We start from the raw sequence: 142,273 nt of genomic DNA, 5'->3' as shown, positions 1-142,273 counted from the left end.
GACTCCTCCGATGGTTGGTAGTCAAGCATGGAGTGTTTTATGCAGGAGAGGATTTGACAGTTTGTGTCTCGGGGTGCCGGGATGAGAGATAAAAGTATGAAGTCCTCACTCTCACACTCAGACACGACCTCCTCCTTGAGGGACTCATTGCTGTCCGTGTTTGTGGGCGAGTTGTGTCTCCATTTGGCCAAGTGCATTGATTTAACGAATGTCTTGTGAGTGATTTTATATTCTGGTTTGTGCCTCATTTTTGTGTCTTTTCCGAAATATCTAAGAGCCGGGTTTTTGAAGCGATGGTTAACCGAGTCTCTCTACAGTGTGAACGCGCCATTTAAATTCACAATGAAGAATGGCATGTTGGAGATGATTTGCACCATTCAGTCATCAGTAGAATATGTTCTTTTCTTGGAATTACGCTAATCAATACCTCCTTCTAATTGGTAAACAGATTTTTCATGTGAATGTTGGTATTTATGATGGTTTATGTTTGGCGATGAGCTCTATGAGGATGGAAACACTCATTGCCATCACCCTAATCTGTCCACAGATTCTCTATCAGAATATCATCGAGACGTTAATTTTTACCTCAATCACACAAAGCAAGTCAGTAAAAGTAAAATATTTCTTTAAAACTGAATCTAGGGATATGAACACTGTTGGACTTAACTAGATACTGTTTATATTTAAATAATTTTAAACATAAGAAAAGGTGAGAACTTATTTAATAGTCTGATAAAGGAGTTTTAGCTCAGTTTATTTAATGATCTTCACCATAATAAGACATTACAATTTCCTCATTTCTTAACTATTAAATTGATATTGAGGAAATGAAGAGTCCATTTTTTAATGGTAGTTCACCTTTGCATATTTCTGTTCTATGAATTCATTAAAGGTACAGATTTTATTTATTTATTTTTTTTAAATATCCTGCTTACCGTTTTAAGATTTTAGGAAAACCTTCTTGCCATTTGATTGCCCAACTCAAAAGCACATTAATAAACTATCGATGAGTCGTGTTGATTCTTGAGTTGTTGTTTGTTGTTGTTTTTTTGTCCAATCTCCATTTGATGTTTAGGCATCAACTCTTTATCTGAATAAAGGTCAAAAAGAGGTTGAACTTACACGACCCAAAGTCCAGCAGCAGTAAACATGGAGAGGACGGGAGGCAAGAGGACCAGCGGTCTGCACCACCACATGTTCACCATTCTGATGTCACACACACACAACAACACACACACAACAACGCACACACAGCATTACTTCACATAATGATAATGAGCTCTTTGTTAGCTATAAAGCTTACGGAAAGCAAACAAGTGTTTATGTCGTCTGCAGTTTTTCCATTTCTAGTTGTCAGTTTTATTTTCATGCACAAATACACATTCATATATGTATATATAGCACAAAATGAATATATTTATATACATTTTGTTCTTTTAATGACACAAGGTTAGTTAGAGGTAGAAGAATTACGTCAAGGTCTGATGAGCCTTTACCTCTGGAAGGGTTCCAAGTCTTTGGAGATCTTTGGGGTGATTTCCTCAGACACACAGCAGCTCTCTGGATCCTCTTCACCTTGACTTAAAGCCTTTTTTATTCCGTACAGATGTAAACGAGTTGACTGCTCAGCAGGAAAGCCCACGTTCCTCTTCTCTGCAGGAGACTTTAAGGATGTCTCACCTGCTTACTGGGTCACTTTCCCATGGCCCGGTCAGCTCCACCCATCTTCTCTTTCTCAGTCAGAGGCGTCATCAGATTTGTTGCAAGACTGACTGCTACCAGAGACACTTCCCTTTAATTTCGCTTTAAATAACGTAGTTTTGAAATGAGTTGAATTAAATACTTCCGTTCCTTTAATTTCCCTTTAAGTATTTTTAAATTGAGCTGAACTGAACGCATCTCTTATTAGAAATATCACATGTCCCTCTTTTCTTCTTCTTCTTTTTTTTTTGCAATGAAACTAATTATCAAGATACATTTTAGGGCAGATAAAGGCAGGATAACGTTAAGCTAATTACGTTTGAACCTGAGCCATTAAACTTGGTGAAAGGAAGCGCGTTTTCCTTGCTGCTCTAATGATAGTTCTCGTCATACTTGGAGTGACAGTTTTACTGTGACCATATTTTAACGCTTAAATTGTCGAAAAATGCCGAGAGAAATCTATTCTGCCGCCAAACAATAAATGGAGGGAGTCAGACGTAACGACGTCACAAGCACGTCCCGACACGAAACGTCGCATTCCTCAGTCTTCTGGCAGGACGGTGAAGGCGGGTGTTTCACTGTGAGGCCTCACCTGTCCCTGGCTCCGGTGGGTTCGCTTCAGTGCACTTGGGTTCCGTCTAATAGAAAATTAACTCTCTCTTTTCCATTTTCATTTAATAGAAAATGAACTCCCTCCTGCTGAAAGCTGATATTTCCCGATGCTTTAGCTGCATTCAAACCGGTACATGGACGGAAAAAGAACCAGGGTGCCCCAGGGCATCCCCTCTCCCCCTCTCTAAATACGATGAAGAAGAAGAAGAAAGTCTGCACAGTGACGGCACAGAATCGATTCTGATTGGTTCATTTGTTTTCTGTAGCAGGAGCTTCTTGAAATGCAGGTGAAGGACGGAAAACACCGAATTATGTTTGCCTCACGTTGTTATAGAGAGTAATAAAATTATTATTTTTTTTTAATCATTTAAAATAAATTTACTTAAAAAAAATAAAGAATTCTTGATATTAAAGCCATACATGATTTTCCCATTAGAAACCAACGACTGTATATTAAATGTGAACATATACATTTTACATAAAAAGTATAATTGTGTATGATTTATGGAGTTTATTAGACTCACTAGTAATTTTACACATGCTTCTTAATAAATTTGAATAAGCCAGAGAGAACAAAGTGGACTATGGCTCCAAATATATCGCTGATTACTGGAACTCCAAGCTGCACTTCAAAAACTTTGAGACCGAAATATGACTTTTCCATTGCTGTTGTTACATACAAGCACAAAATTACTCACAATCCTGCCCAGACATGGATTTAAGATTTTTTTTTATTGTACCGTTACCATGGATTTTATACTGTGATGTAAAATAAATTGAATTAAAATAAATAATTTAAAAGAAAAATCACACAAGCAATTATATTAAACTAAAATGTGACTAAACATTAAAAACACTTAAAAAAAAAATTAAACTAAGAAGTTTGCTTTGCTCTTTATCGAGACGGGCTTCTCGCAAAAGATAAGAATCAGTCCTAAAAGACATGTTTATTCATATTTCATTACTAAAATGATGTAACATTTTTTTGATTTTTAGTTAACAGGAAAACCTTTCCCCCCCCCATGTTCCCACTGGTGTTTTGAAGATTTATTTATATACTTTTGCCATCGCCCTAATTTTTAGCCGAGACTCGCTATTCTGGTGGCGACTTCAAAACATTATTATTTCCAGTTCCTCAAACTAAAAAAAACAAAAAGAGCAGCTATAAAAAGTAAAAAATAAAAAAATAAAAAAACAAAGACATAAGGTAATTTGTAAATAAATACTATTTATTGAAAATATTGCCTGTAGTCAGTCAGAAACAAAAAGACTTGTTTTCTCCTAGAACAGAAAGTGAGGTCGACCAATCAGGCAGCAGCCCTCATCGTTGCTGGAATGAATTATCGAGTACAAGCCTCCTTCCAGGTTCCCTCTGAGGTCCGATGAATCAGCACAGAAGTTCCTCTTAATGCTTTAAAGACAGCTGAGCCATGTGTGTGTGTGTGTGTGTGTGCGTGTGTGTGTGAGAGAGCATGCATACGCTGAAATACGATAAGCTTGTTTCCGTAAAGTTCATTGCACGCTGTTGAGCCTCGTGATTACGCTGCTAAAAAACATGAAAGTAAGACAAAAATTTTAAAAAACTAATCGAATAAAAACATAGATATTCTCGACACGAGGGACTTCGCTGCTGCTGCTGCGTTGGACAGCGTGTTGGTCCAACGTGTTGACCGCAGCGCCGCCAGTGGTGAAAGTAAGCGAGCTGAACGTGAGATCACGACACAAACACAGATTTGTAAAAAAAAAAAAAAAAAGTAACTGGCACCGATTACATAATGCCCAGTTTGTTTTACGTTTGTCAACATGATTTTCTGAAGGTTCGCTGCAAATTTTATGGACCTAAATTAAAAGAAATAAAATAAAATAAAATCAATTCATGGATTGGAAGGCATTATAAAGACGAACAAGCGAAAGTGTCCTAAATCTAGGAATGAAGGTGTGACCGAAAAGCATGCAGCAGAAATCTGCTATTAATACGTAATTAATATTAGCTTTAATTTGTGACATTATAACACTGAGTAGGAACACAGACGTGCCCTTAAACGTCCCGTTTTTTTCACCATCATCACTCCTGACTGTTTTTTTTAATTATTTTACACAGTTTTACCTTAAAAAGAGGTTTTGCATATTAATTGACGCGTCTGATTTAAACCCGTGGTTCAGAACTCGCCAGCCCACGTAAAGGTCGGTGGGGTATTTTTCTGAATAGCCCTTGATTCGACTCAATATTTACTTTCACCACCGAGCGTGGCCGACCGCACGGCTTGTCTGAGTTGCGTCGTAAAACAAGAACAAAAAAAAAAAAAAGCAATAAAAAGGCGAATGGCACGAAGAAAAGCCGACCGTCACAGCTGAGAAGTCTCAGGAGTCGTTCGCGTCGCCGACCGAACAAAGCACCCCGCGAAACGGGCGGCGCCGTGGCGACGAACGCGGACCTCAAACGCCGAGCTTGTTGGCTTGCGTCAGCACCACCTTCAGCACGGGCATGAAGGCGGACGTCTCGCTGAAGTTGCTGCTGCCGACGATGTGGGTGTGGATGTTCAGGCCCTCGGCGTAGGAGCGAGACTCGATGGTCCTCGCTATGCTGTGGAGTCCTCCGATGATGGCAGGAGAGAGCTGAGCGGAGGAGAAACAGCAGAGTTAGAAATAAATGAAATCCAAAGCAACCGACTGCCTTCAGAAGTCTACAGAGGGATATTAGCAGCAGGCTAAGAAAATAAAAAATGTTTTCTCATTTAGAGAATAAAGTCATAATGTTGTGAGAAAATCTTGTTGCGAGAATAAAGTCGTTGGAACAAAGTTGTAATAATACGAGAATGGAGTGATAAAATACAAGAATGAATTCATAATACTACCATAACAAAGAGGAAGTAGTACAAGAAAGTTGCAAAATACGAGAATTAAATAAAATGAGAAAAAAGTCGCAATAATACAAAAACAATGTCGCAAAATATGAGAACAAAGTCATAATGGGAGAAGAAGATCGTAGTAATACAATAATAAAGTTTAATTACCATAAAAAAGTCGTAAAATACGAGAATAAAATCATAAAATATCAGAAAAAAAGTTGTGATAATACAAATAATAAAATCATGATATGAGGAGAATGTCATAATAATACAATAATAAAGTTATATTATACCAAAATAATGACTTTTGGCACGACTATATGACTTCTATTATACCAAAATAAAAGTATATTTATTTTGGCATAATAAAAATAAATAGTTTTTATTTATTTATTTGATAAACTTTATATACAACAATATGAAGTTGTAAAAAGTAACAAAATTCTCACAGAGCAGTTTAGATGAACTCATGTGTTAAAGTGGTCTAGTCAAAGCCAAAGAGGTGCACACATGCTCGTCATCCAATCCGACCGTCTTGCGAAGAAACCTTTGCGCCGATGTCGCCATAGCAGCGAGATGCACTCACCGTCTGCTCTCTGAGTTTGTCGTAGAGCGCTTCCAAGCGTTTGTTGGCGTCGTCGAGTTTCCTCTTGGTTTGCTGTGAGGAGAGGACGGATAAACGAAAGCTCACGTGTGTTAAACAGAGACGGAGGACAGGCAGAGCTCGTCCACGACACACTCACAGGGTCGGCAGCTACGGCCAAGCACTTCTGGATCAAACCCTCGAACGTCGTCTTCAGCACCAGGTGTTCGTCGGGGATGGGCTTCTTCATGATCTTCTCAGCAGGGATCGACTGCAGAGGCTGACGGGAGCAAACGGCGGCCACGATTAGAGGCATTGTACGTTTAAAAAAAAAAAGAAGTATGTACATTTTGCGCAAAGATATTTTTAGACTCATTTAAGGAACTTTTCTAAACAAAAAGAAAATTGGAAATTTCTGAGGTCCAGATTGAAAATTTGCTAGAAAAAGACGTCAGAAATTTTGAGATTTGTCTCAGAAATTTTCTAGAAAAACAAGGACATTTCTGAATTTGAAACGTTAAAATGTGCCAGAGAAAGAAAAAAAAAATCTCCAGAAGAAATTGTTTCAAAAGTTGAAGACTTCCTAGAAGAAAAACTACATTTTGAGATTTATCTCAGAAAGGTTTTAGAAAAAACAAGGGAGGTTCTGAATTTGAAACGTTAGAAAAAAGACGTTTTTCATAAGTTGAAAATTTACTAGAAAAAAAAACACAAAATTTGGTTATTTATCTCAGGAATGTTCCAGAAAAACAAACCTGGAAAATGTCCAAAAGCCAACCATTTTACACTTTTGAAACTCAAAGGTTTCCAAGGTTTTTCTAGAAAATTTCTTAGATTAATCTCAAAGTTTCTGAGCTTATTGGTGGAAATTTATTCATTTATCTTTGCCTATCTACAACCTATCTCCTATCTCAAGTCGAGACGCCATGGACAGGTCCGGTGGAGCTTCCCCCTCAGGTTGTTGTTAGATTGACCCGAGACGTCCGTACCTGGATGGCGTCTCCTGTCGGTGCTCCGGGTGCGCCCTCCATGTTGGAGTTGGGCATTGAGGCGTTCATGCTTTGACTGGGGAGCTGTGTCTGGTGCATCCCTGAGTATGGGGCCTGGGGGCCCTGCAGACCCTGCAGCACATCCTGGGGGCCTCCAGTCGACATGGGCTGAGCCTGGGGGTCGGCGCCCGGCGGGGCCAGAATGGGAGCCGTGATGGGGGCAGGTGGGGTATAGTTCTGTGGAAGCTGCTGTGGAAAAATAAAATCATAAAAATAAAAAATTTGCTCTATTTCAGCATCTAAAAACTCCTGGACTGGTCAAATAAGGAAAGGTGAGTTCCAGACTAACATGTAGGTCCATTTGTGGTTTTGGAGCCTTTGTGTTGTTTGGAGATTTAGTGTTTTGTTTGGCCTTTTAAACACCAAACAGGTGGGAACTTTGTGTTTTTCTCCAATCTGTCTTGAATCTTAATGGACAAAATTTGTCCAACAACTGGGGGCGGAAAACCCCCCCTATCTATTAGTGCATAATTTCTGCAACACTAATGTTAGCATGCTAGCTAAGTGAAACATGCTAATGGTCCATGGATGGAAACATTTATATAATAGTAATAGCCAGTTTTTTTGTGTTTTTTTTTAAATAAATAATGAATGCAGACTTACCTTCTTCTTTGGGGCTCGGGTCAGAGCTGGAGGGTCGTTCCAGCCATTCTGGGGCCCTACACACACACACACACACACACACACACACCTCAGCTGTTTGTTTTTAACTTTTCAATATTTGCCAACACACAATGTTCCAAATTTGGCCTTTGACTCCTTTAACAGAGCTAGATAAACTCAAGACACAGCTAGAAAACGCTTCATTATTCAGCATTACACTGTACATGTACTGTATATTTATATACAAACATTTCATATAAAACCAGTTCTTCATGAAATTCAATATCTTAAAAACTGTTAACCAAGTATAACAACTGTTTAAATTTCACATAAACATACATCAGACTTTTACTAATGAATAAAAGTGAAAGTAAAGTTTGATTTCTTCGCCGGATTGTTTGACAACCAAAACAAATCAAGTGCCGACTCCTTGTTGATGAATCATTCTGTGATTAGAGACCAATGCAGTCTTTATTGCACCATTAATTTGTAGTCATTACCAACAGAAAGCCATGCAAATTAACTTCACGTCATTTCTACATTTTCCCAGTAAAGATTTCTGTCTGCCAATCAGCCAATTTTTTCATTTAAATCTTTTTTAGTTGAGCATCAGATAATTGTTTAACTAATCTGTGTCTTTAGGAGTCTCTACTAACATACACTTCTGCCAACAAGGACAACACATTTTTTTAAGTTCATTATTATTTATTCATATTATTTTAATATTTTTATTACAACCATCAACTGTTTTAAAAAATTGTTTTTAAATAATGTTCTTATTTTTCTATTATTTGTTAACAGTAGGGCCAGCCATAGCAACACAACCAGGTTAACATGAGCATTTTAGCTAATTTTGACATGTAAGCTAAAGATAACCTGAGTGGGGTAAGTCACCGTCAGCCAACATGCTACTGAAAGCACAGGTGCTATTAACAGCATTCTAGTTAACCTTAGCATCTTAGCTAAATTTACCTTGAACACTAGTGTTTGCTCAGTAAATGGCGTAAGTCAATGATAGCCCAGATGCTACTGATAGCATCTTAGCTAACAGTAACATTTGAGCTAATTCTATACATTCTTATGAGATGCAACAAAAACTATCTGACGTTTTAAGCTGCTTAGGCTTTTACACTTAAACTTGAGGACTGCAGAACATTCGGGTCAGTTTTTGTTTTTCAGAAATTTTCTAGTTATTATTCCGATTATTATTATTATCAATACCAATACCTTTTTACATTTTTTTTTTTACTTTTAATTTTTACTTTTTTTAAAATTTACTTTATCTTTATTACCATTACTATCGTTACCTTTTATTTTTTTAGTATTCTTAAAATATGTAATATGCTTATTTTTACTACTACTATTTCTGACACTACCTACTACAACTACTATCATGAACTAATCTGAATCTTTCTCGTTCAGCTCCCTGTGAGGGTGAGTGAGCTGGTTAGCAGGACAGACAGAGTGAGGATGATCAGAGCCATGCAGACCTGTTCTCTTAGAGGCGGGGATCAGCCCGGGGTCGGAGTCTAGCTGTGTACCTGAGACTCCGCTCGGTGGAGGATGGAGAGGAGGCGCCATGTACGACACGGGAGATCCTGGCCCGCCGTGCTGGAAAGACGCTCCGGAGGACGGCGGAGCGGAGAAGGAAGACGAGGCAGGAAAGAAAGGAGGGCGAGAGGGAGGAGAGGAGGACAGGCCGTGGCTGGCAGGAGGCTGTCTCGGATAGAGAGGAGGCGAGACGGGCTGGGTGTACTGAGAGAGGAAGCCGGGGGGCTGAGGATGGGAGGAGGGCTCAGCAGGAGGACTGTGAGGAGGAGGAGGAGCGGTAGAAGAGTACTGAAGAGGCTGATAGACAGGAGCCCCCCCAGCTCCAGGCGGGTACTGGTTGATCTGGGGGTAGGCTGGGAGGCACATGGGAAGTTCTGTTAGTGGAAAAACCTGCTGCAGTTCAACAAAACAGCTGCGACGTGCAACAGGACGGCTTCACTGCATGCTCTACGTGTAGCTAGAGAGGAGTCAGCGAGCAGAGAGCTCACACGGACGAGTCAAAGACATTCGAGAATCAGACGTTAGAATCTAACATTTCCACAGACAAATGTTCTAGAGAGCAGAGCTGAAGGCGTTCACTGGAAATGACATGTCAGAGAAAGTTGCCCCTACCCTGCTAGTTAGACTGGAGGTCAGAAGGATGCTACCTTCTACCCTCAGCCCCCTTTTTCTTTAAAAAAAAAAAGACAAATCTTACTCTTTGGGAATATTTCTATTCATGCTCTGGATTAAAAACGCTGCCAACTGTCACTTTCATGAAAGGAAGCTGTTTTAGAAGCCCAGTTGGCAGGATGCAGACAGGAAGTCAGTTCAGCAGGTGACAGCTGAGCAGATAACCTGAATATTAGCTTGTACACATGTAAGAATTCATGGCAAAATAAAACATAATATTTTACACAAACACCTGAAATCTAATAGCGGAGCTAATTTTAGCCTAGTGCTTTTGCTAACATGGAAAAAAAAAGTTTAATTAGAGCTTCTGCTAATTGTCGTGTTTTTTTTACTACTTTAGCATTAGCTTCTGCTAAATATCATGTTGGTTTAGCATTACTGGAACTCTAATATTAATTAGCGTTAGCAGAACTAATGAAGGCCACAGGAAATTTCTTGCAAGTAAAACTACATAACCAATAAGTTTAATGTGGATTACATCTTTAGGGTTAGTGCAGCTAACGTTTTAGCTAGCGGTTCCCACCACTGCCTGGTTCTGATAGCAAGTTCTCAGAATAGCCAGTGCCTCATAGTTACATCAGTTCAAGACCTCAGAAGTGCTGATTTGGTCATATTAAGCCTGGTTAGTGTATCTGGGCATCACAGGAGCTTCGTTTATAAGTTCTGCAACTTTGACTGGATAATACACATCATCTATCTGGTTTCCAAAACAATAAGACACGGAAACTCACGTTCACATTAACGGCTTCATTACACCAGAAGACCAGTAACACACTTGGAGTTCCACTTACGCTGGTACTGATGGGAGTACATGTAGCCAGGAGTGGAGGAGGCCGAAGGGGCTGCTGGTGTGCTGGAGGCTGGCAGGCCGTACATCGGGTTTGGAGGCTCCACCTGAAAGATTGAAGCAATTTCAGCGAAACGAATAGCAACAGGAAGAGGGCGAGCTAATTATCTACTAAGCTGGCTCCCACAAAAATCCATTCAGCTACAGCTTGCGGTTCATTATCAAAGGACGGCAAGTATTTACATGTATAAAGAAAAATGCAAGTCATGCAGTGAAATAATCCAAACGAGGACAGTTTGAAGATGCACCAGAGCATCAGGAAGAAAGAGGAAACGGTTGGCAGGAAGTGGCTACAGAAGAGGGCATCGCCATAACAAAGCAACAATTTTGGACATGGAGCATGGGTCCAACAAATAAAAGCCGGATTTATTTTTTTAAACAAGATGCATGTCGAGTCAGGGATGGAGGTTTGTGTACCTGCTGGTCTGGGGTGCTGCCTACATGAGGAGGAGGAGGGACATTTGGGAGGGCTGTGGGAGTTTGGTTACTCCAGGAGGTGACAGTGGAGGCAGCCCTCACCTGAAGCAAACAGAGACACAGGGTGATGCCACAGAGGAGGGATGGCCACAGCATGGGACAGAGGGAGAGGAGAGTCAGGCCAGGAGAATACCACTATGAAGACGAGTTAAAGGGAAAGCTTCGCTTTTTAAAAAAAGGAATGGAGTACCGATGAGCGGTCGGAGTGAGCTGGATAATTCTTCTTATTTAAAGCGGCAGTAATGTGTGTTTTTCAGGCACATGGTGTCATTTTATAGCACAATCATGTTATCTTCAGTCGCTATAAAAATGATATATATGCTAATATGACTTCAAAGAAATTTGACTTTATAATTTAACACCTAGAAATTGGGCCTTTGTCTCTTTAAAAACTCCTGCTCTTTCTGAAACTCCGCCTTCAGGAAGTCATCACAACATGGCTCCTCTATTAACACTTTAGCAACATTTTTACCACCATTTCACCGAGAAGCAGCTCGTACAATTAGTTCAGCAGATGCTCAGTTCCACCAGGTGTCTGCTAATTGCTGCTGGCTAGTCTGAAGGAGCTGAGTGGGGGAGTCAATGAGGAAGGCAACTTGGAGGAAGCTTGGAAACTGCAGGTCTGAGGAGGCGCTAGGTCCACCCAGGTGTTTTGCACAGCTGAATGGTTGCCATGGAGATTAAAGGATTTTTCAAACATCATAAAAGAATCAAAGCAACTCCGATTAGGTTTTTGATGAGGGAATAACATCATAACATGGTGTAAAGCTAGAAAAAAAAAAGTTGATTTTACACAATACTGCCCCTTTAAAAAAAACGACTTGTAAGAAAGCCATTAACCCTTTGAAGGATTGTTAGGAGAACATACCGGCTGGTAATACTGTGGCTGAGATGGGGCAGAAGCAGGTGTAGGGCCTGGTACTGGAACTCCTGCAGCAGGTTGAGGGACCAACGCCGGCTGGACCTGGGGGAACGGATGCTGGGGGAGAGCTGGGCGGCCGGGCAGCTGAGATGCAACTCTGTGGGTTTGTGCTGGCGCTGCTTGCTGTCCTAAAGCCCAGATGAGACGGTCCCGAAGCTGCTGCACCGCAACCTGGACGGATGGAGATCGAACTGAGACCCAACATCTCGCACAGCCTGGCTTAGGTCCTGCGCACTCGAACCCTTATGTACACTTCGACTGAGTACACACTTCATAGAGGGGCGTAGGGGGTCTTTTTTTTTTTTTTTTTAATTCACCAATTAGTGCATACGAAACAAACATTACAGACTAACAAACAAACTCTAGTGTATTATTTAGGTTTAACTAAACCAGGAGTCACCAACCTTTTTGAGACTGGGAGCTACTTTATGGGTACAGAGTAACACGAAGGGCTACTTGTTTAATACAGACATACATTTTCTTGGCTCAGCCTTTATAACAATAATATATATATTATATTATATATATAACATGTATATATGATTACATGCGGCCTGATCATATTAATGTTAGGGACTACTGACAATAGTTATCAGAAATAATTTACCATGGCAGATTTGGTTAATTGCTATTATGTGACAAGAAGTTCTTAGTTCAGAGTTTTAAGTTTGATTCCCTTTTGGAGATTTTCTGTGTGATTCTAAATTGCCCACAAGTGACTGAGAGTCTGGATCGGTGCAGCTGTACAGCTGTACGCACTGTGAGATTTTCCTTAAAATAAAAAAAAGAAAAGAAAATTTATTGCATTTTTTATTATCCAACCCTCTTTACTATTAACAAAATTGTGGAGATACGAACAAAACTCTCACTGCACCTGACCTGTAAGAGCACAACCACCTCTCCAACGCGCATCATGTGCGCGTCGCACAAAAGCAGCACAAACCTAAACTACTAAAGCAGCACACCCTTTTCTTCTTTTTTTTTTTTACACAAATGATGCTAAATAATAAAGACATGGAAGCGAAGCCTATATACCCGTGAGATCCACGGACAGAGGAGGATGTTGATTCCCAGGTTCAGGTGGTGTCAGACGTCCAAAGGAGGAGAAGGTGAAGCAACAATGTTTGCTTAATTTTGTACTTTTTTGGGGAACGTTTCGACTAGATTAAATTATTTAACCCGCAGTCTTAGTGTGACGCTCAGGAAGAGGCAGATGTCAGCTAACGGGTGACCCGTCAGCTCTCCAGTTCGGGAAACATCAAAGAAGCTCATAAACCGGCGACCCAGCAGAACCGAACACGGTAAAAAGCTCAACCAGGATCCAAACTACCGCTTAGAACTACCGGAGGTTTAAACTCTGCTCATTTATATTTATCTTACAGAAAAAGCGCCAAGCCGGCAAATAAACAAAAGCAAACTGACCAATCAGATTTAAGCTTTGGCGTGCCCTTTGACCCCCACAGACTCAGACTTGCGCTACGTACAAGATGTTTTGACACATAAGATCTTTTTTTTTTATCTCCACAATTCTGTTAATTGTAAAAAGGGTTCAATAATAAAAATTTCAGAAATTATTATTTTCTTTTTTTACTTCAAGGAAAATCTTAAGGCAGGCAGAGCTGCTGCAGCCGTACAGCTGCAGGCGCTGCTGCCCTCCGATAAAATCCTGCAGGCGTCTGCGCTTAGTTCTGAACTTTAAAGAAAAGAGTTTTATGCACAAAGCAATTTATTTTAAAAAATTTTTATAATTGACTTTTTTTTTTTAATTCTAAATATAAACAAATGTTATTATACTTCAATGTAAAAACATTAAATTAAATATTGTTTTGGCAGTGCTCCCTAATGACAATGGCTATTTTCAGAACTTGCTCCGCGGGCGACTGACAACGTCCCCTCGGGCGACCGGGTGGCCACGTTGGCGACCCCTGAACTGCGTTGGCGACCCCTGAACTAAACGAACCATGCTAACAGCTGTGCTGCAGACCTGGTTGGTGTTGTCGGGCAGGTATGTGATGGCCGTGGACAGACCGCCCTGAGAGGCCAGCAGGCTGGCGTACTGGCTCATCTTCTCAGCCAGCAGGATGCCGATCGCTGCAGGTCCGGAGCGCTGGGTCAGCTCCACCGCCCGACGCAGCACCACCACCTTCTCCACCAGGTCCTGAGGCAAACGGAGGTGGAAAAGGGCGGAATAATCAGAATGAAACAGGCTCAGGATCCATCTATATTTCGGCTTTTATGTTTTTCTAGATACGTCTATCACCATCTATGGTTTTCTAGACACGAAAACCATAGGTTATGTTATCAAGATTTAAAATGTTTTTATTAGCTTAATGTTTTACACAGGCATGCCAGTGATACTGTTGTTTTGTTGAGGCATATCGAAACTGAAGGATGTCTTGTGTCATTGAGATCTTTGGAGTCTAAACAAACTAAAAACCTCATACTTTGTATAAAATCTATTTTTTTATATTTCAATTGAATTAATAATGGGTAACACCAAAAAGCTCAACAGCGCCCCCCCAAAATTCAGTCAGGCCAGTCAGTGTATAACATAGACATTGGAAATAAGTAATGGACAAAAAAAAAAGTCTCTTCAAGTCAGCGACCAAAACCAACAGGAAGTTTATTGTTTATCATTTATTATGAAAAACTCAAAAATTTAAACTTTTTGACTGCCTTGATGAATTTCTGTTGATGATGTTAAATTAAAAAAAAAAAACATTCTCCACTTTTTGTTCCATGAAAGCATCAATAAATATCAGTAAACTCAAATATGATTAAATGCAATCACTGCCTGCAGTCTAGTGATATAAATCAGTTTTTTACTCAAGTGGCGTCCTGAAGAAGCATATCTAAGAACAATAATTGTGTTTGTGGTGCTATAAATGTTGTGCAATGTAGTCACTGCACTGCAAAACTATTACCTAAAAAATAAGTAATTTTCTGTTACCAAAAATAGTACCTCAAAATATTGCAATAAAATTTAAAGTCTATATCGCCCACCCCTACAGGAAGTCGGCCATTTTGATGCCTCCTCATTCAGGTTGCAGCGTGCGTTAAGAAGAAATCCACCAACCTGCAGGGAAAGAGGGCAGTGTCCATCCTGAGCTCTGCTCCAGCAGGACACCAGCTTCTCCACGTTACCCGCACAGATGTAGCACAGACAGGCCTGAGACTGGAGCTGTGGATCCTCTGCTGCCTCCAGTCTGCTGCCGAGAAGGTCTGACAAACGGAAGCGTAAAAGAAGGTGGTAAAACTGGGATAAGTTCATAACAAGAACAGGCGCGTGACGCCTCACCGCAGAGGGAAGAGAACTCCTCGGGCCGAGCGTAGGTCATGACGGCAGCCATAGCCTCCCTCCAGTTCTGCAGATCGCACGTCTTCAGGATGTCGTGCCAATCTTTCATGACCACGGCGCTGATCAGCTGCGGGACAGACGCGCACTTCCATCGTAAATAATAGGCTCTCTTTAATAAGCAACCTCTCACAGCTGCATTTTTTTTCCCCCTCCAGGAGTCACCTTGGTGATCTTGCTGTTTGCTTTGGTGAAGTACTTCCTCTGGGTTTTCTCCAAGAGGTCGGCTCCTCCGGCAATTGCCAGGATGATGCTGTCTGCCATTCGGTTGTCGTGGAGACAGAGCTCCACGGCGCCCTGAAAGTCTCCAGTCAGCAGGGCCTGAGTGATCAGCCCGTCCACATCTAACGAAAAGAAAGAAATTTTTTTTTTTATATCAATAGTAATATTTAAAAAAATATTATATGGAAAATCTGCATAAAAATTAAAGTCCTGGTCTGATCAATCTTCAAAAATGGACCAAACGTTATTTCCCCAGCAATTAAAGCCAAATTCGTTCCAATAAAAAAAAAAAAAAAGAGTTTAATTTGAGCTTCTGCTAAATACTTTGTTGGTTTAGAACATTAGCATTAGTTGGTTTAGCACATTAGCCTTAGCTACTGCTAAATACTTTGTTGGTTTAGCACATTAGCATTAGTTGGTTTAGCACATTAGCATTAGCTACTGATAAATACTTTGTTGGTTTAGCACATTAGCATTAGCTTCTGCTAAATACTTTGTTGGTTTAGCACATTAGCATTAGCTACTGATAAATACTTTGTTGGTTTAGCATATTAGCATTAATGTGGTGCCCACCACTGACAAAGCTGTCAGAATACCCAGTGCTTCACGGCGTATTGTACAAGGTGCTACATCAGTTCAAAACGATACCTTAAATATGTTGTCATGAAAAAAAAAGAGCTTCATTTGACAAAAATATTTCAACACAGTTTTATAGAATCTTTCTCTCTCTCTCTCCCCGAGCCGACATGGCGATACCTTGACTGACGCTGAGATGGACTCCCCCTGCAGGAGTGGGAACCGGAGGGGGGATCTCTGCTGGCGTCTCAATCGGACTGCTCTCCTCCACTTCCACCTGGGCTATCAGGTCCTGAAGCATAAAACAAAATGTTTTCTACACAAAACTAAAAGCTGCAGAATAACTTCAAATCATTAAAAAAAGACTGAGAGAGGACATGCTTTGATGCAAGGAGTACAGCAAAGGCTCAATTTTGTGGTCCAACACATTTTAATCCAAAGACATACTACCAGAGAGGCTAAGAGATGCACTTTTCACAATGGAAAATAATTACCTTCAGGACCAAACAGGGAATTTTAGTTATTGGTAAAGACAATTAAGATGAATCTAACGTCACAACTACCACAAATGGCAAATCAAGATTCTCATGTGTCACGATTCAAATTCAAGTTTCACAAACCACTCGGAAAACATAAAGAACGGAGTTAATGACCAATGCCCAGGGTTGACCATTCATCTTTCACTTCATAGAAGAGACCTCCATGTCCTAAAATTATCTTCCTTCTCATACTTCTTAAAAAACAAAAACACACAGCATCACAACACAGATGTCTTGTATTTCAGGATTTTGTGTTTTTATAGCCATATTCTTGTGTCCTTACTTCCCACCAGTTTGTCTTTCTCTATTACCATCTGATTGTTTCCTTTTTGCGATTGTCATCTTATTTGTAATGCGTTTTATGTCCGTAAGTCCTTTTTAAACCTCTGCAACGCATTTTGCGTCACAATTTTTTACATATGTTTTTTCATATAGTTTTCCAAAATGGTTCTGTAACAAATTTGATTGGAAATAACAGGTGTCAGGAATCACAACACGCAAACAGAGATGTCTCCTGTGATATTTTCAGAATTCAGAAAGTCCAACATGACATCATGTTGGATATGCAATTCTTGCACTGCACAAAAAAGCCCCAGGTTTCAGTTTTCAGTTGAAACACTGCTTTGTTTGCCTAAAGCGCCCAACAAACTTACGTCTACTATCCCTTTTTTTTTTGAGACTTACTTACAAGCCAAGAAAATTTAGGGAAGTTCTTGTAACTTAAGAAAATGCAACCGAGTTCAACTGAAATTTTGTTTTTTCGCTGCCGTTTCAACAGGAGTTATTCAACATGAACGCAGCACCTTCACTAGAATGAACCCACCTTAATCTGACTGACAGATATTCTCATTGATTAATCTCCTCTCAGTGGCTCCTAATAGAGAATCACCAGTGGTATGCAGCGACCTGAACAACTGGCTCCGAGGACGGGCAGCAAGACTAAACCTGCACGAACTTTCGCCAAACAGTGGAGACAATAAACCTTCTCTTCCAGAGCAATTGTATTACAATCACCTGCATGAGCCTGTGTTTAGTTGTGCAGTGATATTAAATGCAGCTTAAGAGTAGTTCTCATCAAACTGTACCTCATTCAGAGGAATCTCGTCCTCTTCCTCCTGTTTCTCCTCCTCCTCCTCCTCCTCCTCCACCATGTTGGTGTCCAGTTCGCTGTCAGGACCGTCTTCCGGTTCTGCCGGCTCCTCGCTGTCCGGATCTGGAGTGGAGTTCAGCTGCAGCGCGGCTGCAGGCTGGAGGTTTGAGGCAGCGATCAGGTCGAACGCTGCCTCTGGAGTGTCAGCAGGGGGCGCCAGGCCGAGGTCTGCTGGAGGCAGCGGAGAAGCGGAGGCGGACAAGTCCGGCTGTAGAGCAAAAAGACAAGTTCGGGACTGAGACGAGACGAGATGGAGGATCTGAGAAAAAAAATAAATAAATACAAAGAAAGAAAAAAAGAAACAAACAACCCAATGTCTCATTTCATTGTGTGGAAACATTTCTGGGTTTTACATCAACAAGGAGTTGATGTACAGAATGGTGGATGAAAGGAAGGACAGACAAAAATGGTGGACAGATGGCTGGATGAATGAAGGCACAAAAATGGTGGATGGATGGATCCAACTGTTATAAACAAATAAATAAAATGAAGCCTTAAATAAAACAAAACTCCCCATATTTATTCCTTACCAGATTTTTCTTGCTACTTGAAAGCGACCTTAAAAACATTTTCCCTGCTCTTCATGGCTGCTTCAAAATTAAATGTTGATTTATGTGCAAATTATTTGGCGCAAACATGATTTTAATTCGCTTTCCGACCGGGAAGTTAGTTAAATAGGATTTTATTTCAGTTCAGATGAGTTGAACTTCTCCTTCGCTCTTTTTTTCACCCCAACTGAGTGAAAATCCTGAAGCTACAAAAACAGGAGAGGAAATCTTGCCACACTTCCTTGTTGCACAACATGTCAAACCCGCAGCCTCAAGCCTGATGATACACAACTATCGTCATAATAGTAATAATGACAGTTATTATTTTTTGCAGAAAATCAATGTTAATAAAACAATTAAATTAGCGTATTTCTTACTAGCTTAGCAACAATCTGCTAAATTGGTATTGTAGCCGTGAGATGCAGCATTAGTCCAACTCCATGCTGCTTTTGCTGTGAGAAAAAGTTGAGTAATGAGCACAATTTTTTTTTTCTGGGCGCATCTTCCAAAAATCCTAAAAAATTCCCTTAAAACATGCAAGTCAAGCGTTTCAGCTTACCTGAGGGACGTTAGCAGGTTTCTCCTCTAAAGCCGCTGAAATCTGTAAATATCAAACACATTTATCACAAGACGTTAAGATGGAAAGAAAAGCTTGAGCTAAAGCCAGGCTGTGTGAATGCAGTCACCTTGGAGGCGACCTCCTCTTTGTTGTAGCCCAGGAGCTCCAGGTACTTGCTGCGAACGTCGCTTTCGAAATTCACCTAGCAACCAAAAATCACTTATAAAAAAAAACAAAAAACGAGTGTGTTTTACTGGAAACTCTTCTTTGAAACAGATCGAGGCTCCTACCTTCAGGAAGGACCAAACTGTTCTCTCAAACTCGTTGGCAGCCGCGCTGATCTTCTCCTGGCAGAAGTCCACAAAGCCGCCCGAGCTCAGCGTGGCCTGCAGCCGGTCGGAGCGCTCCAAAAAGGCCGTTTCCGTGACGACCTGGCTGACGTGAACGACGTGGGACGTGGGCTGCTGAGGCTGCGGAGGCCTCGCGTTCTCCAACGACACCAGCTTCCCTCCGAACTACGAGAAAAAAACCAAACAAAAAACACAGAGTGTAAACGATGGCGGTTTCCACTAAAAAAAACAGAGCAAAGCTTCTCGGACTCACGGCAAAGGAGGCTCCCACTGGTCTGCGGATCCACTTGGGGGGCTTCTTCAGGGGGTTGACTGTAGCCGGAGCGGCGGGGGTCTGCGGCAGCTGCAGCGGAGGCAGCGGCTGCCCCGTCCCAAACGGGTCCAGGTTCCCAAAGGAGTTGCTGATCTGAAACGGAGCAAAGTGAGACGCACTGAAAATCTCACTAAATCTCGCAACACAAAGCAGAAATGATGACAGATGCAGAAGCAGTCATGCTTTTCACAGGTAGAGGCCCAAGCGTCTAACATTTTACCGTGACTTTATGTGTCAGTTTTACACAGACACATAGCTGATATATGTGTGGCATGCATGTGTAACCAAATGGAAATTATTGAGCTTCTTTTAATTTATCAGGGGGTTCATTGATTCATTGTTTAAATTGCGACGGGCTTAATAGTGAAGCCCTCACCTGATCGGCGTGCCTCTGGCTCTGCGCCTGGCTGCTGCCTCCCATGATGGAGTAGATGTCGATGTGGCCGTCGAAGCCCGCGGCCGACAGCACCGCGGGGTTCCTGGGGCACCACTGGATGTCGAAGCACCACTGACTGCCGGTGGGCAGCTCGTACAGAACCTGGAGGTTTGGGCCAATTGTTCCCTCGTGAACCAAATGCTGAGAAGGTGAAGAACATTCAGACGAACCGGCGTCACAGAGAGTGGGGGAAACGTTACCTCTCCTGTGTTGGGGTTCCAGCACAGGATGCGGCTGTCTTTCCCGCAGCTCAGGAGCAGCTCCGGATCGGCCAAGCTCCAGGCGATAGCCAGGACCCCTCTGCACAAGACAGAGCAGCAGCATTAGACCAACTGGGTTGGGAGTACACTCCAAGAGACTGAAAGGTTTTCACAGCCACTCAGCTCCTTCAGACTAGCCAGCAGCAATTAGCAAACACCTGGTGAAACTGCTGAGCTCTTTATAGGAGCTACTTCAGAGTAACGCTGGCAAAGACTTCGTTAAAGAGTTAATGGAGCCATGCTGCGATGATTTCCTGAAGGCGGAGTTTCAGAAAGAGCAGGAGCTTTTTAAAGAGACAGAGGCCCAATTTCAAAGCGCTAAATTTCAAAGTCAAATTTCTTTTAAGTCATATTCGATAAAAACAGTATTTTTATAACAACTCGAGGTAACATAGTTACTTCACTGTGCTATAAAATGCCTGGAAAATACATAATACTGCCCCTTTAAGCATAGCAGGTGATATGTTTCTGTGTAATGAGGCAGGGTGTGGCCTAAGGAGGTTAACACCCTGCATCAAGGTGAGCATAATTATTATTTTTTCTTTAGAGCCAAACAGGAGATTAAACCGACTCTGAAACGCCAAAAATGACCAAAAAGTCTCTAATACTGACATGCAGCACTCATAGATTTTGTTTACTTTTACATGATAAAAGCCCAAATATAAAGACTCGTGAATAAAGCCTGCCAGAGGAAGTTTTTACCGCGTGTGGTGCTCTAAAATCTTGAGAGGAGAGGAAGCGAATCGCAAGTCCCACATCTGGATGACCGGCAGCCGGTCGTCTTCTGAGGCCAAGACCAGCTGGGTGGCCACTTCAGGGTTCCAGGCCAGCCCAGAGCAATGCATCTGGAGGCAGACACATGGGAGCACAGCAGCAGGGTGAGACACGCTCCACGACGGGGCTGAAACTAACGGCTATTTTAGTAATCGATTATTCTCACGATTAAGCCATTAATCACATAAAAAAAATGTTATCCTACGGATTTTTCATTTAACCACCGAAGCCTTTTTATACAATATTAGAACGGCAAATTGCAGTGCAAATTGTTTATTGCAGTACAAATAAACTAATTATTCAATTCCTTTATAAAAAAAGATTTTATTGCCTAAAATGCAATAAAAGCATACAGTTCTTTTAGTCAGTTTAAAATTGAAACTAGACCACTTGAGGAGTTTTGGCTAAAACTCATTTACACACAAAGGTGTTTTTTTATTTTTTATTTTAAATGCAATATATTTTGTACAGTTTCGGCTCTGGATGTGTTGGTTTCGTTTAGATAAATGGCCTTTGCTGGGTCTCTATACTCCAGTTGACGATTAATCGATGACCAAATTAGTTTGTCGATCGTTTCAATAATCGATTAATCACAATTAATCGTTTCAGCCCCACTCTGTGATGTTGTGCACGCGCTCGGTGGAGGACCTACTCTGTTGCTGTGGTCGCTGACTTTGATAATCAGGTCGTTCTTCCGCAGGTCCCACACCGAGGCCCTGCCGCTCGGGCAAGCCGAGGCCAGGATGTGGTGGACCTGTTTGTTCCACGCCACGCAGCCGATGTCCTCCTGCGGCTTTAAGAGAGAGAAAAAACTATATGTTTTAATACATTCGATAGAATGAGTGTCAGCAGACTCAACATAGATAATATGGAGGGTGAAGCGTGCCAAATTACCAAAAATAAAATAACCTTTGAAATAACTTAAATGTGTCAATAGTTTTTCGCAGTGTAAATAAATACAGAAATAATTTAATAAATATAGAATTCATTATATGTGTCTCATATGAATGCATTCATTTCATTTTAAAGGCTAGATGTTATTATTTCATGATTTCATAAATTATTCCATGTTCCTATGCTGAAGCGTATCATGAATTAACTTAAACTGTCAACGTTACCCATCCACCTCAATAGGCAGGATTAAAGAAAGACCCTGGCGTCTGATTGGCTGATTCAAACATGAGATTAACTCATGATGTGCTTCAGCACAGAAACATGAAACAATTTATATCTAGTTTTTAAAATGAATGTGTTTATTTGAGGAACAAATAAACAAATCTACATTTAATAAGTTATTTCTTTTTTTTTCCATTTCCAGTTTTATCAAATTAATGACAATTTAATTAAGTTATTTATTTATTCTAATTTGGCGCTCTTCACGTTCCACAATAATGGCTGAAGGTAATCTCTGTTGCAAGGTTAAGCCTGGCATTTTTTCCCAACTTGTGTTAAAGCAATTTTTAACTTGTAGCTGAGTTAGGAATTACTAAAAACTAAAAATGCTGTAAGCAGCGTAAACGTACCTGTGCTTTAGGTCCTGGTGTCATTGGAGAGCCGAAATTATTCATGTCCCAGATGTAAATTTCTGATTCATTCCCACCAGATGCAACCAAGTTTGACTGGGGGAAAAATAAAGGGAGAATAGTCAGTATAAAAATCACCTTGAAAAATATCCATAGCCCTTAAACTTTCCCAATGGTTTTCAGGTCACAATCTTGGGTGTCTCATTGAGATTTTTATGTGACGCAAAGCGGCATCCAACTAGGAAAGTGGTTTTCAAAAATAGCTCATAACTAAAACTAAAAAATGTGGCGTGCATTTTATTATTTTGAGACCATTATCAAGTAGAACATTGATATGGATTGAATAATGCAATGCATATCACCGGAGCAAGTTCGCTCTCTCAAAGTCTAGTACGCTTTAATTTTGTTCAGAACACTCCACGCTGAAAATGGAAGATGTTTTAAAATATCCAAAATGAGACATGACAACCAAAAACAATAAATAAAAAGGAAAGAAAAAAAGAAACCATAAATAAAATATATTATGAATGATTAATCATCAAAATGGAAACTAATGAGCTCATTTTAATTCATCATGTGGCTAATTGATCAGCTTATTGCGACAGTTTTAGCAAGTTCTCACTTAAAATGTCAAAAAATAACAATAACAATAATAATAATAACACTTGGCAATAAGGTTCATGTCCTCTCATTACTACTACTTTGCAATTCCAAAAATACTTGATTGATCCCAAAGGGAAATGAAATGTTGTTGTCGTTCATATTAATTCAAAATTCTACAAAGATTTATTGTAGCTGGTGACGGCTGTGGGAAGGAACGATCTCCTGTAGCAGTCTATATTACAGCGAACTTGAAGAAACCTCTGACTAAAGACACTGGTTTTCCAAGACAGACTCTCTCCTGAAGAGAATGACCTGGGTTGTCTAATCATTTTCTTGATTTTATGTTAAAAAAAGTAACGTGAAAAAGATTAAAAAACATGAATATTTTTTTCATTGGAGCTAAAAGGCAAATAATTTAGGAAAAAAACAATTCTCGGAGCCGGACGGCTACATACTTGGAAATGGTTGACGTCGAGGGCCCTCACTGGCCCCGTGTGCCTGACGCTCTCGGCTACGATGACGTCGCTCTCTCCGGCCATGATCTTGGCGGCGTCGTACAGGATGACGTTGCCGTTCTCCCCGCCGGCGATCAGCACGCCGGACGGGTGGCCCTGGGCGTCCATGCCGTAGGGGCCCCACACTAGTTTATGATATCTTTGGGAAGCAAAAATTAAAATAAATTAAACGTGAGAGGAGAAAGGGCAAAACACACACACAAACAGGAGAACTCAGCCAACAGTGGCGGAGCAGAGAAACTCTTCTCCACCTGTGAGCGGAGGGGAGGCTGCCGCACGACTTCATGTCCAGAGACGGATCAGCCAGGTCCAATTCGAAGAGCTCCAGGGAGGCATTGGTGCTGAAGGAGGCGTCCAGCTGCTGTGCGGACGTTCCTGCACAGACAGAACCGAACAAATACACCATTTAAGTAGATTGGTCTTCCTTATAGCGATAAAACCACAGGAGCAAGTCATTTACACAAACCATGGCAACCGAGACTCCAAGGCTCATTTATATTCAAGAACAACTTTAACTAGCTGGCTTGCTTGAGAATCTAGCTAGTTTCCTTTTCCTTTTGATACCTTTTTGGTGTCAAAAGGTAAAAATAATAAAGTTAAATCCCTTTACTTTTATTATTAGGCTCAAACCTGTCGCTAGGTAGATCGGGTGGTGTTGAGCAGGACTCCAGCTCTGGATGGCTGTGCGGTTGATCTCTTTAAGTTTCATCCTGGACGAAAAAGCAAAACAAAAAAACCCCAGTTAGAACGTGACGTACTAAAATGATGGCAGAACTGGTGAAAGCTGTGCTGGTTTGCTGGGGGAGGGGGGAGCCATCCTGAAGCTGTTCTCCCGACATCTTTTTTTTAGAAAAAATGTAACATTTTCGACACTAGATTTATTCTTACTCGAGTAAACCTTTCTGTACACTCTACCCTCCGCTAGTAGCTTCATTACATGGAGCCAAAAAATGCATCAGATACACACACACCTGCTGTTTAAGCTAAAGTGAGAAGAACTATTGTTTGTACACAAGCTTTACTATTACTTTTCTTGTTTTCTAAAAAAAAAAGGAAAAGAAAAGAAGCATTATTTTTAAATCATATTATGTATTTGTATGTTTTTTAAATACCAGAATAAGCATATAACATATTTTTTGTCATTTTAACATATTAAATACAATGTTAGTACCTCAGTATTTTTGTATACCTTTTTTTCTGTACCCTTACTTGAGTCATTTCTTAGGTGGATACTTATTAATTTTACTTAGTGCAACTCCTACTTGAGTGCAAATTTTTGGCTACTCTACCGCTTCTTCATTTGATCACAACATACTCTGTTTTCACGAAAATCTGTGTAAAGTCTACAGAACATTTTAACATCAAGGTGAGTAAACTATTGTAGATTAACAGACCGTGACGCTGCTGTTCAAAGTTAATCATTCTAGAAGCAGAACAGATGCAGCAGGCTGAACATGGGACCATGTTTAGCTCTTCCCAGTCCCGATGAAGTACACGGATGTAACAAAAGGAGAGTGACGGTGTGAATATTTTCAGAAACAATAATAAACACCGAAAAGTTGTAAAAAAAAGAAAAAAAGACCAGTTTTAATGGTTCATGCCTGCCATTTCATGCTGCACAGAATTGTTTATATTGATCTGCTTCACTGACTTCCAGAATCTGATCAGGTTCGCCTGTTCTTAAAGAGAGATTAACCCTCAATGACACTTTAGAAATGTATGGTGTGTTTTTTTTTTTTGTTTTGTTTTTGTTTTTTACAGTTGAGTCTGATTCTGCGACAGCTTAGTTACAGAATAACAGACCCGGGCCTCGTTTTCGCATGGCTTCTGTGATTCATACTAAGCGACAGCAGGGGAAGCGGATTTCTCTCAAGAAATGAAGAATCTGGCTTGATTTCGCAAGGAAAAAACACCCGAGCTAGCAGGAAGCTAACAGCTGATGCGGGATAACAAAAAGCTTAAAAGACTGGGAACATTAGTGCTGAAACGCAGTCCATGTGTTACCGTCAACTCCACAAGCTATCCGGGAGAGTGTTACCTGTTCTGGTAAAGGACATGTTTGTTTTTCAGTTAGTACCGTACTAGCTACATATGAAAGACAGTAACAGACCTACACACACACACACACACACACACACACACACACACACACACACACGCGCGCAGACAGATCTTATTACTTCTCTAAAGCGGCTTACCTTCTGATCTGAACCGTTCCTCACATGAACGCAACAGCAGGGCAAACAGACACAACCTCCGGCCTGAAGAAGAAGAAGAAGTAGTTCCCGTTTCGGTTCTGCTCCGATGAATAACGGGTGTGTAGGCAGAGGAACGGGCTACCGGGTCCCGGCTGCGGACTCTCAGGACAGATTTCCACGTCCCCACTGGTCTCCATCAACGTGGCACTAAGCAACAACCTCCTCCCACGAAGAAGAACACCAGCTTCCGGGTACACGGACCGCATCGTCTTTCCCTTGCTAGCAAGCTAATAAGCTAGCATAACTCATGCTCATTTTTATCAAAAGAGCAGCTGCTTTTGATAAAATGCATCTTATTAAAGGATTTTATTTTAATTTTCCATACATTTCTAGTATTCAACGAATAATTGTAAACACCCATACAGTTGTGGAAATAGAAATATGTTTAAATAAAATTATATTTAAAAACTAGCAATACTACCTTATAAACTATCCAAAAATGACAGAAATAAAAAACTACACACGAAGCTGGACGTTTCAGTCCTTCCAGACATCTTACATTTAACGAATTAAGCATATATATTTATACATTGAAATTTAAAGACAGACATATTACTTGCGACAAACGCATCTTGTAGTTTTCTTTGAAGCCAAGGGTTTTTTTAAGTAACCCTACACATTTCGTTTGATCTGAGCATCCTATTTTTAACACAGTATTATTTTGTTTCTAATATTTGGGTTTTTAATTTTCTAACAATATTTTATTCAATTTTGTTTAAATGTCATAACATTTTTAAAGAAACTGCTCAAACTAAGTACTTTACTTCTATTTTTGTAAAGTATTACAAAAAGTATTACCATTAACTTCACTTGTAATCTTAGTTTTAACATCAAAATGTATGAGTCATTTTGACTCGTACAAAATGACTTTGGTATGAGTCAAGGTTTGTCAGAACTTAACTAGTGTCTCAACATTAAGACAATCGTGTTTCCTCAGTCCTTCACACAATCACCTTGCATAAACTTCATTAAAAGCTTATGCATTTAATGAAAAAAAAAATAAAAATTGTATCCAATTCTCTTGAAACCAAAATAATCATCCAACTACGGTACTCAATGTTTGATTATTCTAACAAAGAATGAATTATCTTAAGGCATTTTCATGTTACACATTATCTTTAAATGGAATACAAATATATTACATGACATAAAAAGTTTCTGTAACTATTCCATGTGTACTTGTGGCTTATTAGCTTTTAACAGACACCCTTTAGAAAAAGGCACAAACGTTTTGGGGGAAAGGAAAACTCTCACACCATGTCTACTTCAAACTTTATTTGCTAAATTAAGAAGAAAAACACAAGACAACTGGTCAATCTTTGTAAGGGGTAGTTGTGTCAATACCATCCAGATGAGGACTGACTCATCTCCAACTCTGCATTCTGCAAACCAGGCCAACTCTGAAAGAGCAACAATGAGGAAATGTTAACTCGTGCAGAAAAGGCAAAAACTCAACATGACCTTAATTAAAACACCCTCATTTTGGTCGTTATCCATAATCTCTCCCATACATACATATGTATGGGTCAGATGGGTAGTGATTGATATAATCATTGGGACAGCAATGCACATGGCAGAAACATAACCGGATTGCAATACGTACCTTTAAGAACAAAAATCAGCTCCCCTCGATGAACAGATTCTGGAAAACAAAATTAGGTAAGACGTTTTAACAAGCAATGTTTTAATCAATTCAATTTTGTTACTACAGCTACTCTTTAATTTCTATTGAACTCTGAATAAACTAAAGCAAACTGAGTTATAGCACGTGGCTTCTCCATCGCCACGAGAGCGCGTCGCGTGAAAAGTCAAACATCACAATGGGACAAATTAATGTTCATTTGAATTCACAAATCAATTACGGAGTAAAAACAAATACATTTGTATACTGCAGAATCTATTTTAGCCAACTCGCCTCTTGAAATAGCGTGGAAACCGAGGAAAACTTCCGAGTCTCGTTCACAAACTTGCTTAAAATGTAAATAAGCGAAAAAATTACAACTAAAAGTTTTAGTACCCAGATAGAAAGAAAAACCTTTGAGCTCCTCCAAACGCTGCAGCTGCACGTTGGCCTTAACATCGTTTTCCGCCTTCGTCTTCTTCTGCTGTGGATTAATGGTGGTTAGCAGCGAACCAACTCTAAATTACTCACTTTTTGCCGCTACGGCCACCTAGCGGTTGGAATGTGCCGAGACGCGTTATACCTACAGTATGTTCCGTTTCTTTTTCATTGTAGCAAAGTATTTTCATGAGTTATGATCATTTATCGCAAAAAGGCTCATTTTGAGCTGCACGGTGACGTAGTTGGTCGTACTGTTGTTCAGCAGGCACCACTATTGGAAGAACACTGCCATCAAGTGGTGAGATTAGAAAATTAAATCTTCAGGAAACTTTAGCTTCTTGCTTTTCACTTTGACACACGTACCAGTCTGGTGGTGAAGAGTGTGTTGAACCCTGTTAACTAAATACAATGGTGACCACATATGAACCACTGATTTAGGGGACGTGTTTGTAAAATAGAATAAAAATGGTTGTAATGAACTGAAGTGTTTCAAATAAATCAAACTCAGACAAAATTCAACACTATACCCATTGGCGGTTTCCGATATGGGCGACGTGGGCAACCACCCAGGGCGACATGAGACCTCTGCATGTGTAATTTTAAAATCACAATATTTCTTTACATACAACAGTAAAAATAATAAATTGATAATATTGAAGTGGGAAGAGTATTTGGAATGAAGTGTGTCTCCATGTGATACTGGCCCATAAAATCTGCTGGAAATCCAAAATGAAGTAAGTTGTATCAAAACTAGCAAAGACAATTTCAATTTTGGGCAAAACACGTTACATACTTAATCACAAGGCTCCTCTTGTTTTCATCTCTAATATTATCGTACCCGAGTTATAGTGTGGAAGTTTGGGGTAACACTTCAATCAGAATAGCTCACAATCTGCATTTAAGCTGTTTTTGAAAGCAAACACAAAAATTATGGGATGTGGTTAAATATAAAACAGTTCTTACGTTTAAAACAAGAATCGGTTTACTTCCTGGAAACATTCAACAAATGTTTAGTGACGGAGAAGAGGAGGTACAATTTAAGAGGTCAACTTAATTAACAAAAACACAACACTGTTCGTACTACAAGGAGGATTATGTGTATCAATTTGTGGGGTGTATATGGAATGGCATGAGAGAGGAGTTGAAGCAAAGCCCAAACAAGAAATTTTGCAAAGCAATACAAACAAATAGAGAACTACTAATGGAGGAGGGGTTGTACTGATGATACAAATTGAAGAAATCAGTAACTTTTTTCTGTCAGACCGAGTTATGAAGTGTTAAGTTGATATAATAATCTGAACTGTATCAAATATGCAAATAATACTTAGAAATTATCATGACATACTGTAAAGGAAGAGTAACGGGAATTAGTTTTTATTTTACTTCTACCTACTCCTGTGTAATTTTTGTATCTCACTACTTTTTACTTGAAATAAAAATCATGATACAGGGCAGGATTGAGGGCTGCAGAGCTGAAGTAGAGAAGCCATGTCAACGGAAAATATTGGTTAATCAACCATAACAGGAAGGTTAATATCGATATTGGCCAAAATTTTCATATCGGTGTGTCCCTGAAATAGATTGTTTGTGGGGAGGGCAACAGAAGGTAGCATGGCTTTATTTATTTTTTTCTTTAACAAATGCAGCCAGTAAACCTGGGAAGCTATTCCAAAACCAGAACAAAAGTTATCTTGGATGTGCACGTCCAGTATGACTTTAACCTACTTAGTTTATTTTTATTTGGGGTATAATTTTGCAAAGTTCTGTTTAAATTCTGGGTTTCTGAGCAGTGAGAACCTGTTGCTTTTAGCCCTCCCGCGGTCGTTGCGCTTTTTAAAGCCAGCGTTGGCGCGCGAGCAAAGCCAGCGGTATGTCGTTTAGAGTTGACGCCTCCGAGTTGATGTAAGGAGACCGCCAGTTCCCGAAGCCACGCACGCGCGCGGTACTGGTGCCACCCCGCCGGATCGCGCGCAGGGTGTTGATTTACTCTTTTACAACCGCGGGAGGGTTAAAACAAAATTTTAAGTCGGACGAAAACAGCTGGTGTAAATCCCGGTAATTTGTCATTATGACGCGCAGGAACGTCAGTCATGTGGACCTAAAGTTTTCTCAAGTCAGCTGTGAGTTCATGTACAGTATGCATTTAATAAAGCATATAAGAGCACCTGGGGAAAATGTGGAACTCTATCAGTCTGAGTGTGTTCAGCTGTCTCCCTCTCTCTGTACACCTGTAGAAAATCTCCACTTTCTGCTGCTGGAATAGCTTAGCCTAGCCTCGGTTAATAATCGACAGACTGCAGAGCTCTAAACCTTGCATATTAACACTCACACTTGATTACAAAGATCTGTTAAAATAAATATCAAAAAGATCTACTGATAAACACAGATAAACTGTTGACATTAAAATACAGGGGTTCTTGGAAAACGTCAAGATGGCAAAAGAATAGAGTGTAAAAAATAAAAACAAAGGAGAGGAGAGATCCGGAGAGCCCTTAGAGGGCAATAAATCGGGCTGAAGTTCATGTTTCGGAGGCAGTGTGCTCTGTCCTTTTGTTTTCCAGCTCAAGCCTATTAATGCAGCTGAACTCCGGCAGTCTGGAGGACCTCTCCGCTTTCAGCGTTTCCGGAGAGCAGCCAGAGAGTCCGGCTCTTCCTTGTTCAAGAGTTTGCGGACAGAGAGCCAGAAGAGTTCGGCCTAGCAGTTGATGGAGGCGCAGTCTGTCTTAGCTTTCCCGGCAGAGCTGATTATGCTCATGAGGCAGTGTCCGAACTCCTCCAGGATCACCCTCTCCGCCTCCGCCTGAGGCTGACGAGTCTGTTCGGCCCGTTTGGCCTGCTCTAGTAAACACTCGCACGTCGCTTCCAGCACTTCTTTCGTCACGAACGTGTACGGCAGCCTGCGGCAGGAAAGAAAGAAACAGAGGTTTAAGCAAAACGGGATGTTTATTCGTGTTGATTTTTCTTCCTCAAGTTCAAATGTTTGCAGAGCTAAGATGGATTATGCTATTTTACAGTGGCAGCTGTAGGCTAGGCGATACGGTATAAAGATTTAAATTAAATTAAAATCGCCTTCCATTATTTTACAAAGGTGATGATACGGATTCTGGTTAGACAGAACGTCCAGCACTCCTGGAGGACACTAGAGAAGAAGGGTGGCGAGAACACGCCCCTGGGGAACGCCATTTCTGATAGTTCTTATAATCTCTGTTAAATTTTCAATTAAGCAACGACTGTTCGCAGCAGGAAAGTTCAAAGTAAGCATTTTTAAATTGTACATTTTTGTATATTATAGTTTTTAAAATTGATTTGGATATGAAATGGCAAAAAAAAAAATAGATGCATTTCTATTTAAGTAAATGTTAGAAAAGGATGGACGTGCTTGAGTACCTCCCGCCTCCATTCGATATAATGGGAGTCGTCCTCATCAGCAGGTCTGAGATCTGTGAGGACAGTTTGGTCTTGGCCGCCGTCTGCTGCTGGACCCTCACTTCTGCCGCGTCCGCCAGATGCATGAGCGTCTTCCTCTCCGGGCTCTCCTCAAAGTTTTTGCAACCGATGCATTTGCAAATGGACGAGCACATGATCTTTGCCTTCAAGATAAGGAAAAACTTAATTAAAAAGGATTTTTTTTTTTTTTTTTGAATGAGACTCCTGCCCGACTGCTGAGACGGAGGTACGCGAACCTCATAGCACTCGCAGTAGTTCTTCAGGCAGCCCGACCGCTTGCAGTTGCAGCCTTTGCTGTGCCGGCGGTCCGACTCGCCCTCTTTGCCTTTGCCAATTTTAGGTTTAAAGGCCTCTGGGTTTCTGTCCAAGCAGGTCTGTAAAAAAAAAAAAAAGCAAACAAAAAACAAACAGACTTCCTCTTAGTATCCATCAAACGGTTTAAGTGACAGTGTCCCTGCAGACACCGAACCTGGAAACTACCTTGATGGCTTTGAGTCGTTCCGTTTCGTGCTCCAGGTTGTTGAAGCAGTTGTTGCAGTTACAGTTATTACAAAACTCTCCGTTTGCAAAGCAGTCGCAGTACCTGAGGGAGGAAACATGAGAAAACTTCAATTTGATGCTTTGCATCTCCTCTAACCTTTTCCAAGAAGCTTTTGCAATTGATTGTGTGGGTTTGTTTGCAGTCACGCACTGATTTTGCGGTGCTACTTTAGAAATTCTCGTATGAAAGTTTGGATGTTTTTTTCTTGTTGGACCCGTTCAAAAAAAGTGCCGTACTGCAAGTCGGGCAAAAAATAATTTTACTGGGTTTGCGTTTGACAGTAAATACGACGTTTTGTTACTCGCCATGTGGATCACGGAGTGGAACTTGACATCAAGTCTGAGGCAGCAGAAGTAAAGAAATTCTGCCACCTGCAGGTGGGAGTTAGCATCATTTAAATAGAATGTTTTGGACCACATTTAGAAAGAAATAAAAACAGCAATAAACTCACAATTATTGAGTGAATAATAATTATGTAATTATATTACATAACTTTTGGAGGAACTCCTAAAAAAATTATGTAATATAATATGGAACGCATTGATAATGCATGCTCGCTCTCTTGACCAGTAAACATTAATTTAGTAAACAACACTTAACACTGGAAGACATTTTACATATCCTAAAATAAAGAACAACCAAAAACTATAAATTAAACTAACATAAAAACCACACACACCTGCAACCATAAATAAAACGCATTACAATGTCTCTAAACAAAATTACAAAAGAATCTTAATAATTAGAATGGAAATTTGAGTTCATGTTACTTTGTTATGCGATCAATCGATTGTCAAAAACCACAATAATAATGAAAAAAATTGTTAATCTTGTGATGAGGCAATTTAAGCATAAAAATCTTATTTAATTATCATTCAATATAAAAAATACATTAAAAAGCAACCATTATTGTGTAATTTCTTTTCTAATTTTTTCCTCACTCATCGTTCCGTTTTTCACCCTTCTCCAGATCTTGAGAGTGATGATAGCCAATTCGATACTTTTCAAGGTGTTGGACGAACCCCGACAGTGAACACATGTCCCACTACCACTTTAACGAAGCCAAACCAGTCAGACTTACAGCTTGAGGCACTGTGACTTGGTGCAGTTGCATGGTTTTCTGGGTCTCGAGGTCGTCTCTGCTGCCGACACGCTTTAAAGCAACGAATCATATTAAAACACGGACAAAACAAAGAGAACAAGTGTAGCTTCTAACATCAGGAGAGATAGAGTAAATACAATCTGTAAACAATAAGTATAAAAGCCAAATAAAACAAAAGCTTTCCCATCTTACCCATTATAAGGGAGTTTGGCCTGAGTTTGGATGCTGCTGGACGCAGGAAAACTAGAGCTGCTGGCGAGCGTCACAAACTGCGACTGCTGGAGCTGCAATAAAAGACGTTACCACATCAGAAATGTTCTATAAATGCTTCGAGAAAAGGAATAAAGAAAAGTAGTACGAACCTGTGTGACGTATTGTGCTGGAACGACGGCGTAACCCACATTGCTGCCACCGGGGGCAGATGTGAGGACGGTCCCTGGGGGCAGGTTGGTGAAGTTGGGCTGGATCTGGGGCAGAGGGGTGGCGGGCATGATGAGTCGCTGCTGCGTCTGAGTGGTGGTGACCACTTGTGGTGCAGCTGTCAAGGGCTTAGGCACCACCTACAGGCAGCAGAATGCAAGAGGACAGCTCAGGAACATTTCACACACACACAAACTCCCCCAGAAACCAGTGAGCATACACCGTCTGCTTTACTTGTTTCATTGTCTGTGCTTGGACGACTGGGACCGACATTCTGACCGCTCCGGTGTTCACCACTAAAGGTTTACCTGGAAAGCATAAAACGCACACGGTAAGGTCCAGGCACGCTTTCCGAGTAGGGCTGCAACTAACGATTAATTTAGTAATCGATTAAGTGCCGATTAATCAGATAAGACAAAAATTGGCACATTCTGCAGATTTTTCATTTAACCATTTAAGCCTATTATAAAATATTAACAATACTTTAAATACAAATAAACATTTAAATTTTAAATTCTTAAATGCAGTCGTTAACTGTATTCTCCAGTTAACGATTAATCGATTACTGAATTTGTTGACGCTCATTTCAATAATCGATTCATCGCGATTAATCGTTTCATCCCTACTTCCTGCCAACACAAGAAAGCTAGCTCTGAATTAGCAGAGGGAGCGGAAGGAGTTTAGAGTTTACCCGTGGGCACTGAGCTGGTGTTGGGAGCACTGGGCTGGCCCGCCGCGCTGGCCGTGGTCGCCGAGACGAGGCGGACGTAGTGAAACCTGCTGCCCGGCACCTGAATCTGCTGCACGTTCGGCTGGGTGGCCAGAGGGATGATGGTCTTGAACTGGGAGCCGCCCACTCCTCCCACGGCGACGGACTGGACAGGCTTAATGTTCTGAGACGGTTCAGAAAAAAAAGACGAGGTTTCAGGTGAATAAATGCGGGGGGTCACTGAGCAGAAAACCGGTAACTGGAATAAAGGGAGAGCAGAGGATTCTGCAGACGTGCAGCAGGTGGCCTCACCTGCGCCGTCGTCTGACTGGTGGCCACCTTGACTGGAGATGCAGGCGCCGACTGCTGGACTGCAAGAATTTGCTGGCCAAGTGCTACATTGACGGGCAGAGCTACTGACTTCTGGCTGGTGTTGGACGGCGGGGAAGCCACTGACACCACGGTTACCTGGACGACACAAATAACATGCGGATTAAATATTTACACATCAGTGTCTAAGCTAGGTTTTATCTGAATCGAAAGCGATTTCTCTTTAGGTACACATAAAAAATAAAGATGTATAAATACTAAAACAAACAAAAAAAAAGGTAAAAAATATTTTAATTAGGAAAAAGTTAAAACACCATTAGTTAGTCTTAACCCATTTGCTTTAGATAGCATCAGCGTAGTGATGCAACTAAAGATACTAGTTACTGATTAACCCATTACTCTGACAATTCATCAAATAGAAAGAAATTGGCACATTCTGTCGATTGTTTTATTTAAGCTATTTTTTAAACATCAATAGAAATACCTTAAAGCAGTGGTCCCCAACCACCGGGTCGAAAATTGGTACTGGGCCGCGTAAGAAACAATTAAATATTTCAGTTTTATGTATTATGTGAGTCTGGATGAGCTTTTATTTTTTGAAAATCCTTTAACCGGATTCTCGGTTACGTCTTGCACGCCAACATTGAGCCACAAGCAGCAAAATGAGTCAGAAACAGATCAGATTCTTTGGAAAGTTTCTTTGCGAATTGAAAAGCCCAGAGAAGAGACAGGAGAATGGATTTAACCCGGCAGGTGATTCCCACATTCCAAGCTCTGCATGATCTGGTGACCGGCTCCTTAATGAGGCAATGAAGCTTCAAACTGATTCGCCACGTAGAGACCATGAGCACCCTGTGCATCACTTCTGGTGTCATTGTCTCTCATCACTCCCAGATGGACCGTCACGTTGCAGAGAAACAAGCTCAGGGCTCCCTTTAGTTGTTATTGTGAGTTAAAATTTTCATGAAAGTAAAATGTTTGTTTTTGTGGCGCATCTGTATCTTATTTTGAAGGGATATGTAAACGTTACCATAGCGACCAAAGTCAGAGAGCGTTAGGGCGGCGAGATGAGAGGAGTGGAGTAGCTTGTGAGTTTTAGGTCTGGTTCACGGCTTGATTTAAGGATCGTCGGCCGATTTTCCAAACCTCTGTGACGACAGAGCCGATAAAAGTCCAACAGGTTCGGTTGGTTCGTGTGTCCAGCCACACGGCAGCAGCAACACACCACACACGAACCGATTCCACTCACGAACATCCCTATTCCAGAAGAAAATCCAGTAAAACCAACATACCATACATGAATTTAGAATAATCAAACATGGATGACGATGTAGAAGCAGCAGTGATAGTTTGTGGACTCATTTTAAGCGATAAAAGACGAAACAAAAAGAAAAGGCGTTTGATATAAGACGGCGGGATCAGCCGCTCTATTTACTGCACTATGATTTGGAGGGGAGTTATGTTTGTAGTTAACAATTTTAACTGAATAAACATAACCACATACAATAAACATGTATAAAAATGACGTTTACATATAGTAATAAACATTTCCACATATCACCTCTGATGTCCACCGGATTCTCAGTTCCCATGTCAACAGTTTGGGATTCCCCTCCATTCTTACGTCATCGTGCTTTCTGATTGGCTACCTGTCACATTCAACAGACTGCATTCTGCTCCCAGTCAGGGAAAAAACCCACAGGCTGCGATAATCGGGCCAAGACAATGTTGAAGACATTCAACACACCACCACGTAACACACCACACACTGCATTACGTTGTAAGATTGTCGTAAAGAGAAAATCGGGGCAAAAAAAAAAAAAAAGGCTTTAGCTGGAACGCGAACATGCAGAAGCATTATCTGATGCTCCCCGGGCCGCAGCAAAATTGCCAAGTCTTGACCGGTCCGCAGTAATAAAAAAGTTGGGGACCACTGCCTTGAAGGATGTAAATATTTCAATTCCTTTTTAAAATAGGAAAATTAATATTGTACTGCATGAAATGCAATAATAGCATTCCTTTAGCGTATGCTTGATAATTTTAGCTAAAAAAACACTTAACTTTCTGCTTAACTTGTCAACACTGTGAAGAGCTGATCTGTTGGTTAGTGTTTTGATTAACAATTGGGTAACAAAATGTGCTTACCAAAAAGTTTTAGTCTTTATATGCACTTGATTTTTGAGTGGAGCGTTTTTACATGGAAAGAATATTATTTTTAAAATCTTCAAAGCAAAATGCATACAATTTTTGCACAATGTTAGTTTAATTGCTGCTGTGAGTGTGCTGCTGCTTTAGCAATTGGCCTTTTTTGAGTGTCTATACTCGAGTTAACAATTAACCGATTACTAAATTAGTTTATGATTAACTCAGTAATCGTGCAGGGTTTCCTCCAGTGTATTATAAGCCTGGCGGGCCACCAGGCTTTACGCCCCCCAGGAATTAAATCATCTTATTTGCAATTTGTTATGCATTTCCAATACCGAATGAAACGAGCAGACGTGGTTGGATGAAAAATCTGCAGAAGGTGCCAATTTTTGCATCTGATTAACCAATTAATCATCAGAATAATCAATACAATAACCAGCAACTAAAATAATCGTTAGCTGCAGGCCTGACCGGTCTTCAGAGCTCAGTGTTTAGCGCCATCTTAAGCCTGAACCCACTGAACCCAGCAGATCCCCCAGCAGCTCACCTTGCTGGGAGTCTTCAGAGGCGAGATGGCGATCTTTTTGCCAGGAACGCTCTGGATCGTAGTGTTGTGGGGCTCGGACAGCGTGATGGTTTTCGGCGACATCACCGGAGACGTTTGTGTCACCACGCGCCCTGGAAACGCACCTCGGAGCATTAACGAGGCAGACACGCGTCGAATGCAGCAGGTAGTTGTCGCGTCAGACGAGACGCTTACCTGCGATAACAGGAGTCACCGACGTCTGAGGACTCAGGCCCTTGCTGTTGACCGTCTTTGTGATAATGAACTTGATTGGAGCAGTTGAGGATGCTGGCGTTTTCTTGGGGATCTAAAGAACGAGACCAGTTTTTTTTAAAAAAATAAATAAATCAGCGTTACTTGCAGCTGATTTTTTTTTTTTTTTTGAGGACCCCCAATAAAGAAAAAAGGACAAAACTACAACTTTTAAATGCAAATCTACACACAAAAATGTTGAACAGAAAGTCATCACTTTCCAAGCCTTCTGGTTTCTTTCCATCGTTATGGTAACTAGGACCGCATGTCCTCATTGGCAGAGTCTAAAATACACCTTAAAATACGCCCAATTGCTGTATTAAAACTCAGCCAAGTCCAGCAAGTGTTTTTCAAATAAAAACTGACCAAAATTCTCTCTTCATTTGCAGAGAATAGACAAAATATTGTTCTAGTTTTCTCCATTTGAGCCCAGAGTGATAAGCAAACAGGATGTTTTTGATTTGACAAGAAAAACAAGACATAAAAACATTTGAAGTTTTGGATCTACAATCCTGTTGTGATATACTGTATATACAGTCTGTACTGCATATACAGTACAGACCAAATGTTTGGACACACCTTCTAATTAAAATGGGTTTTCTTTATTTTCATGACTATTTATAAGGTAAGAAATCCCACTTATTAACCTGACAGGGCAGGTTGACCTATGTAGTGAAAACCATTTCAGGTGACGACCTCTTGAAGCTCATCAAGAAAATGCAGAGTGTGTGCAAAGCAGTAATCACAGCAAAAGGTTGCTACTTTGAAGAAACTAGAATATAAGGGCTATTTTCAGTTTTACACTTTTTTGTTTAGTGCATATTTCCACATGTGTTATTCATAGTTTTGATGCCTTCAGTGTGAATCTACAAAGTCAATAGTCATGAAAATAAAGGAAACTCATTGAATTAAAAGGTGTGTCCAAACTTTTGGTCTGTACTGTATATAAAGTAGAATTAATAAAATAATAGTTTATAGTTTATTGTTGAGTAGGTAACTTTTTTTTCAATCACAACATTTTTGGTAATGTTAGTGTTTAAGTACTGACGCTTTTGACTTTGGCCCACATGACAGAAAGTTTGGAGACACCAGATGTTTGTTAATAAATAATTTTTTTTAAAAAAAACCCTAATGCATTCATATCAAATGTTTTTACACCAATGTTGCAAAAATATATTCAATGTCATTCAAATGGAAAGCATAAGAATGATGCAATGTGGTGCTGAATAGGCCCGTCCCAATAACAAATTTTGCTAGAAGATAAATTGTCCCAATAATTATTGGATTTTTATTGTTGTTTTGAGGCCATTTTTAAATATTATATTGACAATAGCATAATGAAAATCTGTAAGGTCACTTAAAAATAAAAACTAAAAATCTAAATCGTAATAATAATAATAAAGAGGCTATGGATAAGAACTGTCCTCACAATCAGAGTTGTGGAGAGCTTTTGCCGGGTAAAGTTGGAAAATATTACAAAGACGAGATGTGTGATGCCGATTGGTTCCAACCAAAGATGGCTGATTTAAAAGGCGCTCCAACAAGTATTAGCATAAGGGTGCACACACTCATGCTAACAGGCTGTTGCAGTTTTTGCTTTTTCTTCCCCTCCTCTGAGAGTTGTTTGCTTGTCCCACAGGACAAAATGCCACACTACAGGGGAGAAGGTTGCAACTCACAAACATCTGGCATCTTAGCAGGAATCTACAGACTTTCTGTAACCCTGTATGCTGGGCTCCATTAGGTGTTTGTTTACACAAACGTCTACGGTTACTATACCCGTCAGGTCTGCAGTCCATTAACCCTTGTTGGGTGTGAAAAAGTATTTACAAAACAGAACATGTTAAGCATATGAGCAGAGATACTGTTTAATAAAGAGTAGAGTTTAGATGGATGGTCCGAACCAGAATTATTTGCTTGATGGTCAGGTTCGCGTCAGGCGTCTATGGTGTGTTTAGTCGGCCTAAAATACATACGGCACGCAGAATGCTGTATGAAGTTGTGTTAATCTAATTATAGTCGTAGATAGCTTTACCTGTTGAGGAAATAAAGAAAATATGTAGGGTGCAGAAGTTAATCAGACCAGGTCGGGTTGGATTTTGTTTTTTGGACCAATATAAACTGTAATGGAGAAGTGATGTGGTTTCAGTATGCATGGATTACTAATTGGGGTGTGCAGATAAGTCCACCCTGATTTCCTTATTTTGGGTGATCGGACGATGCTTAAATGTGGAACCAATCTTATCTACAACATGAGGACACTGATGTTGTCATGGATCCATCGAAGGGTGACAGTTAAGTTTTTTTAAGGGTTTTTTATTTGGTGGCCTTTATTTGAAAGTGCCAAGACAGGAAAGTAGGTAAAGAGAGAGAGGGAAGGCATGCAGCAAACGTCACCAGGCCAGGAATCAAACCTGCGACGGCCGCAACAAGGACTAAGGGTTGTACTTAACCGTTGCGCCACCACAGCACCCCCAGTTAAGGGGTTTTAAAGACTGATGATCGGCCATTAAAATCCGCAATCGATGCATCTCTAGTAAATACACTGTATCTTCTTGCATCTTCGTTCGGCTCCTTTATATACACCTCAGTAGTTGCGTTTCGATTGATCATAAAATTGCGCAAATTGGAATTCTGAAAATAAATGTGCTTAATGGAAACATGGCAATTTTGGAGAGAAAAAAAATTGTGCTAGGAGGACGTTTTTGTTTTTTTTAATTGATCAAAATTAGCATACTTGATAAAACTACAATGGAAACCCTTTTTTGCATCGCACGAATCTTATGAACAACAACCGGATGTTACTAAAAGAAAAGAAACAGAAGACGACAGCAAGTAGTAGGAGGATGACGTTGTAGCATATATTCAATGACTTATAGCATGAAGAAACGTTAATTCACTTGTGACTTTCATTGCATTTCTTATTTAATGGAAATGCAGCAATTGCAACATTGTGCTTTTTCACAACTGACAGAACATCACCAAAGTTTTGTGCACATTTGTAATGGAAACGCAGTTACTGATAGTAGAGCAAACTTTGGCTCGTCTTCAGTCAGTGGTTTCAGTCATCACGACCTGTTGGAGTTTGTGTAGAGTGCATTCACCACTCAGGTAAAAAACGGACAGGATTTTATTCTCCAACCAGAAGACAGAGTGTGAAACTGCCTAACTCAGGTCATTGATACATCGATAGCCATGTTAAATCCTCAGTTGGCGTTCCTTTAATTTGTTGCATTATGAACACAAACCAAGCATTATTACCTGCATGGTCTTCAGCTGATGGGCCTGTAATGTGGTCACCTGGTTGCCAGCGCTCCCCACCACTGGTTTCAGCTCTCTCCCATCAATAGTCACCACTTTGAACTGCGGCGTCTGAGACTTCGCGTCCCCTGAAGTCTGCGGTTTGCTGCCTGTCTGGGGCAACTGGAGCACTATCGACTGCCCCGACTTCCCTATCGTCGTGACCAAAAGTTTCTGCCCTTCTTGTTTGATGACTTGGGCCGGGGCGGCCGCAGCTTTCGCCGCCTCCGTGGCTTGAGCCGAGGCCACCTTACTCAGAATGATCTGGTGGTTGGCGGCAGAAAAGGCGAACGGAGTCGCGAGCTTCTGCGTGCTGCTCGTGGAAACCGTCGTTCCGGTGAGGCTGTCTGTGGTTTTGGTCGCAGCTGTGGAAGTAGCCAAGGCGGGCTTGATGGTGAACAAGGTCGACGAAGCGGAAATCGTGACAGAAGACTGACTCCCGGGGGCGGAGTCTGCAGCTGCAGCGGTGGTCACGGCCTGGACGTGCTCCGCCGGAGCGGCGTTGGAGCAGATGTTTAAACTTTCCGATGTCACGGGAGCGTCTGTTTCCATGGGGACAGGCGTGTCATGCATGGGCTCTGACTGGGAGTGAGGGACTTCCTCTATGGCCTCCGTATCCATGATTTCATCAGGAAGGAGACTGTTGAGCTCCGGTGACACCACATCCATGCTTGCTGTGTCTTAGCTCTCCTTTAGACCTAAAAAAAAAAATAATAATAATAATAAAACCAACATTTCTATTAGATTTGTCAAAAATGAGAAGTTTCAAAACGAGAGTAAAACTGAATACAAGTCTCTAATGAAACAAATCCATAAAATACCTAAAAAAAAAAAACAAGACAAAAACTGTTCTTGAGTGAAGTTCATGGAAATATCTTGAAATAACCACATGTCAATTTTTTGCTTTTTATTGCTGCAATGTCATGGTAATAATTTTACTGGACGATAAACTGTCTCATAAGTTATAGCGATAATATTGTTGTTTTGAGACCGTTTTCAAGCAATGTGGTAATGGCATAATAACACAAGAACACATTTTCAAAGATTCATGAACTTTAAATTCTAATGAACATTTAATGCTGGAACTGGTTTTAAATATGAGCAGAGACGTGCTTATTAAGGACCAAGACTAAATGAGTTCATTTCTATGGTCCTCTCATAAACCCTATTCTATCAAAGATGTATTTTCTAATAGTTTCACATTCAAATAGCTTTTTGTCTTTAGATGTCACACTTCGTTTGCACGGTAGCTCTTTTAATGTATTTATCTGTGTGTGTGTTTTTTTCTGTAAAGCACGCTGAATTGCCTTGTGCGTGAACGCCGTAATCCAAAATGCCTCCCTTGCTTTTGCCATGGTAACTGAAACAAAAACAATGGAGATGAAATTAAGAGAATGGTTCACCTTTCAACTATCAACTTCCGAACACGTCGTTTAATTCAACTGGCTGCATGTAATGCACATGTGCATGAACAGGAAAGCCTTTAGACAACCCTCCAATGGTTAAAGGCACACCGCCTTTAACCATTGGAGGGTTAAACAAACATAAAGCTAGCCAAGCCAAAGCTAGCAGTGAGTTGACACCAAAATGCCCGCTTTGAGAACTTGACCTGTAATGTTAGCAGATTAAATGAGCGCAGTGATGAGCTGGAGGTCCATTTGGACTCGAGCTGATTTTGACAGACGCTGACAGCTGACGGTGGGTCCACTAGGCCGCGCCGTTTATCTCCGGCGTATCTTTGTCTTGCCGCACTCTGCTCCACATTAATCCAGCGAAACGCTCATACATGAATCCCCCTCTGCCCTCCCTATATTCACTCCACACAGACACGCTTCCTGCTCGGAGTTTCCCCCCATGAGCCTGGAAGGAAGGACGGCCAACAAACGCGGGCTGCGTCCGTCTGCATTAAAAACAACCCGAGACGTGATGTCGCGTGGGGTAAAAGACTGGGGGGTGGGGGGAAAGCGTCAAGCTAGTTGCGTTACTATTTCGGGCCGGAGTTGGATTTCGAAAGATCCGCCATTTTTACCTCGTCATCAACTCGGTTAGCTCTCCGGCTAACACTATCCATTTCATATTCTTCCCCCATAGGACGGCGACTTTTACAGAGACAACTCGTTAAAAAAAAAAAAAAAAAAAAAAAAAAAACACGTAGAAACGAGGCCGGAAATTAATAAGAAACTTGTTGTAAATGTACTCAACGATGCGGTATACTCTTCCTACACACTGACAGTGTAAACAAAGCTAGCTTTCATGAATTGCTCCTGTCACCTGAGAAATCCATTTAGAAGCAAACATTTTGCGGCACAATTCCAGTTCAAGCTGCTGTAACTATGTGTTTCAATACAACTGTGTGCCTGATTCGACTTGTGCTCATCAGTAATCATTTACACATCTTGTGTTAACAGGATCAGTCGCTTAAAGGAACAACAACCGCGTCACTAGACCGACCATAACCTGTCATTGTCCAGCTGAAGCTTTTACTTTATAGTAAGTTAACTAACCAGACGGTTCACAAAATACTAGCCGCATATCCTACATTGAAAAAAAGTGTTCATTTTGTCCCCAAATTGTGTAAACATTAGTCATACTGTATATAATAATTTCTAGGGAAACTCTGCGCCTTCCTGGCTATCTTTATGATCAGTATCAGCAGCTTCATGAAGCCAGCCCAGCGGCCAGGACAAACTGACTGTACTAGCGAAGTTGCTGAGCTGGCTAACCCGAGCTAGCTAGCACATTATACCTCAACATTATTTACGTCCTTAACTTTGCAGCTTCCGGTGGGATACGCTGCAGTCAAGCGTAGAGGGGGCCAATATGCAGCCGTGCTTACCCGAGATCTTAACGCCGGGCAGCGTTTCCAGGTGAACCGAGGAAAGGAAAAGGCGATTGTTCAAAATACCGCGCCGAGCGCCATTCCTCCCTGACATTTCACAGAGCGGCCACGCCCTCCACGTTCGACGTCACCGTGACACTTTGTTTAAAGGTACAGCGCAATATTTACTTATAGTAGAAATGTAATTAACGTCGTCACACATCTAAAACACATTTTAGAAATATATTAATTCTAAACAGCGGGTTTTCTTTATAAAGAATTACAATTTACACTTTAAAACCTATGAAAGTATAAAAATAGCACCAACAAGGACACTCCTAAACATTTATGATGACGTATTGATCATACCGTGTGGTCGGTCTTTGCTGGATCTCCTCACTTAGTCCTAGCTTTTTTTTTTTTTTTTTTTTAAAAAGACAAACTTTCAAATTCACTTAATTATGATGTGGGCAGGGTTTTAGTCCTGGTCATTTTTCTGGCCTCAATTGCCCCTTGTTTTTAATTTATTTATCCAGAAACAGCATCACACACTGCAAGTACAGAGGAAAAAACGTTTATTATAGACATTTTACCTGTATATGGACAAATTATAGCTGCACTTGAAAGTGTCGTCTCTCTTGGTAAGTCATGCTGATATCATCCACTGTCTCAGATTGTTGAACAGTATAAGTGGTTTACTTTCACCAAAGAAGCAGTGTCGAACTGTTACTGGAATGGATAATTTATTGACGACACACACACAAAAAAGATCTTTTTATCTATCTAAACTTCACTTTCCATATATTTAGCTTTATGAAGTTTAATACTTAATAAAGTGCTAGTCAACAATGATAAACCTTGCTAAATAAGTGTTAAAATATATGCTTTTACTTTGACAAATTATTACAGGGATTCTAACAGTAAATACGACAAAACGTACTGTTTACGTCAGAGCGTTCAGCGCGCGCGCTCATGTGACTCGCAGGAGGAAGGCAGCTCAGCTCAGCTCGCGCACAGAGGCTAGCAAACCGGGTGTTGTTGACATTTTTTAGCAACACATTTAGCGACAATGGCGGCCGAAGTGAGACAGGAGCTTGCACAGTTGATGAATTCAACCGGATCTCACAAGGACCTTGCTGCCAAGTACGTAGCCATTAGCGGACAATAACATAAGCTGCTAATAAAAATCAGTTCACCACGGAAACGCCGCATTCGTGTTAGCTGGTAGCAATGTAGCTTTGTTAGAATTAGCCATGCTAATGTCATTCACTCAGTTATATTAGCAATTCGTTAGACTGAACGCTTCAGTCTGAGAGTGTAGTGCAATTTAAGAGTATTTTGTGTTCACGAAGCAAGAGGTTACTCTGGGTTGTTGATATACTTTTGCGATGCTCGCTGACTTCCATGGAAGCTAACGTTGCTTTTTAATTTGCAAGTAGAAAAAAAACAACCTAAAACGAGTTACAATTGGGCTATTTTTCGTATCACACAGACACATTGCAGTGCTTAATGGGTTTAGGAAGAATGTCAAAAGATCCACAAATATTGCGGATAAAATCCTCTGTGAGTGTATGTTCTTATGAAGGCAGGCAAATGCTGAACAAGATGCATGTTAAACTTCATTTTCACTTGTTCCTATCTGTATCCAAAAGAAGCGGATACATTATAGACTGTAACGATTCTTTTATTCTTCTAAGAGTGAATGACTTCAACTACAACATGTCTGATGTTGAGTTGATCAGGACGAAAAAATAAGAATTTTCTACTTTTAACTTGCAGCAAAATGACCCATTTCAATCACTGACCTGATGATTGGTATATCCCGTTTTCTTGCTGAACTGTTTGTTTCTTCTCATTACCTTAACATTAAACATTTATTTCATATTTTTAAGAAGACTTCCACAAGAAACCTTAATAGTGCGTGTAATCAGTAAAATTTCTCTGTAGATATCGACAGATTTTGGAGAAAGCCATTCAGCTGATGGATGCAGAGCAGCTGGAGTCCTTGAAGGCGTTTGTCGAAGCGAGTATGCATTACGGATATTGTTCTCATGTGGCCAGCCTCATCTACAAGTCTGTTTCTTCGAGCGACTGTGAAATTTTGCGCTTTTTAATTAATTTATTTTTTTTGCAGTGGTCAATGAGAACGTCAGCCTTGTCATCTCGAGACAGCTGCTGACCGACTTCTGCACGCACCTGCCCAACCTGCCGGACGCCACAGCTAAAGCGGTGTATCACTTCACCTTGGAAAAGATCCAGCCGAGGGTCATCTCCTTTGAGGAACAGGTAGGTTTCTTTATGTTCTGCCACGACCTCCATGGAGATTTTCTTTTGTTTGTAAAAACTGTTGTTTTTTTTTACATATTTGTTAAAACTGTCACCACGTCGTGACGGTATAAGGTGGCACAGGTAATCTGTGAACTTGAGCTTCTCCACCGCTCCCGGTTAAAAACCACCAATCAAAGCCAGAGGGCGGGTCTTAGTGTTGTCAAGCAACCTCGTAAACGTGTTGAGAACCAATTCACTGTTACAAGAAAACCGTCGTCATCGGTGGCCATGCTAACTAACCGTAGCATCCACAACAGGCTCTGCTGACGGGGAGTGACAATTTAAACAAATATGTAAAAAAAAAAATATTCTTATGAAAGTTGCCTACTTCAGCTTTAATTCCTTATAAAGTTAAAGAAAATAACTGATTGAATCCTGCATGGCTAAATAATGCTCCTGTGTCTTCAGGTGGCCTCAATCAGACAGCACTTAGCAACCATTTATGAAAAGGAGGGAGACTGGAGAAATGCAGCGCAAGTTTTAGTTGGCATTCCTCTGGAAACCGGGCAAAAGTACGTAGTTTGTTTACAGATTAACCTTCAGATCTCTGTAAAAGTTTCACGTATTTGAATGCCTCTTCGCTTCTGCCCCCCAACACAGGCAATACAACGTCGACTATAAGTTGGACACGTACCTAAAAATTGCCCGGCTCTACTTAGAAGACGACGACCCCGTGCAGGCGGAGGCCTACATCAACAGAGCCTCTCTGCTTCAGAATGAGTCGTCGAACGAACAGCTGCAGATCCACTATAAGGTGCGCAATCTCTTTATCGAAAACAAAGCCTTCCTCCGAGGTGCAAAGTCTCTACGGTGAAGTCTCTCCTCCTGTTGTACTGTGACTAAAGCTGTTGCTCTTTACCAGGTGTGCTACGCCAGAGTCCTTGACTTCAGGAGGAAGTTCATTGAAGCTGCGCAGAGATATAACGAGCTGTCTTATAAGTCTATCGTCCATGAAAGTGAACGACTGGAGGCGCTGAAACACGCCCTGAACTGCACCATCCTGGCCTCCGCAGGTACAGGAAATCTGACTTTGACTTACATTTTTCAGAAAGGATCTCATCAGTTCTTTCCTTACTTGTCATTATATTAGGGATGCATTAATATGAACATTTCGCTCAATACATTCCATATTACTATTGCTGGCCAATAACCAATTTATACCCATCTTAATCAAAAAACTAAACATAAACATTTGTTCATTTGTGGCGAGTACGCCACAAATGGTCAATAAAGTTTCTTGGGAAAAAACAAAAGGGAGAATGTGAGGAGAGGAAACAGGACTGCTGCGTAAACAGGCTTCAAAATAAGAGCGTGAATACAGGCTTCAATAACCAAAACTTCAACACAGATTGCCAACCTTTATTCGAACTGAGAGTTGACAAAAAAACAACTTAAGTAGCGCTTTGGGGTTTATCAGGAAAATTGATTTAGGGGACGCAAAGTACGTTTTCAGAGTTAGCAAAAATGCTAAAGTGCTATATGAAAAATTATCTCTGCTGTTAGTGCATTAGCAGATTAGTGTAAGTGGTTTCCACCACTACGAATACCATGTCCAATCCCGTAATTAAACAGAGAGTGATTATGAGGAGAGGAAATGGAACTGATGCAGACTTCAAAATAAGAGCATGAATACAAGCTTCAATAACCAAAGCTTCAACACAGATTGTCAAGCTTTATTCAAACTGAGAGTTTACAAAGCAGCCTAGAGGATTAGGATTTATTGGAAACATTTATTTAGGGGAAGTTAAGTATGCTAGATGTTTTCAAAGTTAGCTAAAGCGCTATGCAAAAAGATTAGCTTTACTATTAGTGCATTACCATATTAGTGGAAGTGTACACTGCAAATACCACATGACCAACCCTGCCACCTTCCCCTAGAGAAACGCAAACGCAGACAAGTTGGAAATAATTGTCGGTTGTTAATATTGGCCAGTTTTACTTATCGAACCGATTCTGGTATTTTGAAAACTTGATATCTTTGGCCGATAATGCTTTCGTTTTTTTGTCGTGCTTCCCAACATTCTATTTGTGATCCGCTGCAGGACAGCAGCGCTCCCGTATGTTGGCCACTCTCTTCAAAGATGAGCGCTGCCAGCAGCTGGCCGCTTACGGGATCCTGGAGAAGATGTACCTGGACCGCATCATCAGAGGGAACCAGCTGCAAGAGTTCGCTGCGATGCTGATGCCCCATCAGAAAGCCACAACGGCAGACGGTAACAACACAGGACAGATTTTTTTTTCTGAACACAACAGAAACTCATACGCTGCTTAACCTTGCTTTACACCAACTGTGACCAACTTTTTTTTAATTTTTATGAGACCTTAGGTAATTTGGTTCTTAGCGTATTTCAGCAAAGTTTCATTTTATTATGTGCAAACAAAGCTTACCAAACATGAGCTGTTATTGTCTTATCCGCAGCAGATCAACATTTTAATAATCTCAGTTTGAACAAAGAGAAGTTCCAGTGTGAATATTGACTCTGGTCAGAGTGGAGGAACTAATCATTCTTTCGCTACAGAGTTTTGATTCAGATCTGATGGTTTGTGATGATAACAGTAATTCTCCTTTTCAGAAAAAATAAGCAAGTTTAATGTTTTCAGATTTCTTTGGGCATGTTATCACGCCTAGTTTTATTTGTTTTATTTTCATGAAACTTTAATTTTGAAACAATCTGTATGTTTCATTGAAAACGAAACATACATCTTCACAAAGTTTAGTTTCTTTTTTGGAAAAGTTTAAAGGGACAAACAAAAAAGATTTGAACCAATCCTTTTACAAGAAAATGGTGGTACTGCTGCTCTTAGCGAAACATAGCCATTAGGGATGCACCGATCAGAAAATTTGGGCCGATAATTATATCCAATATTTATCTCTACATACATTTTTCTATGCGTTCAACACTGAAAAAACAACCACAGTGCTCATATTGCTTCTGTGCTTTAGGGAAACACCCACAATCCTCTGCTGCATCACTGTCACTGTCTCACGGAAAAGCCCCTCCCCTTCCAGAAACACAAGACGTTAATATCATCTCACTTTTATGTACGGAATCGATACAGATATGTTTGGTTTTCAAAAAAAAACTGATCAACATTGGCCGGTACCGATTTTAATTATCACCTACAGTACATTTACGTAACAAAATCACTTTTTACTTTTGTAGTTGGTTGTTTTGTCCATGTGAAATGACACATGACTTTATACCCTGCGAAAATGTCCAAAAGGATCAAAGAGAAGAACAGTGGCACATTTTCCATATCTGGAGCAATTTTCACCGAAATAAAATGAAGTTTTTTTTGTTTGTTTGTTTTTAACTTTACAAATTTGGCAACAGCTAAAGATGACAAACTCTGTCGTTTCAGGCTCCAGCATCCTGGACAGAGCCGTGATCGAGCACAACCTGCTGTCGGCCAGCAAACTCTACAACAACATCACGTTCGAAGAGCTGGGAGCGCTGCTGGAAATCCCCCCGGCGAAGGTGACGGCTTAACGTTCTCGTGTTCAAACAGGACGTTCGCTCTGTTGCGGATATATGCGTGTTGTCCTACAGATTATGTGTTCCACCGGCAATAAGCAAAAACAACGTCTCTGTGTCCAGGCTGAGAAGATTGCGTCTCAGATGATCACTGAGGGACGCATGAACGGCTTCATTGACCAGATAGACAGCATCGTTCACTTTGAAAGTGAGTCTCTGTGACCTGGTTGCTGTCCTTTTTAATTTTTTTTTTTTTGTTCAAATGTAAGTACATTAATACACCATACCATCAACGTTGACACGTTAGAAGCAGGAAAATGTGAGGCGTCTGAATGCGCAGTTAGCTGGAGCTCATTGCACATCAGAAACGTTCTCTGGCTGGAGGGTCAGGTGAATCTTTTGCTGATCTAGTAAACACTTGGTACCAGGATGCATCATGGGAAAACGGAGGTAAGCATCTGGAGGCAGTCGGATGCTTTGGGCCGAGGCCTACAGGGCAAACTTTGGGATAGCAGGGATCACCAGGGAGACCAAGTACGGCGTTTCATGTAAACAAATCGTCCCCGGCGGCCGGTTACCGCGGGATACTGAGCCACAAAACAGAAACTGTTTGTGAGTAGTTTAGGGCCGCAACTAAAGATTATTTTAGTAACCAATTATTCTTAGGACTAATTGTATGAAAAATTTATTTATTTTTCCTTTTGACCACTTATGCTTATTTTATACAAGATTAGAACTTAAAAAAAGTAGAAATAAACAAGTAATTAATTGTCTTTTTTAAAGAAGAAAATAAACAATTAATTTCCAAAAATACAGTAGTGGTATTTCTTTAGTGAACGTTTGATCATATAGAGCAAACAATAAATCTGAAGCTAAAATAATACTCCTAACATCAACATGTGGAAAGCTCAGCTCTTTCTACTTGACTTAACAGTAATACAATCTAGGGCTGATCTGTTTATATATTTATTTATTTTTGATTAATTGATTAATAATTATACTGCAAAAAGTGCTCAATAGGAGATTTTATTATTATTATTTTACAGAATTTAAACCAGGTGAAACTTAAACTGCGTTGAGGCATTCTGGGTAGAACATATTTACTGTCAAATATCCTTTTATTTTATTTTCTTGAATGCAAAATGTATATTTAGATATTTTTTTGGACAGTTTTGGCTTATTTACTGCTGTGTGTTCTTTGATCAACGGACCTTTTTTTTTCTCTGTGTCCTAGTTAATGATTAAAGTAGTTGACAAATATTTCAATAATCGTACGGCCTGCTTATGAAATAAGCAAGGCTGCAAATAACTGCCTGAAAAACTATTTTGAATTCACGGTCATCCAACGCAGGAACCTCATTAATTAATTTATGAATTTTAGTCCCCAAGGGGGGATATTGGCATTTCAGTTCAGTCTGTCCAAGAGAGCAAAAAACAAACATGAACCATGGGTAGACGGTGCCTGAGGCTGCAGCCATGGGAGATGCTACCCTTTCATTAGAACTTAGCCGTGGCAACATAATTGTGTAAGTTTGTTTGTTTGTTTTTTTTATTTCACTTTATCTGCAGCAATTACTTTTTAGTCGCCTACACACAGAGCAAAATGGACGATTTTGCACTAGCAAAATTGTTACTAGCGTCTGTGTCCAGAAGGGGGCATCCTCGTTAAACTGGATTCCTCAGCAGCGTCACACGGCCTCCATGTCTTCATCTGGTTGTTTTCTGTGTCTCTGGCAGCCCGGGAACCCCTTCCCACCTGGGACAAACAGATCCAGTCTCTGTGTTTTCAAGTCAACAACCTGCTAGAAAAGATTCGCCAGGCAGCTCCAGAGTGGGCGGCCCAGGCTATGGAAACCCAGATGACCCAGTGAACATTAGTACACCCCCTCCTCCCTCCCACTTCTGTCTTCCTGCTCAAACAATGTCATCTCTGAAGCCCCAGTTATTAAAACACCTGAGAAGAACTTCATATTGTTTGTATTTTTATTATTATTATGAATATTGTTTAAATAACAACAATCCTCCAGCCGTGGAGGAAGCCAGTGAATGTACTTTCAAGAGCGACTAATAATTAGCATGTTAACAATCTGGCCTCATATGTTGGCATGTACCGTATTTTCCGCACTACAAGGTGCACCTAAAAACCTTCCATTTTCTCAAAAGCCGACAGTGCGCCTTATAATCCGGTGCGCCTTATATATGGACCAATACTGAGCCACAACAGGTCTCGCAGATACGGTAAGCAGCAGCCGACTTCATTTTCCCCCATAGAAGAAGAAGCACTCGGTGCACACTGGGTTTTGTGCAAAGACCCCAAAATGGCTCCTATTAAGAGACACGCTTACGATGCAGAGTTTAAGCTCAAGGCGATCAGTCATGCAGTAGAACACGGGAACAGAGCAGCAGAGAGAGAATTTAACATGAACCAATCAATGGTGCGGAAGTGGATCTATATTGTTTGATTTACTGTAACAGTATCAGACTGTTTTTTACGTGTTTATTGAATCGAGGAAAAGTTCCCCTCCACTATATGTTATTCCTTGTTGCTATTAAAAGATAAACTGTGTCATGAAAATACCACGTCACTGACTTTACCTCGGGGAAAATAATAAAACAGATGTTTATTCATTTTGGGAATGAACGGAGTTTTCAGAACGCTGGTTTGTAATCTATTACTAAAGTTTGACTGACCTATCTGACTATTTTGTTGACATTCCCTTTAGCGCAGCTCCATCTAATGGATGCATAACGTAACCCCAGCCTCTACTGTAGCGTCTATTCTATGCGCCTTATAATGCGGTGCGCCTTATATATGAAAAAAGTTTTAAAACAGCACTTTGAAAGCACTTTGAAATGCCTTGCTGCTGAAATGTGCTATACAAATAAAATTTGGTTGATTGATTGAACAGGCCATTCATTGAAGGTGCGCCTTATAATGTGGTGCGCCTTATAGTGCGGAAAATATGGTAATAAGGTTGACAATGTGCCGTGTAAGTGGTTGGTGAATAATGGTATACTTGTTGGTACAAAGCTGTATTTTCAGTGAAGAGAAATAAATCTAAAGTTAAAGTAACTTGTTCAGCTAAAGAGCTGTTATCGTTTTCTCTTTTTTTTTCTTGTTTGTTTTAGCAACAGTAAATCTCCATTTGGAGTTATTTTTGCTTAATAGCCTCTTTTCTGTACGTTTAAATACAATAAATGAGGCCAAAGATGATCAACTAAGGTTTTTAAGGGTAACAATGAACTAAAAGTAATTAGCTATAAAAGCTGTACAAAAAATATTCAACAATAAACTTTCTGGATCATCGGTAGATGTGGACAGCTCTATTAAAGGAGGAGTTTCGCTCATAACTCATATCATCCAGGGATCTTCAAAGAGTCATGGACTTTGATGCTGTGGGCAGGAAGCATCTCCAGTTGCAGTCAATCTCGCAGTGAATCTGACAAGGCCTCTGACTGAAGACTTGCCGTACGACAGTGGCATGACTTGTGATTTTTCTGAGACTTCAAGCAAATGCGCGGTGGGAGGAATGCTGCCATGTGGCGAGGACAGCTGACTCCGCCTTGCAGCGGGAGGACAGCAGCTGGCTCAGACGGTGCAGGGTGAGCTAACGATGATTTTTGCATTAAACTACTATAAAACGTGTAATAGTGCCGAAAATACATGAGCCAATGTTAGTCGGGGTGTTGCAAATAACTTAAAGGTGTCAGAATTCATTCATAATATTCCAATGTGTTTTCAGATGTTGGTAAACTGCCGCTGCAGATCATCAGTGCGGTTCTTCGTGCAGCCTCTGAGATGCTGGTTGTCTCATCAGTGTCCGTCTTCCTGACTGCCAGTCGGTGTTTTACCTTCAGCATGTGTCCAGAGACCTTTGCCTGTCTGGAGCGGGGATCACATGAGCTCAATGTGCTGATGAAACATTTCTAATTTTTAAAAAAATAATGTGGCGGATGTCCTTACAGAGTTGAAGTGCATTAACAATCTGTTGTTTTTAACTTCTCAGTATGTTTAAATATGATGAGCCGAAGCCGATGGAGTTTACTGACCACACAAAGACGTCTAAGGAAATCTATGGAGCTTTTTTATTATTATTGGGAGTTTATCAGAGTTTAACAGTGAAGAGTAAATTTAGGTTTATCTCAGAAATTTTCTAGAAAGATCTTCAGAAGTCGCACATTTTCGACTTTTGGAAATTTTCTGAGCTTGAAAAGTCAAAAATGTTCTAGAAATTTCTAACATTAATCTAAACATTTCTGAGGGTTTTTTTTTTTTTCTTGCAAAGTTTTGACTGGTCGAGCTCAGAAATGTCCTTGTTTTTTCTAGAAAGTTTTGGGAGTTTTTCTGGCGGAAATCTACTCTTTATTGTTCTCCCTACAATTGTTGGTCATACAGGAATAATGGATGTTTTTTATTTTACTATTATTATTTTTAAAACACAGCGTTCCTTCCTTAAGTAAACAGTACAGAGGATATGACCTCACATGTCGTGGTCAACTAATGTTGATCATCTGCATCATCAAACCTGGAGGCACGCTCAGGGAAACCAGAAAACCAAAAACTAAGAAAGATGACATTTCGTGAAGCTTTGTGGATTCAAGAGAAAATTTGCAATAAAATGAAAGAGAAACAAGAAAGCACATATAACCCGAGAGTGGTTATTAAAACTATTTAATGTAAAATCAAGTTTTCATGCGTTCCAAGAGCCTCCCTGTGGAAAATGACAGCAGTTTTACAAGCTAGTGTCGACGGAAACGAAGAGTTTTACAACATAATGTTAAACTATCAGCGGCATATTTTAATGACCGCAGGACATCATCCCACCCAGGGTGGGACTAATAGCAGGAGATAAACATGGCTTCCCGATGTGGAGCAAAGGTTCGTGGATAAAGGAAAAACAAAGAATCACGAGGCCATTGATGGAAAAGGTGAACGGCACAGCGTAAAAAGAACAAACAAAACGTTGTAAGCAGAATAATTTCTTCATCAAGAGAGAAAGAAAGGCTCCTCCTTATCAGTCCAGGGGGAGGTTTACGACTTCTCCGTCGTCATGACGTCTCGCCTGTAAGGCGCAGAGGAAACACGCCTCAGTTCAGCCCCATCGCAATTACGCAAATGTCGAATGTTGTTTGCGCGCTCACCTGTTTAGAAAATGCCCTGCTTCTTCCTCAGGTCGATGTCCCGCTTCAGCTGGCAGGTGGCGCACACCGTGCAGCAGGCGGCCGCATAGTAATCCTTACACAGAGATCCCTACGAGCACAAAACAGTCACTGTTTCTCCTGACTGACCTGATAAAGTCCAAAAATAGACCAACTAAAAACAAACAAAAAAAGTATGGATGCCAGGAGGAAGTTCAGTTTGTGTGGGCAGAAATATGATGTACACTAAGCAAGTGTTATAGATTATATAGGCTTTAAACAGGAACTTGGAAACAAAGAGGTTCGTGCAGCTTCTACATGTTTTTGTTTACTAGTTGTTTCTAAAAAATTTAAAACACTTTAGTCTTGCCAAACTGAAGACTTTTATCATCCAGTTTTTGGTAGAAAGAGAGAAAAGAGAAACAATATAAATCACGAAATTATTGAGCACGTTTTCATTCATCATGCGATTCATTCATTTATTGCTTATTGCGACAGGCCTACGTATGCATGAAAGAAATAGAAAATGAAAATCTTTTGGGCCACCCCCCAAAAAATGAGAGCCCTGGGCTGCTGCCCCATTAAGCCCTTTCTAGAGTAAGAACAACAAACTCAGAGACTAGTGGTTGTGATTCCCACCTTTCTGGGGCACAAAATGCTGGATAATTCTAAAATGAATACATTATCTGGATGATACAGCTAAACTTCCTGAGAAAATACTGCGAGAACGCGACACTTTTAGCTTGTGGAGGTAAAAAAGTAACTGTTTTTAAACGCATTTATTCTTTAAGAGTTTGTTTGAAGTGACGTCACGGTGTGGCCGGATGCCAATGTGGCGATAGTAATGTCTGTCACTCTGCCAAGGCAGCGTGAGAATCACACCTTTGTCATAAAAGTATTGTAGTAATAACAACTTAGATGATGTATTAAGTTGCATCTCAAACCGTTTTTCATTTGTTAGCTTTCTGCCTGCTGCTGTTTGTCAATGACACAGAGGCGGTTCTGGCATAAATGGTTCCCTGGGCAGGTCCAGCCCTGTGGGCTCCATGCGGTGCTTACACTGCAGGGAGGGACAATTCCCTACTGAATGGTCAGATAATTATTCAACCAACTTTTGAAGATGCTGAGAAGATATTTACTTTAACCACCCATGCTCTGAAATAGTAATTCAAATATTCAATTAAATACATTTTGTCAAATTGCTTCTTCTGGGTTCTTTCAGGCGCATTTATTTTAACCGTTTTCCAATGCTGCCTTCAATGGGAGATTCTTCTCTACCTACTTCTACAGTAGAAGTCGTGAATTCAACTTGTTGTTGCATCGGGAGCTCACCCTGATGTTGTATCTGGTTCTGTAGACGCTGCGGATCGGCATGCCGATGCCGCACATGCAGCACTCGTCCATGTCGCTGGCGATGGAGCAGCCGAGACACGGCAGGCAGAAAAACCCGTAGCAACCTTAAGACACAACGAGTGGAACCGCAACAAAGGAAACGTTAGGAGACGGTGAGACTTTCGACGTGTTTCAGCGGCGACGTCGGCTCCTGGTGCGTTTATGGAGTTTTTACGGCAGCAACACGGGAGCATTATCAAATGTGTTTCTTAAAAAACTACAAATGGTGGTTTTTTAACCACCATTTGTGTATTGTGTATGGACTACAACAATACAAATATTGTTGTAGTCACAAAGCAATTCTGTTAACATGACATTCAAATACATAAAAAACTATCAGTTTTGTCAGCTGTTTTTGAAAATATGAACTATATTAGTCACTTTATGAACACTGCTATGTGAAATTAACATTTAACTTTTGCAGACTTAACTTCTTATTATTAATGTTATCCTGCTGTAATTTCAACGCCTTTTTTTACAGTGTAGCGATTGAAAAATGCTGAAAATTATCAAAATTTCAAACAATTTGGTTTTTTTAAAAAAAAGAAACAACAACAAAGAAAAAAAAGAGAGAGAGAGAGTAGAAAGCTCCTTACAGGTTCCACAGTCGTCGCAGCAGTCGCACAGACCCGTCTGGAAGTTGGAGGCCTCGTATTTGCCTGGTTGGTTGGTCACAGCCATGACGACGACGATGAAAAAACTTCCCCCTGTGGGATGAAGAGAATCCCAAATCACTTAAATCTCCTCCCTCACAGGTCTCCGTAAATCTCTCCTCGCTGTCGGCGTCAAACAGCCGTGGTTTCCAGTGAGGCGGTTAGAAGAGTAAAATCTTACCAGGTGGAGATCAGAAGGAAGTGATGCGGCTGAGTTAGTCTCCTGGGCAACAGGTAGAGAGCAGGAGGCGACGGTGGCCTTTATCAGCGACCAAAGGTGGCCTGCTGGGGCCGCGTACGTGCGACGCCCATCCAATCGTGGCGACAGGTTTCTGGAAGGTAGATCATTAAACACACCTATACACACACCCCCCACGGTAAGGCAGTAAAACCTCAGTGACGAGGCTGTTTCCTTTATTTCTTTTTTCCACTTGCGTCTTTTTCAGGAAACATTTACAGCTCTTGTGATGTTCCATGTTGGATACGAAGGCATCAATTTGAAGTAAAATGAGAGACAAATCCTGGAAGGAAGTTTGAAGGCGTGTGGAAAATCTTCAAGATAAATGAAGGTTCCACTAGAGAGGCGGAATTTGACACATAATATGTTTAGAGAGGCAAATATTGAATGCGAGTACCTCTGTTAAAAGGGGAATGTCACCCGAACAGTTCCTCAAATCTACATGTAATGCTTCATATTCATAGATGTTTTTACTCGCATGCTTTTGTTAGTTGCCATTAAAAAAACGTATAAAGACAACATAATTTTCCTTCCAAAAATACGCAATTTGCTTATCAAAAACCTGCGTATTATAGCATTTTAAAAAGTGTTTTAAAAAGACATTGAAGGTATATGAAAACATAGGCTGACATGATTGTTCTTATACAGCACACACTCAAAAACATGAACCGAAGATGATTTAAAGCTTCATTTTTCATGTTTTTTTCTCTATTTCCTTTCCATGCCCTCTTTACCCTCCAGCAATAGAAGTAACTTAAGAATTCTCTTTCTTTTTTCTCTCTTTCTTTGTCAACCCCATCGTTACCAACTTCGCAACTGTTGCTATTTTTCCGCGGGACTTTTCAGACTGAAATATCGGCATCGGCCGACATCGGAATCGATCCGCAGATCGGCGCTCGGCCAGAAATCTGCCATCGGCGCACCGCAGCAAACATGTGAAGAGCATGCAATGAAAAGAAACAAGCATCAATAATTGTGCCACTGGTGATTTTGTTAAGTATATATATAAATAACTGTGTTATCCCCCACTCCCACCGCTCCCACCAAATAAATATTTGGACATGTGTTTCATGTGAAACCAATCTCATATTCATGGTCTTTGAGAGCCGCTTTAATAATGACCCGCCCTTTAGTGCTGATATAGCATAAATGGTATCAGCGCTAAAGGGCTAATAAATATTGCAACATAAAATCCGTGCAATGTTAATGACAGACTGACAGCACGCCATAAACACCTTATCTTGTACGAGTTGCACTGTTAGTTGGTGGAAAGTTAGAATTTTATGGACGCTGGCTGCAGGAAGCTAGATTAGACTATGTAAAGCTTTCCATCCTGGACTGACTCAACTGGGCGGTGGCCCCGCTCCAACACGAAGAGCGAGAGGATCGGCGTTAACCAGCTGAAATAAGAGGATGTTTTTATACTCACTTTTATTGTGTTACTTTAATTGAGTTTGTACATAATGATTATAAGATGGGGAAACTAAGTGGCTTTCAAACTTTTTGCACCACGAGCCAAAAACGTAGGAGTGGCATTCTTTTCTGTATTTTTTTTGTTTAGGCAGCTGCATGTGTAATTCCGTAAAGCGGACCTATTATGCTTCCTCTACCAGATTAGGATAGGCCTATAGGCAATACAAACCATTATCATTACATTTTTTTTCTTTGCACAAAATCCCTTAGAAATCAAATTTTAGTGTGTTAGGTTCTGTCTATTCTGAGCTCCTTTCAAAATGAGCTTTTAGGTTCTCTTGTCTCTTTAAATCCAGCTGCTGCTGGCCACGCCCCCTGCACCCCACAACTCAACGTTTACCCTCCGACGTGAAAATGGCTGCAAACAGATCCGCAGTTATATAACCGGACATCTTTGAAAAGCAGAAGCGGAACCAACAAGAATGCAGGAAGTGGTTTCTGGATGGTAGGTCAACAACAAAACACTTGTCTCCTTTTTTTTTTTTTTTTTTTTTTTTTTACAGCAGCCATTGTACAACGCACACAGCCGTAAAGCCAGCTCACCTAACGTGCTGGAGCTCAGCGTGGGTTGCTAGGAAACGGTGCAGGTCCTTTCGATTGTGGCTCAACAATCCTGAGGATGTTTTTAAAATGGCTTGTTTTCCAGTCACCAAAAAAACTGACTGTTTCTAGAAACGTTTGAGACCCAAATGGAAGTTTAAAAACGTACAAAGTGTAAATTTTTGCGTAATAGGTCCCCTTTAAACACTATTCATACCCTCGAACTTGTCCATAGATTGTTGCACTATATATTATTTCATATTAGAACCACAAAATCTATGTCTTTTATTGAAAATTTACATAACAGAGCAACATACATGAGCACTCAGTTGGGTAGCTGAAGGGAACTGATGCTTAGTTTTCAAAATTCTTTGACACCTTAGATTTAGGCCTGGACTTCAACTAGGCCATTCTAAAACATGAACAGGCTTCAGTCTAAGCAATGAATTTGTAGAGCTGGCTCCATATTTAGAAGACGTGTCCCTCTGGCACAGAAAATGGCTTTTTGGGTTGTAAAGGTTTGGATTGTGGTGATAAACGTCCACCACAATAAAAAAAAAAAAAAAAAGTCTTACTCCAGGTTTTCTTCCAGGGTTTCTGGCAACATAATGCTGCCACCACCAGTGTTGTATTTCTCTTATGCCGAAAGGACTTTGCACGTTAGCCAAACAGCTTGGTTTGGGTCCCAATCGGGACAGGTTATTTATTAATTTTTCAAACATAAAAATATGGATCTTTAAATGGTCAACAATTGAGCATTGAGCAACTGAAAAAGTCCCAGAAAGAGGTTGCTGCACATCAGAAAACACAAGGACACTGCTTAAAAAAAACAGACATGACAAATAGCACCATATTGCTCAATACTGCTTACTTATAAACCGTAAAAGTTATATGCTTATGGCTTTTCAAAACATTCCACTCTGTCCCTACATGTCAACGCCATAAACCAAGAAGCTGACGCACCAGCGCCGCACCTTGTCCCTTTTCATTTTTTACAACCGCAGATACATTTGCGTATCCATTGCCTTCCTCCGCGTACAGCATCTCTTTCAACAGTTTTCTGAGCCTTCGGGTTTCTAAATGCCGTGCTGTGCTCCGTTTTGCACACACGGTGGCGCTGCTTCCCCATGAAACCAACCGAGCCCCCCCAACCCCCGCGGTCTTTCTGCTTTATGAGCTCACATAATAACTACCTGGCTGTAATGATATGGGCTCCCGACATAATGAGCGGCTGTAACTGAAACTCAGGAAGGGGCACGATTTTCAATTTCCGACAGAATAAAGATAGACGCGCTCCAAATGACTCTGAACAGGGCTGTCATTAGGCTGCAGCGGCTTCTCAAACGTGGGGCTTGGCGAGGACGAGCACAGCGGGGAACGCGCAGGTCCACGTGTGTTTTAAGCAGCAGAATGTTGAGGTATGCTTTCTGATAAAAAACAACAAAACAAAACAAAACAAAAAAACATTTTTATACTCCCATTTATCTGACTGTTGCTAAGACAGATTTCAAATCATACTGTGTTATTTTCTTCTGTAATCATTAGCTGGTATTATCAAAGTTTAATCTCTTACTCAAATAGTGGGATTCCTTCAAATGGCCACATGATCAGTTTAAGACGTCAGTGGAGACGGTATCAAAATGTTTCCATCAACAACAAAAAAATCTTTTTTTTTTTTTTTTTTTGTAATATATTGGAGACCATAGCTGAAATTGTAAATGATACTACATTCAAATTTGTATTTTTGTCAAGACTATAACAAAGTATTATAACAAGATTGTGACAAAGTGATGTCAGAGTTTCTGCCAAGTTATTGCATTATTGAGATTTGAATCGAATGCACTATTTGATTCAAATCTCGCTTCACAACTTAATCCAGGCTTTCTGCCATTAACTCCGGACTCCTCCAGCAGAATTACTGCCGGGCCAATCAGTGAACAGGAAGAGAAGTTGGGAATGACGACGTCAATTTTCTGCGATGTTTTACAATCCTAATGTGCCTGGAGTTTTAACAATGGCAGCGGTGGAAGTGAACGAATCCATGTTGACCAAGCTTCCAAATATAATTAAAGTTGACAACCAAGTTGTTCGGCTCCGCACTTCTTTCTTTCCAGTGGAGGACGGTTGCTTACAGCGCAGGCAACTTTGGGTAAGCTTCATAGCATCGGACTGGCGCATTACAGACGTCAGGGGCGAACGCTGGCAATCGTTTCTCAATAGTCGAGACCCTCTGTACGAAACAAAGCGTAGAACATGGGACTGATTTTTACTAGGCTACATTATCACTGGATTATTGTTCATTTTGTGCTTTGATTACCTGTCTGAGAAAAATGGGATTTCTTCACATTCTGAGAACCTGAAGAATCACAGCATCACCGTATTTCTGCAACAATTTGACTGACTTGCTTTTCTTGCTATTGTAAATGTTCCTAAGCATTTGTCTTTTTTGTAAGCGAGCGAAAAGTGTAGTCTCTTCAGTTCGTCCAGCTGACCAGCAGAGTGCAGGTGGTGGAGGGACGAACCAGCTTTACGTTACGCTCCAAACATCGTAGCTTCTTAGCAAAACTGTCACTTTGGAGCTTCCACTGACATTCTCAATAAAAGAGCCTCGAACCATTAAAATGGCATGATGGGGAAATTTGACCATTTTCAAAGCAAGCAAAGCTTTTTGAACTCTTCATATACCTTTATGGCCGTGAATAATGGCTCGCAATGTGGTTCATTTCCAACATCTTAGAAAAGCCTTTGCAACCCTTCCAAGACTGAAATCAATGTTGATGATTTTATTTCTTCTGTTCTTGAAGTTCTTCAGATCAAGACATGAAATGTTGCTTTTTGAAATCCTTCAGTAAAATTCATGTGGTCAGACAGGTTCTGTTTCAGTGATTTCTAAACTTCGGATTGTGTTTTATCACTGGGCCAGGCTGCTTTGGATAGACTTTTCCCCCCGTAATCAAAGTCCTAATTAAAAATCTGAAACACTGAAGTGTAATGAAACTGAATGCAAGAGGAAAAGTAATTTTTCCCAAAATTGTTACGTAAATCCAACATTACTCTCATTTGAGGGTCTCTCTGAACTAGTTTCACAGCATTTATTTCAACGGTCCTCAGAAATGAGTTTGAACCAAACGTAGAGTAAAAGACCAAAACCAAGTTGTTGACAATAAGAAGACACGAGAAGAAACCTCATCATTGTTTACCGGCCACCATTTTGAAATAACTAATGACCTGAAGAAGAAGATCGAATATGATATAATTAGATGGTTAAATGCTTTCGAATATTTTTACCATCAGTGGGTTTGAGGTAAAGACTGTAGGAGACTTTGTAAAAGACGTTTCTTCACTTAAGATAACGTTAGTCTTTTATTCGCTAAGTAGTTAACACAAGCAGTTGCTAGCTACTGTATGTTCTGTGTTCACCCTTTGGCTAAAAGATTTGGTCAAACAGTTGGTTTACACAAACTAAGAAGCTATAACTTTTTTCTATTCAAAATTTTTAGTGCAATTAAACAGCTCGGTTTTTGGAACAATTGTGTTTTGAACATTGTTTGAACATTATTAATATAATAATGTAAGCTTGTTTGAAATAAAGATCCAAAGAGGAGGATAAAATATTCTTTTCTATTGCTACATGTCAATATAAAATAATTATTTCATCATGTGGTCAACAAAAGTTTTATTAAAATGTATGAGGTTTTTTTAATCCGATCACTTTTAATGCAAAACTAAACTGAACACAGAATCCTTTATTTTAACCCAAATATTACTTTATTCAGGAATTCAAGTATCGATTCTTTTCAACTCAAGTCTTTGGACCTCAGATTGAAAATCTAACCCAGTTAGAACCTCGATTGAATCAATGGGTTGGTTTAACCCTACTGAACTGAATCAATTAAGGATGAAGGACTGGCTCAGAAGAAAAAATAGAGGAGATTGTTGTCAATTCAGCAGGTGCTATAGTACATAAATACCTCCAAAATCCTAATTTAACATGGAAATTAATGTGCTCAGTTTCTAAAATTTTAAAGTTGGGTTTTAAGTAAAAGTACTTACGTGTTTGATTTAAAAACAACCAGGAGTTTACAAAGGAAAAACCAACATCTAAGGCACTGAAGACCTTACCTGCATTGGTTATGGTTCATGATTCAAAAAAAGAAGAAAGAAAGACTGGGGGGCAGCGGGGGGAACCGCATCAACGGGAGGGTTGTGAGGCAAAAACACTCACAGGCTCATCTCACATTTTTACAAAATATATTAATGATCCCCAAGACTATAATGAGGCATGGTGAGGTAAAAGCGAATTATGTGGATTTGTTTTTGGAAGGTGAGCATCTCATTACATCTGGGTTAACATTGCCAAACATGGTGGTGGCAATCATGAACTCGGTATTCTAGCAGAAAACCCTGAAGGAGAGAATCCTGCCATCGGTTTATGTTCATAAGGCAAGGTCTGGACTGAAATCCAATTGAGATGTTTTGGCATGACCTTAAATAGGTGTTTCTTGCTTGAAAATCCTCCAATGCGGCTGAACTGAAAATAATTCTGCTGAGAAAAGTGTGCCAAAGTTCCTTCACAGTGATGCAAAAGTCTAATCGCCAGTTATCTAAAATGCTTGATGGTAACTTTAAGCACCATGGTTGGTACTAAGGATTCAACCAATTAATCTACTAACTATTAATTGCAAATTGATGGTTTAATAGATTAAAATTAGTTCCAGTCGGTTAACTAATGGCGTCTTCTTAGACCTTCTTCTAGTGTTTTAGTTTGGCCGCCATCCAGCAGAGGGTGCTGGTGGTCATCCTTAAACGGAGCCGTACAGAAACAAAGATGGCGGAGCCAGACCTGAACGGTAAAGAGACACAGCCCAGAAGGAGTCTGTGGTGGGATGGAAAGTCCACTTAATGTGGTTCTGTTTTGAAATATAGCTACACGAAAAGTTCACCTTGATAGCGCTCATTTCGTCAACTTCTCGTTCAAAAATGATTGATGTGATAGAAAGGTAAGATAAATAAAGCAGAAAAATTGTAACGTGATGGAAAAAATATTGTGCCAATAAGGACGTGAATTAATGCACTTCATGGCGTAAAGTTTTAAATCTCCTTCCAGGTTAAACAGTACTTCTGTATACGTCTGTTAATGGGTGATTAAATGTGTCACATATCTTATTCTTTTATTTTTCTATATTCAGCAACCCAAGAGGTTCATGTTTTGTTATTTTATATAAACATGTCTATGTTTAATAATGTGAGAATACCATAATGTTCAGTGTGTAACACTGCAGACACAAAATAATGTAAGAATTTAATGTTTTTATTTCAATTAAGCACATCATGAAAAGTGTAACTCTTTTCTATGAAAGACGGTTGCTCTTGATACCAGAGTAAACTCAGGTTTTTAAGAAAAATGGCCGCTTATCAATTAATTGTTAGTTGATGGATAAGATCATTAATAACTAGTCGGTGAAATAGCGCACGGGGCTCACGAGCAGTTAAGCTTCCAGGTCGATTTGGATAGATGTTCCCCTTAATACATGACAACTTGGTTTCAAATCCGAATTGGGTTATATTTGACCCGATATTAAAATGTGAAATATGTCAACGTACGTTGTTGCCCACAGAGCACCGTGCAGCTGCCCGGAGCCTCTCCGGCTGGGGACGCGAGTCTTCTCTCCGTGAGGGCTTCAAAGAGCTCAAGTGTTATTTCAGGCCAGCATTGATAGACATGCGCACAGCTGATGGACGAGAGGCACATCTGCACTGACGTCACCACCCACCCCCTCTGTGCAAAAAAAAAAGAAGAAAGAAAGCAGGCAGCCAATTTGAAGCCGTCCTGGACATACCCGGTCCTCTGCGCAGTGAGGAGAAGCAGCCTCCCAGCCAACTTTTGCTGCTGTTTGATGCACTAACCCCCCATCTCTCTCTCTCTCTCTCTCTCTCTCTCTCTCTTTTCCTCCTCTATCCAAACCTTCCAGAGCTACGCTGAGCCACAAGCATGAACACAAAGTCCAGATTATAAAGGAGAGTAGATAGACTTTAAATGGACCCTTCTGCTGGAAGTCCAATACTCCTCTAAAAAAAAAAAAAGCTGAGTAAGAACTCTTTTTTTTTTTTTTTTTTTTTTTTGTAGTTTTTAAGGGGGGGGGGGGGAGAACTCACTGCAGATCCAGAATAGGATGGCAGAATTCAAAAAGGAGATGAGAAGAGCATAGTGGAGGACGTTTGTGTGCGGAACTTTAAAAAGGAAAAAAAAAAAGAAGAAGAAGAAGGGCTGGAGAAGACTTTTGTGCCGAGCTTCACTTTGCACACTCGGACCGGAGCTGACAATGAGGATGGGCATGGTAAATCTCTTCCCCTCACTCCTCTCTCACCTCTCAGGGAGCAGGTCGGTATCTTCGCGCTGCGTTTCTCGGTGCGTGCAGTTTAATCCCCACAGGCTGTTTTTTTTTTTTTTTTTTTTTTTTTTTTGCACTGCCGCATTTACATACAGCCTCAGTTTATTTCGGGCGACGAGAGTTGAAGCCTGGAGGGGTAGTAGCTCTGGGAGCCGGTTGCATGGAAATAAACGCAACGTTTTACGCGCAGGTTTTTTTTTTTCTCTCTCTCTCTTTTCTTTCTTTTATGCCTGCAGAGTGTGAGGTTCCGCAGGATGGCCGTATGCAAACTTTGAAGTTCTCCACGTTGCATGCAGCAAATAATTAGAATGTTAATAATAATAATAATAACAACAAGAAGCGGCGAGGTTTATTTTGATTAGTTGGGGCTCCCGGAGGGTTTCGTTTGAGGTACCGGTGTAATGCATGCGGGCCGGCTGCCAGCTGTCTGGGTCAGAGTGGCCAAGTAGGCTGAGCTCTGTCTGGACCGCTGGAGCTCCACAGCTGGGGGAAATACACTCATAACCCGCGATGTTCTCCGAGTCACTTTCGCCACACTTCTCTTTCCCCCCGTTTTTTTTGTTTTTTTTTTAAATCAACCGGACGTGTCCCCGCGTCAGAAATCATCGACGCGCAGAAATTCGATCACGCCGACTTTTTTTTGGGGGGGGGGGAGATTCACGCGCGCGCCTTTCAACACGTCACAAATCCTCCGGTTTTTAAGTCCCACCGAGTCGGTCATTAAACTGTCATCAATGTGTGATTAATAAGACGCAAAGAGTAAAGTGAAGGAATCTGTCGAGGAACCTGTTGAAACTGGGAGACGCGTTTGGGTTCTGCCTTCATTCATCTGCCCGGAGCTTTGGGCTGTTTTTAGCGGAAGATGAGGTGAAGCAAAACCTTCTGTTTAACCAGCAGACAGTGGTGGTTCTTACAAGAACGGTGCCCTTCCTCGCCACCCCTCCCACAAGTCAGCAGTTTGCAGAATCATCTTCCGTTTGCCTCTAGTCTTTCAGGGTATGTTTTTATCAGCCCAAGCTCAGTAAGTTTGGGTGATGAGCTTCAGCGAACATCAGTTTAAAGCCATTCCATTGTAAGGTCTTGCTTATTGAATGTGAGGCAGTATGTAGACTGGTCTCCTAACTCCACATAGGCCCCCATCCATTTTCCCTTCAGAGGAACAGCATCCCCGCAGTATGGCGCTTCCACCACCATGCTTCACAGAGAGCCTGTTCTGCTTGACGGACAGCATTAGGCACAGCATTTTACAGGCAGGGAAGAAAGTTTCACTTTGGTCTCATCTTTGTCACCTACATGGCTTTTGGCAACCTTTCAAACAGGACTTCCTAAATTATCCTTTTATACAATAACTTTCTTCTTGCCACTCCAGGTCAGATCATAGGCTAATAATTCCCCATTCAGTTGCTTCCTCAACCAGACCTCTGGATCATTTCCAAAATACAGTCAGTTTAGGTTGACTGCTATGTCTAGGTAGGTTTGCCGTATTCTTTGGACTAAATTGTAATTTGTGTGATCTTTGTAGCTTGAGATATTGTTTTATGAGCTGTGTTCATTGCTCTGCACGAGGCTGCTTTTTCACCAGGTTCTCTAAAACCTCTTCTCCATTGAGTCTCACTCTAGCTGGTTAATGTCTGGTTCAGTTCTAGCCAAGTTGGTGGGAATGTGTGTGAAGGACAATGGGTCCACAGAAACTATCATCAGTGCTCTGATTATGTCAATTGCCGGTTTCTCCAAAATCTCTTGGTATATTTGTTCATTGCGGCGTTAGCCTGTCCAGTTGAGGCAGACAGCCGGACGGCTTCAACTGGATAATTGATAAAAACATTTCAACCTCAAGGTTTGATCGTGGAATTATTGATTTTGCATCTCTCCAACTACTACGGTCTTGTTACAGGTTGATAATGGCGGCTGAGACGTTGCTGTTCATAAATCCACTGTCCAATCAACCAAATCGCTTGTGCGCAATACTCAGCTAGGTCCGGCTTACACCTGCTGATTCCAAAAAAAATGGGGTAGATCCATGCAGTCTCTGCAAATGTAGACGAATCTGGCCAGGGTTGTCTGAGGAAGAACCGGTTAAAGCCACGCCCATAGGGAAAGTAGCTTAACAAACCTATGAGGCAAACAGACTGAATTTCCATATCCCTTTTAGTGAATGAACCTGCCCTGTTTAATTAGCCTTAATTGAATTCTAGTTCGTTTGTCTAGAAAATCCAGTTCATTTGGGGAGGAGGTGTGAATGCATATTCAAACTCCGATGTGGACCAAAACCAGGTTTGAGCAGTCTAAAGATGTTAAATCTTAAGCTAAAGATGATTCAAAACCAGAGGAATAGCTCAGACTCTGTTGATTGGATGTTATCAATATTTAAGACGGTTGGTTTGCCACTGACGAGCATTACATTTTTTATTTTTTTGGGGGGAGACGCCCCCTTGTGGAAGGGCAACCTGAGTGAAGAGTCATATTGCCCAAATCAAAACAACTAATAATTGGTTCGATTTTTTTTTTTAAGTCATTTGTCATTTTAGATAATTTCAAACTAAAATGTGCTTTTACATTTTATGGTTTTTTAACCAAATATTCAGATACATGATCAACAGGTTGATTTCAAAAGCAATAGTTGGGACATACGGTAAAACCCAGTCTGATGTCCTTCACAGGAACGCAGATGGGTCAGTCAGGACAGGCGTCCGAGACAGAGCCTCTGATTTCTCGACTTCCACTCGGGACCGATGGAGGACAGAGTTTTCCCCCGAGCTGCTGACATGCATTCAGAGGCCTGTGAGATGTGGACTGGCTCGCCTTCGGGGGAAATCTGAGACCTTGAATGAGCCGCGGGACACAGGTGGGAGCGTTTCAGTGAAGAAGAGAAACCATGGACCTGTTACGGCACGGCGCCAGACTGACTTTGCGCCTCTAACCCGACTGTAGCGCCCTCTAGCCACATCCCATGTCACAGCCTTCCCCGAATTATGGAAATTTTGTGGAAGACGCTGACGTGGACACTGAGCCTAGTGGTGATGGCAGCTTCGGAATTTCAAAGACTTTCGCACAGCTCTCAAGGTAGGACAGCACTGTAAAACCTAATTGGTTCTCCATGCTTTAGAAATATATGCAAACTCGCTGCCTCAAAGTTGTTTAGTTTTCATTAAGTTAACTGACTGAATGACATTAACTTGTGTAATGTTACTGAGTGTAACTTAAGCTAACTTAATAAATCTATGTTGTAATTATTTAAACGGCACCTGAAGCTGAATTGTTTTTTGTATATAGTCACCTTCCTACATTTTTTTTATTTTTGCTTAAATCATCTTTTTGCAATAATCCCCACTGATTTTTTTTCTCTCCAAAATCCCCAGCCTTTCACATTACGTCAAATTAACTAAATTAATTTTTAAAAACTTTTCACATCAGGAGGCTGTCAACTTATTTAAAGAGGCAGTATTATGAATTTTCCAGGCACATAGTGCCATTTGTAGTACAATCAACTAACTATGTCACCTTCAGGAATCATAAAAATGATATATTCAAGTATGACTTGAAAGAAATTTAACTTAAAGCCTTAAAATTGAGCCTCTGTCTCTTTAAAACCTCTTGCTCTTTCTAAAATTCTGACTTCAGGAAGTCATCACATCTCTCCTCTGTTAACCCTTTATCAATGGTTTTACAAGCGTTGCACTGAGATGTAGCTCGTATAATGAGTTCAGCAGATATGCACTTCCACCAGGTGTTTGCTAATTGCTGCTGGCTAGTCTGAAGGAGCTTAGTGGGGTGCAGCGGGGGAGGGGTTCTCTGTGAGGTGGAAGCTTGGAAACTGCAGCTCCACTTTCAGGCGTTTTTCACAGCTGAATGGTTGCCATGGGAGATTAAAGAATTTCTCAAACATGCGTGAGAAAAACCCCAGGTATGTTTTTGATGAGGGAATAACATTATGACATGATGTAAATCTAAAAAAAACCAAACATTTGTGTAATGCTGCCCCTTTAAGTTAAACGCTTGTTATAACTAGGGAGAAAAACCACTTCATTTATTCAACTAAAGTCAATATTGTAACATACACCCAAAGATTCACTGGACTTGGTTTAATTGAGTGTTAGCAAAACCTTCACTAAAGTCAAGTTATATTCACTCATCTTTTTTCAATTAAATACAATGTTTTGGTGTACGGTGTGGGACAATTGGTAAAAAAACAAACAAAAAAACCCAACTGATTCATCTTTTTGCTCTTCTTCTCTTGCGTTCCTGTGAAAGAGGAGTTCCTGTCTTACCTGCAGCACTACCAGCTGACGGTCCCGGTGCGCGTGGACGAGAACGGGAACTTCCTGAGCTACACCGTGAAGCACCAGCGGCCGGGCCGCTGGAGACGCGCGCTGGCGGACCCCGCCGCCGACCCGCCGGGCTCCCGGATCTTCTACAGGCTGTCGGCGTACGGGAAGCACTTCCACCTGAACCTGACGCTTAACCCCAACCTGGTGTCGAAGCATTTCATGGTGGAGTACTGGGGCAAAGAGGGGCCCGAGTGGCGTCACGACGTGCTGGACCACTGCCACTACGTCGGCTCCCTGCGAAGCCAGCACAGCACGACCCGAGTGGCGCTCAGCAACTGCAAGGGCCTGGTGAGTACGACGCGCGCCTCTGAGCCGGCGAGGGCACGAGACGATTCACGCCGCTTACCTCAAACAAACCCTCACATAAACGTCAGATAACTCACACATGGTGCTGCTCAGCCGGAGGATCCCGCTGGTTGTCTTGGCTCTTTTCCACCTGGCAGGCCGAGTCTGCTGGCAGCTCAGAGTGAGGTCATGCCCATGTAGGAGAAACAAACAATGTCTGCGATCTGGGAAAGTGACGCCTCAGCAGCTCGGCTCACGTTCCTCCGGTTGTCACGTTAATCTCAATGCTAACTGTTAGCTGCACTTACAATTCTCAAGATGTTGGTTAATAAATCACATTTTAATCTAAACCTAAACGTCAACAGAATAAATGTTTTCAATTCAAAAACCTTTTTTTGCTACTAAATGATTGAATAAATACATATAAAAGCTTAATATTTATTGTTTCCAATCTACTTTTTAGATGTTCACAACGTTTGAATTGAAATAATAAAAATGGCCTTTAAAAATTCAGTTTCATTATTTTGGCATTTAGGACGTAAAAAAAAGAAGTTCATTCTGATTTCATGTCAGACAGTGTGAAACAGAAATCCTATCTTTTTTTAAACAGTGTATGCAACCTTCTAGTTTCAGCTCTATGTACATGTGGGGATGCCACCAAGCACAAAAGTCTTAATACGCCTTAAACTTTATCACATTTCTTCGCCACAAATGTCAGAGTGTTTTATTAGGGTTTAATGTCCCAGACAAACTTAATGGCAACAAGCTCTGTGGCAGAACAGACGCTGAGAAGCGCACAGCAAGGAAAATAATAAGGCAATAACATAACACCCCTGTAGACGGAGATCTCCTGTCAATCAGAAATCATTTTAGCGATCTTTGCTGTTTTTTACCTGTAACGTCGTCATACCCAGACTCCTTTGCACGAAAAGTAATTTGTTTCTTAAACAAACTTTGAAGCAAAACGTTCTTCTAAAAACTAAAACATTTTATGTTTTGCTAATAACATGTTTGTTTTTAAAAAAATCATTCTAACAATATAAATTTGTGTTATTACTATATTTAATCAAGAAAGACCCACAGAGGTTTAAAATGTCATTGGACCAAACAGACATTGACCTTACAAATAAACTTTTACTAAACATTTTAAGATATTAGTAAAGAACAAATAATTAAAAAAGACAAATAATTCTTCCAAACGGATTCTCCTTTGACATAATTTTGTTATCTTTTCAGAGATACCGGTCTCATTTCCTTTAAAGGAGCAGTGTCATGTAAAATCAACTTTTTGGAGCTTTTCATCATGTTATAATCTTGTCCCCTCATCAAAAACATATCTGGAGTGTTGTTCATTCATGTTTGAGAAATCCTTTACTCTAATCTCCCATGGCAACCATTCAGAGTTTCAGAAAGAGTAGGGGCTTCTTAAAGGGCCAGAAGCTCAATTTTAATACATTAAATCAGGATGTCAAATTTCTTTTGAGTCACATTTGGTTTATACAGCATTTTTATAATAACTGAAGGTAACATTGATACTTGATTGTGCTATAAAATGGCACTATGTGCATAGAAAACACATAATATTGCTGCTTTAAAAGGAGAATCTTTAGAGTCATTTTCACCGCATTTTTGATTGGGGATTTTTGTGTTTTATGTCTTTTCTTTATAAATCAGTACAGATAGCTTAACGTCCCTATGGCATTAGCGTATCTGTTCAATTCAATTCATACTTTATTTTTACTTTTTAAAACCACATATTATTATTATTATTGTTATCCTTTATTTATTATTCTTTTTTACAAGAAGGCAATACTTTGTGTTAGTAGTCACATAAAATCCTAATAAAATAAATGTAAGTTAGTGGTTCTAATGTGACAAAAATAGTTATGAAAAAAAACAAACTCCAAGGGATATTAATAGTTATGCAAGGCACTGTAAAACAAACTTTTAGAAGCACTAATAAAGTGTCTAATTATCCTGTCTGGGCTTTGAGTCGTCCAGAGACTCTGTGACTGTCCAGCGTCTCCCTGCTAATCAAGAACTTGGACGAGGTTTTAATAGCTGCTATCCCTCCGTGCTTTGAGTAACTCTAAAGAAGGAAGAAAGGGTCCAGCTTCTTACTGGCAACCAGAATCATGTGGAGCAAACGTGGCCAAATGTGTTGGCAAGACCCGCGCTGAGTATCATAAATTGAATTAGTTTTTGCCCCCCCACCCCCAGCACCAAAAATGGACAAAAACTGTGTCCGTGCTTTAATGTAATCAGCTGTCTGGACGGTATGAGATCCTGACATCACACACTAGTAAAACCTTTGCATCGAACGTGTTCCTACATGGGAGTGTTACCTGTTGAATTGCTTTTATTGTGGGTTTGCATAGCCAAGGCTGTGTTCGCTTTAAACCCAAACCGATGGGGCTTCTCATCGTTTATGCTCCACACAAGCTCTTGGAACAGGAAGAGGAATGTTTTTAAGTTTGTCTTGGGGTAATTGATTGTTTTTGGTTTGTGAAAGTAACAAAAGATTACCGATTCACGTGTAGGTAAAACACTCCTTCACTGGACAGAATAGGAATTTTATAAAGTACTCTGTGTTTCTGAAGACAGAGTATATCTATATATATATATATACATATAGATATACATATGAGAAACCAGAACTAAAGTGGCAAATAATGAGATGTTAATAATTCCAACTCGACAGATTACCTTTCCTCTGGCTGATATAGACGCTATCGCTGCCTGTTTTTGCGATTTATGTTCCAAAAAAGATGCCTATACATGGGATGATATGTACCTTGTATTATGGATGGCTGCACCTAGAACTCAGCATTTCCCTACCTGTAGGTGTGTTGGGCCTTTTCTAACTTCCTTTTGTACTTAGCTGTGCTGCAGCAATAATATTTATAATTGTTACTTTGTTTTTCAGTTATAAAATGTAGTAACACCAATGTTTTCTAGCAACCTGGCACCATTTAGAGTCCTCTCAGGCCCACAGCCCTTGTCCAATGAACTTTTATGTTTTGTCAACTTCAAAGTTCTACCTTTACAGCTTTATTGATACTTAAAACACCTTAATGTAATCCCTGAAATTATGGTTAATAAAATGTCTGCCAGAGGACAAAAATAATAAAATCAATGAAAGAACAATCCTATGACTTTTCAAGAAATATCAGCTTGTAAGGAAATCTTACCCACGGTGCTAGCATCTATTTTGTTAGCACTGCTGCTTTTAAGCTGCTGCTTTTCTGTATCTGCTAGCTAAGGTAAATGTTAGCACACACATCAACGAGAACAAGTAGAGATTCTACTTAAGCAAATTTCTTTCTTTTCCCTCTGTGAAGGTTTTATGACTACCAACAAATTTGTTAGCATTACCACAAACAAAGGCATACTCTGTTCTTCGATGGTACTGTTTGGTGAAGTTAAAAAGGTTCCACATGATGACTGCTGGCATAAAATTGTTTCTATGCCTCTTCAGAAAGTTTTTATAGTTTCAGGAGTTCACAGCAAGGCCCATTAAATGCAGACAGCAGTCATCGTTAGGACAACTTCTATCCTGGCGGCTATTGTTCGCTGATATTGAAGCGCCATCTTTGGCTTTACAGACATTGAAAACCACTGAAGATATAAAAGCCGGTGTTTTTTGGGATCTTTGAAGCGATGGCTCTTTGTAGTTTTTAAACGGCTATTTTTCTAAATTACTTTAGCGGTTAGTTGTGCTGCAGTGTTAATGGCCTGTACGTAATTAGAAACAAGTAGAGAATTGGTTTCAGCTGTTTGTTTATTCCTCTCCTTTTCTAAAGCAGTGCTACTATGGCTGCCATGAGTTTTGCACCTGTGCCTTTGAAGAATGGTCTTTGCTGCTAGCCTGCTACTGTTAAGTTATGCTAACCTTTAGCCGTGAAAACAAAGGGTAGCAGGAAGAGACTACTATGACATGCTATTGGTGAACAGGGGATCTAAGAAAAAAGAAGCTGGCACTCCTGCTTTGTAGCTGAATGCAAGTAAGAAGTTCCATCAAAATATTAACTATGATTTTTCACATTCTATTTAATATAAGAAAATCTAACATACATGTTTGTTTTTAAATTTTTAATGCGATATACCAACACAAAGTAGTGGCTGGTGGTGAACTGGAAAGAAAAGGCGGCATCGGTGTTGAAAATTCTCAATGCATAAAACCTGAAAAGTGTGGCATGCATTTGTATTCATCCCTCTTTACATTGATACCCCTTAATAGCATCTAGGATCATTAGCTGTGTCTCCACTGGTCATGTAATCACACAGTTTGACATGTTGAAAATGAATTTGCTTAATGGAAGGACAGCAATTTAAAAAAAAGACTTTGTTTAAATAAGTTTTCCTGCTAGGAGGAGGTGGTTTTTCGGCTGCATCAAAATTGATTTGATTAAAAAAACTGCAATAGAAACACTTTTTTTTTTTTTTTTTTAGCATCACACGTGTTGCATGATCAACAACCGGATGTTGCAACTGGTGGAAAAGATGAAGAAGACGACAACAGGAAGTAGTTAGAGGATAATGGCACAGCATTTTTTAAATGACATGTCGTGTGATCAAACCTGTTCATGTCTGATTTTAATACAGCTTCTTAGTGGAAACGCCGCCATTGTTAAATACTTTTTCCACATTAGCGGGATATTGACAAAATTGTGCGCTCATTTGTAATGGAAACGCAGCTATTGACTGGTTTCAGAAATCACCTGATTGGTAACTAGAGCCCTATAGCTGTGAGCTGTTTTTAAATAGAGCTGCTCTGAATTGGCCAGACCACTATGAAGTACATGTGGCCTACACAAACGTGACTAATATGGAAAAGTAGCATTAAAAATAGTGGTGAAAGAAAATCCTAACAAGTGAGGCCAAAATACAACTTTTTTCATTTATTTATTTATTTTTTTACTTTAGTGCAAAACAGTGTGTGGAGGAAAACTAACACTGCGCATCACCCTAAGCACACTATCCCCAACCGGGAAGTGGCTCCATCATGCTGTGGGGATTCATTTCTTATTCATTGACAGGGAAGCTGGTCAGAATCTCATGAATTCTGACCAGCAGGTGATTACACTGTAGTCCTGGAAGAAGCTAATTTCTTACACATTACAGTACTTTACTACTTTGTTAGTCTAGCAACTAAAATCCCAGTAAAACACATTAAAACTTGTTGCTGTCATGTGAAAAAAATGACGCACCGAGGTCCCAAATGTGATTGAAAAGTAGTAAACTCTCTATGCGCTTCTGTAGTTAGCTCTTCATTTCTTTAAACAGAATGAAAACTGAAGGTATTTTGTGCACTGACTGGTATTATTAAACAAAGTACTCCACTCCCATTTTCCTACAATCTATAGTTTGTTGGGGCCGTTGGATCGCAGAGAAAACATCTCCTCTGTGCGACGACTCCAAGCCAATTAGTGGATATATGCCAGATGAGCATTTTCCATTTAGGTACACTTTGAAAGTGCACTCAAATTGCCTAGCAACTGTACGAATACAGTGCTTCCTAAGACAAAGAATCATTTGTATAAGGTGGGCACTTAAACAGAACAGGAAGCTGTTTGCCAGGACTGACATATTATGCCAGATTTCTGAAGATATCTTCATTTCATAACTTCAGATATGTGCGTTTTATCTTTGCGCATTTTCCTGAATACAAATTAATTCAAAATTAGCTTGTTTGTATGATGTCGCCTCTGAGACTAATCCGGTTTTTATTCAGTGTATGCATTTATCATGATTTGATTTGATTTTTTTCCTGTAGTTTTTGACCTGTTTCTTACTGTGATTTTCTTCACCCCACCAGCACGGCGTCATAACAACAGAGGAAGAACAGTATTTAATAGAGCCTTTAAAGAACACGTCCTCCGCCACCTCCAGTGAACAGAACCTGGACGGAGCTCAGCAACATGTTATTTATAAAACGTCTGCCATCCCCTCGCCGCAAGAGCAAAGCCAGGAGTTCAGCTGTGGCATTTCAGGTTGGTGAACCTCCATCTGGGTTGGATTCTGTGTGGGTGGAGCTGACGTAAAGGAAGAGCTAAACATAGCAGGTCAGAGGAAATGCTGGTTTGGTACCAGGCCCGGGTTCTGGTAGACATAACTGGACCTCTTGTATGCCAAAACGAGCTGCTGCGGCAAACACCTTTCAACCTGTAGGAGTAAGCGTTGCTTTGACTCTCACAAAAGCCCCTTCAGGGGGATGCAGTGCCGTACAAAAGGATTCAGCTCTTTCACATTTTGTCGCATAGCGACCACAAACTGTGGCGTATCTCATTGGGATGTTCTGTGACGGACCAACATGAAGTAGAGTGCAGTCGTGAAGAGAGAGACCACAGTTTTCAAATCGTATTACAAGTGAAAATTGTAGGAGTTCATCGCCCTGAGTTAAAACTGTCTTTGTAGTTTCAGATGGAAATATTTTGGAGTATTTCATTGTCAGCTTTGCTTTTCTAAATACTGATGTTTTATCCTGTGTTCTCTCCAAAATTCTCAATCAGGTTGGATGGTGAGGGTTTGGTGTTCATCAATGTCATTTTCAGTTGAATTCACATGTGGACTTTCAATGGATCAAATTAATACCCCATAATCTATTTAATCATAGCTCCGGCTCTATGCTTTGGGTCGTTGTCATGCAGGAATGTGAACCTTCGCCTCAGTCTTGTGTCTTTTAGCCCTAAAACGGGGTATTTAGCTTCATTAATCCCTCTGTCAACTCGGAAAAGCGTCCACACTGAATGATGTTGCCACCACCAAGTTTCACAATGATGGTGTGATGCGCAGTGTTAGCTTTTCCCCACATGGATCTATTTGCATATAGGTGAGAACAATCGGTTTTGGGTGTCACTGCCTTCTTCCACATGTTTGCTGTGTTCAAATTGGACTTTGTGTGGCTTTCCTTCAACAGAGCCTTTCATACAAGCTAAATATGCAGAGTCCCCAGAGGATTTTCCCCAGCTTTGAACTTCTCCATAGCATTTTTGTTGCAATTCCGCTGCTTGTTTACACGTCACCAGTGATTGGAGTGCTTTTTGACACCGTGTAACACGTAAACTTTTCAGTAACACCCGCCGCAAAAATGTGAAGTACTCTGTGTGAAGTACGGCATAGTGTACAGCCGTACCAATAAGGGACGAGGCCTTATTGTTTTCAATATGAAGTGGAAGATAAGGGTCCAAAGTGTATGCACGTTTTGACGATGTTCTAAAAACACAGCAACATCTAGTTTCCTGGCATGACAACTACACTACATTCAGGGTGTCATGGCGGCCTCGTCTTCCCCAATCAACATCCGAAAATAATGGCAGTTTCCAGACAGTGGTCTCATATAAACACACCCTTAGGTTACGTTACGTTCTGGTTATAAATACATGCTAGTTTTCATATTTTTAAGTGTAAAATAGTTGAAAAGCCTTGTATAGTTTCCTTTCACTTTACAATGATGTGATACCTTGTGTAGGTCTATCACATAAAACATGAATACATCAAAGATTGTGACGGAAAAAAACATGAAGAAGCACAAGGAGTATGAAAACATTTACAAGGTGCTTCCAGTAGTAATTGCGTCTGACATTTTAGAAGCAATAACCATTAATAATAGGATAATTGTTTTTAAAGACGAAAAAAAATATATATATCTACGCAGATGTACTGCAAATTGGAAAAAAGACCCAGGTGGATACTTTGGTATTTAGTCCAAGAGCTTTATAAGAAGCAGGAAAGACTTGTCATTGGCTGGAAGCTAGCATGCGCTAACACGTACCACGTTAAGGCTCCTCCCGCAGCATCTGGGTCATAAATCAAATGCTGCAAAGGTTCAAAGGGGAACATTCCCGTGATCTACCTCTATCACACACAAACCAGTCCTCTCTGATAACAAGGTGCTGTCATTCTGATTGCCCCGTCGCCGCGTCGTAATTCTCTCTCTTTGCCTCACTGTCGTTCACAGACCTCACTAAAAGTAACGCACCTTGCCAGTTTAGCACACCCTCCCTTATCCACCTGTCCCCCGTCCCTCAAAATGCCAGCCAGCAGCCGGCCGGTGCTCACAGGCGCCGGAGGTCCATCAGCTCAGAGCGCTTCGTGGAGACGCTCGTGGTCGCCGACAAGATGATGGTTGGCTACCATGGACGCAAAGACATAGAGCACTACATCCTGTCTGTGATGAATATTGTAAGTTTGGTCCTACTCTTTGCTCTAACGGGTTGCAGATGTCCGCGGTTAGCGGTGGATTTATGGACTCACGGGGCTAAGACATCTGACTTTGTGTCTTTCCTTCTTTCCTGGAGGTCAGGTTGCCAAACTGTACCGTGATTCCAGCCTGGGAAATGTTGTGAACATTATTGTGACCCGTCTAATTGTTCTCACGGAGGACCAGGTATGTCCGAGTCTCTTTCCCTAAGCCTGAATCGTTCACCTTTTCAAGTGCGAGCTCTCTTGTCTGCAGTGAGTGTAAAGACGGATGCTCTTGGCATCAGTGAGCTGCCGTATTTTTATTTGACTGCCGTGGCTAAAGGGGCAGAGGGAAGATGGACTACTCACCATATGGACAGTGCTTTACAGGAAAGCCGCGCTCCAGCATCTCTCCTCAGGGAGCTTTGATAAAAGGTTTTAGATGCACAGAACACACAGTATGGTTGATGGAGAAAACATCTGCTTTTTCAAAGATACCTACAGTTGAAACCACATATTTACATACGCTGAATAAAAGGTATTCAGAGGACAAAATAGAAGCTCGATCTGAACTCGAGTGGCATTCTGTTGTTGGACTTCTGTGTTCGTCACAGATTGGCCATAACAAACACCATGTTCAAGCATAAGGGTGTCCATATCTGCACTTGGCACCGGGACACCCTAGGCCGCAGTTCGGCGATCGACTTTGTTGTCGTTTCATCGGATCTGCGGCCATATGTCTTGGACACTCGGGTGAAGAGAGGTGCAGAGCTGTCCACTAACCACTACCTGGTGGTGAGCTCCGGTGGTGGGGGAGGATGCCGGTCAGACCGGGCAGGCCCAAACGTGTTGTGAAGGTCTGCTAGGAACGTCTGGCGGAATCACCTGTGAGACGGAGCTTTAACTCTCATCTCCGGCACAACTTCGAACATGTTCCAGGGGAGGTGGGGGACACGGAGTCTGAGTGGACCATGTTCCGTGCCTCCATATCGTAGCTGTGGCCGCAAGTTTGTCCGTGCCTGTCGTGGACGCAACCCTTGAACCCGTAGGTGGACACCTTCGATGAGGGATGCTGTCAGGCTGAAGAAGGAGTCCTATCGGGCCTTTTTGGCCTGTGGTACTCCGGAAACAGCTGATGGGTACCGGCAGGTGAAGCGTCATGCGGCTCAGGTGTTTGCTGAGGCAAAAACTCAGGCGTGGGAGGAGTTTGGAGAGGCCATGGAGAACGACTTCCGTACGGCTTCGAGGTGATTCTGGTCCACCATCCGGCGTCTCAGGTGGGGAAAGCAGTACAGCACCAACACTGTTTATAGTGGGGATGGTGTGCTGCTGACCTCGACTCGGGATGTTGTTGGCCGGTGGGCAGAATACTTCGAAGACCTCCTCAATCCCACCAACATGCCTTCCATTGAGGAAGCGGAGCCTGGGGACTCTGGGTTGGGCTCTCCAATCTCTGGGGACGAGGTCGCCGAGGTGGTTAAAAAGCTCCTCGGTGGCAAGGCCCCGGGGGTGGATGAGATCCACCCGGAGTTCCTTAAGGCTCTGGATGTTGTAGGGTTGTGTTGGCTGACGCGGCTCTGCAATATTGCATGGACATCGTGGGCAGTTCCCCTGGATTGGCAGACTGGGGTGGTGGTCCCCCTGTTCAAAAAGGGGGACTAGAGGGTGTGCTCCAATTACAGGGGGGTCACACTCTTAAGCCTCCCTGGCAAGTCTATTCAGAGGTTCTGGAGAGGAGGGTCCGTCGGATAGTTGAACCTCGGATTCAGGAAGAGCAGTGTGGCTTTCGTCCTGGTGGTGGAACACTGGACCAGCTCTACACCCTCGGCAGGGTCCTGGAGGGTGCATGGGAGTTCGCCCAACCGGTCTACATGTGTTTTGTAGACTTGGAGAAGGCGTTCGACCGTGTCCCTCGGGGAGCCCTGTGGGGGGTTCTCCGGGAGTATGGGGAAACCGGGCCCTTTGATATGGGCTGTCAGGTCCCTGTATGACCGGTGTCAGAGTCTGGTCCGCATTGCCGGCAGTAAGTCGGGCTCGTTTCTGGTGAGAGTTGGACTCCGCCAGGGCTGCCCTTTGTCACAGATTCTGTTCATTACTTTCATGGACAGAATTTCTAGGTGCAGCCAAGGTGTTGAGGGGATCCGTTTTGGTGGCCTTAGGATCGCATCTCTGCTTTTTGCGGATGATGTGGTTCTACTGGCTTCATCAGGTCGTGATCTGCAGCTCTCGCTGGAACTGTTCACAGCCGAGTGTGAAGCGGCCGGGATGAGGATCAATGCCTCCAAGTCCGAGGAGTGCCTTCTCCGGGTTGGGGGCGGTGTCCTGCCCCAAGTGGAGGAGTTCAAGTATCTCGGGATCTTGTTCACGAAAGAGGGAAGAAGGGAGCGGGAGATCGACAGGTGGATTGACGCAGCGTCTGCCGTCAAGCAGGCGCTGTACCGGTCTGTTGTGGTGAAGAGAGAACTGAGTCAAAAAGCGAAGCTCTCGATTTACCGGTTGATCTATGTTCCCACCCTCATCTATGGTCATGAGCTTTGGGTCATGACCGAAAAAACGAGATCACGGATACAAGCGGCCGAAATGGGTTTTCTCCGTAGGGTGGCTGGGCTCTCCCTTAGAGATAGGGTGAGAAGCTCAGTCATCCGGGATGGACTCAGAGTAGAGCCGCTGCTCCTTCACATTGAGAGGAGCCAGTTGAGGTGGCTCGGGCATCTGGTCAGGATGCCTCCTGGACGCCTCCCTGGTGAGGTGCTCCCGGCACGTTCCGCCCGGAGGAGGCCCCGGGGAAGACCCAGGACACGCTGGAGGGACTATGTCTCTCGGCTGGCCTGGGAACGCCTCGGGATTCCCCCAGAGGAGCTGGAAGAAGTGGCCGGGGAGAGGGAAGTCTGGGCCTCCCTTCTGAAGTTGTTACCCCCAAGACCCGACCCCGGATAAGCAGAAGAAGATGGATGGATGGATGAATAAAACGACACAAACTTTTTTTCCCCGCCGTCTGAAGTTAAATCAGACCAAACTTTTCCTGTTTTAGCTTAGCAAGAATTACCAAAATTATTTTTATTTTGCTAAATGTCAGAAAACTTTTTTATTTTAGAAAAAAAATTGTAACTTTCCTTGAATTCAAATGTTTTTACATTTGACCAGTTTAATCAGGGTAAACCATTAAACTGCATGACTTGTGACAAACAGTTTGGTCTGAAAAGTTTGGTCTGATTTAAGTTCAGACGGCAAGAGAAAAACACTATAGTTTATATACTCTGCCCACATGAAAACTAAATATTATCTTTATATATATTTATATAAATAAAAATCTTATGATTTTTCATTCAAAATGAGATGTAATAAAAACGGCAAACCCCAAAAAGATACCAAGCTTTTAAACAGAATCTAATAATTACATCCAACATGTAACAAATAGGCCACAACAGACGACAGGATGTGTTGATATGAACAGGTTTGTACTGTATGCATCACTTGGCTGCATACAGCTGTTTCATGCTGCACTGTGTTGCACGTGTGTCTCTCCCAGCCAAACCTGGAAATTAATCATCATGCTGACAAGTCTCTGGACAGTTTCTGTAAGTGGCAAAGGTCCATCCTGTCTCATCACAGCAGCGGGAACAGCATTCCCGAGAACGGAATGGCTCATCACGACAACGCCGTCCTAATCACCCGGTAAGAGTTGGCCCGCAGCTGCCGCCGCCGCCGCCGCCACAGGCTTAGCTTACTGCCAGCACAGGGATCCAGCGCTCGATTCAGTGTAACTGTCTCATTTTAGAGCAAATAGCTTGCAGGTTACTCAGCAGCCGCCAGCGCTGCGCTACCGGTTCGGTCCGGTTCACATCCGTACAGTATGCATACCTGCCTGTGAGGGAATAAAGAACTCGGTCCTGGAAATAAATTGTGCTTTTACAGACGTACTGTACCTGTCACCCTGCAATTTATGTCAAGGCTGTTAGCATAAAGCAGCAAGAATCCTGACGTTAGCTGGAAAAAGGCTTCAATGTACCCAGACGTGTTTTGGCCGGGTTACGTAGCAACTGGAAACTGTATTCTCCTTCTGGTTTGGTCTGGAGAGGAAGGCTTTGATTGACAGGAGCTTTTGGTTTCTGTACAAAAAATAGCTTTTCCATCATTAGTGGACACTTTTATGTTGTCTGTCACTTGATGTTCTTTTTGCTTTTTATCATTTCTAGCTGAATGTGGTGAGCACAAGAGGCTACATTTACCAGACAGAAGGCAGTAACTAGTGTTGCAGAATTAAATGTTTAAATATGTCAACTTCTGAGTGGCAGAAGGCCAAATTAGGCATAGAGAAGAGTCAGATTTCTTTTAATTAGGGCTGTCACCATTATTAATGTGTCAAAATGAAAAAAACGCACAATTTCGCGATTGCAGTGTTTCCAATAAATAAGAAACCCAGTCAAAAACACAAGTGAATAAGTTTAATATTACAATAAATCTTTAAAAATATGTCGCATCATGATCCTCCATCTACTTCCCGTTGTCTTCTTCTTCATAATTTGCAGAAGTAGAAACACTCGGTAATTGACCATGTGACTTGTGATGGGAAAAAAGCGTTTCCTAGCGCCAAAACGTTTTGTTTTTTGTAAATCAAAAATGAGAGCTTTGTTGAAATGGCTGTGTTTCCGTTAAGAAAATGTATTTTAAAAATGTCAGATTATGTACGCAATTATATGGCCAACGGAAACGCAACTAATGTTAACACGCTAACACATGCAATTAATCTAAAAAGTTAAATTTTTGTTACATAAACCAGATTAATCCCTTTGCCTATCTTGAACTAAAAGCCTCTGTCCTGTGAAGGGTTATCTAGTTTAAAGTAGCGCGTGCCGTACACGGTCTTGTACTGCGTTCAACAAAGCAGAGTCAAAAATGGAAGTGAAAAGAAGAGTCAGGAGAGTCAGACTGATAGGCTCAGCGGCAAATTTTGCTTTAAGAAACACCACGTCTAGAGCGGGTGCTACACATGCAGAGGTTATAGACTGTGACTTTGAGTTCAAGTCCCTGCTTTGGTTTCTTTGCTGCATACTTTCCTCCCCTTTACTGTTTCCCTCTTTCTGTCACATTAATGTTGAATAAAGTCCACTAGTGCCACAAAAAGTAAAAAAAATCCCCCCAAAAAACCACGTCCAGACAACCAAAAAAAACCCCCACTGTGACGGATGTTTGAATAAAATCAAGGCAGTATGTAGCCTACTTATTGTAACGGTGAATTATCCTTCCATCGAAGCCCAACCAGTTTATAATAAACATTTCTAAATTACGTTTGAAACAAAATTACTTCTTTTAAACCTTACTAAATGTGAAACTTGGAAAACTGAGATGTTTGGTATGAGACAGTAAAACATTTTCTGAAAATGTGCATTTTGACATTTCAAGCTTACAAAGTTAAGCGCAGTGAAATGCACAGAGAAAGACAAAAGAGAAGTTCTGCAACAGCTAAAATCTGACGCTACTCCATTTTTACCTAGGTTTAGTGAAGAAGGAGGTGGCGCTCGGTGTCTTCTTTAGAGGTTTTCATGTCATTTCCTTGAGTGGTTTCCTTGAGCAGCGCCACCACAGGTGTGGAGGGGAACAGTTTGCTCAAAGGGTTTGGTTCATTTGACACAGTGCAGTGTTGAAAAGGGAAATATGACCTGTCAGGCTCAGAATACAGCAAAGATTGAGGGAATCGATCAAAACAAATGAATGTTGTGAAGGTGACTGTGACTCAAAAGGGACGAAGGTCGCAGAAAAGGACAACAAGGCAGAAATTCAGTTAGTGGCGCTCTTGAATTTAATAGATTAAAAGCTTCTGCAATGACCGGATCCTTCATTTGAATTGTATGATGTGTTTGTGGAGCGTGTCAGAGTCTTCTTCTGCTCTATTGGATTACGTCCGTCTGGCGTTATCGCCGACCAAAGCCTTTCTGTTTATTCTGCTTTGCGTTGCAGCGCTGTAGCTAAGGCTGCAGAAAGCTCTGGCAGCGGACGGAGGAGGGAACCAGGTGTTTTTCTAGAAGCAAACCTGTCATGACTTCACCATTGTTATACTAAAGGCTGAGATTATATCTGGCCAGACTGTGATTAAACAGAGAAAGAATGGAATGGCCAGGAGCCAGCGGAGGAAAAGCTGCGTAGACGTGAAAAGAAAATGGTTAATTTAACGTTAATATTTGTGTTTCTGTCTTCTTTATTTTTTCCTGAACCTGTTTTTAGATATGACATCTGCACCTACAAGAACAAACCCTGTGGGACTTTAGGTGAGTTGTTTAACTTCACTCGTGATGACTAGTTGTGTTGGTTTTCTCGTTTGGCCTTCAGCGTGTCCTCAGACAAACTTTATTTAGCAACTTTGTGTGTCTCCTTCAGAAGAACTCCAGACGGTTCCTGTGAGACATAATGAGAAGGATGTTTTAATTTGTGTTCATATAGCTCCTCTGTTGCCCCCCTACCCCTACCCCCATGCTTGTTGGCTGAGGCTGGGAGCCCAGAACCTGGACGAGTTGTGGTCAACTCCTCTTAGGTTCCTCCAGTTCATAAAACTCCTCTGTGTCTGTCCTTCAACTCTAACCTCCATTTGTTTAAAGTGTTTACACATCCGCTGGCAGCTTTTGAAAAGAGAGGGTGAGAGTGTTGGGGAGAGGAATGATAGGGGTGTTGGAGTGAGGTAGAAAGAGGAGATGGACTGCAAGTAGAGGAGGTGGAGTTGAAAGCGAAATGGAAGGGGAAAGAGACAATTACAGGGAATGTTAGGGAATGATGGGGTGATAACTAGGTTTTGCTGATACTGGGGGGTGAGTAGGGTGGGAAAGGACATCAACCAGTGGCAAACTGCCCTTTCAACTCCACCTCAAACCTCCTCCCTGTCCATCTTTTCCCATCTTATCTGGGCGAAGACCCCGCAGGCTCCACAGTATATCTCAGAGGTAATATCGTGACCTCAGGGATGCTTTGACAGATTGACTGCATTCGTCACATTCCCCCCGGTTGCCTTAATTGCCCCGGCATCTGCTCGGCTTCCTCGCCGTCCCCCTCTCCACTCCGTTGCCCTCCCCTCTCCCCTGCTTTCCCTCTCTTCGTCGGGGATCACGCTCGGAGGTCAGATCAACAGACCTTTAGGGTCGCCGAGTAATCACGGGGCTGGAAGATAATGCGCAGTACGCCCTGGTGTTAAGAAAACAGCCTTCAGTGCGGTGTGTGTGTTTGCACTCAACACACTCTCATCCCCTCCCCATCCTCCCAAGCCCAACACACACAAACATTCTCAGGCTAATCGTAGAGTAGCCACCCTCCTTCCTTTCCCCTCCCTCACCTCCTTCTTTCTTCACCTTCAGGCTCCCTCTTTCCCCCCCGCTGTAATGGTTTCAGTAGCCTCCTGATTTGCGAGTCTATTCTTGTTTTAGCCTCTTAGCGAAGAGGATACTAAAGCCAAGCCACCTTAAGTCGGGAGTTCTGTTAGGCTCTGAACGAAAATGTGGAACAGTGTTTACCACCAGTCCAGGAGCTGGAAAGGCAAGCAGTGCTGTCCTTGTTGTGAATACGGTGACAGATCAGGCTAACTTTGGCATGAAGCGCATCCTCCATTCGTCCATCACATGACGACAGATGATCTTGTTGTATTTCAGTTGGATTTGATGTGACAGGACAACAGAAAGTAGCATATTATTGTGAAGTAGAGGAAAGCGATACATAGCTTTGGGGTATGTATCGCTACATACATAGTGATACATACCCTATGTATTTGGACACAAAAAGATCCCTTTTGTCCATTCGTTCTTGCAAAATAGGGAAAGCCACTGCTTCCCCACACCAAAAAAGCATTCAGGTGAGGTGCTGATCAGGGAGCTACCAGTTTGTCTCCCTTTGGAGGTTTTTCTGGCGTGTCTCTGGGGAATACCCAGCACTCGATTACAATGATGTTTAGGGTTGCAGGGTTTCCCCAAGAGTGTTATAACCTGTGTCAGTCCACCAGGCTTTATCTGCTTCCCCACCCCACCAGGAACTTAAATAGGGTTTTCTAAACAGAGATAACACTGATAGTAAATACAGATTAAGCTAGGTTTATAGTTTATAGTTGGCAAATTGAACTGGGCATGTGAGAGGTCGCCCACCAATTGCGGCCTACCTGCCTCTGCCCGTTGGTCTCGCACGCTATTATTTCCAAATTACGATACCTGCTTGTGCACCTCCGAATTTTTGTAACTTTTAAGATTTTTTAACACAAAAACATGGTGGGCCGCTTGTGGATCGCCCTTGCGCCCCTACACCGGGTTTAACAGGTTTTCTGGGGGAAACCCTGAATGGTTGGAGCACAGTTCAGGAGATATGAATACTTTTCAAGGCTCAGTAAGTGAAACTCCACGGGAGTCGAGAACAAAAAGTGCGCCTGGATGTTACTGGCCCTTGTTCAGTTAAATAATTTCTTCTCTTGTATCCTGAATCGTAACAATGTTGCTGCTAACTCGTGAGCTTGTAAGTTTTTTTTGCAATCAAGTAAGATTCAACTTGATTAGATTAGGCCAGATGGTCTTGAGCAGCACTACTTTGTAAAAAAAACCCCAACAACTTACCTTTAAAAAAAAGTGTGGGAATGGTTTTAGCCAAAATAAGCCATTACACAATAGCTCAACACACACTCAAACAGACTCACACACCTGCTTCGTGCTGTTATATGATCCCCTCTCAGGCCGGTAGATGTAATCTGTGAAGAATTGCCAGCGGTCCCCTTATCTGACCTGTCAGGCTTTAGGGGAGAAAAAAAAGAACCTGTGACACCTGGATTGTAGAGCGGTTTTGGCTTTAACCTCGCTCCCCCAACCCTTTTCTACCTCTCTATGAGGAAAACAGAGACCGTCTGACAGGTTTCTGCTGAGGCACGGCGCTAGCAATCCCTGCCTTTGTAGCCAATACCCCATGCCGCAAGCCTATAGGTATAAATCCATAACCCTGTCCAGACATTTCCTGAGTCTTTTTTTTTTACAGTCAACCATGCGGGTGATTTCAAACTAAAATCTCCATCCTGAATCTCCATTTGCGCTTGTTGAGGAGTCACCCGTTTTATGACCATGTCTCCTAAGAATGCACTGCCTTGACCCTGTGTTTGTGTGTCTGTCTGGCGTGTGTGGATCTGCAGGCTTGGCCTCTGTGGCTGGAATGTGTGAGCCGGAGAGAAGCTGCAGCATCAATGAAGACATCGGCCTTGGCTCGGCTTTCACCATCGCACACGAGATAGGCCACAAGTGAGTTCTGAAGGCTTTTTACAGTGAGATAGTAATGTGAAATATTATGTTTGACGTTACTCCCCGATGCAAAATGCAGACGAATCAGGCGAAACGAAACGGTCGAGTTTATAAGTGACTTGTTGGGATTCAAGAGTTTTAATGTCAGGTCTTTTTCGTGTTTCAATGTCGTGATAGTCGTAGAAATTCAGCATGTTTGATCTTTGATTCAGGATCCGGGGTTTGGATCGTTTGACACAGTGCAGTGTGTAAGAGATCCACAGCAGCTGAAAATGTAACAAATGTTGCAATTTTAGTCTCCAGTTGAACCCAGTTTACCTCTCCACCAGGTGTGAATACAACCTTAAACAGACTTTCATAGAAACATAGATCCTGTTGTATGTTTTCTGTCTTTGTGAGCACTGCGTCGACTTCCTTTCTGTTTTTACATAAACGGTCACCGTCTTTTTTTACAGTACTTTATTATTAACTCATTAAGGTGGGCAAGATTATCTGATTGTTATACCTTTGTACTAGATTCTAAACCTTGTTCTCTGAATAGTATTTGATAAGTTTCAGTTCCAAATGTTGCATAAGTCAATAATGCAGCAATAACTCTCAGTTATATGACTTTATCCGTCTGTCAGATTGTTATTCAGAAGGTTTGACTCATTCTTCTTTGCGACATTGCCCTCTGTTCTTGTGCTTTAACCCAAATTGTCTGTTCTTCACTTCACCCCTCTACCGATTAGCTGGTTTAGATAAAGTATCTCTGAATATGTTGTTGTGCATTGCAGCCAAACATCTCTGCTGACTGCAGCCTGCGCAGAAACTTTCTCAGTATTTCCATTAAATAGGAGACCCAAATAAAATCACACGTGAATCCGTTTGTACATGTGATGAGTCATTAAGTCCAGAAATCCGGGACTGTCCCTTTAGATGATTTTGTTGCCGGGTCTCGCACGGGAACTCGTGAACAGCTGTCGTTCTTCAGGTTGCAGTGAACACCAGCAGGTTGGAGTTTGATGGATTGCTCTGTTTTGGGCTTCCCCTGATTTCTCATCTTGCCCAATTATCAGGTGCAAATTTGATTTTCTCCGGTACTTTGGTTTGCAGTCCATGCCGACGTCTCTCCCACTGCCAGACTTAAGAAATATTAGCATTCTGTAGTATTTATATTTGCCGATTCTTCTTCGGCGTTATGAAGCTGTAAACAACCGTCCTCCACGGACCGAATGAGGCGGCTTTTAAAGGTCGCTCAATATTTGGAAACAGATTCAAGACGGACTTGAACGTCTTTGTTCACTTCCTCCACTGCTGTAGACTAAAACTTTGCGAAACAGCGCAGAAAATCAACGTCACCATTTATGACTTCCTTTCTGAGAAAGCCCCAACTGAGCTGTGAAGCGAGAGTTGAATCGAGTGGAATCGCGCAGGAAGGCAATGGCCGGGTTACAAAAAACGCTACTCAACATGACTGGCATGCTCACTTGTGGTAAACTCCAGAAAGGACCTGTGGAGCTTTGTGTTGCGCGTTGTGTGCCGGAGTCAGGTTTCCAGGCCGTGTCGGTCAGGTGAAGCTCGCCTCGGGTCATCCCTAAACACCTTTGATCCCTTTCACAACTCCGACTCCTCGCTCCTGAACAAACGTTACCTCCTGCTGCTGCTGACGTGTCTCCCGCCTACATATCTCTGCTGCTCTCCACCTGGATATAAAGCAAAAAGGAAGAAATAATAACAATAATAATGATGATGTATTAGTCTACGTATCCATGTAGACTAATGAGAGAGGTCAGCAAGATGGCAATTTCCTTTATTATGTCTCGTGTCTGCCTCTGTTGCAGGGCGGTTGTAAAAATAGTCTCGGCTTCTGGAGGATGTATAAAAAAATTATTTTTTTTTAAAAAGCACGCGCCGCTTAGAGTGGGCTTCACCCGGCCTGATTTATTTCCAGAGTTGGGTAAAATGTCATAAACGCCAGGCTTAGAAAAACAGCTCGGGACTGCTTGATGCGATCGCGTTTGCTATATACATCAGACCTGATTTGTGCTCCTAAGAGTCTGATTTGACATCCTGCTCTATCGTTCAATTTTCTTTCCAGACAGATAAGGCTTTTTGTTATTTGATGATGATTTTTTTTCGACATAAATCCTTTGACGTCTGAACACAAACGGTTTAGGGGTTTCTCTGTTCTCGGATCCAAAGGATTCCTGCGTCCTGGCTGCAGCCGGCCGTCGCTCTCCCCGGCGACCTGCTCAGACCTGCAGCCGCTGATTGACAGGCAGGCATCCGAGCGGTGATTAGAACTTTTCTTTTTTTTTTTTTTGCTTGGGTTACCGCCCAGACAAGGTTTGACCCCTGACCCCTGCCACGACATCTGTTTCAGAGCTCCACTGAGGTGGATATGTCTTCCTCTTATCAGCACCCTGGAGCTTCTCTCTGTGTGTTTGCAGGAAGAGGCCCGTGGTCGCTCCCGGCTGCTCACATTCACCTTCCTGTTTTGTGTGTTTCAGCTTCGGAATGAACCACGACGGCATCGGCAACTCCTGCGGCACCAAGGGCCACGAGACGGCCAAGCTGATGGCCGCTCACATAACGGCCAACACCAACCCGTTCTCCTGGTCCTCCTGCAGCAAAGACTACATCACCAGCTTTCTCGAGTAAGTGGATGACGGTCGCTCCCCCCCGTGGGACTGTCTGAGTGGGCTGGCCCTCGCCTGCGTGTGTGTGCGTTTTGAGCCGAAGAGGAAAAAGGTGCATGGATGTTTTCCTGCTCGCTCCCAGATGTCTCGGTTTACAACCTGCTGCCTTCGGCTGCCCCTAGCGTTCCTCGCTCGGTCTCTCCCCGCCCCGCTCGCTCTCAACCAGACCTCCTTCTGGCCGACTGTGACGTCGAAACGCTTTTCAAGTTCCGCGGCAAGTTCCACTCACAGGGTTTCCCTCTGTAGGAACTGCACTTCCTGGCCACTTTCCTTTCATTTTTATTTCATTCACTCAGTAAATATTAATAGCTTAGGGCTGCATCAACTAACCGTTATTTTAGTCATCGATTATTAGGACGATTAATTGATTGATTGGATTTTAAAATTGGCACATTCTGCAGGTTTTTCATTTAACCACTCTAGCCCTTTTTTATGCAACATTAGAAATATAATTAAAGATGCAAATAAATAAATAATGATCCAGTCCCTTTTTAAATAGGAAAATAAGCATTTTATTGGCTAAAGCAGTGTTTCCCAACCCTGGTCCTCAAGGCACACTGCCCTGCATGTTTTAGGTATTTCCTTGCTTCAGTCCAGCTGATTTCATTTGATGACTAATTAACAGGTGGTTGTTGCAATCAGTTGCATGAGGCACATTAAAGCAGGGAAACCTCTAAAACATGTAGGACAGTGAGCCTTGAGGACCAGGGTTGAGAAACACTGGGTTAAAGTGTAATAATAGTAGTTTTTGTGAAAGCTTGATCATTTATAGCATAGATAGTTAAATCACAATAATGAAAATTAGAAATAACAATAAAATATACGTATATTTTTTAAAATATTTGAACCTCGTTAAGCTAAAACTGACACTTAAGGAGTGCTGTGTAAAACACCCTTACAGACAGAGAAGGTTTTTATTATCTGCAATGCAAAATCAAAAAGATTTGTACAGTTTTGGCGTAATTTCTGCTCTGAGTGTGTTTTTCTTTCATCAAATCACCTTTTTGTGAATCTGTATGCACAAGTTAACAATCAGTCAATTATTAAGTTACCGGTAGTTGACGGTTATTTCAATAATCGATTAATCAAAATGAATCAATTATTATTAAGGGCTTTCAGCCCTAGAATAGCTCATGTAACAACTAAAAGAAATCATGAATGAAAAGGAGCAGAAAGAAGTAAAACTATATCTGTCCCCTTTTCACATGAAAAGAATATTTGCTACTCAACTCTGAAGAGTATAATACATAAAAAAAAATACACAACAAAACATCCGCTTATTCAATGCCATATAGTTTTGTTATTATTTTTAAATTTCTTTTAAATGTAGAAAAAGATTGTCCCATAAACTGACACCTCTCACTGAAACGCATCTCTCCATCCTACGTTGTTCCGAATCAAAAATATTTGGCAAAAAGCTAACATTGGCTCATTTTCCCTCAGCAACAACTTCCACACTGAAGACCATTGTTGCTGAGACCACGTGTCGCCTTTACACAGCGCACATCGTCACTGCAAAAGTATTTTTCTGAAAGCGGATAACGGCTCAAAACGATAAAAACTTGTCGTTGGGGAGAATAATCGTCTGCTTGAACTCTACCATACCTGTTCCTTATAGGAGCTTGTTTTTAGGCTGTTTTGGGTTTTTACTGCCTTTTCTTTTGCAGCATTTCACACAAGAGTTGTGTGTGTAAACTCTAATTATTCTCAGTTTCGCTCTCTCAGTCGGAGCATTGGATGTCGCGCAGGCGTCTCTCTGCCAAGTAAACAACCCTGGCTGAGGTATTGGCCTAGATTCCCCGTCTTGCTTGAACAAGAGTTTTTTTGTTTTGTTTTGTTTTGTTTTGTTTTGTAGGGATGTTTTATGAATACCCTCACTCACACTTTAGGAGTCATATATTCTCCCAATTTTCCTAGCCGTTTGTTATAAATCCCCATGGTCAGGAAGTCTATTGAACTCAGTTTTGGTGTTTTTTTTCTGCATAGTTTTTGGTTGGAATAAATCATCCCGCTGGCCCCGGCGCTGCCAGCGTCCTCTCTGTAGTGACATGAACGAACACTGCGTGAGCTCATTGATCGCTGACTGTGCTGCTTATTGGAGGATATTTCTGCTTACTCTAATGAATTTGGCCGAGTACAACAGACGGGAAGCCTCGGCGACCCCGTCAGATAGTTGCGGCCATGTTGACGGCGTGATTATTTTCTCTCTCTCCACGGAGTCTGCCCAGAGCGCACAGAGAGTCTGGGTTTATCCGCTTCTCTCACTGATGACCGATTCCCTCGACGGACAAGATGCGGAGTTGTTCTCTGGTCTGTTGGTTCTCCTTTCTTGAAAAAAATGAAATGACATTTGGACTGGTTGCATGTTTTATTTCCTTCTTAGGTATAGAAGCAATAGGATGTATGTAAGCTTTTCCCAATGAGCAATAAATCCATTATTCGTATCATAAATTAAAATGAGCGCAGTGATTTTCATTTGGTTGTTAAAAAGATGCTTCCCTTTAATATTGTTGAATTTTGAGAAACGCTGCAAACATTTTGATACTACAAAGTAGACAGTTTTCACTTTTTCCAGTTTTCCCCATCTAAGCTGAACGATTATTGGTTTTTCAAATGCAATTTTGGATACTGAGGCTTCATAATCCATTTTTATTATTGTGGTTCTGATTGTTTTTTTGTTTTTTTTTAAATGTTTTCCAGTTCCATTGTTAAATGTTCTTAAATTTATGACATTTAATAGGTTATTATTACGCTTAAGTGGTCTCAAAAGAATAATATTATAGTTTATCACTATAATTTCTGGGACAGTTTATCCCAAAATTTTGCCGGACGACAAACTGTATTGAAAATGGTCACGATAAACGATAATATTGTTGTCTTGACACTATTTCAGTATGGTAATGGCTTAATAAAATAAAGTTCACTCTCTCAAAGATCAATAAGCATTAATTACTAACGAACATTTGGAGCGGGAAGACATTTTGAATATCTAAAAAAAAACAAAAAAACAAACAAAACAGGAAATAAAATGGAAGTCTCTGCGAATAAGATTACCCTGGAAACCAATGCTCCAGACTTTTTTTCTCCTGTATTTGGTAGAAGGAGGTAGAAAGATGAGAAAAACAACCAGTCCTGCAAAAGGAAATGATCACCCTTTTGATTCTCCTTTCATTCTCAGAGCCTTAGAAACCGTTTCGAACATCGCCACTGCTTTCTCGCCAAGCTGTCCGCTGTGCTCCTTGGTCTCCATGATGCCGTTTGTTCACGTAACGTCCTCCAAGAAACCTCTGAAGTCAGAAACGGAACAGGCGGGATGCATACGGAGATTTAAGTCCCACTCAGGTGTGAGCGCACAACTTTGAGCCCACTCCAGATCTTTCTCCCTCAGCCTGCGTTGCCATTTTATTGGCTCCTCCATGGATACGGTCCAAGCAGAGACATATACAGTATTGTATCAAAGAGCCGTGTAATCAGAGAGGGCCGGTCAGTTCCTTCCTGCTGCCTCCGGTGGAACGTTGCTGTTTGTGCGTCTCTTCCCTTTCATTATTAGGCGTCGGTGTGTAATATCGACATTAATGACATATTATTTTGGACCTCTGACAAGCGTCCCGCCGCGGTGGTTTGGTAGTTAAAGCGCATGAGTCAAGCGGCAGCAGACGAGGTGTGCTGGGTCCCGTGGACGGCTGCAGCGGAGGCTCCTTCGTGTTGGAAACAGTCCTAATGTAGGTTTGTCTTTTCGACAGCTCAGGTCGGGGAACGTGTCTGGACAACGAGCCTCCAAAACGAGATTTCCTGTATCCGACCGTGGCCCCGGGGCAGCTGTACGACGCCGACGAGCAGTGTCGCTTCCAGTACGGAACCTCCTCGCGTCAGTGCAAGTATGGGGTAAGAAGGCAGCATCTGGCACGTCGCAGTAATGCTTTAAGAATAAAACAAAAAAAAGAAAAAGAAAAATTGAAACATTTCCCTCGTCCTGACCCTCCAGAATATCACTTTTATGTTAAAACACCAATTATAGTTCTGGTTATTTTTGTAGAGCAAAGAATGTTGCCATAACATCTCAGTGCTGATTCTGCACAAGCATTTTATCCCTTATTCCGAGCTAAATTACTATTCATTAAGCCAGCATGAGCAGTAAGGGGTTGGTGTAAAAATAAGTTTATTCTTCTACCCACCCATTTGAGCATGTAAATATACTTCACTGCTGCTCTTCTTTTGCTTGCTTTTGTTTTAAATGTAATTATTTTTTGTATAAAACTTAGTTTTTTGTTTTTTTTTATTACACTACATCCAATAAAGTCAAACTCAGCTCAACTTGACAATAAAACATTTAACAGATCCAGGTTGGTTTTATTTCTGTTGTGGCATCAGCAGCTAAATTAAAACTGTTGGGAAACTGTTAGGCGTACGACAATCGATTACTTTAGATTTCAGTAAACTGTGAAAACAACACGTCAATGGATGTAATGAATGATGCTTGCTTGGTAAAGATTCCTTTAAAGAAGAAAGTAGAAGTCACTGGTGACTAACCCAGGAATGCTAGTTGCCAACATATCCGATGCTAACGCTTGTCTGGCCATGCTAATGGCCAGGAGAGGAAGCAGGAAGTAATCAGAGGAAGTGGGTGACCAGGCAAGGCATGCTGGCTGCTAGCCTAAGCACATGAGTAATCTCCTTCTCATTCGCCAGTTCACTCAGGTGGTTGCTTAGTTACCGCTACCAGCCTATTTTTTTTTTACCCATCCAGGGGGTCTTTTGTGGGCTCTAGTGTCCCTTATATGATAGTAGGCTGACAGGAAACGGGGAAGGACAGGGAGGAAGACATGCCCCCTGTCAAATGTCGTCGGGTCCGGGAGTCGAACCCGCGACGGCCGCGTCAAGGACTCAAGGCCTCCAAATACGGGTCGCGCTAACCACTATGCCACCACAGCACGCCCACCAGCCTATTTTTATCGGATCCGTATCTGGCTGATGAATATGTGATTGGATGTAGCCTCCTGCGACAACAAGGTAGCTACCGCTGGCTAAGCAATAGTTTTAATTTTAGAGCTTGTACGGCACGATTTTTAACAAGTTACATAACTTGAAACTTGTTAAATAAACTATTTTATACACGCCAACAGTAAGATTTTTGCAATATATTGGTGTAGATCCTCAGTGATCCAGAAAATAAAAAGTCTTGACAGTTTTAAATGAAGGCATCTGGACTTCTTTTGTTATCTTAAAGATGTTTTCCCTCTCATCCAGGATGACTTTTCCAGTTCTATAACTTGAGTTGGGAGAAACCATCACACAATGACCTTATGATACTAGGCTCCTGTCCAGTCTTATGATTGTGTCATTTACATGAAGCAATAACTTCTTTGCACTTTAAATATTTTTTAAGTTCTAAGTTCATCTTATTAAGTTCTAGCCAGAAAACATTTATAAAAATCTAACAGAATGGTATCCCTACAGGAAACAAGGAAACTTATGTTCCAGACTGATCAGTAATCCATCCATTTTCTAACATCTAATGGGGTCGGGAGGTGCTGGTGTCTATCTCCAGCTAACGTTCCGTTCACCCTGGACAGGTCGCCAGTCTGTCACAGGGCAACACAGAGACAAACAGGACACACAACCATGCACACACACACTCCTAGGGAGAATTTATAGAGACCAATTGACCTCACAGTCATGTTTTTGGACTGTGGGAGGAAGCCAGAGTACCCGGAGAGAATCCACACATGCACAGGGAGAACATACAAACTCCATGCAGAAAGACCCCGGGCCGGGAATCGAATCCAGGACTTTCTTGCTGCAACAGCTCTACCAACTGCGCCACTGTGCAGCCCCTGATCAGTAATATGAATGAGAAACAAAAGTGGTCCCAAAAGGCTCCACATCTTATTAAAGCAGGGATGGATGTACAGCCACCAATTGTAAACAAATTGGGCTCAATTGTTAAACAGCCTTTTGAAAATTTTCCTGCAAATCCAGAATGTTAGCAGATTTAATACTGAAAGTGTGGGGAATACATGTGGCTAATTATTATTTTTGTATTTGTTTCCATGGCTGTAAAGTTACTAAATAATTCAGCTCTCAGTCCACCTTCTACAAGACTTTGAAAGAGGCAGTCAAAAACCAAGAGCAACTTCATGGTAAAACGTGAAGACTTTTCAACAAGTGGACCCAGATCGCTGCTCATTACATAAATATTTTGGCACAAACCAGGAAAAAAAAAAAGTCAACTAATCTCTGCTAAACAGGGATTTGCTAAGAACATTAGAGATTATCTGGGTTATTTCATTTTATTGAAAGAAATATCTGACAGCAGATTACGACAGACTCCAAAATGACGTCCCGTTATTTTGGCCCCTAAGCTCATAATTGTGGTTTCAGATCAGGATGACAGACACGCAGTTATGGAGACAATCCAACACAGCTAGACTGGAGGTTTATTATGGAAATCAAATGATAATGCTTCCTATGATTGATATGCTCCCCCTATGAGCTCCAGAGGAGACCTGAGGACACCAGGTCTAATAGGTTAAAATGCCTCATTTGTGGATCAAACACCAACTATTAAGTTTTTTCATGTTTTTTTTTAAATTTTATTATTGTTCTTATACTATTATATTATCCAATACCTGATAGTTTACATCTTGCCCATATGCATCAATAAATGTGCAGTCATTTTATGGTTGCAGCATTTCACTGGTAAAAGATGTTGCCTAACACTTCATTCCTCTGGCTCAGTGTGTGAAATAACAGAAAAAAAAATTAATTGCTGGGTTAAAGATAGAGAAAATGCAAAATTAAATCCAGAAATCTGCACTACGTTCATTAATCTTCTGCGTAAAAAAATTCACTGCCACGCGTGGATAAATAAATCAGAGTTGTTTAATGAAGAATGATCAAGTGAGGCCCATCAGTATTTCATATTTTATTAGCAAAGAAAGAAAAAGGTAAATTTAGTCCTAAATAAGCAAAGAGATATTTCCTTTACAGTTTCTCTCTTCTTTTTTTTTTGTTTGGAACTGGCTTCTACAACGTTTTTTTTTTTTTAGCCTATAAATTACAGAGGTGTGGGAATGAGCTGTTTGTGCGTTGTCATACATTACTCAGACGTGTAAGATTTAACGGAACAAAAACCCGCATGGCTGACTCCTTCGTTTTGTTTGGGATTCACACAAACATGATCTCATGAAACTGTGTAATAAAAAACAGCAGTCTGACATCTGCCCGGTATCATCCTAGCACATTTTAATTATGTGTGCTTTACTTTTTGTTCCCTTTAAATTATTGTGCAAGTTAGAGGTCAGAGGAAGGAAAATAACACCGTGGCGTGTTTGCTTCATGTCAATGGACGGCAGAATATCACTGTAGCCTGTCCCATTGTCACAATGAAATACAATTAATTCGATGTATGTTTTATAAATGATAACAGCCTCGACATACAGGACTAAATCAATGCGTTGGACAAGCAGATATGAATCCTTATTACCTAACGTTTTTGAAGAGATGCCAAGGAAGTACTGGAGGCAATCCTGCATCCTTGCTACTTTGATAAAATTTTTTAAAATAATTAGAAAATTAGCAGCCAAATATTTAAGATAGTCATCTCAGGAGTTAATGTCTCAGCAGTTTCACCCCAACGTTAGACCAAGTGATATTCAAGTAAATAAAAAATGTATCTGAACATTTGCAGCTATGCATTTTAGACTGTACAGACAATGCTAACGTTTAGCCGCGATGCATGTAATTCACCAGTTGGGCGTTATGAAGCATACTGGAAGTGGAATGCGCTGCCAGCAACCGTCCTCCACTGCGACAAGAGAAGTGCCAAAGAGAGGCAGTGATTAATGTTAATTCAGTATTTGGAGGCGTGGCCAACACGGACTGAATTGAGCGAATTGCTTCGTTCACTTCTTCTGCCACCATCTCTAAAACTACAGGCAGATTACAATTCTAAATCAGTGAAGAAAAACAGTGTCATTGATCACAACCTCTCCTTCTGTTCACTGATTGGCCCACTAGAAATTTTACCGGCGACAATCCAAGCCAATGGGAGAAATTGCAGAACACCGTGTGAAAAGAGATTAAAGTGGAGCGGAATTGCATCGGAAGGCAGTGACCAGCATTGGGTGTAATGAATGACCCGTACCTATAGATTGAAATTCAAAGAACGTGAAATATTTAATTTCTTTGAGGCTAGCTAGAACCGCCTTGATCGGCATGCCCAGTAGGGTACATACCTGAAAGGAAATAAAGATTTGTTCAAATCTACCACAATAAAAAAGCAAACCTTACTTGAGCTGAAGAGCACACAGGCAGTATATTATTTTGTGTTTTTTGGTATTTTGGTGGGGAATTGCCCAACAAAGTTTGGAAACACTGGTGCAGACCAACACGGCTGCAATATTTCACAGACTATGGGCTTTAGAGGCTTTAACTAAGCGCACCCATGTTGATGACTGAACCCCGGGGGTCGTCACGGACTTTAAATCTCAGCTTGAGACTGCGTCAGAGGTGGGAAAAGCATTACAGTCGTCAAGAGAGGATGTTTGGGTCTTTTTACAGCGGTAATTTAGCTACATGGATCCATCCCATCGTTGAGTCACACAGGAAGCTTACCGACATAGATGGGAGTTCTTCCCAAGTCAGTGGAAGCTGAAACTTTTCAAATAAAACAAACACCATTTGATGGCTGTATTAGAAAAGTAATTTTTATCGTCAGTTTGTTGTTGGCTCGCATAAATCCGTCCTAGTGCTCATCCCTGTTCTTTGAGGTCTGGACGGCTTGACCTCTGAGTGTGACTGATGATAGTGAACAGAGCGGCGCGGTGGATTATTGAAAGCAGCTGGCAGAAGGGGAGAACTTGCAACCTGAGAGTGTCAGTTTGCTGCTTTATTTAATATGGACAGGCTCTGGGAGCTGTGGGCGTATTTACTGACCCCGGGCCTCAAGATCTATGCGAGGAGCCATAACTCTCTTTCATTTTCCGCTTACAACTGTCCCGTAAAAAAAGCTTTTGAAGTCGAGAGATGGGGGCAATCCAGTTTGGCTTAATGGGAAATCTAATGCAGGATTGTACAGGGCTGTTCTGGTAGCACGGATGATTCGTTTATGCCGCCTTCCTTTTCTGTGGTAATCCAAATGGATTCTATAGGAGTTTCAGGAGCGATGCTTCAGAACTACTCAGCAGAACCGGCCCAAGGCATATGAGAGTGAAGAGGCTGATTACCGCTTAGGGATCCCACACCACCAGGGTGACGACTTGATGCTACACACAGAACTGCTGCCATAGCAACACATACACTAATGTATCAGGATTCAACACCAAAGAACATGCAAAAAGGTCCCACACAAAGCACAGAACATTCAGTCTGTTACAGTATTATGCTTTCAAGCTCGGAGTTTATTTTGCGATTATTAATAAATGATCGTCTGACCACAGTGGTGGATGATCAGCTAATTTAAACCCCTGCTCTACTGATGATCTGTCACAGTTGGTGTGTGAGTCGCCCTTTCTTTTTTAACTGAATCGAAACACACCAAATTCTGCAGCACATCTAAATGTTAAATTATCAAAGTCAAGCTAGCATAACTGACCTACTTCCCTCTCCCTCACTAATTTTTAAATGTAAACTTTTTCTCGACCTTGAAATCTAGTTGTCGCAGTGTACACAGTTAGTAGCAAAGAGCAGCGTCCCTTTTTCTTTGATATGTCACACGTACATTTAAGATTTAACATTATGTTGACAACTTCACAGCTATAACCGATGATGGTGACGTCAAAATAGAATGTGACATTTAAGAATGTCACTTTGAAATGTTTTAAAAATGTTTTAAAAAATAAAACTTTCTTTTTAATTAAAATGTTATTTAAAGAAATGTGTTTTTTTAAAGTAACATTGGATAATACTATGGAAAAACAATTTCTCTATTGTGTTTATAGTTGGTACACACGTAACAGATTAATCTCTTCCTGCTGTTGGGTGCTGCTACAGTTTGGGAAATGTTAGACATCAAACTTGTCAACTTGTTCACTGTAAATTTAATGTTTATCAGTTGATGTTACTTTCAAATAATTAAAACAGTATGGCACACTTTAATAGCACTCATTTCTGCGAATCGTAATAGGTACGTTTACACACATAGAGTAGCGTATGAATGAAAAAGCATCAGGTGTTGACATATTGGCATAGGGGCCCCAAATGAAAATCTGCTTAGTCTGGCCCTGCCGCTCAGTAATACTGCAGATATCTGTCAGGCCTTGGATCTTGTCTTTATCTTAGACTTGGGAGGCCTGTTGCTCACCCATGGTTTCCCATAATGAGGCGCCAAAATGGGGATTTCTTGAACTGATGTCACGGTCCCATGTGGTTCTGAGGCAAATGCGGAAAAAAAAGAAAAAATGTAAGTCATGCTGTTGATCCAGCTGACTCTTCATTTCTCATAAAAGCACATTAAGAGCACCGGATGACCCTTGGCTTATTGCTTAAGATGCACTGTGATCTAAAGCATATGGCCTCTTGATGTCAGAAGACAAGACGCGTTCTCAACTCCTCTCGTTTTCTGATTTCATCTCAAATGATGTCGATTTATAGATGAATTTCTGTCATTTGTCTTCTTTTGTTTTTGCTGATCTCACAACTGCCAGGCAGCAGAAGAAAAACACCAAGAGAAAAACCACAAAAATCCAATGATAAATCATCCTCACTCTTTTCCCGACAGTACACCCCCCGCAGCCCCCCAGTCTGCCGATGTGATTTATTCTGACCAACTTGCTTTTTGCCTTCTTTCCTAGGAAGTGTGTAGAGAGCTCTGGTGCCTTAGCAAAAGCAACCGCTGTGTAACTAACAGTATCCCGGCTGCAGAGGGGACTCTGTGCCAGACTGGCAGCATTGAGAAAGGGGTAAGTCAGCACATGTTTTTTTTTTTTGCATATAAAGATTATTGCAAACAACCTAAAAGAACCCCTCTCCTAACTATTCCATAGTTTCTTTTCACAACAAAAAGAAACTTTCTTTTCCAGACTCATGAAATCACCCACAGCTAACGACCGGGATGTCCAAAGTGTGGCCAGGGGGCCATTTGCGCCACTCTGGATGATTTTGTTTGGCCCCTTGGTCCACAATTTAAGAATTAATTTGAGATTTTTACATCTAAATAAAATCTTCTTAAACGCTTATTTAGGTACTAGACAAAGTATTAAGAGTTTCTGCTTTATTGGTTATATTTCGCTAACTCCAACAAGCACGGCTCAACTTTTGTTGTCAAAAATAAAGAAGGCAAAATAAAAGGAGAAAAAACGAGGATGATAAAACCCCAAACGTTTTTAGACAATATTTACTTGTTGAATACAGCAACTATGCAAGACCAGTTTTTAAAAAAATAAAATTAGCTTACTTTTGGTTTATTAAGATCATGTCTACTTAATATGTTATTGAAGAAATAAAAACAAGGAATGTCTTCAGTCCAGATGTTGAAAATCTGATGAAAAAAAGGATTAAAAATCCACTTTTACTGTTTTGACAGATAAAGTTACGATTTCATATATCCAAAGCTGTATTAAAGTCAATGTGGGATCTTCCAATTCAGATTTGATTACTCTAATGTGATCAAGTGCAGTCCAGACTCAGGAAAGAACTGAAAACAGTCCTTTAGCTTCGCACCACTTGGAAGCTGCAGACAGTTAACCAGTCGAGGAATTAGTTTGTGTTTCGTTTTCCACTGTGTCACAGCATCCTTAAAGCAACTAGCTTCACAGTTGATGCATCTAAGCTGGCAAAAAAACCCCAAAAACTGTTCACCTCCTCACCTGTGGTGGCGCTGCACCAAGAACTACAGAAGGAAACGACATGAAAACCTCTGAAGAAGATTTCTTTCTTCACAAAATGTAAGCAAAAATGGAGTGGCATTGGTTTTTAGCTGTTGTAGGATTTCTCTTTTGTCTTTAGCTAAAGACTGCGATTAATTTTTCCTAACAGTTCACTCAGACATTTGTTTTGGTTGTATTTTACCCAGAATGCCTTGCGCTATAGTCAGCTTCCTGCTTTTGGAGCAGGAAGCTGCTCCTATCTGCGTGGCGTTCACATATCCATTTGAACCGCACCAGAGTTCACTTCAACTGAACCGAGACTGAGGTTTGTAGGCCAACCAGAGTTTTTACCAGAGTTTCATTACGCATTCACGTTGGCTAAGTTTTAAAACCATCTAATATTTTCCAACACTTCATCATTATGTACTTCTGTGGGTGAATCTATGAAATAAAATAGTTTTTTTGGTAGTAAGTTCAAGGGAAATATGTGCTTTTGCAAGGCATCATAGATGTACATGCCTTACCTTTTAAGGCCTGTAGACTTTCTTATTAGCTTTTCTTCCTTTAACCCTTTTGGTCATCATTTGTTTGGTGACATTCACCAATCTCAACTTCCACAAGGGTTCTTTTCCATAAACATGCTCTCCTCCAGTTGCTGCTGCCATTCACACACACACACACACACACACACACTCACACAATCCTGATGAGCTGTAGATCATCAGGCCTTTGATTATGCCAGCCAGGTTAGGGGGAGACAGTTTTAACGTGGATTACGGCAGCCATTGTTGCCAGACGGTCCGAGCTCCAAAAGGGAAGAATAGGAGAGCGTCACGAGCTGTCGCCTGTGATTACCATTAGCTGGTTGGAGCCTTTGAGGACCGGAGCCCACGTACACAGGGAGGCCCCAGGTTGAAACCATAGGGAAGGTGGGAGGGTCTGCCCCTGCTGGAGGAATATGATTGTCAGCCGTTTCTCTTCCAGCGTATGAAGAGGAGAGAAGCAGAGTTTGAAGGAAGAGACTGTAGGAGGAAGTGGAGGGCATAAGAGAGGGTCAGTCAAGCTTTTGAGTTTTTACTGTCTTCAAACGAACCCACCAATATGAATTATACTCTAAAGTTTTGAGTACCGATCCCTTTGTCCTCTCTCCCTCTGCTAATGCTAATCTTGTTTAGACAGGGCCTTGGCACATGAATGGAGTGAGTCAGACAAATAGAACGGTGGCCCTAGCGAAGCCCTCACCTTGACCGTTTCAGTTTCACTTTCAGCGAGACAATAACCCACTGACCCAGTTGGAGAGACAAAAGACACTTTCTGATCCCCTCCTCCACCGCTAACGCTGACTGGCTTAGCCCCTGAAAAATAACTCGCCGCTCTTTTTGTTCCTCTCCCGCCTCGGGAGCCATCACACATCCACGGAAACTGTCAAGCCATGAGCTAGAATGTTTCAAATAGTCATATAATAGGTGAAAGTTTTTCTTTTTTTATGATTATGTTTTAAATAAACAGCTTTTATTTTTTTTAGTTGCACAACCATAGGGATTGTGATGGCAGGTTTTCATTAATATTATTTTAACCACTGTCGCAAAGTGAAGTTCCTTGCTAAGAAACTTGAACCCAATTAATTGCTTTTTTTTTTTTCTTTTATGTATAAAGGATCCTTTATATTCATGTTTCTGGTACACCAGTAAATCTGACGTACGAGCGACATCCGCAAAAAAAACGACAACAAAGCCTCTTCTCTTGGCCAAAGAAGAGTAAAAGTTGATTGGACCCTGGAAAAGACTATCGTTGTGCTAAAAGAACTTAGCCTGTCAGTGACGCAAAATAGCAAATTAATGCCAATCATCGTTCCCAATGCTGACGTCAGCATTTGTAAAGAGAGATTTTTTTCCAAAAAAGTTCCATGACTGATTCCTGAAACACTTGAAAGCTGAATGTAAATAATAACACTTTGCACCAAACTGAGGGTTGAATAATCTCCATAACAGATTAAAAAGTAGATTAAAAAATAATTACTGTTGAGCCTGTATGTCTATTTATTCAATCAATCAGCAGCAAAAAGGGTTTATATGTTGCTTATTTGCTTGATATAGTTTTTGATGAAGATGGGATTCATTCATTACAGACTCTGCAATTAATTTTTATCCAGTTCCACCGCTACTTAATAACAGATTTAACTCTATACTAACAAAACCTTCCTTTTTTGCTTTCTGCTTGTTTTCGCCCCTCCATGACCAGTGGTGTTACCAGGGAGAATGCGTCGCGTTCGGCTCCCGGCCCGAGAGCGCGGACGGCGGCTGGGGGCCGTGGTCCTTGTGGGGAGAGTGCAGCCGGACCTGCGGAGGCGGCGTTTCTTCCTCCATGAGGCACTGTGACAGCCCAGCGTAAGTAGGCAAAAGTAAGCCACAGCAAGCCGAACACACACATCCAGGTCCCGCCTACAAGTGTGTGTTTGTGTCTATTCCGTTTGTTGCATGCGCGCTACATCCACGTGGGAGCAGAGCGACAGGAACTGGGCTGTTTTGTATCGTAAAATACGCTCTGAAATGTTTTTTGGGTGGATTTATTCCTTATTCACAGACTGAAAAAAACATTTAATATATGTTTTATTAGCATTTGCTTTCATATAGCTTGAGGCAGTGGCATACGGGAAGCAAATATTTTTGATACTGAAAAGTAATTATTAATAGGCTTTGGAAAATGATCTTCGTAAATCTGATGTGTTTCCTTTTGAAAAACATCACAAATTCAAATGAAATCACGTTACACTCATCCTAATTCACTTTGCGGTGAAAAGAAGAAAGCAAAAATGTTGAAGAGTGATGGATGATTGTCTTTTTCAGGCTTACACACTGATTTCCCACAATTGACAAGTCAAACAATACACCTTTTAGTCAGCAAACTGATAGGTTATCCTATAAACACTCCAGGAAAATAAATTTCTAATGATGTTTCCAAATCATGAAATGTTTTTCAGCCATATTATCCAGCCCTACTTCATTTATCCCCAACCCCCCAAAAAATTAAAGTTGCTAATACTCAAAATGTCGTCATAGATGCTGAAGCTGTGGGCAGGAAGAACCTCCAGTAGCAGTCAGTCGTGCAGTGAATCTGAAGAGGCCTCTGACTGAAGGCTGTTGCTGTATGACACCCTCATGACTGTCATTACATGCTAACAGCTCAATATCCAGGCAGCAGAGATGATATTTATCAGCTGTTGGCTAGCACTTCTAATCTGTCTCATTTGCTTTTGTCGCTCCTCTTGTAATTTCTGTCTGGTCGTTTGGTTCAAAATTTGAGCAGAGAGATGTTGGAATCGGGGATATGATCCATGGTTGTCCAGATAGACGGAAGAGATGTTTTGAACTTCCTCTGTCTCTCATTGGTCCTGCCTTCCATCCATGAAGCCTCCTTTTCAACTCCTCTGGGATTTGGTGTCATAGTTCAGGTAGCATTTGAGATGCTAATCAGCTAATCGCCCTGATTTCCTTACTTTTCGGTGATCGGCCGAAACTTACATGTGAAGCCAATCATATCCACTGATCTTATCGGCAAAGGTCTAAAAACCAACCACTGTCCTCTTTTCTCTGCAGTGAGACAGAGGACAACTGTCCACCAGGTCACATCTGCATATTTACAGTTAACAATAGTCACCCCACCGTTAACAACTCAACAACTTTCTTGCTATATTTAGCAACATTTATTCAGCAACATCCATCCATCCATTTTCTAACACCCTTGTCCCTAGTGGGGTCGGGAGGCGGTGGTGTCTATCTCCAGCTAACGGTCCGGGCGAGAGGCGGGGGTCACCCTGGACAGGTTGCCAGTCTGTCGCAGTATTTAGCAACATTTCAGACAAAAAAAAAAAATCAGTATAAGCCAAATTGGGAATCATCAGGTTAGGCTTTTTAAAGATCAGTCTGAAAACTGCAATCGGTGCACTGCTAACCGTTACGCTTTATGACTAACTATCCGAAAGTTTAAAAAATAGCCCAAGAATCCTTCAGTTGTACGGCATCCAAAACTAGACGAAATTATTGTTCAATGTCGTACGTCTTAACTCCGAAAAATTCTGAACTAAAGTCTACAAGAACAAATCGGAGCTACTGTACAAATGATCATCTTCCAGTTCAAAATCTAACAGTTTTAAAACTAGTCAAACCTGAAGTGGATATTTCCTCAAACTTTTGGGTTGGTAAAATGTTTTTTTAATTTTTTAATTTTATTTTAAAGCAACCAGAGCATCTCCGGCCTGCATGCAGACATCTGGGGGGTTTTACTCTCCTTCCACTGTCGCATTCTGTTGTTTTGGAAGCAGAGGTGTTACATCAGACACGTCATGGGAAGACAAAAAAGAAGAGACGGCAAATAAGATGAGGGGTGGGGAACGAAACAGGGTGGGAAAGGGAAGGCACCAGCGTAATGTGGACCACCTGTGTACGGTAATCAGCACAGCTCAGGGATCTGTGCAAAGTGGAGGGGAGGGATGAATAAACACAGCTAGAGGAGCCTCAAACACATTCATTACAGGAGCCTCTTTTGCACTGAAGTGGAAATAATCATGGAGGAAAAAGAGAGGCTAATGAAGGAGAAAGGAGGGATAAAAGAAGAAAAATAAATCCCTCAAAGATGGAGTGGAGGTAGAAAAAAAAGAGATTTCTGAGAAGAGAATGGATCTGGAGTTACAGACCGCTCGTCTCGTCCAAACCTAAATGTCACGTCACACTTAAGGGGTCTCGGCGGAGCTTGGGTTTCATGAATGAAACGCAGACTCAGCAAGGCAGCGCATTCACACACAAACACGCTTCTCTGTGTCCCGGCAGAGACTTTGTCACCAAAACTTGTCAGTGTGCAGCGTCCAGCCTCTCGCTCTTGTGTCGCATCCTAAAAATAAATCATCGTTGCAATTCGAGATGCTAAATTAACAATATCTTTTTTCCCCCTCCCTCTCTCTTAATCCCCCCCCATTCATTCAAATCTCCTGTTCCTTTCAGCCCGTCTGGAGGAGGAAAGTACTGTCTTGGAGAGAGAAAACGGTACAGATCCTGTAACACAGACGTGAGTCCATTTTTATGACTTTGCCTGAGGGGAGGGCATTTATCGTATCGGTTATCATTTACCATGGAAAACTTCTTATCACGATAAGAATTTGGATTTATCGTTGTCATGATAAATTTCAGTTATTGATGTTGTATAAAAAGAAGGTAAGGTGACATTGTGATCGAAAATGTTATTTTAGCCACTTTTTACTCCACGAGAGCATCAATTAATATCAATAAATTCAAAAATATGATTAATAGCAGGTACTGTGTACAGTTTAGTAATATGAATCACATGTTTTAAAGTAAGTGATGTCCTGAAGAAGCCTGTTTCAGCCTGGCATGGGCTTCGAGAACTACCTTTGTGTTTGTTGCGCCATGAATGCTGTGCCATGCAGCCAACATCTTGCTTTTTTTTTTTTTACCTAAAAAATAAGTAATAAATTAAATTATAATCTTAACTGTTCTCACAACAGTGACACAAAATATCACAATAAAATTTTATGTCCATATCATGGTATAGAGCCGGCCCAAGGCCTATGCGAGTTAAGTGGCTACTTAGGGCCTCCACACCACCAGGGGGCCCTCAAGAGCACAAAGTTAGGATGATAAAAAGTATCAGTATATATATATATATATATATATATATATATATATATATATATATATATATATATGTATAAAACATAACAGTGACTAATACAGAGTAATTGCTATTACACTTGCAAAAAATTTTTTTCTATAATATTTTGTATAGTTGTTACACAATAAGTTCATCTTTTTTTGGTGAAAGTTTGTTCCACTGTTGTATAATTAAACTTCCTAACTTGCTTACTGTAAATTCAATGTTTATCAGCTGATATACTTTCAAAATAGTGAAAATATTGTGGTACACTTCAATACCACTCTGCATCTCAAAATCCAAATAATTGCATTTTTTCTTTTTCTTTTGCTACTCTTGTAAGATTAACATCAACTTCCATAAAAACCCTGTTATGATAATCATAGCTAGAGTAGAGTAGCTTAAGAATGATGATTCTTCTGGTGTTGACATGTAGGTGGAGGGGGGGGGGGCACCAAATGAAAATATGCCTATAGGGCCCCAAAAAAGCTTGGGCCGGCCCTGTCTCTTTATTACACACATCTTGACCAACTGCAAAGTTTATTTTTCTTTATTTATCATCTCAAACTCTTGAAAAGAAAGACACTTCTCATCTTTTCCTCAGTGGATTTTCTTACATTTCTACCTAAATCAGGTCTGAGAGTGGATGGCTTGTGTCACACGACCGTGAGATCGTGACATTTGACGGTAGACACAGTTTTTTAACAGCATAGTCCCCCTCATCCTAAGATGGAAAAAGTTGGGAGAAACCAAAGGGTGTCATAGATCTATCTCCCAGACGGAGATATTGAAGGACAAAGGGTTCTTGTTCGGACGGGTAGCCATCCGGACGATGGTCGCACTGAATCCAGAGTTTCTTCCAAGTAATGGCAAAACCTCACAAAACCAACGACCAACAGAGCAGCACTCTTACCAAATATGGTTCTGTGGCAGCAGCAGCTGCGCCCCATTTCTCATTAAAAGGAATATTTCTGGCTGCTGGAAAACTGTTTTGGACTTTTTCACGCAGGTATGCCAAGATCAAGGTCCACAATTGTCTCAAAGCAACAATATTGTCATTTGTCGCAATAACCTCTGGGACAATCTATTGTCCAGCAAAATTTATCATTATGACAGGCCTAAAAGTGACTAAATTATTTTCAGGAAATTCACTCATTTGTGCATTTTGTCCACTTTAGTAAGATATTTTCACTCACTGCATGTTTCCATACAAGTTCTCGTTAAGTGATTTTTTTTTTCCTTTATTGTAAAGGTTTTGCTCATAAAATTGAACCAAGAAAATGTGGTTAATTATAGTTAATGTATAATTTTACAAGACGGGCACCTATTATTCTAATTTTACACAAGGCCAGGTTGGTTTATGTCATGATGTGTAGTTTAAAAGTGGACCCAAATGGAGAGACGCAGAGGCAGCTTGTAGATGAGGAATGCTTAATGACCCCGAAATGATGAAAAAACCTAGAAGAAAATCACGAGGGACGCAGAGAGCCAGAGCAGAAAAAAAACAGGAATCCAGGAGCAAATCAGGGCAGGGAAGCAACAGGACTAGACTAAGAAACAAAAGAATAACTAGACACAAGAATTAAACATAACTAGAAACACTGAGAAGGACCGAGCGAAAATAAAACAGAAACAAGACTGATCTAATCAAAGGAAGAGGCTAAGGAACGCAGAATAATCAAACCTCCAAAACGACTCTAAACAACCCAAGACATAGCAGTTTGGATGTATCCATTATTTTCATACGAGTTGTGTCATCAAACCTCTTTTATCTGAAATAGAGACACACCAATCCGATGTTAATATCCGTACCGGTCCCAACATTGAAAAAAATCCTAGATTGGGTATCGGTGACAATGTGCCCGATCCAGAACGGCAGATCTAATTCTACATCATGGTTTATTATATATGTTGCATCAAAACTAGAATTCCTAATTGCACTTTCTGAACCATTTGTAATGTTTGTTGCGGTTTGTTTTTACATGTTTGACCAAACTTGTGAAGCTATTGGTGTATTTAAATGTGCTGTACTGGAGGAAAGTTATCAAATACATGTGTAATTCAGTACATTTATGTCTGTGTTTAGAAAAAGAACCATTTCAAGTCGACTCAGCTCTATTTTTCTGCGTCGGGTCGGTATTGACCGATACAGAACCTCAGATATCGGTACTGGTGTCGGAAATGAAAAAAGTGAATCGGTGCTTCCTTAATCTGAAACATTGCCTGGAAACAAAAGTACAAGCTAGTAGGATTTATTGTTCCCCAGGTATGTCTGTGTTTATTCTCCTTTTATTTTACATTTTGTATCTCTAGTGACACTTCTGTGTCGGTCTCGGAGCTGATTTCAAAAAAATCAATTCCCAAGAGTTTTCTCCAAGCTTCAGAGCTTTGCTTTGTGCAAATATTTAAGATGGCTGCAACCTAGACCTCTGTTGAACTACTTCTGAAATTGGGTTGTTGTTTTTTTTTTCCTCTTGGTGAAAATTGAAATAGTTTAAGCCCTACTAGACGTTTAACCACAAATTTTATAAATAACAGCAGCGAGCAAGCAGCGAGTGCTTTCTTTGGAAAACAAACAGGAGGCCCCGACCGCTGCTTCATACCGCCGACCGATCTCCGTCCAGGGAATTCTGCGAGCGCGTGTGTGATGTTCGGTGAAAAACAAGAACACTTACCCGCGCAGGCTGCGGTTTGTGTTGTTTCTGTTTCTAAATCAGATCAATTATTTATCGTAGAACAGATTCCCAATGAAAAGTTAGGGAAACGTGCCTGCGGACCTCAGTTCCCACTGAGTCAACAATGAAACGCTGGAAAATGTTCAGCTTTTTTTAAATTTAATTTTATTTTATTTTTAAATTGTCCTCTGTTGCCGTCTCCGGGGGAGAGCCTGGCGTTTTTATTGGCACGTTGCTGCGAACTGGAGGTACTGGAGACGGAGTTATCATGATTGGCGCCTGCGTCGTCAGTAAACTTACACACAGATATCGGAAGGTGTTTATGTAAACTTTGGTTCAGGAGAGTCGGGGGGAGGGGAGAAGATAAAATCACTTTTTTTTATGCTTTTCATGCATTGTAGGATTGGAAAGTTACAAAATAAATATGAATAAAATACATTTTGGACAGAAATGCTGTGCTCTGTGGCGTCGGCGCGAGTACTTCATATTTAGGTGGAATTTCCAGATGAGGCCAAAACTATTCATACCCCTGGGGTGTTTTGGTTAAACAAATCTTTTAGCTTATTAACATTTCTTCTGACTGAAAGTAATGTTATCTCCAGTGTTTACTGGGTGAGAGGCAGGAGATAACATGGATCTTTACTTAACATGTCTGGGATTTGAATCGCATGAAAATAAAAGAGAAGTGAATAATCTTTAAGCGTTGATTATTAAAATCCTAAGTATTAAAAAATCTTTTCTTTTTCCAGGCATGCCCAGCTGGATCTCAGGATTTCAGGGAGAAGCAGTGCGCTGATTTTGATAACATGCCTTTCCGTGGGAAGTATTACAACTGGAAGCCTTACACTGGGGGTGAGTTCACGACTGCAGCACATTTTTGCACAAGATCCTCATGAAAGAAGCAACAATTACAGGCTAAAGCCAACCCTTAAAGGGGCGTTATTATGTATAATTGACTTCTTTGAGCTTTACATCATATTTTATAAACACACCTGGTGTGTTGCTTTGACTTTCTCATTCATGTTTGAGAAATCCTTTAGTCTCCGTGGCAACCATTCAGCTGTGAAAAACACCTGGGTGGACCTAGTTCCGCCTTCGAGGACAAAGCTCGTCCTCTGAGCTGCAGCTTCCAAGCTTCCGCCTCACAGAGGAACCGTCCCTTAACGACTCCCCAGTCAGCTCCTTCAGACTAGCCAGCAGCAATTAGCAAACACCTGGTAGAACTGAGTATCTTTTGAGCTCATCATAGGAGATACTTCTCGGTGAAACGCTGGTAAAAACATTGTTAAAGGGTTAATAGTGGAGCCCTGTTGTGATAATTTCCTGAAGGCGGAGTTTCAGAAAGAGCAGGAGTTTTTTAAAGAGACAGAGACCCCATTTCAAGGCTTTAAATTACAAAATTAAAAATCTTTTAAGTCATATTTGATATAGTCAGCATTTTTATAACCACATAGTTACTTGATTGTGTTATAAAATGGCACTGTGTGCCTGGAAAATACATAATACGGCCCCTTTAAATCCATAAAATGAACCACAGTGGTTAGATTTTACATATGGAAGAGAAACTAATGAAGGAATGGAGACAGTGGGAAGGAAACATACTCTATAAATTCTCTACTCTCCTTTTCCTTCCCTACTCAAACATTTCAAATACTTCAATCGGATCCCAGACCCATCCAGTCTGTCCAGACGGCATAGGAAGCCTGTTTTGTTGAAGCCCAGAGCAGTGAGACCTGTCGTCCTCTCCGTGTCACCGCTGACAGCTTGCAGGCCCGTCTGGAGCCATGTTCCCCGTTCACACCAACAGAGACTCGCTTCTGTTTGATGTCTGCAGAGTTCCTGACATTCCTCTAAATCCTTTCAGCCGCTGCTGCTGGACCAAACTTGAGGGACCTGGACTCCTCACTCGATGCATCTCGGGTCAACAGTCAACCAGAAGATGAGACATAGTTGTCTGAGTCGAACTCGCAGAGATTTTGGGAACCAGTCGGTCTTTGAAATTCTTGCAATGCAAGCGTGATCTCATTTGTCAAAAGAGCTGTTCAGTTCAACCGTTGACTTCTTGACCTACATTGCTTCATGTTTATGTAAAAGAAAAAAGAAACGGATAGAGTAGGTACGCTAATTGTCGTTGGCAGGTCGTTGCGTTTCGTTTGGATTTCACGTTTTGTCTTTTTTCTTTGGTGAGTGGATTTTAGTTTGCTTTTCTCCGCGTTTACGTTTTGTCAACACCGGCTGCAGCTCAGCGTGCGGCTCAGGTTCTGCGAGGGTTTGGGTCACGCCGACCTCTCTCCGTGCGCAGGCTCAGCTGGAGGTAACGACGTGTTCGCCGTGTGTTCCAGGTGGCGTGAAGCCCTGCGCGCTCAACTGCCTGGCGGAGGGCTATAACTTCTACACGGAGCGCTCCCCTGCTGTCGTCGACGGCACCCGATGTCAGGCTGACTCTCTGGACATCTGCATCAACGGCGAGTGTAAGGTAAGGCGAGCAAGCATCACTCATCTGGAATGCTGAGCACATGCCAAGGTAATTTGCCCTAACATCTGAAGGAAAAACTTCAATTAAGTGGTTGTTTTTATACAGAAACACATTAACGTTTAGATTTGTGTATAAATTAATGTGTGTTTTATGTGATCTTTTATGGAATCTAGCCTGGTAGTTTTTGAGTACTTTAGCTAGCAACTCAAGCAGCCTTCAAGAAGAAATATTTAAGATTATTTTAGCAATAAAACGTGGCTTGAAAAAAGTATTGACACCCCAAACTGAGGAGGGGTGGGGGGCGGTAAAAGAGAAAGCTTTTTAAATCCAGAGATTGAACTCATTGCCAGGGGCAACACTAAGGTTTAAACACAAAGGGGGGCTTAGCCTCCTGTAGTCGCACAGTATGTTATCAAACGTAGCGGGAAAGTACAACAACAAAAACGTAGGGTAACGCAATCCCTGGTTCTTTGATAACTTCGCTCTGTGTTTCACTATGGGAATCGTCCCAGCGTGACCCAACTACGAAAGCTCCAATGACATCACATCTGTCCTCGACAGGCAGGTTGAGCCGTGACCGTGGCTCCACCCACCGTCCAGTATCACAGCCAACCTACCCCTCTCAACTCATTCTAAGCAGGTTTCTTTCCGTGCCCATGCAAGAAGGGAGGTGTTGGTGAAACACCTCACTCTGTTATCAAAGAACCAGGGATTACGTTATGTAACCCAACGTTCTTTTTCTAATTTTGCTCGGTGTTTCACTTTGGGAGATATGGCCAACTCCCGAATTGCATGCTGACCCTCAAGCAATGCTTGGCAGCAATTCATATCATCCAGAACTCAGGTGGAGCCTGATGAGCTTCTGTTTTAGGGAGGCTTCAGCAGGCCTAGTGACGCCATGGGCTACTCCTCATTCTGCACTGCAAAAACAATCTTACCAAGCACTTTTTGTCCAGTGTCTTGTTGCAAAAATCTTAGTACACTTTTAATCAGACAAAAAACTGACTTACAAGTAACTTTTGAGAAAGCTATAAGAGCTTGTTTTAAGTCAATGATTCCTTAATAATGTTCTCTTATAACATGGGAAAAAGTCTTATTACTGAAAGAATCCGCCAATTCAACTAGTATTTTTTTCATCAATCAAAAGGAATTATTGACTTTAAACAAGCTCTTCTATCTCGCTGAAAAGTTACTTGTAAGTTAGTTTTGTCTTGTTTCAACTGCACTAAGATATTTGCACTAGAAACCAGAACAAAAGATTTTGTATTTCTGCAGCGTTCTTTGCAAAACGGCTCGACTCATTCGGATTGGTTGGAGAACATCTGTAAACAGCTGGTTTTGGAGGCTTGCGAAAAGAGGGGGGAAAAAAACAAACAAAACCAAAAAAATAATTCTGACTTTAATCTCAGAATTGTGACTTTTGATCTTCACTCAGCTCAGCCCAAACGAGAGGCAGAGAGCGAGTCGCAAGTCATAACCTGGCACAGCGGCGCTCGCAAGGAAACCGATTATTTAAGTCTGTTCGCACGGCTCCAGACTTCATGCAGCAGCAGCCTCCGTCTTAAATAATTCTGGAAAAAGTCAACATTTTACAGTTATGGTAATTTTCCCAATTGTATGTAATTCCCTAGAAAAAAGGAGAAAAGCTCGCATTCGTCACACGGCCGTAGCGCGAGCTCGCTCCGATAGCGCAGAATCTTAAGTGATTGTAGACGCTGGCTGTTTAATTTTGTCAAATAAAACTCTCCGCTGTCGCTCTATCTCGGCTTTTCCCTCCTTCTCCTCCTTTTCATCCTCCTCCTCCACATCGGCGCTGGGTTCGTCTTTGACGGCTGGATACCGATTCTATAAACACAATTCTCGAAGCAAAAAGAAAGAGAAGAGAAAAAAAAATCTCCAGTGAGGAACAATCAGGTCTTTGAGTCTCTGATTGTGATCGAGTGACGCTGAAGGAGCTCTTATCAGGGCCCTGCAGCCTCACTCTGGATTGTTTCATGGTAAATAAAACGGAAAGAAAAAAAAATCCAGTTTTTATTGAATAATGATTTTCTTTATATTTGAAAAGGCCGATTTAATAACAGGGCAAAATACGGTTTTATTGAAAGGAGCTGGCAGCTGGTGCTCGCTTTGTTTTCATGAGCATAAATCATGTTGTGGGGCTTGTGTGTATCCATGCGTGTGTGTCCGTGCATGTGTGTGTGTGTGTGTGCAGAAGAAGGTTTTTCTGTGTAATCTTCCAGATGCAGCTGAAATAACTTTTTGGTTCCTCACTTAAAGTATTTGCTTTGACTTCCACCTGACCGTACAGATTCCAGCTTGGCACAGAAATGCAGCGGCTCTGCCCACAGCTTTAATCTGATTCTCATTAAAAAAAAAAGAGAGTGGAACCAACACACACACACACACACACACACACACACACCACACTACATTGTGTGTTGTTAGATGGCCAGAAGCTGACCAGCACACTTTTGTTTACAATTTGAATCCTGCGACCCACTTTTATCTCCAAGGTTCTGATCCATGAACTTTCTTTTTCCAACTGAGAATTGCTTAAATTTTGACAATTAAAAGCAATACTAAGTTGTTATTTGTATTTTATGTGCCAACAAGGAGTAGCATATAATGATTTTACTTTTTTTTCAGTTTTACAAAAAAAATCTGAAAAGACAAACATTTGCATTTAGTTCCCTTTGAGTAACGTCTTTGTTGAGGTGTAAAACGGAGTGTGTCTGCTCACAACATCCGCGCTGTGAAACATGGTAGTGGCAGCGTCATGCAATGAGATTTTGCTTTCAGCAGAGTTGATACCTCTATCACAACAGACTCGAGGCTCAGGCAGAACGTCACCTCTGGTGCACCGATTACAGTTTTCTTTCCGATTACGATTTTTAAAACACTTGATCTGCCGATGATGATTTTGCCCTATACCGATGTTTCTGTCTGAAATGTTGTTAAACACAGCAAGAAAGTCGCTGAATTGGCAACAGGTGTGACTATCGTTAGCTGCGAACGTGCAGACATGACCTGAAACGGTCAGTTAGACTTTTGCCGGGGGGCAGATCTTCCAAAATAAAGAAAATCAGGGCCGATTTATCAGTGCTCCTCCATCTTCCACTAAAACAAAGGTATAACAGAGATTGGAGCAGTTTGCAAGAACAGCCTAGTCAAAGTCCTGACTTAAATTCTGTTGAGGATCTGTGGCAAGGCTGTACTACTGATGCTCTCCCCCACAATCTGATTGATTTTTGTGTATTGTTGTGCTTAAAAAAAACAAAAAACAAACAATATACGAAAGGAACTGGAATGGTTTAAAGCCGAGGTGTCAAATGACAAATCAAGGTGCTGGATGTCAGTAAGCTCCCAAGGTTGGTGACAAAACGAACCATAAAGTAATCCCCTAACTTTGACTTTGAACTCAGCTGAATTATCATGTAGTTAGTGTTATCAGAATATTAAAGAGAAAAGTCAGGATTAACTTTCTAGCAACAACACACACCCGCTGCATTTTATTATTATACTGCAGCACATGTATGAAATGTCTGAATCTGGAGTTAAAACGGTGGAGGGAGTGGATTTCCATGAGGCTGTGGGAATACTGGCTAAATAAAAGGTGGAGGGCATTGTTGTACTCTGGTGACTTCCTTCATAAATAAACAAAAGACAAATCCTTCCCTCTGAAATCCCCCACACTGGATGAGCCCGTCCTGTTTCAGCTCTAGGAGGGAACTGTGTTTATTTGTTTTCCGTTAGACTGATGCCAGCTCTCAATAAACCTGCTTAGCTTTCCCTCATATGCAGCAGCTGTTAGCTTAGCGTAGCATAAACCCTGGAAACAGACAGAAATCGCTGGGACTGTTCTGCCGGAAGGACGCAGCAAGCCTGCAAACAGCATAAAACGCTGCACAAACCTATCCCGACGTGACTGCTCTCGATTAAAAGTGTCGCAAAAATAAGAACCTAAGCTAGTAGCACAATTGTCTCACTCTGATCCAGAAAGAAAAGCATTAGAAACATGTTTAAGGGAGGGGAATGTCACTCTACTGAAGAGAACCTTCAGTAAAAAAAAAAGAAAGAAAGAAATCACCGTATTATACAGTATAACTGTGTCTATGCAACAATTTAAACATGATAATGTTACAAAAACAAGTTACTTTTATCTTAAACCAAATAAATATGCATTCCTTCTTCTTTTAAAATAACAAATAATATAATATCTAAGATTTATTTATTGTTTTTATGTACATTTTGATGCTACATTCAATAAACACCAACTAAAAGTAGTAGTTTTTCGATTCCAACTCCACAGAATATACCTTTCTGCTGCTTTACCATTTATAGAATAACACTGCTATATAGCAAGCTAACGTTAGCATGTAAATTAGCATGGCTATCCGCCTAGTCTGCTGCTTGGCAGACATGCCTTTATCTTCCTTTTAAAACAGTATTACCTTCATAAGATCAATGGGTGGTCATGTTTCAGTTTCCACAGCATCACTTTCTATTATTTTTTGCAAAAAAAAGAGTAGTAGTAGCCTTCTTTTGGCTAGCTGACCTGTGGTGGAGCAACAATAGTGGAGGGGCAGCGCTGTGCACCACACAGCCAGTGAAAACTCATGTCATTCCTACAGTTTCTCTGGCATATTAGTTAAAAAACTTTGAACTTCTGTATATGACTGAAACTTTTACCAATTTCCAACCCACAACTACCTATAGCAGCTAACCTGCTGATGTCTGGATTGTATTTACACATCTTAAGGCTTCTAATGTTTTGTCTCATTGCATCCACTGATTTCATTGAATTTTCGGAGACTTTTTGTGATATTGTGTGGTCCTTGCCAGGTGGGTCAAAAGAATAGAACTTTTTGTCCTGCAAACTGAATGCTAAGTGGGCCGCTAACCTTACACTGCACATAACCCTTAACACATCAGAGAAGAAATCGGAAATGATGTATATTCAACTCGATTCAAATTCATTTCTTCAAGGACAGAACTTTAAGCAATGATACATGTTAAAAACAGAGCAACCATTGTTTTTTGTACGTAGGTTTTCTAGCCATTCGCTAATTTGCTAATGTAGTCCTTGGTCATTTTTCCCTCCCTTCCACAGTTATGATCTACTTTATGTTGGTCTATCACCACATAAACTACGTTGAATTTGCGTTTTGTAAGCCTTCTGTCAGACTGAATGCGAGTAGCTTAGCTTGTTCTCAACTAAATCTATCCATTAGAAAATTCAAACAAAACGTAAGGTAAAGCTAACGTGAGCCGTGACAAAACAATCTCAGCCTTTAATCAATTATAACAATCCTGACTTTGCCTCTCTTCCTCTGTTGTCTCCAAAGCATGTGGGCTGCGACAACATCCTGGACTCAGTCGCAAGAGAAGACCGCTGCCGTGTGTGTGGAGGGGACGGCAGCACCTGTGAGGCCACCGAGGGGCTCTTCAACGACTCTCTGCCCAGAGGAGGTAAACCAAGTCTGACCTCCTGCACTGGCGTTTAGGAAAAGAGGGTTGACATGTCAGAGATGTGTTAGATTTCCACTGATGAACTGCGGTACTGAACTGAGATGGCACTTTCTGCTTTGCTTGTAAGACCATAATGTGACTCAGCCCTCTTTTGGTAAACCGGCCTTGTACTTGGTTGGAACTGGGAAGGTAATCGTTTCCCTTTATCACGATTACCGGAGCTGAGTCAAGATACGTATGGAAACATATTTTTTCTTGTTAATTAGATCAAGGAGGTCAGAAATCAGCCGCTTGGTTTTTAGTGCAGTTTGGGTTTGAATATAGAGAGCAGAAGTAGGAGAAAACATATTTCTCCTTCTATGGTATGGCTTGTAAACCACCTAAAATACAACGTGTGTATGATGGACAGAAAAAAAAGAAAAAAGGGGGGAAAAACAGGGCCTTTTTGCCCTCCTGCAGGGTTGTTTTGTCCTTTTTGGGTTGTTGGTTTGGAATTTAATCTATATGTACTCCTACTTAGATTCAGACGTAAACTTACATCTCATCTGTGCTGGAATGATTTGTCACATAGAGGAGGTTGGTTGGGGAGGGGGAATCACGGTCCCTTCAAATTATCTTCTTTTTTTTTGTTTCCCAGGCTACATGGAGGTGGTTCAGATCCCAAAAGGATCGGTTCACATCGAGATCAGAGAAGTCGCCGTGTCAAAGAACTACATAGGTGAGTTATAGACCGCAATAGGCTCCTCTTTGCAACCTTATTGAGAATCAGTTACTGGTATGAGATTCCAAAATATGTTGGAGTCAGCAGGGAGTGTCTATGGAGTTAATTTCCTGTCAAAATATTCCAAACAAACATTATACAAACTCTCCTCACGGACAAAATGATCTCTACTCGCATACAAAACAAATTTCTGCCAACGGTCATGAGACGCCTTAGATGAAATTAGGCGTTTTAAAGACTTGGTGAAATTAGTTTAAATTTTTTTCTTTTGAACAAACTTTATGGCCATAATTTAGCTCCATAGACCCGCTTACAGCTGCCTATTTTAAGGGTGGCTCTGTTTTAGCCTATGATCTGGGCCTCAGTTGACGGGGTTCAGTTTCCAAACACTTTGTGTTTCTGTTTCAAATAAATTTTATTTTGAACAAACTTTATGACCCCAATTTAGTTTCATAGGGGTCTCCAACATTTACAGACTTAAGTTACCTGCGTGCTGCTGTGGTCCTTACTTCCCGTGAATAACGGGGGTCCACTGTATGGGCAATTTGGAGGTGTATGTGGCTTTGCCCAGCTGGGATCTCTACATACAGCGAGACCATCTCATGTTGATCTCTAAACTTTTTGATCTCAGGAAACAGATGGAATATTATGCCCTTGATCTATTGCCACCATAGCAACGAGTCATTCTGACCTTGCTACAAACGTGGCAAGATCCAGACCGCATTGTGTCCAAAATAATCCAGAGACGACCTCATTTCTGGCTGCATTTTAAAGCTGCAGTGCAATTTTTGAAACCTGAGACACATCTAAGATTTTTTTTGTGTGCAAAACAATAAGAATAAACATCTAAATTTCTCTGAACCACTCTTGAGTTTTGGTCAGGCGACAAGGGCCACGATTCAAAGCATGGCAGCAAAAAATTGATACAAGAGTAACAAGAAAACAGTAGAATGTAACCGTGCCGTGAAGATCTGGACCACTGCAGAGTTTTAATATCCTTAGCAATATTCAAACGTTTTACCTCTTTCAAAATTAAAGGTAAAAAATCCTGCACGAACATGCAGCAGAGCAAAATTTCAAGCATTTTAAGGAGATTTCCATGCAGTCTAGTTTTTTGCTGATGTGTAGAGAAGTTAATTTACCGCCGCGCGCTGATTTGGCAGTTTGCAACGCCAAGCTGTTTCATATTTAGGTCCGTGTCATCCACATTTCCTCACGTCTTTTTTAAAAAAAGAAAAAAAGCAAATTGGAGAATCCCATCATCTAATCTCCTCTTGCTTAAAGCGAAGCCGTAAAACACAGTCTCTCATAAGTGAAAAAGAAAAAAAAAACCTCCCCTGAATCCTATTAATAAATACTTTGGCATCAGACTCATCCACTTTATTTCAGACTAAACAAAAACATTTTTTTTAAATAAATAGTATTCACATCGCTGGCAGCGTCAGAAGCAAAACAATCAGACGACCGGATTCAATTAAGTCGGCCTCGCGTCTTATCGTTAGCCACAGACAGACATGTGGCAGCGTGTTGGATTTATACCGGACGGCGTTGATGGACGACTTAAGTCACACTCTGAAGCGGAGAGCTGCGTCAGATTTATAGGGCCGTGGTGACAGCTGCCTGCTCCTCCGGGAACGCAGAGGATATGATGTTCATATATCACAGTTTAAAGACTTGCTTTTTTGGGGGGTGGGGGGTATTATTTTCCCGTCTGAGCGCTTTGTAACTTTGTTATGAATTTCATCTGTGACCTCAGTTGATAATGATAATATTGCTCTTATGTAGCGTTGCCTGACTCTCTGCTCCTCTGGTTAGAGAAGTTTGGATTTCCCCCCCCCAGTGTTTTATTAGGTCTGCATGAGGAAGCATAAATACAGAGGCGGGTGGCGGGTGAAGGGAGGTGGTGGTGAGGGAGGGGAATATTTGCGGACTGTGCTGGTCAAAAAAAAAAATCACAATGCTCCCGTTCAGTGCCAGATGTGCTGACAATGGATTTATAGATAAAGGAGGAGGCTGTGGTATGTTAAGGAGCGTTGTTTGTCAAGTAAAAGCTATGGAGGACAATCTGCAGAACATGATACAGAGTGTCAGAATATTAAGTATCTGCATAGTTTGTTTTTCCTGATTGGATGCACAGAAAACGTAACTTTGAAAATGATGCTCTTGTGTGTGTTAGTCCACCTGAATGCCCTTTACCGGCAAGGTTGCCCTAATTTGGCCTTTGTTTACATCAAGGATTCAGTGAACAAGTTAGAATTGATTGTGGATTTTTTTCTGACCCTCAGCCAGCCCCGGCTCCAGACGAGTAACAGGGGCGGCCATCGACTTATTTTGGGGGGGCAAAATGAATCTACGTAGCTGAACATGGATAACACCAGTAGCCTACAGGCTCCTAGTTAACAAGCTTAACATGCTGTATTGGTATTAGCTAGTCATCTTTTAGCAAACATTACTCGTATCCAACAGCATTACTCAACTCATTCGGTTGGTTTGGGGGAAAATCTGTGAAAAGTTCTTTGCGTTTTGCTGTTTGTTGCCATGATTCTAAGACACCTGAGCTACTCTGCACAGCAGCAGCAGGTCTCTGTCACTGCCTCACAGGTGTAAACCCAGCGCAAGCGTCTCAGCGTTCATGTTGCATTTGAAGGTAGCTCGGAAAAACAAGCTACGACGTGTTAACAACGGTTTAAACAGTTTTAGCTGCTGAAAAAGTGACAGAGAACACAGATATGGGAAGTGCGGAAGCCCCTAGTGACACAGTATACAGCCCCTATTGTATACTGTATCACTTTATTTGAAGGGATGTGCATGAGACTGCCATGACAACTGTCATGTCTTCACGAATGTTTACAACTGTTGTCATGAAATGCAAAGTTGCACTAAAATTTGCATAAAACGTCCATTAAAAGTGTTATTATTTACCAAATGACACTTCATGACAACGGTCATAAACATTCATAAAGACTCCTTCATGTTTATGACAGTGTCATGTCAGTCTCATGCAGTGTTACCAAGCTGCAGTTTCCAAGTATTTTAACTTTTGCCCCACAGAGCAGTCCCTCTTCCTGCAATTCCCCCACTCAGCTCCTTCAGACTAGCCAGCAGCAATTAGCAGACACCTGTTGGAACTGCGCATGAGCACATTATAGGAGCTACTTCTCAGTGCAACACTGGTGAAAATGTTGTTAAAGGGTTAGTAAAGGAGCCACGTTGTGATGACTTCCTGAAGGCGGAGTTTCAGAGAGAGGAGGAGTTTCTTAAAGAGACAGAGACCCAATTTCAAGGCGTTAAATTACAAAGTCAAATGCCACTCCGAACTGGTAAAGCTTATTTAATAGGGTTGGTTTCCAGTGACTCATTGAGGCTGACCTCCCCTTCATGCAGGAAGGTCATCCAGGAAAAGAGCAGCTAGTACCCCACATATCCTGAACACAAACTGTTTACCTTTATGTTGAAGCATCTATTTAGAAAATTTAGATGTTTTGATTTTTTTGTCTTGGTAAAAAAAAAAAATTTTAAATAAAATTTTTATATTAATTTTTATATTATTTTTTTTATATTAATTATATTAATTCTTATATTAAAAATAATTGCTAACCTTCTCCATAGTCAGTAGGACATCCTTTCTATAAGTGCTGGTCACGTTTTTGCATGTTTCCTCTGGTATTCAGTGACGAGCTCCAAGTCTTTAAAGTCATAATTCCTCTTTGCAAATGCTTTTTCTTACTTATTCCTTTTTTTTTTCTTTTTGTAATATCTCAGCTCTAAAATCCGAAGAGGACGATTACTACATCAACGGAGCTTGGACCATCGACTGGCCCAGGAAGTTTGACATTGCCGGGTCGGCCTTCCACTACAGGAGACCCACCGATGAACCCGAGTCTCTGGAGGCACTGGGACCCACCACCGAAAACCTCTCCGTTATGGTAGAAACGCTCTTTTTTTTTTTGTGCCAAACTCAAAGCTATAACATAAAAAGTGATAAAAATCAAACTTGTATTTCACAATGAGAGAGAAACAGAGAGAGAAAGAGAACTTGGAATTGGCTAATTATAGTTTGAAGTTGTGCTCATAACTTTCAAAAAACACATTTCTTTCCCCTCCTCATAAACTCGTTGGTAGTTCCTGTAAAATCACTGCTTTAGTACACTTGACCTCCAATAAATGTGACCACAAACTCTTTTACACCCAGTGGTGTAGGTGTTTATACGTCATTTCCTTCGATCTTTCTCTTTAGGTTTGTTGGTGAATTGCTGTATTTCTTTTGCCATTCGAGTGACGATAAGACAACAGAGCGGTGATGAACTGTAATGCCCTCATGTCTGTCGCACTGTTAGTGGGATGAACAGTGCTTTGCAAATGTCTTCACGCCCCTTGAGCTTTTCCACATTTGTCAAGCTACCACCTCCATGTGATAGACCAAAGTGACACACGTTTACAACCAGTTACCAGTATAACCGTGATTATGATATTGTGCTGCGCATTTGTAATCTGCCCCTACAGGTGGGTGATACGGCTGAAAAACATATGGCGACACAAGTCGAAATCAGTCGATATTGACAAGTACAGATTAGTTTAAACATCTGAAAAACTGCCAAACTGTTGGCCTGTTTTATTGGACGGTGACGAAACTCAAAACTGCAGCCACACAAGTTACTGAACAAGTTGTTGCTAGGCAACCATAGAGTGAGTTAGTTGATGCCACCAACTTTGGTTAGCTAGCCGTGAGAAGTTGAACGGCTAACGCCTTTCCTCTGCCTACATCAGTGGTCCCCGACCTTTTTATTACTGCGGACCAGTCAAGACTTGGCAATTTCGCTGCCGGGGGGGAATATGCCTGATCTGAAATTGGGCATATTCAACATTGTACTGCCGCGATTATCGCAGCCTGTGGGGTTTTCCCTGACGCCTAACCTTCTCCCTGACGCCCGCCACAAAAATGAACATTTTACTTTTGTGAAAATTTTAACTCACGATAACGACTAATGGGAGCCCTGAGCTTGTTTTTCTGCAACGAGACGGAACCATCTGGGAATGATGAGAGACAATGACACCCAAAGTGTTGCTTATGCACAGGGAGAATCAGTTTGAAGCTTCATTGCCTCATTAACGATCCGGTCACCATATCATGCAGAGCTTGGAATGTGGGAATCACCTACCGGGATAAATTCATTCTCCTGTCTCTTCTCTGGGCCTTTTCCCCTTCGTAAAGAAACTTTCCAAAGAATCTGATCTGTTTCTGACTCATTTTGCTGCTTGTGGCTCAATGTTGGCGCGCAAGACATAACCTAGAATTCGGTTAAAGGATTTTCAAAATAAAAGATCATCCAGACTCAAATAATACATAAAACGGAAATATTTAATTATTTCTGGCGTGGCCTGGTACCAATTGGTCCGGGGGTTGGGGACCACTGATTTACATCACCCAGAATGCTGTGCAGTTCTAGTTCACTGAAGTTATTGAACATTCCATTGAATCTATTCATGTCGATCGCGTGTCTATTGCCATATCAGTATATCAGTTCATCGATTTATTGCCCAGCTCTGTCAGCCCCATTTACTTTGATATCCCAAAAATAAAATCTTTCAAAAGTCAATTAATTAGTAAGTGAAATTTGATCTTGGTATAGATCCAGCTGTTCCATGAAGACCTCAGACATTTGTTAAAGGATATTGGTGAACAAAAAGAAATCCAATCCGGTTCTGTATCTCTGATAAGATTTTAAAATTGATGTCTGGAATTTCCATCTAGTCTGACTGGGCGTTAGCATCTGAAGGGACTGGAAGCTAGCTCAACAAACCATAGACGCAGAGAGGCTTTTTATTTGTAAAAAACTTCAAAAACCAAGTATCGTTTTCTTTTCACATCTACATTTGACATTAAATGCATGCTGTGTAATTTATTGGCAAACAGTGACAGCCACACAGTGAAGGCTATCAGTGTTTGCAGTGTGGTAGAGTAAGCCAGAGGTGCCCAAAGTGGGTCCTGGAGGGCCGACATCCTGCATGCTTTAGTTCTCTCCCTGGTTTAACACACCTGGATCAAATGATGGCTCATTTGAAGGCCTAAGAAAAACACTGACATGCTGAAAAGGTTGTTACTACCACCAGGAAGAGAACTAAAACATGCAAGATGTCGGCCCTCGACCAAAGCTAACGAAAAAAAATAACCTTTTTGCTCCTCCAAACATTGTTCATCCAGATTGGTCTAAACTAGCAGAAACACTAGTCGTTCTCTTTCTGCCGCTGACTTCATCCCTCCTAGTTCTTTTACAAACATTTCTACTTCCAATAAATGTCTACTACGAGTCTGAGAAGCTAAGTGTACCCTTTTTGTACCCTGCTGTTGTTGCAGGTTCTCCTTCAAGAAGAGAACCTAGGAATACGCTACAGGTTCAACGTTCCCATCCAGCGGACAGGAAGCGATGGCAACGAGGTGGGCTTCTCCTGGCACCACCCGCCCTGGTCCGAGTGCTCAGCTACCTGCGCTGGTGGTAAGCCTGGGATTACTGCTCTTATTCCTGTCGCCAAAGGAAGATTTTTTTTTTTTATGTGAAGCGTTTCAGCTGCAAGAGAATGTTGGGGCCAAATGTCGGAAAATTAGTAAGATGTTCAATGGTGTAGTTTTTACACTTTTTACATTTTGATTGACACGTCAAACATCTTGGAACGGTGGAAAAAGTGAATACATATCATGCATTTGTTACATTCGTGCTTGTGAAATGAGACTCTGTCACTAATTTGTGTCCATTGACCATAAAAATGCGCAAATTGGAAATACGAAGTTAAAGTTGCTTAATGGAAACATGTCAAAATTGTACCAAAATTAGTTTATTTCGCAAAACTGAAAAGGAAACACTCCTCGCATCACGCGATCAATAACCGAATGTTTCTACTGGTGGAAACGACAAAGAGGACGACAGGAAGTGGTGGGAGGATAATGACGTTGCATTCTTTTCAATGACTTACCTCGTGAGCAAACTTACTCACATGTGATTTTAATTGCAATTATTTTCTGGTTGCATTTCTTTTTACAATTGTAGAATTGTGTTTCTTCAACGTCAGCAGAACATCGACAAAGTTTTGTGCACATTTGCGAAGTAAACCCAGTTAGTGTTTATATACCAATCAGTTCTGGTATCAGGACCATGTGGAGGTTGTTACCTAGCAACCTTTTTCTGGAATCAACCTGCATCTTCATATTTATGCACATGCTACGTCTGTTTGCCTAAACTTTGCCTGTTTTAGGTCAGTTAGAATTATTAAAATGATTTTGCATTTTCTAAAACCCAGAACAAAGGGTAATTTTTATTTTTTTTCTAAAACTCTTTTCAAGGTGAGAAGTTTGCATGCATTTTCTTAATTTCTGCTATTGCCTTGTAAATGTTTCTTGATTCAATGACATTTTTGGCCCATTCCTCTTGCCAGAACTAATGAAGCTGAGTCAGTGTCATAGGCTGTCTTGCTCACACACACACATTTTCAGCTCAGCAATGTTGTAACCACTCAAAAAATGTACTTTGTTGTCCTTCCATCACTCTGTAGCTGTGAGAATGCTGCCTGGCTGATGTCTAAAGATGTTGTTTCAATATTTCCACATATTGTTCATTCCCCATAGTGTTCTGTTTTGTAAAGTGCAACAATTCCTTATTCAGCCAAACACACACAACACGCCCCGTTCTTCACAATTGGTGTCCTAAAGCTTGCAAACATCTCTATGGGGCTAAGTTGGGGCCTTAAAGTTTATCCAAAAGAAAAAAAAAAACATTTAAGCTGAACCTAAAGATTTGCAACTGAAAAATTATTTTGAACCTGAGAAAACAAACAAAAAAAATTTCATAACTACTTTTCAGATTCAAGATGTTTTTGTGGTGAGCTGCGATTCGTGATTCCACATCCGAGGCCCCGCCCCCACGCTAAAACAGAGCCAAAGGTTTGAAACTGGAAAATGAAAAATATGAAGCTGAAAAAAAAACTCTATATGAACTTTTTTTTTTAAATTTCAAATCTTAATTTTTAATTTAAGTTTTTCCCCCCATTGTTTTTCTGTTCCAACATTATCTTTCAATCTCAAAATAGTTTTTGTCGTTTTAATTTTTTTCCCCAACTTTCAATTTTTTTAATCAAACTTTATGACCCCATTTTAGCTCCCTTTCTCCCTAAAATGTAATCCGTCCGTCTGTCCTGGATAGTATCACCCTTTCGTAGCACAGAGATATTCAAGAAAAACAGCCAGGCATCAGACACGCTCTTTTAAGAAGTTGCTCAGAGGCAACTGCCAGAAAAATGGCCTGAAACGCCGCTCAGAGAAGAAGAAGCAATTACTTCAAAAGCAACCTAAAAAGCCAATTTAGAGGATGTAATTAACAAAAATGTTAATTACATCCTTCTAGACTCTTGACTAGACTCTAGTTCAGGTGTGCCAAACTTATTTTCATTTTAGGCTATGCCAAGATTAGGAATGTCCTTAAAGGGCCAGTACTTCTTAAAAATAAATAATATTGAACTTCTTTTGGCATTGATGTAATTTGAGAGTATACAAAGGAAACTGCTTTGAGTTGATTGTTGAAATAATATTGAAACACACAACTGTTATCTTTTATGTGGGCCTCAACAGGGATCTCAATACAGCTTCTTGTTTTCTTGTATATAGTATTTAGTGTACTAGCAAAATACTATAATATTTTTGATTTGATCCAATAAAATTTCATTCTGTGAATGAGCTTTTGGTTTACCCGTGCTGCGCAGAGATGCGACCGCTCTACCTGTCTTACAAAATGAGACATTTAGCCTGAGACCACAGTGAAATGCTGCCAGTGGCCTCAAGAATAGCAAACCCAAACCTTTTAGCTCACAAGATATGAGTCTCATGTAACAATAAATAGCGCTTCTGCGCAGTTGTCAAACGTGGCCTGGACTGGGTTTGTAATATTTTGTAAAAGCATGACTGAGTAAGCTTGCTGGTTATTTTGGGGAAGGATTTCCAAGTCGACAGCAGAGCTTTTTTTTTTTTTTTTCTGTGGGGAAGCACGTTTGGCTTTCCTGTTTCCTAAACTCCACTTTGTATTGTAAATCAGAACTTTGTAACTTGAGCCAAATGTATGCGTCTTCTGACCGTACGGGGATTTAAATCAGCAAAATGGGGTTTAATCATTCTCCCTTTTGTTAGGACTAGATCAAGGAATCACTAAGTCACTAAGTATGTCACTGAACCAATAGTATGTCCAAAACAAACACTTTTGACACATTACAACTGAAACTGTTTAACCACAAGGCCTGGGCTATTCATCTTAACTGTGTTTCACTCAGAACCCAGATGGATAGACTTCCTATTCTTCACACACACACACACACGCCCGCCCCAGCACGCCCGCCCACACACACACACACACGCATACAACCATATCTCATTACATCTGCCAGACAAGTCTAACGCCGGATATGTCCCTTGAGGGTCCAAACAGACCCAGCACAGGTTAGTGTGCCACTCACACACACACACGCATGCACGCCCCTTCACACAGCGGACGGTGCGACACCGATACGGTAGCCCTCGCTTTCTCTGGCAGGAGCCAAAGTAAAGAGCTCCCTGCTCTGTAAAAACCATCTGCCAACATATCCCGCAAAGAATTGTGAATTTACATGTCTGGATCTGCTGCAGAACGCAAACAATACCCAAACACGGCGCCTGGCGTGTATCTGAAGGGCCGACTTGCTGTATTGATCTTTGTTTTGTTGGGGGTGTCTTTCTCCCAATTGCAGGCTCCCAGAAGCAGGAGGTGGTGTGTAAGAGGCTCGACGACAACTCGGTGGTGCAGAACAGCTACTGTGAGCCAGACAGCAAACCGCCAGAGAACCGGAGAGACTGCAACCCCGAGCCGTGTCCTCCAGAGTCCGTAACGTTTGAGCTTGTAATGTCAGCTGGTTGGGTTTGGGTCACATACACAAGGTGCCAATAACTACTATTGGTTTTAACTGTCAGATTGTCAACATGATGTGCTAAATTTTAAATGTATGGGTGATATATAAAGTAAATGGGATTCAATGTTTTGCAACTAATTGTCAACACAACAACCAGATAACAAGGTCCAGGATTTCACGTTTCATAGGTCAGTAAAAAACGTTAATCAAAAACAAAGAGCGAGGGAGAGGGAACTAGTTCAGTTATACTAACTTGAATTTGATAACTTGACATGACTTGACTTACTGTTGTCGACAAAACAACGTGCAGCGACACTAAACTGCTTCGAACAAATAAAAAACACGAGCAATGATGAAGCATCAAAGACATGAGAAATGATCCCATGTTTTGCCTGCTACATTTTATTTTAATCAATTGACACCCCTAATAAAAACGTCTTTTTTTTCACAATTAATTAGTCATGGTTAATTCACAGCTACGCTGCAATTAATCAGACAAAAATTTGTAATCGTTTGACAGCCCTGGTCAGTTTACGAGTGAGTTTTGTCTCTGCTGTAGTCTTTTATTTGAGAATGTCAATGAGTTCACTGGACCCCGGTTGCCTTCAGATTTACCAGATCTCGACCCAATAGAGTGCCTCTGGGATGCGGCGGCTAAGTGGAAGATTTGCATCAGGAATGTGCGGCCAACAAATCTGTTGCAACTATGTGATGTCATCATGTTGATATGGACCAAAATTGTCGGAGAAATGTTTCTGACACCTTGTCCAATCTGCAATACAAAGAACGAAGGCAGCTCTGAAGGCAAAAGGCTTGGAAGATGCGACTACTAAAGTGGAGGATGAGTGCATTCGTTCATTATCCGCAGTTGTGTTCGCCGGACTCGGACGTGCCGCGTCGCATCTATTTTGAGTAAAGCTGCGGTGTTGCATTTCTGTGCTGAGTTATGGCGCACACATGACATTTGTTTCTGCTAAGGAAGGCAAACAAACCCTCACCGAGTCAGGAGAGGCCTGCTAAAGAAGACCATAAACATCCTTGTTTTAGAATCGCCAGGTTTTATGGGCTCTGTTAATGAAAGCTGACACAGATGTTTGACCAAGTTGTTAATTCTGTATACATTCCAGCAGATGATGTAATATCTCATTGGCTGAAAATGTTTGGAGGGCTGTTGTTTTATGATAATTTTTTTAGTGTGTAGACAGAGTTGAGCAGGAATGTCATATTTTCTCCAGGCCAAAAGCAGCTTTCTGGTTTGCGATATGACGCACCGGACACTAAAATACGCTCATTGTTAGCTGGCTGCCAAGTAGCCACGATCGGCTTACTGACATCATTCATGTCGATGTGCTTACATACGGCCAACAAGGTCCTAATTAGTGTTGAACATTTTTTTCTAGATAAGTTTTAATACGTCTTTACTTTCAGTAGTTACTGTAGCTAGCTGTTGAGATTCTAGGCGTATGTAACTTACACTTGATAAGACTTGCTATGCTTGCCAACCTTCTTATGTCTCTTTAAAAAAAAACAACTTTTTATACAGATGAAGTTACACACTTTTAAATGACTGTTGTTACCCTGATAAATTAATCTTACACTTTTGAGAACAGGTGCAAGGCAAGTCAGGTTTATCAAGAATGCCTGGGCATCGAGTCAGGGCACAATAAAGATAAATGAAAATTACACAAAATGTCTTCTTCATGCGTCATACTTCCATTTCTTTAATTGGATTTCTGACCGGACAAGAGGTCATCCTCCATCAGGAGAGAAAAGTTCTCCTCTGACGCTGCCTCTGCTGCCTTGTGGTGTTCCACAAGGCTCATTTCTTGTTCCCCTGTTGTTTTCTTTTTACATCCTTTTATTAGCCGGCATCTTTCAGTTTTTTTTACTGATATTTTCCCCTATGTCTACGTGGATGACATACAAATGTAGGTTAGTGACTGGCTCTGTTAAAACTGTCTTGTTTTTTTTTTGTTTTTTTTTTTAAACTTTATTTTTGATCAGATTTTTATACATGGCAAAATACAGCCACAACACAAAAAAGGAGAGGAAATAATGGTAATAATAAAATAAAAAAAAAAAAATCACAACAAGTACAATGAACTGCATACAGAACTGAAAGGTCACCAAGGGAGGGGGACAGCAATACTACACACAAAATAAAATTAAATTACAGACAGAATTCAGGTGAACAGGTTACAATGTATGAAGAGATCCATGAAGAGTCAAACAGGAGAGAGTTTCTTTGCATAGTTACCAAGTCCTGCAAAACTTTACAAAACTGTCTTGTTTTAAACGCCAACAAAACAGAGACGCTGCTCAAAGCTGCTGAAGATTTACATCTTAAAATCAAGCAGGCGTTTGTTTCCTTTTGCTCATCAGCTTACTCTGTTGTATCAAATTTGATCTGTTTGATTCTACTATGTTTTATGACTCGCACATTATTCAGAGAATACAGCAATAAGTGGCCTTACTGAGAATTTTGTTTTTACCAGATTTGAAGTAACTTTTGGAGATACTAGCAGGTAGCTTTTTCCACTGATTATAGTTTTTACAGGAAAAGTTGATTGCCCAAAAAGTAAAAACTTTTGTTAGGTATTATTATACAAGTTTTTGTTGTTGTAATTTTCCTGTTTTTCTTTTTTTTTCAGCATCTCAGTAATCTTCTGTCTTTTCTCGGTCAGGTGGTTTATCGGTGACTGGTCAGAGTGTGGACAGACTTGTGATGGTGGGACTCGGACCAGGACCGTCCTGTGCATCAGGAAGATTGGCCCCACTGAGGAGGAGACGCTGGAAGACACCTTCTGCCTGACTCACCGACCCATTGAAAGAGAGTCCTGCAACAACCAGTCGTGCCCGCCGAAGTGGGTAACTCTGGAATGGTCAGAGGTAAGACGACGTTTTCTAGTTTCTTGAAGCTAACTGCACTGTTGGGATCTTCATATCGTTTTGTTCTCGCCCCTCAGTGCACGCCAAAGTGTGGCCCCGGCTTCAAGCACCGCATCGTCCTGTGCAAGAGCAACGACCTGACCAAAACCTTCCCGCCCACCACCTGCCCGAACCACAACAAGCCTCCGGTCCGAATGCGCTGCAGCTCGGGACGCTGCCCTCCTCCTCGCTGGATCCCTGGGGATTGGGGACAGGTACGACTGGAGCGGGGTTGCTAGATTGACCCAATAGGGCTTCTTTTGGGGGAAAAATCCCCAACAAAACTGTTTTGGGGCTGATTGTAGAAATGTTGGCTGCCTTTCACAAAGTGTTCAGAGGAAAATTCTTTCAAAATAGTTGACATCCTACGACACAAAAGCACAAAGCTTTTCATAAAATTGTGTGTTGTCGCATTTATTTTGAAATGTCCAGAATCTGTTGAAGGTGGAACGTAGGAAATGAATGGCGAGGGACATTTCTAAGTTAGCATTTAAAACAAAATGACTTCCTTTAAACCTCCCTGAATATAAAAACCTGGAAGGCAGATAATCTTCACACATGTTCGGTTTGATACAATTAAACATTTTGTTGAAAACGTGTACAGTGGCGGTTGACACGCGCTATATGGGCAGTTGCCCAGGGTGGCATCAGAAAGGGGGCGGGGAAGCCTAGAACTGCAAAATGAAATATATCTCATCTGTCAGGTGTCCCCGAGACAGGTTTGCTATTACTTTCTAAGTTTCCCTTAGTAGATTTTGAGTACTGAAAGACTCCATTACCTGCTTTCTGCTACAAAAAACAAAACACAGATAATTATTTGCATTTTAATTGGTTGGAGTGCATCAGAAGGAGGGGCCTACCATTCCTGCAAGAAACATAACTGCATTCATATTCATATTTCAAGCTTACAAAGTTAGTCATATTGATTAATTGTGATTAATCTGATTAATTTTTTATAGATAATAATATCAGGTTAACTGGTTGCTTTAGAAGTATAGAAAATTAATGTATGTCCCAGATATGCACATAATAAAATAAAGGTTTGTCGTGTGTGAGAAAAAGCATAAATATGTAGCTTAGAGTAAAAACTCTAAAACATAGCATCCTGTTTAATATTTTTAAGCAATGTTTGAAACAAAAACATGGTAGTTTTTGTATAATTTACACCTGAATGTTGCACAGTGAGCTCCTGTGACACGTATTTGTGCGTGTGTGGGGGTGTGTGTGTGTGTGTGTGTGTGCGGGTGTGTGTGTGTGTGTGTGCGCGCAGCGATCTAAGCGTTCCAGCAGGCCTGTGTGTGATTGTTGGCAGTAATATCCTCCTGGCTGTTTGAAGTTTATCTCTGCCTCGGAGCAGGACTCTCTGTCACTTCCAGGAACACGGTTTGGACGGAGAGACACAGAGGAGTAGCATTCTTGAGCTCACCCTGACATGACTGAGTGCGTCCTGAAAAAAAAATCTGCTGAACACATTACAGCACAGCTGATTCACACGGGCGAGAAGAGGCCAAAAAGTTGTGCGTCACACATAGCTGTATGTGCAAAAAAAAAAAAAAAAAAGTATGGCACGATATTTTTTTGCAGGATTCATCTGTAATTTAAAGTGAAAGTGGTATTTTTAAACGCCGTGTCCGCCTTGTCATGATGTCATGATTCAGATGGGTTTGTTGCAGCAGCTTTTATCCTTGCATGGGTAGAAAAGAGAGGTTGAAAGTCTGAGGGCAAGAGGTCAGGAGTTCAAATCCCACATACGTTGCACCACTGACGCATGCCGTCTGTCAGGGCCGGCCATAATAAAGACGCTCTAATTGGGAAGGGATGACATGCGAGGCCGCTGATCTGGCACAGGGAGATGAAATCTTTGAAGGTGACAGGAAGAAGGATGTTAGCTCACGCTGCACAGCCGCAGCCAAACCTGCTCTGCAGAACTTCGCCGCTTCAGTTTTTGTGCTCACAGATCGTTCATTTTTATTTTGATTCAGCTTCTTTTTTTTTTATTGAGGAAAAAATGATTGGGATGAAAAATTTCTTTATTTTGCTGATTAAAACAAATGCAGGTAAAATACACATCCACCTTTACATTCAGCGTTACTTTATTAAAGTAAGTTTGGCAAAACACCCAGATCATATAAAAACATTCGATGAGATCCCTGATGTTTACGGAGGATGATTAGGGCCACAGCAAAACATTTTTAAAAATCTGACTTTTTTCTCAGAATTCTGACTTCAAATCTGAGGGGGGAAAAAAAAAATTCAATTAATTTTTAAAATGCATTTAATTTTTTTAAAACGAATTCTGACTTCAATTTTGAGAAAAAAAAAGTCAGAATTTTTTTTAGTTTAAAGCCAGAATTCTGAAGAAAATTCTGAATTTTTTTCAATTAACTTTTTTTTAAAAAATATTGATTATGACCTTAATATCCAAACAGAAAAAGAATCACTTTTTTTTAATCAGACCCTCTAAATAAAATGTAAATGCGTAGAGTCAGAGAACACAACACCGGTGATACTTTTCGCCCACAGGTGTGTGTTGTTCAACCTCAGCTGCTTCATTGTTGGAAAATGTTGTTTACTGCAGTAAAGTCAGAGGTGAGCTGGCACCTCCCGTCTTTGTGTTTTTATTAGCCGTTGTTTGTTTCTCTGTTTCTTTTAAGGACTTTAATGGGCCAAACATCAGTTTTTATTACAACTGGCACATTGACATAGTCCAAAAAAAAACACTTTAGGTCACATCCCACCAAAACATTCTTTAGTTACCTCCAGAAGATCAGCGTCAGAGTCAGCTTGACCCGCATGCCGGCAGAGTTTGCTCGTTTTAATAAAACATTTCATTCTTCTGGGAATCCGTCCCGATTAATAATATTTATTAGATGCGTGTGTGTTGCTTTTTTTAATACAAGAGATTCTTTCCAGGGTGGAAAGATCTCACAACATGTAACTTTGAAACAAAGGTTACAAAAAAACATAAAGATGTGATTGTCCATCAGCAAGGGGCATCTCTTCACATGCGTACACTCTTTTGTTTTTCTGGATGGATGTTTTAACAGCTTGTCTTGGTAGACTGGGAACCAAGTTTGAACAGTTCCTGCAACCTGCCATCGTTTAGATTAAAGGAAACTGGTGGAGGTGTTCAGATACTCTCACGAAAACCAGCAAAAATCCATCTGACCATAAACTGCAGCTTATGGAGTCTTCCTGTAGACCAGTGGTGTGAATCTTTAGATCCTCCAAAGAACTCCTAATAACTTGTCTACAGTGTTCACTAAAACTAAGTCATTCAAAAGCTAGTTTTAGCATCTACATTAAGCAATATCTGCATAGAATAAAGTCAATAAAGTAGACCACAAACTACTTTATTTTTCCCACAAATATGGGATGTTCCATTCAAAGGAAAGTATTCTTTGTTTGTTTGTCACAGTTTAATATTTATCTGTGTTCTAAAACCTAAATAGAAAACTTTAGTTTAAAAATTTTCAAGCTTTAAATTGGTTTTGCGGCTCAATGTACACTCACTAGGAGGAAAGGCGAAGGTGGCTAATAGGTGGGAAAGGTTGTTGACCTCTGACCTAGACCGAAAAGAGGCTGAACAAGGAGGAAGACCTCATTCCAAAAGGGCCAAAAGCCTTCTGATATAAAGCTTTACGGTCAGAGGAGACATCATTTGGAGTTATCTGTCCACAAGTGGTCATATTATGCTTGGAAGAGTCAATATGAGGCTTCCACACCTCAGAAGACGTGGTGGTGGCAGCTTCATGTTGTGGGGCTACCAGTGGTACTAGTGCATTGCAATAAAGGGATAGGTTAGTAATTGTTCAACTTCATCTCAGATCAACAATTACAAGGTTGAAAGTTGGACACGTTTCCTTCAACTGGACAATGGACTATACCAATTTCGCTTAGAGCACTTACCAGATTTCCAGGCAGATGTATGTCTCTAGCATGTTGCAGACAAAAAGTGCAACTTGTTAAGGGGCTTTTAATCAAATACTAGCTGAGGTTTATGTGTATATCTAGGCCTGAATGTAGTAGTTTTACCTTGTGTGGCTTGGGAAAAATTCAAACGTATGCACCCAGTTCTCATTTTTAAAATAATAGAAATTATTTTATGACTGACTGGTCAGTCCTACAAATGAAAAGTTAAATTAAATCATTCTTAGTTGAAACACCTATGTCGAGAACAGTGGTGAACAAAGTACTCAACTCTAGTACTTGAGTAAAAGTATTGATACTCATGGTCAAATCTTATTCCACCACAAGTAAGAGTTGGTCAGTCAAAGGTTTATTCAAGTTTAAAGTACTGGAGTACTTACTTTTGAAAATCCTTCCAAATCCCAGGTGTACTGGGCGACTGTGATTGGTTCCCTTTCTCGCGAGGAGCACAGCGTGTGGCCAATTGCATTTCAGTAAAGAGAAACAGCAACACTGGACTACAAATCTAGCCAAAACGAAGTAACGCCAAACTTCCTAGAAATGCAGTGGAGTCGAAAGTCATAAGTTCCCCAAAATAAATACTCAAGTAAAAATACTCAAAAAATGCACTTAAGCAAATGTACTCGGTTACAGTCCACCACTGGACGACAGCATGTAACCCTAAGCATTGTGTCAAAAGTCCTGGAACTCTTTACCACCATCGTTGATGTTACTCTGCGATGACTCTGTTTCAGTGTTCAGCTCAGTGCGGCCTGGGTCAGCAGATGAGGACGGTCACCTGCCTGTCCTACACTGGACAGATGTCCAATGAGTGTCCAGATTCCCTCCGGCCCGCCACCATGCAGCAGTGTGAGAGCAAGTGCGACGCCATCCCAAACTCCAACAGCGACGGTAAGACCGTTAGACGAGAAAGTTTAAGGCATCGGGCGCACGGAAGAAGAATAAAAGCTTTCGGTCACCAAACGGCTCTCTGCCCAAGCACCGAGCAGAAAGGGTTATAAACCATCTCTGTCTTCAACTTCACAGTTCTGCTGTGACCCAAACACTCCTGGATGACACACACCTATACACTTTGCCAGCTACATTAATCTTTCCAGTGATGCTGGCTCGTGGTCAAAGCGAAACAGCTCAAGCCTCCATATACACTTACACATGATGGATGGCTATTCGGATGCGTACAGAGGGGGCTTTCGATTAGGCCGAATGGAAAACGTGAGCAGCCTTTACAGGCTGGCTAATGGGATTAGCTTTAGGCTAATTGTTCCTTTACGGAGAGCAGTGAGGCAACGTCTCGTTTCATTTGGCTCTGAGGAGGCAGGGGCCAAAGCCTAATAAGGGAAGACACTCTGATCGTGATAAGGCATTTAGAGCACTGCCTGTCTGGCATCCAGCAGGAGTTGTATGTGTGTATGTGTGTGTGTAACCCAGAAATGGCAGTCCGCCCAGTTAGTGAGCAAGGCCAGGATCTGTCTCAGTCCTAGTTTCTGTATCCAAGTGTAGCTGCAGAGTTTTGTTCTGTTGAGGCCCCTGCTCCACATAAACTAGCTGTAATTTAAGTGTTAAACCTGTTAATTTCACTAATCTATGATCAATAGAAGAACATTCTCTAAGCCCAAGTACACCTGCAACAATCAGGGTAAAAAATCTAGATAAAACATGTATCAAATATATATTTTAGTCTATTTAATTCCATTGATTGAATTCTTCCTGCAGCTTTCTTGGAATAACACTTTATGGTAGTTAGCGACCTTAGAGTCAAATTTCAACATAAGCTGATCATAAGATAAAAAAGTAGAGATGCACTAATCAGAGATTTATAGCAAATCTCTGGTTTTGTAAGGTTTTGAGCAGCTGATGCCGAGATTAGCCCATCTTGAGTTGTAGTTTAGCTCATTATAATTACAAAAGAATATTGTTTGCCTTTCCTGGTCAGTAATTGTGTATGTTGGGAGCAGATGTGATGTTCCAACATGTAAGAGGGCACTGGCTTCATAACCGTTTCAAATTAAACACAAAAGAACTTTACTACCATGTAGCACAGTTAGCATGGTTAGCATGGTGTCTCGTAAATTTCCAATTGCAGAGTTGGGCAATTCTGCTCATTCCACAAAAACATTCCCACAGGGGGTGTAGATGAATAATAAACAGCTTCTTTTTTAGCCTAAAACATGATAGATACAAATAAACCCAAATAGCAAATTATCACATGCTGAAGTTTAGCTAGGCTGCCTGTCGTAGCCTAAATGTGGTGTCAACATGCCTCTGGAAGAATAAACACACTTAGTTCTTCATCTGACTTCATCTGAATTCCAAACACCTGTTTGGAATGAAGGTGTTTGGACTTCATTCCAAACACCTTCCTGATACCAAAAGTAGCGTTGTCTGAGTCCTCTTCTTGCTGAACCAATTTCCAAAGCAAAGAGTATTGTTAGTGTGATATTGCAGGTATGCTGCATTTGCTTGGTAAAAAGGTCATATTTTTGAGTTTCTAATCGGCTGGTCAAACTGCATCTCATCCAGTCTCGGTCACCAGTCTATTTCTTTGCCAATCTCTGGATAAAAGACAGAGAACAACAAAGTGGCAGCCTAAATCTAACATCTGGGATAATGTTTTAATAACCAGCTGATGTGGAAACAGAAGATTTTCCAATTATTTCTTGGCCAGTTCTGAAGTAAAGGGTTACTTCATATTCTTTGAAGTGAGGTTTTATGCCGGTATTATCGGTAAAAACTTTACTAGCTGTATAACTTCACTAAAAAGGTCGAGGTTGTTGGACGTCATCAAGGTGGTTTAAGCTAGCAAGCTACTCAGATGTTCGCCGTTTTTGATGACTTTAGCACTTTAATTCAACTGAAAATTTAAATGTTCAGATCAGTGGGATACAACACTGTGTTAGCAGTGTTAACAGCACCATTTTACAGCACCATGTTACTGTGTTTGGTTCTCTTTTGTGTACGTCCAAAGGGCTAGCTAGTTAGCTTGAACTAGCTTCTGAGGATGTACTTGCTTCTCCAACAAGCTCATAGTGACACAGTTTCCCTTTAAGCTTGGACAACCTTCTATGTACTGATATTTCACATCCCTGTCATGCTGACTGAATTATGTCAGCTGTATCTGAAAATCAAAAACACGTGTATGAACACATGCTGGTTAACTATTTAAAAGGCTTACACGCTGATGGAAGCTGTTCCCTCTCAATAACCAAACATTGTTCCTTTTTTTCTCTCTCCCCAGAATGCAAAGATGTAAACAAAGTGGCTTACTGCCCGCTGGTGCTGAAGTTCAAGTTTTGCAGCCGAGGGTACTTCAGACAGATGTGCTGCAAGACCTGCCAGGGGCACTGACCCTGGCGCAAAAGCAACGAGTAGTGATAAAGAACGACATGGTTACAAAGGCAAAGAAGATGGAGGGATAAAGCACTGAGCAGGAGGAAAAGTGGGGAAAAAATAGGAGGGTTGATAAAAGTGCTCAGTTCTCGAGTGTCGGAAGAAGAAGAGACCAGAGCTGCCGCCCGAATGAAAACAAGAAAAGGCCTTCCCTGTTTGTCGGAGCCCTTCGTCCTGGTGGAAATCAAACCACTGCTCAGCCCAAAGCGCTGAAAGAAACTCTTCCTTTTTTTCTTTTTTTTTTTCTCGTATTTTTCGCTTCTGTGAAGTGGAATTTAGAAGATCAACTGTTGGATGATATTATTTTTATTATAATAATAATCGGTGATATCATCGTCAGTCTTCCTGCGTGTTTTGTTGTGGTGTAAATCCGAAGGGCTGGACACATCGCTCCACACACGACGTACCCACAAGACGAACACAAGAAAGAGGGGAGCCGCTCCGTTGGATTCCCGCCTTTGAGAAGGTGCTGGGTTGACGTTTGGCTTTGGTGCACTTTTCCCATGTAAATACTCCAATTTACAGTTCAGACATAGTCGAGAACCCGTGTGTACTGTATATTTATTGTACAACTCCAAACAGAGCGTCCTCGAATGTCTCTGTCAAACAGTAGCTTACTGCCATGGAAGGGAATGTAATGTGATTGAGTTTATAATCAATAACGTTGTGTGCTGGAATGGAATTATACTGTAATCCATGTTAGAATTGTGTATACTGTACGGATTTGTGTATTATAAATGATATTAATCTAAACCCACAAGCTAACACATGGTTATAGAAGCATCCATTACTTCTCGCCCAGACAGGTGCATCAGCTGCACTCAGTAGGGCAGAATTTCACATTAACCCCAGATAGACTGTCTGAATTTGCCTGGACCGCGTGAAACATTCCCAACAAGAAAAGAAGCCTTTTCTCAACTGCTATTCAATCAGAGCACAGCTCACGAGTGAGGGATTCATTTTGAGGAAGCGTTTGAAGCACCTTGTTCGTTTGACTAACGGTATGGATGTTATTGTCTTACGCTGCAAAGAGACTTTGCATGACTTTGGTTAGCATGAATTCAGAATAGCAGACCCAGAGGCCAAAGCTAACACTCTGTCTGAGAGGGGACTGGATGTCACAGAACGTCAGGTGAACATTTAAGCTCTTAATAATTTTCCATTCCGTGGCTAATTATTGGGAAGCTAACGATTATTTAAGTGGGAAAATGAAGGAAGAGGTTGCGCGCCACCAATAATCTTCCTGCGTGAAACACAGTTCCTCTTAAAGTAATCATGTGATAAACATAAAGCGGAGTAAAAAGCAAGAATATTCACTGGGTTCCAGTGAACACACCAGTGTTTTTTACTCAAACATCATTGTGTCAGCCCCTTAGCTGTTAGGGTATGAGTGGCTGACCCTAACAGGTAGCTGCGTCTGGTAAGATATAACAGAACTTAGCTTAAAAAATGTTCAACTATTGCTTTAAGTGGCTCCCTCTTTTCCTTGTCTTTGTCAGAAAGAAAGAAAAAAACATTTCCATTTTTTCTCAGTTTTTACTGGTGTTGTTTTCTTCTTCTTTTTTTTTTTTTTTAGCTTTTTCCTCCTAGTAGCCTCCAAGACTTGGAGCCTTCCCGGGCTTCTGGTGCTATCGACAGGTGCTTCCATTCAAACCCTTCCTCCAGTGTGCTAAAAAGTTAAAGTTTGAGCCAAATAAGACAAGTTGATACACTTGTTAATATCTCTGCTGGTAAATGCTGGTCGTGTTTGATTTATTTTATTTTTTTCTGTTTTCTTTGTACTTGTTTATACCTCACACTGGGAACTTTTGCTATTCAAAAAGGGTAACGGCTGTTCGTCCAATCGACCAAAATGGACGCTTGCCCGGATGTAACAGGATCTTTTCTATCGAAGTGACATTTCTGCCACTTTCACACCCTTTTCCCGGGTGGCGGTACTGGGGGACAAATCTGAGCGCCAACACAGGAAGTGCATGAAGACGTCTCTGAGGCTGTTAACTTGCTGCTGCTACGTTGTTTTTTTTAAAATATTTTTTGGTAGCCACCCTCCATGTGACGATGTCGAACAGTTTTTTATTAGCCGCAGAAGCCTCAGCGAGGACGCTGAGAAGCATTTTCTGCACGGACTGACCCAGCTGTGGGGAAAAGCAGCCATCACAGGCCGAAGATCTGAACTCAGTCTAGCTGGTACTCATTGCTGTGAACCTGGATGTCTGAATGTCACGTTGCTCGTGTCTGTGCCTGAAATCGCGAGAGACATGATAAGCGTCATGTGATTCATTGCATTTATTTTATATTCAGTATTAATGTTGGTAAACTGTTACTACTTTTTTTTTTTTTCCGGATGTTAATAATGTGCTAATTTATTGCTGTGTCTCACATGTACATTTATTTCACTGCATGCAAACTGAAATTAAGCATAGTGAAAAAAGTGCAGTGGTGCAGCTCTTCACCATTTTGTAAGGGTTAGAAACAATAAAGAGCTTTTACAGAGGGGCGTTTGCAAGTGTTTCACATTTTGCCACTTCATATAAGGATTTTATGCAATAAGTTATTACAAAATGGTGTGTCATTAGCTACGTTTACATTAAAAATGTGCGCAAAAGTTAATTAATATTTGGCTAATGTCAAAAAATAAAATTTCGTAATTGTGCCGTCTCCAGACAAGTAAGAAATATAGTTGAACTCACATATGAATAAGTTTGTTCAAGGGATAAGTCATTAAAAATAACGCGGCGTCATCAACCTCCTACCACTTCCTGTCGTCGTCCTAATCTTTTCCGCCACCACTAACAAGGCGTCATGCGACTCGTGTGATGTGAAAAGTGTTCCCATTGCAGTTTTGAGAAATACCCTAATTTTTATACAGCCCAAAAACTTTAAACTCAACCCAGAGCAAAAACTGTTTTATCCAAAAACAGTTTTTCCAAATTTCACTGTTTCCACTGAGCGAATATATTTTTGTAATTTCAATTTGCGCAATTTTTTTTGTAGCTGGAAATGCAGCTATTGTGACATGGTAGGAAAAAGTCAGTTTTTGTTGTAGCTCCAGCTGTATGTTTATGGTTGGTGTGGTGTGAGACGGTCAGTCGCCAGGCCTGGTCTAAGGTGTTTTGCTGCAGCTTACAGATTTTTCTTCAAGAATAGCCACTTCAACAACACAAAATCTTACCAAGTACTTTTTGGTCTGTTTTCTGGTGCAAATATCTTAGTATACTTGAAAGATTATGATACTATAAATGAAACGATCTGTCAATGGAACAAGTACTTTTTCATCAATATTAAGGAATTACTGACTTATAGGGGCTGTAATGTGTTTCCAGCCACACGGTGCAATTTTATAGCACAACTGAGTAACTATATTAACTTCACTTGTTATAAAAATGCTGTAAGTTAAATTTCT

The 142,273-nt window shown here is 41.1% G+C and overlaps 6 protein-coding genes across 16 annotated transcripts in view; 2 read left to right on the top strand and 4 right to left on the bottom strand.

Annotated features, from left to right (window-relative positions):
• Positions 1-2,438, bottom strand: part of tmem150c (transmembrane protein 150C) — an 8,559-nt gene extending 6,121 nt beyond the window's left edge. The window contains exons 1-2 of the mRNA XM_023338636.1: positions 1,497-2,438; positions 1,123-1,206 (exon numbers count right to left, since the gene is read on the bottom strand). Of these exons, the coding sequence (XP_023194404.1) occupies positions 1,123-1,205 (83 nt within the window). The 5' untranslated portion in view covers position 1,206; positions 1,497-2,438. The remainder of the gene's footprint in view (positions 1-1,122; positions 1,207-1,496) is intronic.
• Positions 2,439-3,523: 1,085 nt separating this feature from the next.
• sec31a (SEC31 homolog A, COPII coat complex component) lies at positions 3,524-26,029 on the bottom strand. 7 transcript variants are annotated; one of them, XM_023338330.1, is made up of 28 exons: positions 25,788-26,029; positions 24,220-24,299; positions 23,841-23,964; positions 23,530-23,728; positions 22,472-22,567; positions 21,601-21,741; positions 20,877-21,019; positions 20,115-20,214; positions 19,855-20,016; positions 19,419-19,571; positions 19,106-19,330; positions 18,943-19,017; positions 18,816-18,857; positions 17,644-17,916; positions 16,200-16,311; positions 15,387-15,565; positions 15,165-15,291; positions 14,943-15,088; positions 13,851-14,024; positions 11,813-12,037; positions 10,885-10,986; positions 10,412-10,514; positions 8,888-9,301; positions 7,398-7,453; positions 6,735-6,983; positions 5,906-6,025; positions 5,749-5,820; positions 3,524-4,929 (listed from the first exon to the last, which is right to left on the bottom strand). In XM_023338330.1, the coding sequence occupies exons 2-28, from the start codon at positions 24,296-24,298 to the stop codon at positions 4,750-4,752; spliced, it is 4,071 nt and encodes a 1,356-aa protein (XP_023194098.1). In that variant the 5' UTR covers position 24,299; positions 25,788-26,029; the 3' UTR covers positions 3,524-4,749. The 7 variants fall into 7 exon arrangements, with proteins under 7 accessions (XP_023194098.1, XP_023194099.1, XP_023194102.1 ...); XM_023338331.1 differs by having other exon boundaries at positions 6,735-6,980; XM_023338334.1 differs by having other exon boundaries at positions 6,735-6,980; positions 8,939-9,301.
• Positions 26,030-28,903: 2,874 nt separating this feature from the next.
• lin54 (lin-54 DREAM MuvB core complex component) lies at positions 28,904-43,698 on the bottom strand. Of its 3 annotated transcripts, none has more exons than XM_023338623.1 (14): positions 43,557-43,697; positions 40,682-41,418; positions 37,364-37,475; positions 37,151-37,281; positions 34,441-34,596; positions 34,111-34,312; positions 33,654-33,727; positions 33,362-33,559; positions 33,192-33,283; positions 32,979-33,050; positions 31,837-31,939; positions 31,593-31,730; positions 31,297-31,499; positions 28,904-30,806 (listed from the first exon to the last, which is right to left on the bottom strand). In XM_023338623.1, the coding sequence occupies exons 2-14, from the start codon at positions 41,387-41,389 to the stop codon at positions 30,605-30,607; spliced, it is 2,391 nt and encodes a 796-aa protein (XP_023194391.1). In that variant the 5' UTR covers positions 41,390-41,418; positions 43,557-43,697; the 3' UTR covers positions 28,904-30,604. The 3 variants fall into 3 exon arrangements, with proteins under 3 accessions (XP_023194391.1, XP_023194392.1, XP_023194393.1); XM_023338624.1 differs by lacking the exon at positions 43,557-43,697 and adding an exon at positions 42,330-42,796; XM_023338625.1 differs by lacking the exons at positions 37,151-37,281; positions 37,364-37,475 and having other exon boundaries at positions 43,557-43,698.
• Positions 43,699-44,499: 801 nt separating this feature from the next.
• On the top strand, positions 44,500-51,311 carry cops4 (COP9 signalosome subunit 4). Its single transcript, XM_005802458.2, has 10 exons — positions 44,500-44,681; positions 45,486-45,565; positions 45,673-45,824; positions 46,275-46,378; positions 46,467-46,620; positions 46,729-46,879; positions 47,909-48,079; positions 49,230-49,345; positions 49,466-49,550; positions 51,080-51,311. The coding sequence occupies exons 1-10, from the start codon at positions 44,608-44,610 to the stop codon at positions 51,211-51,213; spliced, it is 1,221 nt and encodes a 406-aa protein (XP_005802515.1). The 5' UTR covers positions 44,500-44,607; the 3' UTR covers positions 51,214-51,311.
• Positions 51,312-53,998: 2,687 nt separating this feature from the next.
• On the bottom strand, positions 53,999-56,825 carry plac8 (placenta specific 8). Its single transcript, XM_014470040.2, has 5 exons — positions 56,708-56,825; positions 56,470-56,580; positions 55,814-55,938; positions 54,485-54,593; positions 53,999-54,405 (listed from the first exon to the last, which is right to left on the bottom strand). Exons 2-4 carry the CDS (start codon positions 56,552-56,554, stop codon positions 54,489-54,491), a joined length of 315 nt encoding a protein of 104 aa, XP_014325526.1. The 5' UTR covers positions 56,555-56,580; positions 56,708-56,825; the 3' UTR covers positions 53,999-54,405; positions 54,485-54,488.
• An 8,114-nt stretch (positions 56,826-64,939) lies between these two features.
• Positions 64,940-141,366, top strand: adamts6 (ADAM metallopeptidase with thrombospondin type 1 motif 6). Of its 3 annotated transcripts, none has more exons than XM_023338554.1 (26): positions 64,940-65,159; positions 67,830-68,014; positions 68,101-68,232; positions 69,421-69,785; positions 75,601-75,775; positions 77,743-77,966; positions 78,088-78,171; positions 81,496-81,641; positions 84,189-84,232; positions 87,106-87,211; positions 89,704-89,850; positions 93,641-93,777; positions 100,690-100,793; positions 103,941-104,086; positions 106,697-106,760; positions 110,788-110,890; positions 112,381-112,514; positions 117,860-117,983; positions 118,621-118,701; positions 122,467-122,630; positions 125,060-125,198; positions 128,467-128,653; positions 131,310-131,514; positions 131,592-131,768; positions 136,218-136,374; positions 138,719-141,366. In XM_023338554.1, exons 1-26 carry the CDS (start codon positions 65,101-65,103, stop codon positions 138,826-138,828), a joined length of 3,699 nt encoding a protein of 1,232 aa, XP_023194322.1. In that variant the 5' UTR covers positions 64,940-65,100; the 3' UTR covers positions 138,829-141,366. The 3 variants fall into 3 exon arrangements, with proteins under 3 accessions (XP_023194322.1, XP_023194323.1, XP_023194321.1); XM_023338555.1 differs by having other exon boundaries at positions 93,636-93,777; positions 100,686-100,793; positions 128,467-128,596; XM_023338553.1 differs by having other exon boundaries at positions 93,636-93,777; positions 100,686-100,793.
• Positions 141,367-142,273: the final 907 nt, after the last annotated feature.

This window comes from Xiphophorus maculatus, chromosome 8 (genome assembly GCF_002775205.1).
Source record: "Xiphophorus maculatus strain JP 163 A chromosome 8, X_maculatus-5.0-male, whole genome shotgun sequence".
In the NCBI taxonomy this organism is placed as follows: domain Eukaryota; kingdom Metazoa; phylum Chordata; class Actinopteri; order Cyprinodontiformes; family Poeciliidae; genus Xiphophorus; species Xiphophorus maculatus.
This window is presented reverse-complemented; position numbering and strand designations above follow the sequence as displayed.

Excerpts from the sequence above, each read along its gene's own strand:
- sec31a (XM_023338330.1), bottom strand. The coding sequence starts at position 24,298 with ATGAAACTTAAAGAGATCAACCGCACAGCCATCCAGAGCTGGAGTCCT. Across the intron at positions 21,742-22,471 it reads CACCAGGACCTAAAGCACAG|CCGCAGGAGGACATCGGCTG; the intron begins GTACGTTTACGC and ends TCTCTCTTAAAG. Across the intron at positions 18,858-18,942 it reads AAGAGGAGGTCGCCTCCAAG|ATTTCAGCGGCTTTAGAGGA; the intron begins GTGACTGCATTC and ends TGATATTTACAG.
- lin54 (XM_023338623.1), bottom strand. The coding sequence starts at position 41,389 with ATGGATGTGGTGTCACCGGAGCTCAACAGTCTCCTTCCTGATGAAATC. Across the intron at positions 33,728-34,110 it reads CACCAGCTCAGTGCCCACGG|GTAAACCTTTAGTGGTGAAC; the intron begins GTAAACTCTAAA and ends TATGCTTTCCAG. Across the intron at positions 31,940-32,978 it reads AAGTCACAGTGCCTCAAGCT|GTACTGCGACTGCTTTGCAA; the intron begins GTAAGTCTGACT and ends TTCCTCCCTCAG.
- cops4 (XM_005802458.2), top strand. The coding sequence starts at position 44,608 with ATGGCGGCCGAAGTGAGACAGGAGCTTGCACAGTTGATGAATTCAACC. Across the intron at positions 45,825-46,274 it reads TCATCTCCTTTGAGGAACAG|GTGGCCTCAATCAGACAGCA; the intron begins GTAGGTTTCTTT and ends CTGTGTCTTCAG. Across the intron at positions 48,080-49,229 it reads GAAAGCCACAACGGCAGACG|GCTCCAGCATCCTGGACAGA; the intron begins GTAACAACACAG and ends CTGTCGTTTCAG.
- plac8 (XM_014470040.2), bottom strand. The coding sequence starts at position 56,554 with ATGGCTGTGACCAACCAACCAGGCAAATACGAGGCCTCCAACTTCCAG. Across the intron at positions 55,939-56,469 it reads CTGCGACGACTGTGGAACCT|GTTGCTACGGGTTTTTCTGC; the intron begins GTAAGGAGCTTT and ends TTGTGTCTTAAG. Across the intron at positions 54,594-55,813 it reads GAACCAGATACAACATCAGG|GGATCTCTGTGTAAGGATTA; the intron begins GTGAGCTCCCGA and ends TTGTGCTCGTAG.
- adamts6 (XM_023338553.1), top strand. The coding sequence starts at position 65,101 with ATGAGGATGGGCATGGTAAATCTCTTCCCCTCACTCCTCTCTCACCTC. Across the intron at positions 69,786-75,600 it reads TCAGCAACTGCAAGGGCCTG|CACGGCGTCATAACAACAGA; the intron begins GTGAGTACGACG and ends TCACCCCACCAG. Across the intron at positions 112,515-117,859 it reads GCATCAACGGCGAGTGTAAG|CATGTGGGCTGCGACAACAT; the intron begins GTAAGGCGAGCA and ends TTGTCTCCAAAG.